General features: G+C 38.0%; 4 protein-coding genes, 2 long non-coding RNA genes and 1 other non-coding gene across 10 annotated transcripts; 1 reads left to right on the top strand and 6 right to left on the bottom strand.

The window, feature by feature from the left end:
- Positions 1–16,357: 16,357 nt before the first annotated feature.
- On the bottom strand, positions 16,358–28,310 carry uimc1 (ubiquitin interaction motif containing 1). 4 transcript variants are annotated; one of them, XM_032575510.1, is made up of 24 exons: positions 28,246–28,310; positions 27,856–27,942; positions 25,640–25,758; positions 25,430–25,514; positions 25,078–25,196; positions 24,134–24,272; positions 23,880–24,046; positions 23,642–23,772; positions 23,185–23,539; positions 22,432–22,489; positions 22,247–22,347; positions 22,009–22,133; positions 20,984–21,164; positions 20,690–20,794; positions 19,626–19,681; positions 19,244–19,410; positions 19,068–19,150; positions 18,861–18,960; positions 18,446–18,751; positions 18,235–18,316; positions 17,966–18,062; positions 17,823–17,871; positions 17,559–17,592; positions 16,358–16,802 (listed from the first exon to the last, which is right to left on the bottom strand). In XM_032575510.1, the coding sequence occupies exons 2-24, from the start codon at positions 27,893–27,895 to the stop codon at positions 16,634–16,636; spliced, it is 2,868 nt and encodes a 955-aa protein (XP_032431401.1). In that variant the 5' UTR covers positions 27,896–27,942; positions 28,246–28,310; the 3' UTR covers positions 16,358–16,633. The 4 variants fall into 4 exon arrangements, with proteins under 4 accessions (XP_032431401.1, XP_032431400.1, XP_032431399.1 ...); XM_032575509.1 differs by having other exon boundaries at positions 19,086–19,150; positions 23,185–23,772; XM_032575508.1 differs by having other exon boundaries at positions 22,247–22,344; positions 23,185–23,772.
- A 1,317-nt stretch (positions 28,311–29,627) lies between these two features.
- Positions 29,628–36,077, bottom strand: LOC116727864 (gap junction beta-7 protein-like). The gene is made up of 3 exons (XM_032575522.1): positions 34,594–36,077; positions 34,281–34,489; positions 29,628–31,381 (listed from the first exon to the last, which is right to left on the bottom strand). Exon 3 carries the CDS (start codon positions 31,365–31,367, stop codon positions 30,567–30,569), a length of 801 nt encoding a protein of 266 aa, XP_032431413.1. The 5' UTR covers positions 31,368–31,381; positions 34,281–34,489; positions 34,594–36,077; the 3' UTR covers positions 29,628–30,566.
- Positions 36,078–44,351: 8,274 nt separating this feature from the next.
- Positions 44,352–76,682, bottom strand: st6gal1 (ST6 beta-galactosamide alpha-2,6-sialyltranferase 1). Its single transcript, XM_032575515.1, has 9 exons — positions 76,390–76,682; positions 71,717–71,802; positions 51,562–51,768; positions 50,983–51,351; positions 50,633–50,900; positions 49,008–49,105; positions 46,814–46,915; positions 46,401–46,575; positions 44,352–45,114 (listed from the first exon to the last, which is right to left on the bottom strand). The coding sequence occupies exons 2-9, from the start codon at positions 71,726–71,728 to the stop codon at positions 44,849–44,851; spliced, it is 1,497 nt and encodes a 498-aa protein (XP_032431406.1). The 5' UTR covers positions 71,729–71,802; positions 76,390–76,682; the 3' UTR covers positions 44,352–44,848.
- LOC116727869 (uncharacterized) lies at positions 57,942–62,065 on the bottom strand. Its single transcript, XR_004340876.1, has 3 exons — positions 61,953–62,065; positions 59,366–59,489; positions 57,942–59,231 (listed from the first exon to the last, which is right to left on the bottom strand). It is a non-coding gene; the product is annotated as an uncharacterized LOC116727869 (long non-coding RNA).
- Positions 63,271–64,157, bottom strand: LOC116727871 (uncharacterized). The gene is made up of 3 exons (XR_004340878.1): positions 63,989–64,157; positions 63,836–63,917; positions 63,271–63,405 (listed from the first exon to the last, which is right to left on the bottom strand). It is a non-coding gene; the product is annotated as an uncharacterized LOC116727871 (long non-coding RNA).
- A 2,119-nt stretch (positions 76,683–78,801) lies between the features above and the next one.
- On the top strand, positions 78,802–78,873 carry trnaw-cca (transfer RNA tryptophan (anticodon CCA)). The gene has a single exon. It is a non-coding gene; the product is annotated as a tRNA-Trp (tRNA).
- A 760-nt stretch (positions 78,874–79,633) lies between these two features.
- Positions 79,634–94,530, bottom strand: ncf1 (neutrophil cytosolic factor 1). The gene is made up of 11 exons (XM_032575519.1): positions 94,395–94,530; positions 94,172–94,252; positions 94,007–94,082; positions 88,291–88,456; positions 88,126–88,184; positions 87,673–87,795; positions 82,927–83,034; positions 82,726–82,843; positions 82,240–82,347; positions 80,644–80,804; positions 79,634–80,558 (listed from the first exon to the last, which is right to left on the bottom strand). The coding sequence occupies exons 1-11, from the start codon at positions 94,464–94,466 to the stop codon at positions 80,395–80,397; spliced, it is 1,236 nt and encodes a 411-aa protein (XP_032431410.1). The 5' UTR covers positions 94,467–94,530; the 3' UTR covers positions 79,634–80,394.
- Between the last annotated feature and the right edge of the window lie 28,362 nt (positions 94,531–122,892).

Below are 122,892 nucleotides of genomic sequence, written 5' to 3'. Positions count from 1 at the left end.
TATTTTCCACAATCAGTGATGATTTGGAGAGCCATGCCATCTGCTGATGTTGGTCCTATGTTTTTTATGAAGTCCAAAGTCAAAGCAATTTTAAAGTTAATGGTTTCTCTGCTGACAAGGTTTATGAAGATGCAAGTTTAATTGTCCAGTAGGACTTGGCAGCTGCCCACACTGTCTGAGGAACCAGAATCTGCTTTAACAAGCCCAGTGTTACTGTACCAGCAGTAGTCCTTCACTGACGTTACATAAACCCCATAGAAAACTTATGAAGTATCAATAGGAAGATGAGGCGCCATCCATGTACATGAGCTGAAAGTCTCTATTAAAGCAAATCGGGCTTCTTGAGCAACGTCAACGGCTTCATTGTTGGATTTTAAATTTAAATTAGTGAATTCAGCACATTTTTTTCATATATTTATAAATAAATAAACAATAGCATCCAGACGGACAATGTAACAGATTTTATTGATGTTCAACTGAAACAATTGAGGAAATTAAGCATACTTTTCATTAAACCCACATTTCTCTGCTATAAAATGTTTCCATTGGTCTGGTGTCATATTTCAATATTAAATGTTATATTTCCATTATCTGTAAGTGGAAAATCATCATAATTAACAGAAATAAAGGCTGGAAAAGCCAGTCTCTTATGTAATTGCTCTATGTAATGTTTTTTACTTAATGGTAAAGTTCCTGAAATAATTTGACTTTCTAATTATAGTTTAATTTTTTGAACTGGTTTGTTTGCAGAATAAACCAATTCAATTATAGAAATACAATATTTTTTATATTTCAATTATTGCATTTGTACTTTTCTTTGCAATTTTTCTAAACCACAAATTCCCCATTAGACATAATAAAGTTTATCTAGATTTTGAAATTCTCAAAGTTTTCTGAAGGTGTTTTCTTTAATCTTTGCTTCCTTTCCTGACAATTGTAGAGCATTTCATAAGTCCTGCCTGTGAATCACTCTGGCATCAAAAGGCTTATTAACTCAGAGATATTTAAGTCAGAGCAAAACTCTAAAGTAGCTTTCAAATATTTCCTCACCTCAACAGAATGAAGATACAGTTACTCTGGTCTGGTTGGCGCAACAGATTGTTGTGACATTAGTCTTACAAAACAACATTTTAACTTTATGAAGTGTCTTAGCAGAAAGACAAATCTCAGGGGAATGAAAAACACAAACATGAAAAGGAGGAGCACAAATTCAAAGGGCAAGATGCATCCAAGGACTAAAAATACAAATCATTCACAAAAGATTCAGTTTGCCTTGTGCTAGTCACAATATTCCCTTTAAGGAGTTTGAAAAAAAGAACAAACTATTCTTATGGTTCATCTGTACAAAATATCCTTAATGCAACAATTTTCTTGCAGTGCACTCCTATGATAAGGGCTGAAATTAAACTGCTGACCTTCACTTTAAAGTTTAGCACCTAAAAGTGTAGGTAAATATGATTTTCCTCCACTTCCTGTTTCTAATAAGCTGATTGGGTTAAGGTCATTTTCAGAAGAGCATCGTGTTTGTAATCTTCGCTGGTTGTTTGAAGTCTCCTCACTTTTTCAGACCCTGGGATATTTTGCAGAATAAAATAGATTTTTACCCTGAACAGCAGCCCCTACCATGTTTTGATGTTGATGTAAGTCCTCAAATTTGAGCATGTTTCTTTAAAATCAGTCACAGCAACCTGAATAAGAGACACAGTGGACCTCTGCTTTTCACCGTTCAGTATTGGTGGATCTTTGACAAATTTATTTCAAAATTATTCTGGGAAGCTTTTCTTATAATTATATGCTACTGGCTAACATTTGCAAACTGACTGACTTCTACAGCAGTGCTAATACAGTTTCACTGTGTGTATTATTACATATTAGGGTATTCTTGTTGTTTGAACTATTGAAATAGGACATTTTAAAGTATTTTAGAGGGGATCTGAAGTATTTATATGCTAGCTGTGTAACTAGCAGCTATGTTCCCTAAACCCCTGCAAATACTAATACTGTACTGAAAATAAACTGAAAATACTACCATTTTCAACTGATGTGACAATTTATACAAGTTTAATTCAGTTAATTGTATCTAAAATGCACACACAAGACCCAGGTGTGATTATGGACTCAGAAATGAACTCAAACACATTTAGTATCTTACTAAAGTATCCCTTTACATCTCAAGCACTGTCTGTCTGTGTGTATTGACAGCCAATAAGGCACTGAATGGTTCTGGGCCTGAGTTTTTTTTCAGGTGTGAATTATTCAGATCTGTATGTTAATCAGAAACCTGTTTAACCAGTGTTCCCAGGAACAGCTTCTATAGAGCTGGTGTCTAGTTTCTATGTAAATCAACTCAGCTCTGTACAACTTGGTTTGTACCAAGCTGTACAGAGCTTGGTACAAACAATGAAAACATGTTTCATTGCAGCAGTTTTTAATCAGTCTATTTAATCACTTCTGCTATTATGTTTTGTTTTATGTGTCCGTTAAAACACCAATTATTGTTTATGTATTTGATTTCAACAAACAGTTTTCAAATTTTTCTAAGCACTTGGGAATAAATGTTATGTACTTTTGCTGTATTTCAAAAGTATGGTGGGGTCTAGGTTTCTTGCCCACATGCAGAACACATATCAGTAAAATATGATTTATTAAAGAAACACAGATATGGAGGATGTGAACGACGAATTTCTGGGGAGGGCTTCTGGAGAGGTCGGCACACTAAGAAGTAGCAGAAGAGATGGTAAGTTCAAGGGTCATTAGAAACGGGAGGTGTGAGAGTGAGTAACTGATCTTACTTGAGGAAATGGTGATATCGGCCTGGGAGGAACACTGGTGGACTCGGGGTATTGGTTCTCAGAAAGTATCAACAGTGGATCCAGTTACCAGAAGATGGGTTAGTGGTGTCCAGGTGGATCCAGGAATGCTGATGGATTCGGGGTATTGGTTCTCAGTGTGTATCAACAGTGGATCTAGTTACCAGAAGATGGGTTAGTTTGAGTGGCGTCCAGGTGGATCATTGGAGGCTGCGGCAGAGGGCGGACAGGTGGGTTCTGGAGTGGAAGACGGATGAGGAGCGGACCAACAGTCAACTGAATAATCCAGAAGGTGCTTGAGATCTGGTCAGGCCAGGATGTGGTTGGTGTTTGCAAGGTCTTTAAGAAGTGTTGCCAAAACTGCAGGTTAAATTAAATAAATTATGTTCTCCCAACATTGGGTCCTTTGTTGGAAAATACAATACATTTGATACTTTAGGATAACGGGAGTTGTGTACAGTTATTCTGTGGAAAAATAAACATTTTAAATAAGTGTACATTTTTAAAGTGAATCATCAGTTTTGGTTCCTTCTTCATCTCCATCTTTGACTCGGCTTCTTGGGTCACTGCTGATTCCTGAAGTTGATGAGGCATCCATTGTGTAAGAAAAGGGAGTGAAGTCTCTGATGGGAAGGTTACTGATCTTGTACGCTGAAACATCACCATCATCATCATCGTCATCATCATCCTCATCATTATCATCTTCCAGCTGAACCATAACAGATCTGAAAGTCAGACACAGACACACATGACTAGAAATTTTTCTGGCAGAAAAAGATGCAAGACGGACAATTCAAAGGTCAGTTCAGAGGAGGTCAGAAAAAGGTCCAGTAGTTCTGTGAAATAAATCTTACTCTGGTAGGGTTTTGGATCCTGGTGGCCCAGCACATAAGAAAACAGGAAAATATCAAACCTGTGTTTGCTTCTGAGGAGAAAATCCATCTTAAAGTTGAAGATTGTGAGAAGACCCCAAATCAAAGAGAATTGATTGAGTTGAAACTAATCAGAGATGTTTCAACTCATCTTCTAGAGGAAGTTATGAATTTTGTTCCTTGGTTTCCCTGCAAATATCTTAGTCATACTTAATTTCCAAGTTCCAGAAAAGTGTCAACACCTGTGTCAGAAGATACTAAATCTGATGTTTTGTGCTTTAATATGTGTCCTGGGACAAGTATCAAATGGTTTTTAGCTTCTCTTTTTTTTTATCAAGCACCCGGGTTGTGCTTTAGAGATCAGATAAACAGTGACAACATCAGCAACATGTTTGGGTCTTAGTTTCTCAGATAAGTTTAACCTGCAGAACGTTCTGGATGTTTTCCTGGAAATGAGCAGATTTCTGTTTTGAAGGCGAGGTTGTACCTGCTCTGCGGTCTCTATAACAGATTTCATGAAGGAGACGCAACAACCAGCCTGAAGACAGTACAGGACCAGTTTAAGTGCTTTACTTGTTTTCCAGGCTAACTTCTGCCACAGCAGGTTTGTTTGCTTGTTTCTAAGAATGGAGTTAAAGTAGAAACATGAAAATCTCACAAATGTTAATAAAACTAATGAGTCATGTTTGTCCTAAATGTTCAGAGGATCTCAGGGAAAATAAAATTGTGCTCTTCCTTTTGCTTTATTTCTTTATAAATTAGAAATATTTCCCTTTTCTTTAAGGATATTCAAAATAAGTAATTTGTTTGTGCCACTTATATACGAATGACTTACAAGAAAATGTTTTACTTGATGTTTGACCCCAATTATTTAGGTGTTGAAGAGGAAGAGGAAACTGCTCGGCTTCAGCCCTCTAGTGATCCAATTAAGGAACTGCACCCGTTTTTTCAACCACCACCTGTTGAGGGAAAACTAAAATAATGAATCTTCATCACGTTTTGACAGCTGAGGATAGAAACCGTAACAGCAAAAAGAAAAGTAACAGCACAACATGCCTGGAAACAGTAAATCTCTAAATCCTTTAAATTATGCTCTACTGGTCAGAAAGTTTTATGTTGTAACTGCCACAATTTCATTTGGCCTCACGGTGGCAGTGTTGTCTAACCTCAGGATTATATGAGCACGTATCGTTTTATTTATTTATTTATTTATTTATTTATTTATTTATGTACTTTTTCCTGCTTTATACCCAAAGTAATAGTTTTGTCTCCATTAACAACACAATCAACCAATCAGCAGCCTGTGTTTATCCAGTTCATATTTTTGTTCATACAAAAGGACTAACTACAGGAGACCAACATCCACTGAATCACCAGTGTTGGGTAGAATAAAAAAGAACCACTGATCCTAAACAAAAACACAGCAGAACTGGATCAGAATTTCTTTGTATGCAAAAGAAAAAAAGAAATATACTGATGTTAAAGCTGAAGATAGTGAGAGTGCTTCCTAGGAGAAGTACTCCATTATACAGAAACAAGAAGCCAAGTTATTTTTTTTAATGGGATGGAAACAAATAATCACCAAGAGTAGTTTAAATCGGGGGAAAAAACACAGAAGTACATTACCAGGAGTACTTTTTATGAGAAAGAAAAACTAAAGAACTGAAAGGGGGGTACTTTCTACAGAAAAAAAAAACCAAACACGGAAGCACTAGATCAAAAATAGAATAAAGAGTTCACCAGGTTTTTCTACAAGCCTCAGAGAAAATAAGTTCCAACATTTTGAAAAGTAATCTGTTAGGAAGCAGGTTCAGCTATTGATGTTCACTTGAGTGTGTTAAGATCTGACTGAATAAAACACTAAAGATTCAGACAGAACATCTTTAGCTCTTGGCAGATTCATGGAGAGCAGCAAGGCCTCCTAGAAAGTCAATTTACCACACCTGTTAACATTTGTTTCTTCCTCTAAGGGAGGTACAAATGTTAAAGGAAGGAACATTCCTTAGAACATTCCTCTCACCATACAATCCACTGAGAGGATTGTATGGTGACTCGTATGGAACCCCAGGGTGATATTTTACCACAGTGTAAAAATGCAAAGTCTTAGTTTGGTTTAGTTTCTAGTGCTAGTCTTACTACATCTGAAATAACACAAAACTAACCTACACCTAACTTAGAAGTAACTTTTCATCAAGATATAGGAGTTTATTTTAAATCAATAATTTCTTAATATTGATTAAATTATATTAGCTCCACTGGCAGATTATTTCACTTATAACAAGACATCTTTCCCATGTTTTAAGTACAATAACCTGTCAGTAGAACTCATACTTTTTTTTTTAATCAATGTTAAGAATTATTGACTTAAAAAAGCTCATATATTTTGCTGAAAAAAGTTACTTATAAGTTAGTTTTTGTGGACCAGAAACTAAAAAAGCAACTTTTAAAAACTTAATTGAAGAACTTAAAACCAAAAATGACTCAAATAATTGAATGCCCACAACTTCTCTACAATTGTATGAGCTTCTTTAATTAGCAATGTTTTGCAAGAGTCAGTAACAGCATTATTCAGCAGCACAAAATATTCAGAAAATAAAAATAGTCAATTGAACCTAACCTAGGTTTCCCTAATGCTGATACTGAAGGATTTTAAGTGGAGGGTATGTCAGATGGAATGACATTCATATCCATATCCTTCCTTCTTCATGTCTCTGGTCTTCACCAAAAGTCTTCTGCAAGGAAGACTTCAAACATAATTTGTGTGTGCATCTTCTTACTACTTGTATGAAAATCTTATCTCATTTTTTGTCCTTAAAAGGGCATTGTTAACTGTGTGTTGTCATAAACAACACAAGCAACATACAGTTGTTTATGACAAGTATTGATCTTTAATAATGTGTCTGTTGTATGAAAATTTAACTTGCTTCTGTTAGGATCTTAGGTTGTTTCAGTTTGGTTTTGGGTTTTGTTATCGTTTTGTGTTCCTTAGTTCTTTTCTATTAGTCATGCATGTTTCCATTTCCACTTCAGTTCTTCCTTAGTGAGTCTAGTTTATTTCTTGTTTCTAATTATTCTTTGTCTCTGTAGTTTGCTTATGTTTCTGTAGGTTAGTTGGTTTTTTTATGTCTGATTTATTTCCTAGTCCCGTTTATTCTCCCTTGCCGCCCTGTTCCACTTCCCTTTCCCTCTCCTCAGTCTGCCTCCTGCTCCCTTCATTCACACTTGGAACCCATTGGCAATCAGCCCAATTCCTTTGTTCCAACATTCAACCTCCCAGTACTTGCGCACTTCATTGTCAGTCACCACTTGCTGGCTTGTCACATCACTTCTCCCTGGTTTCCCTGCTATCTCCTTGTTTCTCCTGGGTGGTTTTGTTTTTGGATTATCTTCATTCGATTTTGGCTGTTTGCATTTTTGTCAATTGTTTCTATTTTTTCGTTTCGATGTCCCATCTCCCCATCTTACTGATTGACATATTTTAACAATTTTATAAATAAAGTCATTTAAATTACAAAAACTTTAAGCATCACTTTATTTCCCATTTATTACAATCATCTGGTATTTGTAACAATTAATTCCCCACAATTATCAAAACTCATCCTTGTATTTATTGCTTCTAGTTTCAACATATTGTTAGGTCATAATCAACTTTCTATCATCACAATTATCCCATGTTTATAACTTCATCTAATTAAATACAAAAATCAGGTTTACTTTAAACAAGAGCACAGCTTCACTGATTGTATCAAAGTCTTATCTTATTGTTACCTTCAAATATTCTTTTGTATTAAATGTAAAATTTGACTTCTAAAAAGTCAAAGTCAAGTCTCCTCCTTGGGCTGCCACCTTATCGTGGTGGAGGGGTTTGAGTGTCCCAATGATCCTAGGAGCTATGCTGTCTGGGGCTTCATGCCCCTGGTAGGGTCACCCAAGGCAGACAGGTCCTTGGTGAGGGAACAGACAAAGCGCAGCCCGAAGACCCTAATGACGAAGGAAAACTTTGGACTTGGTGTTCCCTCGCCCGGACGCGGGTCACCGGGGCCCCACTCTGGAGCCAGGCCTGGAGGGGGGGCACGATGGCGAGCGTCTGGTGGCCGGGCTTTTACCCATGGAGCCCGGCCGGGCTCAGCCCGAAGAGGAAACATGGGCCCCCCCTCCCATGGGCCCACCACCCGTGGGAGGGGCCAACGGGGTCGGGTGCACTGTGCGATGGGTGGCGGCCAAGGGAGGGGACCCTGGCGGTCCGATCCTCGGTTGCAGAAACTGGCTCTTGGGACATGGAATGTCACCTCTCTGGTGGGGAAGGAGCCGGAGCTAGTGCGTGAGGTCGAGAGGTTCCGGCTAGAAATAGTCGGTCTCACCTCGACGCATGGCTCTGGTTCTGGAACCAGTCTCCTTGAGAGGGGCTGGACATACTTCCACTCTGGAGTTGCCCAGGGTGAGAGACGTCGGGCAGGAGTGGGCATACTTGTTGCTCCCCATCTCGGCGCCTGTACGTTGGGGTTTACCCCGGTGAACGAGAGGGTAGCGTCCCTCCGCCTACGGGTGGGGGGACGGGTTCTGACTGTCGTTTGTGCTTACGGGCCGAATGGCAGTTCAGATTACCCACCCTTTTTGGAGTCCTTAGAGGGGGTACTGGAGAGTGCTCCTCCTGGGGACTCCCTTGTTCTGCTGGGGGACTTCAACGCTCACGTGGGCAACGACAGTGAGACCTGGAGGGGCGTGGTTGGGAGGAACGGCCCGCCCGACCTGAACTCGAGTGGTGTTCTGTTGCTGGACTTCTGTGCTCGCCATGGATTGTCCATAACGAACACCATGTTCAAGCATAAGGGTGTCCATATGTGCACTTGGCACCAGGACACCCTAGGCCGCAGTTCGATGATCGACTTTGTCATCGTTTCATCGGATCTGCGGCCGTATGTCTTGGACACTCGGGTGAAGAGAGGTGCGGAGCTGTCCACTGACCACTACCTGGTGGTGAGTTGGCTCCGGTGGTGGGGGAGAAAGCCGGTCAGACCTGGCAGGCCCAAACGTGTTGTGAGGGTCTGCTGGGAACGTCTGGCGGAATCCCCTGTGAGACGGAGCTTTAACTCCCATCTCCGGCAAAACTTTGAACACGTCCCGGGGGAGGTGGGGGACATGGAGTCTGAGTGGACCATGTTCCGTGCCTCCATTGTCGAGGCGGCCGATCGGAGCTGTGGCCGCAAGGTTGTCGGTGCCTGTCGCGGCGGCAACCCTCGAACCCGTTGGTGGACACCTTCGGTGAGGGATGCCGTCAGGCTGAAGAAGGAGTCCTATTGGGCCTTTTTGGCCTGTGGGACTCCGGAAGCAGCTGATGGGTACCGACGGGCGAAGCGGCATGCGGCTCGGGTGGTCGCTGAGGCAAAAACTCGGGCGTGGGAGGAGTTTGGAGAGACCATGGAGAAAGACTTCCGTACGGCTTCGAGGCGATTCTGGTCCACCATCCGGCGTCTCAGGGGGGGGAAGCGGTGCAGCACCAACACTGTTTATAGTGGGGATGGTGTGCTGCTGACCTCTACTCGGGACGTTGTGGGCCGGTGGGCAGAGTACTTCGAAGACCTCCTCAATCCCACCAACATGCCTTCCATTGAGGAAGCGGAGCCTGGGGACTCTGGGTTGGGCTCTCCAATCTCTGGGGGCGAGGTCGCCGAGGTGGTTAAAAAGCTCCTCGGTGGCAGGGCCCCGGGGGTGGATGAGATCCGCCCGGAGTTCCTTAAGGCTCTGGATGTTGTAGGGTTGTGTTGGTTGACGCGACTCTGCAATATTGCATGGACATCGGGGGCAGTTCCCCTGGATTGGCAGACTGGGGTGGTGGTCCCCCTGTTCAAAAAGGGGGACCGGAGGGTGTGCTCCAATTACAGAGGGGTCACACTCTTAAGCCTCCCTGGCAAGGTCTATTCGGGGGTCCTGGAGAGGAGGGTCCGTCGGATAGTCGAACCTCGGATTCAGGAAGAGCAGTGTGGTTTTCGTCCTGGTCGTGGAACACTGGACCAGCTCTACACCCTCGGCAGGGTCCTGGAGGGTGCATGGGAGTTCGCCCAACCAGTCTACATGTGTTTTGTGGACTTGGAGAAGGCGTTCGACCGTGTCCCTCGGGGAGCCCTGTGGGGGGTTCTCCGGGAGTATGGGGTACCGGGCCCTTTGATACGGGCTGTCAGGTCCCTGTATGACCGGTGTCAGAGTCTGGTCCGCATTGCCGGCAGTAAGTCGGGCTCGTTTCCGGTGAGAGTTGGACTCCGCCAGGGCTGCCCTTTGTCACCGATTCTGTTCATCACTTTCATGGACAGAATTTCTAGGCGCAGCCAAGGTGTTGAGGGCATCCGATTTGGTGGCCTTAGCATCTCATCTCTGCTTTTTGCAGACGATGTGGTCCTTTTGGCTTCATCAGATCGTGATCTGCAGCTCTCGCTGGAGCGGTTCGCAGCCGAGTGTGAAGCGGCCGGGATGGGGATCAATGCCTCCAAATCCGAGGCCATGGTCTTGAGCCGGAAAAGGGTAGAGTGCCTTCTCCGGGTCAGGGGGGGTGTCCTGCCCCAAGTGGAGGAGTTCAAGTATCTCGGGATTTTGTTCAAGGTTAATCTAATCAACCTTTATTTGACAAATAATCATAAGTCAATTGCTTGCATCTTTATTTATACATAAAAAAGCATCATTTTCATTTGTTATTGGTGTATTACAAAGATCTGATCATTTCATTTTACAAAATACACTTTCAAGTTGATTAAAAATACAACATGGTTAAAAAAATCTGATTTGTGTTTGACAATGAAAATCTCTTAAAGTGTTCTCTTTCATTTATTTTGTGAATTCTCTTCTTCTTCATCATCCTCGCCGTCCTCTAACGAAGCCGCGGAGCCACAGCTCCAACCATGGCAGCGCCTATCCCACTGGCGTCCTTTACGATTTTTATGTTGATATTGCATTCGGGTGAGAGGCTTCACAGTGCTTCCTTGAGCTTTTCACTAAAACTGAGATGTTTAGAGATTCAACATGGCTGTGCTTTTAGAGAAACTGACAGAGAGATTAAAAGGAAACTTAAACAACTGTGTCATTAATGAAAGCAGGAAGTGTCTCAGCTGAGAGACATTTTGGGTGGTTAAGTCTGCAGAGGATACTAACTGATTCGCTTTAGACCTCTAATTGCTACCATTTACAATGTAAAACCCTTATCAAAATACTTCCTCATAACCAACATTAATCTGATTGATTTGAAAAAGTATCACTTTTTAAAAATTCAGTTTTAAGTTAAATAATCTGCCAAGCCATTTTAATTTATAATACGGAAAAAAATTATTTTTTCACTTACAGATTATTTTCTTTATAACTGCTACTTTCTCATCAATATTAAGGAACTGTTGGCTTAAAACAGGCTCCTACTTCCTAAAAAGTTAACTGTATTTTAGTGTCTTAATTCAAATGTACTATATTTGTGACAGAAATTGGACAAAAAATATGTGGTAAGATTTTGTGATTTTGAGTAAAGTCAAAGTAAAACCAAAGGCTTTAATCATTAAAGACACATCTCACTTTTTATTCTGCAGTTGACACTTTAAAACAGGCCCTAAATAATAAAAATAATCCATCATCTAACAAAACCAAACCATCTAATGTGTCAAATGAATTTCTAAAGGAGAAGAAGCAGCAAAGAGGAAAAACTCACCTTTGTGTTCTGCAATGCACTGCTCCAACTTTAAGGATCTGACTTCCTTTATATAGTATAAGGTGAGCGCTAATGGAGAGGTTTACACCCCTTTTCCTTTTCATCAGAATGAGAGGCTGATGATGTTGCAATGTTAAGATCCAACTGTCTGATTTCTGAAACTATTGGTGTAGATGTCTTCTACTATTCAAAATCACTTGCCAAAACATGCATGAGTAGTGATTCTCTATTTAAGTGACCTCTGACCTCTTGTTCATCCCAACCATAATTTCTCCTGATTTTGGAACCATTGATAAGTTTACCTGTAAGCTCTTGAGTTTTTGCTAGTTTTTTGTTTTGGATTTTGTCAATTTAATTTGCATGATGCTCCTCAAAGCTGAAAAGTTTATTTGTCACCTGCTTTTAAAAGTAAAGGGGAAAAAATTATTCTGAATGTATGACGTAATAACAGACTTTCTGAAATTCAGTAAAAGTTTTTGCTGTTCTGTCCACTATAATCTTGAAATTGGGATTTAAGATTATAGTTACTTAGATTATAAGATTATTTCCCTTAATAATAAAGGTCTCATCTTACGCTTTCTGTGTAAAGTATTAAACACCTGAAAACAACAAAGTCAAGGCAGTAGGAGCTGGTTGTAAGCCTTAGGCAGGCCAGCAGATATCCATCGAAACGAAGTACAGATCTTTGTTTCGATTATCTTCAGTTAGAGAATGTCGACACACCAGAGGTTCAAACATTCCCGAAATAATCATGCGTGATAGAAAGTTGAGAATATCATTTCTGTTAGCAATCACTCACTTACTGAATGTAAAGGTGACAAAACCTGTCTTTCACTTTATCACAATGATTTAAAAATAAATATCTCGTTCTTTAGTTCACGACCCAAATCTCATGAGTCAAAAGCTTCGGCTTTTGACCCAGCTCTCTGTTTGTTATGACAGACCAGTACAGCACCAGCTTCACGGTACATGTCACACTAAATTCCCAAAGCGGGTGTCGTGACAAATGGTGCAAATGTCAAGCGCACAGTGTGGCTTGTAAAACAGGATTTGTGAATCACATTAGTAGTTTCTTGTTCTTGCATTCACTGACATCTCTGTGTTAAAGAAAGAATATTTTTATTAAAAATGAATCTGTGTGAAGAAGTTCATACAAGTTTATACAATATACAATAGCACTGGACTGAATGAATCACAAATATGAAAGTAGGACTTGTACACAGTGCTGCAGAATCTGTGGAGTGTAACAGGAGTTCTGTGTCTGTGAGTGATAAAAAATATTCAACTTGTTTTTTTTCTCACATTGGTGTGGATTTGTTTTCACCTTGGATCTTGGATCATCTGGTGCCACTCTGTAAGTGTAAGATTTGCTAAAAGTGTGACTCAAGAATACAGTTTGTGTCAGAATTTGAAGAGGTGTAAAAAAATATCACAGTTTGTCTCCTTCCTGGCTTTGATTATGGATTACTTTTGTTTGACTCTGGCTTTTCGCATTTTTGTAAGTTTGCTTTTTTCATCAGCGTTTCATTAGATCTCCAAAATCACCTGCTGTCTCATCATCTGTGCATTCGGATCCACTTTCAAAACACGCAACATGACAATAATGAACCAAGGTCTGTCCTTTAATAAGCATTACAAGTGTTTTCAAGCTTGTAATCAGTTAGTTTGCCTTTTGAAGGACAAAACTGGAGCTTTTTGACAAGTCACAACAGTTCACAAACATAAAACGGAAGAATACCAACACTGTCCCTACTATGAAACATAGAGCATGTTCAGTTATGTTCTGGACTTACCTTGCTTAATCTGGCAGGATGAAATCTCAAGAATATTAACACATTCTATATAGAAATATGCTGCCTAGTGTCAGAACGCTTAGTCTCACTTATGACCATGGGTCTTCAAGGAGAACAGTGACCCAAAATAGACTGATATACACACGGTAATAGCTTTGAAAAGACCTTTGGACTATTCTGAACTGGCTTATTTTAAATGTCATTAAACATCTGTGGAAGTGTCTGAAATGTTTGATCTGAAGAACACACCCTTCATACCTAATAAAGTCTGCCCACAAGGAGTGGGACAAAATACATGTGAAAAGCTGCAGAAGTCTCATTTACAGGTGCAGGAAATGGTTAGATTCCAATGATCGCCTCAAAAGGTTGTGCAACAATATATATATATATAAAATAAACACCACAGAAATGGTTCTCAAGGAAAACAAGCTTGTACAAGCAGGGCAGTTTGCTTTGAGGATCATTCTGTGTTTTTAATGCAACAAGTAAAGTAACATGATGGTTAATGTATAGAACAGTTAAATATACTGTACATGCTCTTAGCCATTTTTTGATGTTTTTAGCTGTTTGTTTTGGGTCACTATCCAGTTAGAAGACACATGGCCTGCAACTGAGACTAAACATTCTGACACTAGGCAGCACATTTCTCTCCAGAACATGTTAGTTGGGACAGTTGGGTCGTTTTTACTTCTTTCACTGTGAACATAGAGTTGATGTGCAATGTCAAAAAGCTTCAGTTTTGTCTCATCTGTCAAAAAAATAACTAAAAAAAATCAGAATAATATTTAGGATTCAAATCATACATTTTTGAGAGTTCAGTTCAGCACCACTATGTCAGCTACAACATAAAGACTGTTTCTTGCAAGTTCACATATGCTTGAATGTCTCATTTACATGCTTGCATGTGTGGACTTGCAAGCATGTCTTCACTACTAGTGAAGACAGTTGTTCTTCACTACTATATTGATAAACCTGTGATTCATCTCAACATGGCCTTGGCCTGTCTGTGAGATGGCAAACCAGTGGCCTATGCTTCACGCACACTGGTCCAAAATGAATAAATATACGCAGAACCTTTGCCTAGTTTTTCACTATTGCAAGTTTTGGGCCATTTTATGGCCTGAAGAAACCAACTCCAGTGAGTGACAAAGCAGAAAAAATGGTCATATTTCTGGATAACCTCCTGACCTCCATTCAGAATCATTGGCAGGATTTTTGAATAAACTCTCAACCTGTCCAGTGTGACCCTGCCTCTCACCCTTTGATAGCTGGAGATAGGCACCAGCGCCCCTCCTCACCCCCCTAGGAACAAGGGTGTTAGAAAATGGATGGATGGATAATTTTTTGAATAAAACGTTCATTTAAATGAGAATTTAGGTGTTAGTATGTGATAGTTGACAGTTTTTAAGGTTTCTAGAACTGTCCAGCTCCAATCCTCAAGGCAGACTTGGTGTCCTGTCAGTTTCATCATTTAAATGGTTCAACATCTTCTCAGCTTAAGTTAAAGCTGAGAAGATGTTTGGATATGTAAAATATGTATTCTATCTGGATATAAATCTATAAACAGTTTGGTTTCTGTCAGTTCTGTCAAGATACAAGACAAAGCGCATGTCTCTTGCCATTTACATTTTACAAAGCAATTTTAAATAGAAGTCGTGCAGGAGCTGTTAATGCTTTGAACAGTTTGCGCAGCTGCTGCTGAGTTACTGTCCACAGGCGCCCATGGTGAGGAGACTGTCTCTGAAATACCAACCATATTCAACCTGGACAGCTCTGCTGTTGAAATTGAAGTGATAAGTCTGACAAACTACAATGACATAATAATCCAGTGCAGCATGTAGTACGAACTGATATTTCTGCACAGTGGAGATTTCTATTTTTGTGTGTAAAAAGTTTGATATGATGTGATTATGTATTTTAATATTAAAACAATATCAGCAGACATGCATATCTGTTGTCAGGGCTTGTACAGTAGTTAATCTCATTAATTTGAAGTCTAAAACTAATTTCATATATTCCACTGGCCACAGGCGGAAGTGTAGACGATTCTTCTAATGCAGGGGTCCCCAAAGTCGGTCCTCAAGGGCCGGCCTCCTGCATGTTTTAGTTCTAATGATGGCTTGTTAGAAGGCCTAAGAAGAACACTGACATTCTGAAAAGGTTGTTGGTGCCACCAAGGAGAGAACTAAAACATGCAGGATGCCGGCCCTCAAGGACCGACCTTGGGGACCCCTGTTCTAATGGCTATATCTGTTGTTCTTTTTATTAGGCTTCTCAGCAACGGATTTATAGTCTATTTTAAAAAAATAAAATAAAATGTATTTCTGAATGTTGTTTGCCCAGGGCCCCAAACAGGCTAGGACCGCTCCTGCTTCTGTAACTGAAGGGAAATATTCTGAACTCACAAGATGTGGTTTGACATGGATGATTCTAGTCAGGGCCAGTGGGAGCCAGTGCCCCTTTAGCCTACTGAAGAGATAATACCAAGTCATATCTTGTGATTATATGCTGTGGCACAAAAACCATAACTAATTGGTCCCTTCAATCAATTTTATGTTTTACTTTAACAATGAATTAAAAATTAAAGTCATGCACTTTTAGCTTCATCCATATTGAAATGGGATCACAGTTTTCATCAGCTCTGAAGCTGCAAGAGGTTCCTTTTCTCTGTAGGTCGCCAAATACATTAAACAATGAAATATTGCTCTGTATTTTGTTTTAATTTTTCTTCTGAACACCTGTCAGAATTTATTTCCCCTGTGTCGGGAAGCACCCATGGATACAGTTGATGGTGCTTCAATTCCCATAACTGGATGAGAAGGTGGTATCTGTTTTTTTGACAAAGTGAAGACAGGTTTTGTTACTTCATTGTAGTTGATCCATTAGTGAGTGGGAGGTAACAGAAAAATTAAGATGTCACACATAATTATTTCAACAGAATGTTTGCTCCTCTCATAAATTTGGTCTAGAAACTTGACTGTATAAACTTCACCCACCTACTTGGGTGAGTTTATGTTCTCCAACTTATGATTATTGAAATAAAATACAAATCTACCCTGATGGACATTTGTTGACAAACATTTACATTTTTCAAAGGGATCCCTCAGTTTTTACTTTATGTAGTTTAAATTGTTGGAGTCAGATCTGTTGAATTCAGGTGCGTAATATTTTATTCTGACAGTAAAAGGCACTACAGTTCAGTTCAACTGATATTCGGAGAAAATCTTTATTTTGAAGCAGATGAGTTTGCTTGATTAAAAGACATTAAATGTAAATAAAAAGCAGAACTACAGTAACATAACGGGAATGTTTATACAAAGGAGGAGGTAGTTTGACAATAGTGGTTTCAACAGAGTCAAAGACAGCTTCCTCTCGAGTGCTCAGTTTGTTTTTTTAAATTAAACATCTTGAAGAAGGCTCCATCACAATCCTGGCAGCCTGGTGACGGTTAAGGGTTCTGGCTCTTTCTTCATGACGTCATCTTCGTTTTTGACTCGGCTTCTTGGGTCGCTGCTGTTTCCTGAAGTCAATAAGGCATCCTGTGGCCTCAGAGATGGGAGTGAAGGATCTGATGGGAGAGTTACTGATTCTGTACGCTGAAACCTCCTCATCCTCCTCATCATCGTCCCGCAGATCGATAACTGCTCTGAAAGTCAGGCACACACACAGACGCACACACAGAGCTGTTGGACTCCAGATCATTCAGGCAGAAAGACAGATTCAAAACCAGGGATGACCAGCAGTTGTGTCAAGATATGACAGACAATTAAAAATGTCAACATGAATGAATTAATGTACAATATTGCAGGGCTGAAACTAATGATTATTTTAGTAATGGATTATTCTGACTATTAATCAGATTTAAAAAAATGCTGCATTCTGCAGATTTTTCATTTCACTACTTCAGTCTTTTGTATACAATATTATACCAATTAATAATTGGATTCCAATTGGAATAATTGGAATAAAAGGAGCTTAGTAGGCTTTATTTTACATCATTTGAACCAGGAGAAACTAAATCTGCCACTTGCTGAGGTCTGGGTAGAACATGTTTAGAGAAAAAGAAAAGATTAATCGGTTACTAAATTAGTTGATGATTAGTTGATCAACCATTTTTTCATCACGATTAATCAGATTAATCGTTTCAACCCTACAATACTGACACAGGTCTAAATGTAAAAATATTATAAAATAGAAAATCTGTATGTGCTCTGCAAGAACTTCAAGACCCTACAAAGGCCTTGTGTTAAAACAAACAAACAAAAAACTTCTCTGAGCTCAGCTAAAAAGCATGAGACAAAAAAGTTAATGAAAAAAAAAACATCAAAACTTGAGAAATTAAGAACCCAAACACATGTAATATGCAGAAGAAAGTTTAGTAGTTCTGTGAAATAAATCTTACTCAGGTTGGGGTTTGGCTCCTGATGTTCCAGCACCTGAGAAAACATTTAAACATCAAACCTGAGTTTGTTTCTGAGGAAAAACATCCATCATAACGGTGCAGATTGCAAGAAGACCCAAAATCAGAGATAATCAGAGATACTTCAACTCGTCTGACAGGGAGTTCTGAATATTGATTTTTGGTTTCCCTGCAGCTTACTTAAGACCAAAACCAGAGCAAGGTGTTACCAAACAGGATTCAAATGTAGTTTTGTTGACCACTGACCTGAGTCTCTGCTTTCTGTTTTCTCCAGAGCAGACAACAGACTTCCCTTCTGATGTGTACAGACAAAGGAGCAAATTAAACAGTTGTTTTCATCACAGTATTTAAATATGTAAATAAAGCAGATTTTTTCCGGTTACTCCTACCCTGCTCACTGTCCCACGCTGAAGGCAGAGCTCTGTATGTCGGCTGTAATCTCTTAGAGGAACAGATTTCTGACAGATGTAGCATTTCTCCTGGTTCCTGTGGAGCAAAGAACAAGATTTACTGAGATTTTAAAAGACAAAGTGATACTAATGAGACCCATTTCATAAGGCTTGGATCATACAATCACAACATGGAGAAAAAAATGACAAGGTGTCAGATAATGTAGTTTGGAAAAAACTCTGCTAATCTGATTGTGGTTTCTACAGACCTGCAAATATCAGAGGGTTGGGTGGTTTCCTCCGACACCACCTCTGTTCTCTTCATTCTCTTCCTACGAGGTTTCAGTAAATCTGTCAACAACAAGGAAAAAACATCAGCACAACAAACCAGGAAAACAGTGATAATTTCCAATTGACTTTTAATCAAGCAAACTAATTGTAAAATTAGTTAATGTTACCAAGGACTAATCTCTGCATTACCTTGAAAACCTTGACTTTCAGGCCTCCTCTGGTCGACCACGGCCACCTCTCCATCACAGTACGCCGCATGCATCTCAATCTCACTCACGGGAAACGATCCCTGACAGATGGGGCAGTCGACAGAGGCTTCAGGGCTGTGAGGGATGACGGATGCTTCCAGTTCAAGACATTCTGATCTCTGAAGACTTCGGTCCTCCATCTTCTCCACCTCTGGATCCTTTCTGCTCTTGACTTTCTTTACCCTTCGTGCAGTCTGTCCTCCGGCATCTTTGCCGTGACCTGAGACGTTTTCCTCTATTTTTGAGTCTGTTGTGGATAAAACGCATCACACATAAACTCACCTATGGCAGTTAATTTACAGAATGACAATGAAACTCAGAAGGTTTAGTATGTTTGCTTTTCTGTTCTTTTTTACTTTTCAAATTTGGCTCTGGCTCCTGAGACTCGTCTCTGATCGGAGAATCATCTCTGAGGATCATCTTGATCTCAGGCAGCTCAGGATCTTTCTGTGAAGGCTGTGAAGAGATAAAATAAATACATCGCAGGATTTCTTTTCATCATTATGCACTAAGCCATAAAAGGATTCCTGAACAGAATTTTGAAATAGAGTAATATTATTTACTTCTAGCAGGGGGCTGACCTGTGTTTCAGCATCAGCATCCAAGCTCAGGTCTTTTGTGCTGTTGTTGTCACTCAGTTGAGTTTCTGTTTGTTTCAAACAGGAGAAATGTGTTCAATCAGCAGCTCAGATATGAGTGGAAACCTGAGAGCTAAAGTCATAACAGTAAACTACTTCACCTGGACAAACCTCACAGTCATCAGTGTCCATCTGCACTTCATCACTCTTCTTGTTCCCCTCTTCCTCTTGCTGCTCCTCTTCTCCTTCATCTTTTCTCTCCTCTTCCTCTTCTGGAAGAAAATCAGCAACTTCGCTCCTTTTGCTGCCTCTCAGTCTTAGACCTCTCCTGATAAATAGGAAACAACAAATCAGAGTGACAAAGATCCATATTCTCAGATGACAGTGAACAATGAAAAAATAAAAAATATTTTTTGAAGTTTTGTTATTTTTGTCAGGTAAGAATTTTGGAGTGTGAAATTCACATGGGCTTGGGTTGAATATATTTCGTCGCTAGGAGTCCAACCACATTTTTTCTTTAAGAGTTTCGAGATTTAGTTTTACCTTCGAGAAACACAAGGCTGAGGTGATCCAGCTGATGCTTCAGGGGATATGGAATTCTGAGGAGAAAAAAACCCCATCAAAATAAGAGCAGACTAACATCCCCAACTACATTAATAACTGTTTTGACTTTTGTTTCTACATGGCAAATCATTCATTGTAGATGTAGCAGAGTAACAGAAAACAGTCATAACGTGCAGATGACCGATTCTGTTTAACTGAGTCAAGGGAAATGATCTAAACAGCAGCACTAAGGAGTTTAGTCAGCATCATTTATTTGATGATCTGCAGTATGGAACTTTTCTAAAAAATATTTTTTATATATATTTGTTACTGTCACTATGTCAAAACAGATAAGGTTCAGAAAAATAAAAGTTTCAGTTAAATTCTTATGATGATGTTGGAAATTTGTTTCATATTCAAGGAATCATGGCTCAGAATGATTGGAATAATTTGAAGGTTGTAGTTGCCATATGCTGAAGATGAAATACCCTTAAAATGTTTTATTTCCAACGAGATGACAACACTGAACACAACACGAAGTGAGCAATATCATCAGAGCAACAAGATGGTCAAAGAGAAAAAATGCTGTTTCTGTGGCAACACTAAGAGACTCAGAGGATGTGTGAATATACGTAGTTTTGAGCTGGAATGGCTGTTTACAGGCATCAGATCGTTGGTCGACAGGAAATAAACGGTTCAACAATTTCCAGATGTAGCCGAATAATTAATGTTCCTCAACCCCTGTGGAGTGAAAACAACTTTAATCAACTTTTGATTTGGAATAGAGCTGCGGTGTTTCTAATTTCTAATTTTTTAAAAAACGATGGAGTTATTTTGTACAGTGTATATGGAAATAAATAACCAACTTAGACACTGTTTGGAGGAAGAGGGCATACAGGGATCTTTAATGTATATTTTATGATGTTAGGCTATTTTAACTCACCTGCTCAGGGACTACAGACGAGAACAAGCTTAAGCTAAATCCCGTGCAACATCTTTTATTAATGATTTTGTACATGTTTAAATAAACAAAAATAATAATAATTAAATCAAAGTTGGCTGACCTGTGGCTCCGACTGGATGGCCTCCCCCCACTCAGCCTTCCTCAGCAGACCCCTTTGAGCCTCTTTCAGACTCTTCTCATAAACCTCCATCTGAGCCACGATCACCTTAGGAAAACATGAGCCGTTCAGCATCTCTGACATTTAACACTTATGCTAATATTAGAACTTTAAATATTATTCATTTTGATAATTAATGAGCTTATTATCTGGATATAAAAAATGAGGAATAATCAAGTAATTCAAGTTTGTCTAAAATTTAAATACTGTGTTTGTCCAACTGACAATCAGATTCACCTTGGTGTACGTGTCTGGGTCCAGGCCTCTTGGACAGAAGGGAACCCCCCAGTAGTAGTGGATGGTCTGTCTGTCTGAAGGCTCCCCACGCTGGGGCGACGCCCTGCGGACCTCCTCCTGTCTGCTCACAGGATGCAGGGCAGAGGTGGGTGGCTGTGACGAACATTTCTGGGGTTTCAGGCTGGAAACAGAAAGACCAGAGATGCTTGTGTTTCAATTATAAGCCAAACGGCTCCAGATTTTGGAGGTTTACAGGGAGAATCAATTAGTTATGAAGTTACAAAGGAAAATATGATCTAAAATGGGCATTCATCCTAAACCTAAAAGCTGCTGGTTTATTTATAGGGATATTTAAATGAAGCTGCTTGTTTATTTTCTTTCAAGTGACTTGAATGCTCAGGCATTAGCATGTCAATATAAGCCCTCATCTATACTAATTCTATGCTGTGAACCATCTCTAGAACATTGTTTACATTGTAAACAATTTTCTCTAGATTATCAGAGAAAAAAAACTTGAGAAGATGATTAAAAATTACATAGCAAAAAGCTACGTTACTTTAGAAGATTGAGGAAACGCCATAAAGACACTAATTTAGTTTAAACATTTTCAACAGTGAACGCTGAATGAGTATTATTCTGGGGGGATGGGGGAGTTTCTTGGCAATCTTAAATTTGGAATAGATTTTGTAAAAAAGTGAAGTTGCATAATCGTTTCTATGAGTCAGCACTAGGTCAAGACGCCCTCTGCTGGACAGCAGGGGAGTAATCCAGGATTACTGTGGGTTTAAAACTGAATCACAATCTGTACTTTGCATATTTTTATACACAGTCTGCTGTCACAGATTATGTTTCAAGTTTATTAGTCATAAATTATTTATGCAAAATTATTTAATGTTTACTATTAAAAATATGGAGAACTATACATTTTCATTTATTTTCTGATCACCTGAATGCAAAAAAATTAAAAATAAAAGTGTTTCTTACAGTTATAAGAAAACTTAAATTTATATGTAAGGTTGATGTACCTGCAGTCTGGCCCGGACGGTTCTTGGGAAGGTGTCAATACATGATTCGGGGATGATCCCAACTGATTGTCTGCTGTTCCAGCAGCTTTCTCCTCAGGGAAGACTGGGCTGAGAGAACAAACGGGCTGCAGCAGAACACACACACACGTCCACACACACACAAGGATGAGGACAAAGGTTCAACACTGAAAACACAACATAATCATCAAAAACAGCTTTAATCTGAATGTTTCCGCACCGTAATATCATCTTCCTCCTGCTCTGACCAGATCAGTGTCATGTCGCTTGTCAGCTCCGTCTCTGCAGAAGTCCAGCCTTCGCAGTTTTCATTCACCTCTTCTAATGGTTAATAGTTACGGAAACACTGCAAGTCAATTGCTGATCGCACATTTAAAAAATGAAATGTGCAATCTTACGTCGTACCTGACTTCGGCGAATGTCTGTTGCACTCGGCAGTTGGACAGCCGCCAGACTTTATATCCTTTAGATAAAAAAGGAAGGAAACCAGAAGCAGTTTAAGTGGGGTAGGTTGTGACTGATGTGGAGTAATAACAAAAAACAATAAGCAGCTGGTTCTTGCAGTCTAGTTGAAAAGAGTTTCACAATATTTGCCTAAATATTGTGAAGCATCCCAAAGCAGCTGCTCTAAACTTACAGAAACTATCACATGGGGCATTGTGTTGGTCTCTTTACACCACACATCAGATTCATCTGATTTAACTCCTGCAGCTGTTCCATTGACAAACATGTTAAATTTTCTATGGAGATCATAGTAATAATCACAATTTCTTTAAAAAAAGGAGAGGGAGAGAGTAATCAGACGATCAGGAATCTGACCTCTGGCCCTTCAAGAAAAGGTTCACCCCACACAGGAAGATTAGGATTCAAATTCAATTCAAAAATACTTTATTGATCCCAAAGGGAAATAGAATGTTGCTGTAACTCAAATATCTTCAAAGAGAAGGATTTCCAGTAGCAGTCAGTTAGCAAAGACTCTGAAGAGGCCTCTGACTGAAGACTTAACAGGAAAAAGATGGACATCTCTTATGTTACAATGTCACTGCATGATGGTAGTTTAAATAAACATGTAAAAAACACATTTTTGTAAAAGCTACATACATCATGCAACTTTTAGCAGTTTTTCTTTAACATGGAATCATTGTAAAACCAGCTGACCTTCCTGCAGCCAGAAGGACTCTGGTCACGGTCAGAAGCTCGGAGCTGCTGGTCGGTCCTTTGCAGTTCAGCAGGGCTTGTTGACCGCTCATCTCTCCGCTCCACCTGCCCTCGGCGGGGATCTTTACAGAATGAAGACTGTCCTGAGGGGCTTTTATGGAACACAGGGCTCTGGGGGGAGCCAGACCTCACAGTGGGATTTGAACTCTCCTGAGAGGAGAAGCTGAGCTCTGTATTTTCACAGGCAGGATGATTAGAGCAGTCAGCAGTCCTGCCAAAAACTGGACTCTTAACAAATGTGGGGCTCTGCTCCAAGTGTCTTTCACGGCCCATGTCATCTCCTGGGAACACAGGACTTTTGGGACAGAATATGGGGTTACTCTGGGGGAACACGGGGCTTCTGGGCTGAGCAGATTTTTGAGTGGAAATCAAACTGTCCTGAGAATACAAGACAAACCCAGAGCTCTTGCAGGCTTCCACTACATCCAGGTTGAGGCGACTGACATGAACATCCGCTCTGCAGCCGGTCAGCGGGAAGACTGGAGACATCTGGAGCTGGGAGTCTTCAATATCCGTTGAGTCGGAGCTCTGCTTCCCGAACAGGAGAAAGCATGTAAATGATCACTTTTCTTTGGATTCTTTACTGATTGTAAAGTATGAATGGAAAGGAAAAAAAAGGTGAAACTGTAACGGACCTGCGGAGAGTCCAGATGAGCGGAGACCGGTTCTGTGATACTGGGAGAATTCTCACAGGAAACTTTCTGAGTCTGTGACAATTCTGGCATTCCCATTAGAGGACTGCCAGCTTGTTTTCTCCGCTTCTTTCTCCTGGTAATAATTTCATCTCCTGGTCCAACAGCTCCTGGAAAAAAAACAACACAATCGACCAATCAGCAGCTTTCTTCATACAGAAGGAATAACTACAGGAGGAAGAAATCCTCAGACTCACCTGAGTTCATGCCACCCTCCTCTGGCATCCTCTCCCCGTTAGAGTATGAGAGTTTTCGTCGAGAGCTGGTGCTCTGGGGGACGCCATCAAGCAGATGTTTATTTGGAGACTTCAGACCAGGTTGTGTCTGGTTGACCATCTATGAGGGAGAAAAGCTTCTTTGATTAAAACTGCAAATGTTAAGGTCTACTCTCCCGATGATTCCTCTCATTGGGATCATTTTTGGTTTTCTGTGCAGGTTTTGGTCTAAGTTCATGACTTTTCCAGCTTCACCTCTGAACAGGAAGATATCTAAATGTGAGCTGGAACATGTGAGATCTAATGTGATGAAACTATTTCAACAAGAGAGAACAGATTTCTCCCTGTATTTAAATATGAAAACACTGAGATTTAAACAGAGAAAAGGTGGGTTAGTAAAAATCATGGATTATTTCCACTATTTGTTCAGGTATCAGAGTTTCTGCTGGTTTCACCAACTCAAATTTAAGACTTTTAAAAACCACTATGAATGGTCACAGCAATTTATGAACTTTGCCCAGCTAACTGATGATAAATTTGCACTTACCCATGATATATGCAAAAACGTTAGCTAGCAAGCAACAGTATACTAACCCACCTGCCTCACAGACCACAATGAAGATGTCTGAGTGCAATTCACTTTCCTTTGATAGAAAAATCCCACGAGAAAAAAAAATACATTGAATATACAAGATGAAATAGTCCTGTCAAGACTAAATTAAAGGCCAACTTACTTTTTTAAAATGAAGTTAAGACATTTCAAACATTATTTTAGCTAAATTAATTTAAGGCTTTTTAAGGAAGTGTGGATACCCTGGATGTGCTAACTTTATTCTTCTCTTATCTTACCTGAATTACAGCCCAGAAAACCCATATCCCTGTTTCAACAGGATTTCTGCAGAAAGTAATGTCAAATCTGAACTCACGCTCTCCTGAATGGCCTTCATCACATTCTCATCCTCCTGCTGCTGTCTCAGTGCTGTGTTGCTGGCTTCCTGTTTGCTGAGTTGTAGCGCCAGGTCCATCTCCTCATCCTCAGTCATCTCTGAGCAGCAAACAGACAAAACCAACAGAATTTACCTAAACAAATCCGAAGCACTGGGCCAAGAGTGTTTGAGTACCAAGAGTACATAAAAACGTTTCCTATGGGCTAGAAAATACAGAAGCAAGAATGCATCTGAAAGAGCAAGTTTTTGAAAGAATAAGTTCCAACGTTTTGAAACTTTCTCCAGTGAATAACAGCCTGCGACAGGAAACGTTGACTATTCGTTTATCCACCTTTTCGTCTGGAGTGGTTCTTCCTCTCCCTTCGGCGTTTCTCTCGTGCTAATGATGTTGACCGAAGCAAAGACGAGAACTCATCCTGAAAAACAGATTCCAAACCACAGATGGAATTTACTCTTCTACAGCTTAATCAGTGAACATGTTTTAGGTTCAGTTTTTAATACATACATTAAAACTATAAGTTTTGATTTTAAACATCTTTACCCTGCTTTCTGTGTCGGTAGAAGCTATGTCCTCCTGGGTGTTTTCATTCTGTTGGCTATCAGAGGAAATGTTCTGAGCCAGCTTCTTCCTCAGAGCCATCCTGCTCTGCTGCTGAGTCGCTATGACAGGAAGAAAAATGACACTTGAGAGTTTCTACAAACTGAATATAAAAAGTATTCACCATCTTGGAAGTTTTACCCTATTCTTGCTTTTACAAATCAATCAGAACCAAAAATGTGGCCTTTTGACAAAGAAAATAGACAAAAACAACTCTTAAATATGAAAACTGTTTTCAACTAAATAATGACTATTAAATATATTTAACATGGGTGCTGTGGTGGCACAGGGGGAAGGCACAACCCACAAATGGAGGCTTTAGTCTCCAGCCTGATGACCTTTGCTGCCTGCCCCCCTCTCATTACCCACTTTCCTGTTTAACCACTCTCAAATAAAGGCCACTGGAGCTAATAAAACCTTAAAAAATAAATTACATAAAACAAGTGATCATAAAAAAAAAAAAGTGCAACTCCTTTTCTAGTCAAAATTTAGAAAACAAGTCTTTCGTTTAAGCCTGTTGAAATAAGCTATTAATCAGATGACTAATTAAAATTAACTCAATAATTTCCATTCTGATGAATAATATTTTAGAGTGCCTATAAAACCTCTAAAAAGAGGCAGATGTAGCATGCTGGCTGACTCAATCTAAAGGAGCAACATCTCTACTGGATAACTGCTCCTAATTTTCTTTCAGGCAAGAGACAACCACAATCTAGAGCAGCAACCTCTTCAATTCAGAAAGCCCTTTTGTTTTTGCCTGAAATTAAAGATGTTTTTAGTATATTGTTCATCTGCATTGTTTTGAAAATAACTAGATTTATTTTATTTCTTAGGATTCAGGACAAAGAAAACACATCAAGTCTTTACAAGTTTAAAAGTACAAGTCTCTCAGTAGAAATAGGCCAACTGAGGTTCTTCTATATTTAGACAAGGTGACAAATCACATATTGTAGCAGTTTAATGACATCAAAGTACTAAAAAGCAAACATCTATTATGTACCATCAGTGATGCTTTGTTGTTGAAGCAAATGTTTAGAGATGCTAAAAAAATATTTCCTACTGACTTAATATATAGAATCTTTGCTCATTTTTTGTCAAAGGTACTAAAAACTACTTGATCACAAAAAAGCTTTACGTATCCAGTATCTCTGTATTTGGGTCGTGATCCATAACTATGTGTAAGGATAGATAGATCAGTTAAACTGCAAACAAATGAGTTCAGGAGATGCTTGTACTAAAGCAGGGTGATGTTAGATTTATTTTATTTTCATACTTGGAAAATCATTGAAAATTAATTAACTCAAGCAATTTGCTTCAACAACTGCAACTCATTTTGTATAGATTCATCACACTCACACATACCGTGATATCTTCTAAGTATTTTGTTTTGTCATTAATTTTTATAATTAAGGCTTTCAGGAAATTAAAACTCAAAATTTTGTTTCTCAGTACTAAATAAGACAAATAAAAATCATTGTAATTCAGAAATATTTTCATTATTGACTCATAAGAAGGGGAAAAACTTGTTCAGGTGTCCCCATGCTGCCAAAACACCTGATTTAAATGAGTGACTGATTTAAAAAGCATCTGCAACACTTGAAATACAGCCAGTGCTGAAATGGTCATTTAAATCAGTTGTGCTTGGTTCGGACCAGGATTGAAAACACTGGTCAAAAGGAAGATGACAGACTTCAGAAAAGCAAAAGCAAATGAGGTGGATTAGCAGTGCTTGCATTATCCAGGACATGTTCCTGTGAAGTTTCATCTCTTATTGTCCAGAAAGTGAGCTGTTAGCATGTCATGAAAGTCATAAGATTGTCATGCAGTCTTCAGTCAGCAGCCTATTTAGATTTCCTACAAGACTGACTGCTACTGGATAACTTTCTTTCTCACACCATCTTTGAAGGTACTCGGATGAGACTAGTTGCATTTTATTTCCCTTTCTAAAGTATTTTGAATTAAATTGAATCACTTTCTGTACAACGAATCTACATATTGGTTTTCATATTTTCAACTGAATTACTGGATTTACCTTTTCCCTAATGTTTAGATTTGTTACAGTGCACAGGTATGTTGAAACAGTAGGTGACTCCAGACCAACCGCTTCTTTCTCTCGATTTTTTATGTTATATTGTCACGGAAGTTACAGCAGCTGTTACCTGACGACGGTGATGAAGAGTGTCTTCCTCTTCCTCTCATCTGCGTGTGGGATCATCCAACCCTGAGCGCTGACTGGCAGGAAAGGCCTAAAGTAACCAAACAAACTTAATAAATTAATGTTTAAAAAGCACAGTCCCGTTAAGCAGAATAAGGCAGCTGAATGTTAAATGACAGCGCGCGAGGACGGCGGTTGGTATGGAAACAAACTGAACACACGACACACCAAAAAAGCCTCAAATAAAGTTCGTTGGCTCAGTTTCCTGATCAGATAACTATCAAGTTACAGCACGAATTAACTTTTAATTTGTTTATGTGTGTGTTTTTATTTTAATCTAAAATCTACCAAAGACAACAGCAAAGTACGACAATTTCAGTTTTAAAACACTTACCGCAGGGTTTTTTTGTCACTTTCGCGGCGCCATGTTTGTTTCTGTTCACGCTACCACGTGATGTCTACGTAAGCCGTATGTCACGCTCCAATCCAAAGTCCCACTTAGTCAAGTCACTACTATACATAGCGAAAGACAACACAGTTCTTTAACGCACTTCTTTAGAATTGCATTAAAGAATTTTATGTATGAATACCTTTCTGACGACTTTTTCCTTTTATGTTTTTAGTCATCTTTTGACTCATCGTTGGCCAAAAGAGTATTTTAAAAATCCTTTCCTAAAAGAGCGTTTATGACTTTACCCTAAAAGGGAATTCCTTTTTGCAGTAAAGTAATAAGATTTATAAAAAACTCGATTTCGAGTCCTACATTACCTTAGTGATTTATAAATCTAATTACAGTCATGTTATAGTACTAAAGAACACTATCACGTTTAAACACTGAATGATATTGTTTTTGAGCCTCAGATATTCCGGGGGGTTGTTGTTGTTTTATTTGTTTTTTTGTTAATTTTCTTCCTAGGCCAGTGGTGGTTTTTGATTCAGACTATGTGACTCAATGCCCAGAGCACAATTTTATCAAGGGCGGAACAAATACTTACTTGGAAAAAATAAAAATAAAAACATGGATGCACGTTGTGCCCCTTTTGAGTTTTATTTTGGCAACGTGTTAACACTTAGATTGACCAGGGCTGAAGATTATCATTCTGAACACATTCTCAAAATGTTTGGGAATTATTTTGAGAACAAAAAAATGGATCCAATTCAAAATAAGAGGCTCACCCTCAAGAACCACCAATGACGGTAACTTTGTCTGATGGCAAATTCTCAGCTTGCTCAGCATTGTAGCTGGAGTAGCTTGACAGCAGATAAATAATTTCCCCTGATAGATTAATTATACATATTCTATTCTATTCTATTCTATTCTATTGTATCTTCAGCTATTTCTGCTCCACTCGTACTACATCTTGAATCCAATCCTTTTTTATCACTAGTTTTATAGCCATTTGGCTTGGATAATAGCTATGCTTCCATCTTTGTCTACCTTATGTTTGGTGTGTTCACTTTTCAAACAAAAAAAGCAACATACAGTTCAAGCATTGTATCAGTATGGCTGAAACTGTCTCTTAAAAGTGAAGCATGATGCCGACTTTAATAAGCAGATGGTTAATTACGAAATCCTCCTAGCATCAAATCAATAGTTCAAAGTTATAACAGTCCTCAGTTTTTATTTGATGTTCCCAATATTTCCTTATTTCCAAGGGCTCTGCGTTTATGGCTGACTGTTGGTCATGCCAATTTCAGCACATTTTTCTGTACTTACATTGGTTGGGCAGTAGGTGGCAGTGTATGACGTGACACCGTAGACTCCACTTAAACGAATATTTCTCAAATCATTTATTATCCTTTTTAAAGTCATTGTTTTTCTGTTTATAGAATCTCACAGCTTTAAGTCTCAATGTTAGAGACACACTCTTATTGGAACATGCTGCTGACCCTTTGGCCTCTAAATGTAGCAGAAACTCAGAGAGAGAAAAAATCAGTTTCTGTAATATTTTTGTTTTGGGTTTTTTTTCATGCACTAAGACATATCAGCTCTCATGTTCTGCTTCCTCTTTGCCAGATAACAATTTAACATGAGGTTTGGATATATATATATATATATATATATATATGGAGAGAGAGTGAGAGTGACATGTTAACTATACATATACAATATATACAGTATATATAGGGAGAGAGAGAGATTTTATGTGATTGGAAATTACATAACATTTCCAATCACATTCTTTGGGTTCTACTTCATAGACATGAAGACACACAGTTAATAGAAGTTACTTTTAAATCTAAATAATACTAAAACACTGAAAAATAAATAAACAAAAAGCTGCCCTGAGGCCCTAAGCAATGAAAACATTAAGCTCTAAAGTTACCTGTTTCTGGGCTGTTTGTTTGGTGGTGCTGGAAGAACCAAGAGTTTTAAAACAAATTCACTAGACACAAAACATATTACTGAAATAGAGAGAAAGAAATCTGAAAGTACAAAAGCACAAAGTTACTGAGCAGTGTACTATCATACAAGCAAGCTGAAACAAAAAAAATGTTATCTGTAAGAGGCAGTTATGTTGCTGTGTAACATACTTCCATTCAACACATCAACAATTCAACAGGTACTTTAACAAGTTTCAATGATTCTCTGAAGAGAATTTTTATAAATTTATATATATCCAATGATATGTTTAAAAAAATGTTTATTGTCAGTTATGTTTCAGGCCAAAAAGAAGCTGCATTTGTCTTTGTGACCAGGGGGATCGGATGCTCTCAGCTCTGCTGAACTGGACTGGCAGGTTTTTCAACTGCATCAGCTGCGGGTTCTGGTGTGCAGACCTTTGTGTTTTCAAGCTGCTCAGACGATGTGAATCTTTTGTCAGATGAAACATGAAGCTGGCTGTTTTTCAAAATCTGCTGCTCCACAGGAACATATCGCCTGCTGAAGTGTCTCCACAGTTGCTTCCACACAATGTAAAGGAGCTCTGAGAAGTTGAGAGCTATACACAAAATGGAGGTGCAGCCCATGATGTAGAGGAAGATCTTCTTCTCCGTGGCTCGGGCTATGTAGCAGTCCACAGTGTTGGGGCAGGGTTCCTGTGTGCACTGCATCAGGATGGGCACCCCGAAACCACTGTACAAGTAGTAAAAAGCCAGCAAGAACCCCACTTCAAAGCCCATCTTAAAGAGCAAGCTGATGACATAGGTACAGAAAAGACCACCATCAATGCTCCCTTTGTCCTTGTAGAACTTTCTCTTGTGCTTGGCCTCCCGGTGCTCCCTGTAGCCCACATGAAGGGCCACCATTAGGGATGGTGTGGACACCATGATGAGCTGCAGAGCCCAAAGACGAATCTGAGATATGGGGAAGAAATGGTCGAAGCAGGCATTCTTGCAGCCGGGCTGCAGTGTGTTGCACACAAAGTCATTTTGCTCGTCCTTCCAGACCTGCTCAGCCGCAGCCACATATACCAGGATCCTGAACAGGAAGACCACAGAGAGCCAGATCCGGCCAATTGAAGTGGAGTACTTGTTCACTCCACTCAGAATCTTCTCCAAAAATCCCCAGTTCATTGTTCACTTGTCTCCTGTCAGGACATAAACAACCAGTTAGAGTCTAAATAACACAAAGCAGCCATAAAGTATTATTATTGTTGAACCACAAATGCAATTATGATAAAATAAGTACACCCTTTTCAATTTTTGGGTTTCATGAATCAGGACTTTTTAAAAAAAAAAAAAGAATAACCTAAAAATAAATCTGTACTGCTGGTCACATTCAATGATCAATTAATTACATATTCCAGAATAGTGGCAGCATCTTGGGGTAGCTTGCAATAACATTTTTTGGATATTTCATCTGTTTTGGATGCTGTCCAGTCAAAAATATTTTTTTGCCTCACTTTGTTGCTTTTGCACAGTTGTTATTATGCACAACCATGACAATAAGGTGCTTTTAAAACTGGAAACAGCTGATTAATAACTCAAAAATTCAAATAATAGCATGATGCCTTAGAAAAGGAGGCATCATGGATTAGAGTAGGTAAAGAGCAAAGGATCAAATCCCCTACTCTAACATCTCTCCTTGCTTTCTAACCATAGACCAGACAGAGATTCAAAGTAGAGCAGCAAAAGTAAACTAGGTGGATTAGTAGTGTTTGCTAACAACTGATGGTGTCATACAGGACATGTTACTGTAAAATATTGTCTCCACTGCTTGACAACTGAGCTGTTAGCATCCCATGACTGTCGCAAGACTGTTAGGCAGGAACAGTCTTCACTTAGATGCTTTTTCAGAATTGCTGCTAAAGTAGCATGTTTAGACAAGCTAGACGTAATCCAATGTCAGGCTCTCCAAACCTGAGGGAGCTTACATTTATGAAATAAGCAGTATTTCTAAATTAATTTTTGAGTATATTCCAGTTTGTTTTGATGAAACATAGCACTAAAACCCAATTTTAGTGCTATATTTTTATATAGCACTATATTTTAGTCCTTCAACTTTTTGAGAAAAAAAATATCATTCTTTATTATTTTGCTGTTGCCTAAAATGTAACCTAGGGATGCACAGGGATGACAGTTTAATATATTAAATTGCTTCAGAAAAATAATGTATAAAACCTATATCTCCAAAAATATTTAGGTTCATGACAGAAAATAACAAAACACCTGAACAAGTATGAATTATTTGGAAGGTTGGAATTTTATGACTTCCAACCTTCCAACGTTTGACCAACGTTCCAACCTTCCAACGTTTGACCATATTCCACAGTTTCATGTCTGAAGAATGGCTAACACAGCACATCAGTAGAAACACATCATACCAACTGTCAAACACGGTAGTGGAGGAGTTATGATTTAATCTAATTTTGCAGCCTAAGGAATTACAGTAATTACTCATCTTCATGCCAGGATTTTAGAGTTCAGATTAAAGTGGTTGTTTTATCTGAGCTCTCATGTGAGTCTCATTTCCGACTTGTGTAGGTGGGAGCCAGCCACTCAACACAAATTTGTGATGCAAAAATATGAAAACGTTTGCAAGACCAAACTATGAAAAATACTACAGGACTGGTGAAGTATAGCAATCATCATTTCATGACTTTTACCAATACGAGATGGGTTTGTCGTGTGGCAAAATTCCTTCTTCTATGGAGTTTAATATTTGAAAACTGAACAAATCTGTTAAACCCTTTAGAATGGGGGATGTTTACCTCTCATTTCCGCATAACACTGTTGTGACCCTGAAGAGTTCCCCTTAATGCCTCTCGTTTTGGTTCAATTATGTCATCTTGATTTGTGATTCACAAACGGCCAGAAGAAGAGGAGGAGCTTGTTTTTCTGGGTGCAAATGTATGCAGATTTTTATAAATGCAAATCTTTAGAAATTGAAGCAGATTAGAGAGATCAATTTAGTTTTATCTTGCTGGATGAGGGTATACATTGTTTTTACCTCATCAAAAAGTGATTAAAATCTCCACGCCTAGACATCCCTCTTGCTGGACTCTTGGTCTTCTGTACCACCCAGAAAATTATCAATGTATCTTTTAACTAACAGTTTGATGTGGACCACCTGCTGAGACTTTGAGTCCTGAAACATCCAAAGTCTGAGTCTTGAAAAAAATAATCAGGAATTGACAACCAAACTGGTGGCTTTCAAAATTATAGGTAAGCTGAGCAGTAGAATCAGCTGTTCTTGTCATGTGTGCAGCACTGTTTTAAAGGAAATTATGTAGGTTTCCGGGATCCAGATCATTTCAAAGAACAATCAACCATTTATTTTAACTCCCAAACACCATCCAATGAAAGCAGCTCTTTCAGTCTCTTTATTTTGCTGTTGCCTTTTCAAAGGGTAAAAGGTAACTTTGTACTCTTCCCATCAGGCTGAAAAACACAAGTAAAAGAATTTTAAAATAAAAAAAAAGGCAAATGAAAGCAACCTGACATTAGAATAAGCAAAACACAGTATACTGTTTAGAACTTTGCTTCCAGTCTCAACGTGCTAGTTTTGAACATAAATATAAATAAATTGGGGCCCTCCCTTAACTCCATGGAAAACTTCCTCATTTCATTGAACAGAGTAAAATCTATGTGTTTATGTTATTTGTTTTTTACATCATACATAAGTTATGTGAGTTTGGGGGAACTGATCTCTGTGGAATCAAATTTGCAAATAATCAAATGGTTTGACTTGCTGATCTGGTTATTCAGCCTGGGGCCAGATTTCTAGGCTAGAGGTCACACAGATACAGACAGAAAACCCGCTTTATTCCGACAAGAGATGCCCAGTGAGACAAAACTATAAAGTTACAGAAATTAACATGTTTGGGAAGTAATTTTTTTTATGTCACATGATTTTCTGGTGTGTTGGAATTTCAGAATGTTCTACAAAATTAAAAACATAATTCAAACTAGATTTCTTGTTGCTTCTTCTGCATCAATCTAAAAGTCTAAAGCCATGTTATAAAGCAGACAGAGACTAGAACTTACCAGCTATGTCCAAAGAGAGAGGTTTATCCTTGAACCCAGATAGTTTGGGTTTCTTCTGTGAGTCACACCTGATCCAAGCAGAGTCCTGCATGCAGCAGCTTTATATCAGACTCACATCAGTTTGCTTTCTGTTCTGTTTTCTTTACAGCATTTCCTGTAAAATGTGGCCAGCAGTCACCTCAGAGCACATCACCTGAGCACTTCACCTGCTGGAAACTCAGTGGGTGTGAACAAAGACAACATCAGTAATGCAAATAAAATTCATTCATGGCCACACCAGTCCAGGCGGGTTGTGCTTTCATTCTTTCTTCACCTGCCTGCTGCTGGTTGATGACACAGGGATCGTGTTACTCTGCTGATGAGTAAATAATACATGTCACCTCCTCGGGTCAGAGTCGTCCTGTTGCTCATCTGTAGGAGTTTGGCTGAAAGCCAATAAAAAATAGGGACATCATATCTGAGGCAATAATGCACTGTCCATGAGTCCTCTATGGGCCTGCGCACCTGTTTTTTTGTTTTTGCTTCTTTTAACGGAAGTGTTCTGTGTTCTGTCCTGTGAATTGTATAGTGAGGTGTTGTTTTTTGTGCTTACTTTTGTGATCGTTATATATGCTTCTCAGTGCAATGCTGGTAAAAACTTTGTTAAAGGGTTAATAGAGCAGTGATGCTGTAATGACTCATTAGGGGAGAGTTCCAGAAAGAGCAGGAGATTTTAAACAGATAGAAGTCCAATTTCAAAGCATTAATTTACAAAGTCAAATTTATTAAAAGTCATTTCTGATACATATTTTTATAACAATTGGTGGAAACAGTTACTTGATTGTGCTCTAAAATGGCACTACATTCCTAGAAAATACGTAATATTTTGCAACTGAAATTACACTTGCTTTATTTTGCTATTCAAGTCTTTTATTTGGCAGCAGTTATTGCTCCCTGTCCTGAAAAAAAGAAAATGTGAAATATTTTTTCTTGTTAAATGTTCAGTTTTTCAACATTAAAACTAAATCTGATTTAGCCCCTTTCTCTGTGCACCTGTATTTTCACTCCCCTCTTTTCTAAATTCTGGTTGTGTGCTTCACGAATGTTTAGCACACTTTTCTATTTCAGCTAAATTTATCTTTTGCTTGCTTCCCTCTTTTTGCAGCACCTTTAGTTTGGCTTTTCTTGGTAGAAGTATACTAAATCCTCCAGGTGTTGGGGGGAAAACCCATATTTAGACCTGAAAGCAGTTGAGAGTGTTCTTGAGTTTAAAAGCAAACCTTCTCAGGCAGGTGTAAGTTCTGTTACTAACACTGTTTATACAAAAATGGCTTCATGCTAAAAAAAATAAAATAAAAAACCCAGCTCCAAGAAACAGCCCCATTTGGTCTCAATGTGAACCAGTGATGGAATCACTTACTCCCTCTTGTGGCATGAGTGCATAAAATGGTAAATATGAAAATCTAATTTAAAAACATCCAAAAAACTCCAAAATATTATTTTTAGGTTGTCATTAAGATATTCAGACTGCATATCTTGCTCAAAAATCTCTGCTGGACCATCACAGAAGTGAAAATTGACTATGCAGAAGACACTGCTAACACCATCAATAGTCATTGATGACCTTGTTGCCTCTTTCCCTTCCAGCTTCAGTTTTGTTGAAAGATGCTGGATACTCATCCATTTGACCACATCCATGTCCATCTGTCATGCCTCAGAGCCTAAAGAATTGAACAGTGGTCAGCATTTGGCTTCTTGTTTGCACACAAAGCTTGAAGCAGCAAGATTCTCACAGAAATTTTTGATCTACAGTACAGACCAAAAGTTTGGACACAACTGTGTGTCCAAACTTTTGGTCTGTTTGGACATTTGACCTTCTAAACACCTAAAACCTGTCGATTTCTGCATGTTGCGTTTACATCAAGCATTGAGAAAGTATTTTAAATGTGTATATGAATAGTTTTGTGTGTTTTCCAGCTGTTTCCAGCTGTTGGACACAACTGTCCAAAAGTTTGGACAGTTGTGTCCAAACTTTTGGTCTGTATTGAGTACAGACCAAAAGTTTGGACACACAGTTGTGTCCAAACTTTTGGTCTGTACTGTATATCCGTCTGCAGGTGAGTTGAATTTTTTCCTCGACTGGTTTAATGATAAATGAGGTAATAATAACAAGCTAGTAAAAATGTACAACTGAACTCAGGCTTTGATTTCAAGCAGTCTATATTTACACTTCAGAGAAAAAAGAACAGAATCAGGTGCAGGAAACTACTTTTTGCAGATCTGTCATCAAAAACAGCAAAATGAGGTTAAAAAATGTTTGACAATTTTCTTCAATGCTAAACACAAATCAATCATATTTTGCATTTTACCTTGCAACTGGGTAGCAAGAGGACACAGAGGATGAAAAATACATAAAAAATACTTAAATATGTCCAACCAAGCCTCTCAGAAACTCAAAGTATGAAGTCAGAGTAGAGTTGAATGTACATCGGTTAGTTGAGACAACAAAATCTTCACATTAATTAAAGACATTAGTGCAATGCATAGGAAATGTTTTTAATTTTAAACAACAAAAATGATCGATGTATTGGGTAAAAACAAAAATAAAACAAAAAGATAAGCCAGCATTCTCTTAGCTTACATATGCTCTGATGGTCCATAAAAAAAAAAAAATGACAGATTTTTTAAACGTAACATTTTGCTGCAGAAATCAGTAGTTTTGTAAACCAACAACAATGCAGCATGTCAATCAAACTGCAGTAGCAGCTACATGGCTAGGCAGAGTTCACTGGGGAGGCAGCCTTTGCTACGATTAATAGTGCATTCCAGTTCGACTCAAAGGTTGGTATTTCCAAGTTCCAAGTTATAAATACAGTAAAAAGATCAACAGGAGTGCTCTCTAAAGTCAACTACTATCTTGGACAGTTGGAGGTTAATCACCAGCACAGTTGACTGCTTATATTCAACATAGTAGTATTTACACTTTTGATGATCTGCAGGTAAACATGTTTCTACATAGGTTAAATGGGAAAAATACAAGAAAATATATTGTATAATAGTTAGCAAAATTTCCCAGGTCTTTCATTTGTAACTGAAGGTGAGTTATAATTCCCAGGTCCAATTATAAACTTCTGAGGTTAACGGTATGCTCTCTATTTGCATGCTGTTCTTTTGCATTTGGGAAACCATTTATAGACCAAACATTTAAGTAATGTCATTTATTAAACTTATACATGCTACACTGGTGATACCCGAATTTTATGGGAGAGACCCAGACTGTTGATTCAATCAACACGGAGTAGGTAGAATAAACAAAGGAACCACAATGCAAATGTGATCAATGATAAATAGAATTTCTGTCTAATTTAACTTATTTTTTCACTTTAACAGATGTAGCATTAAATGAAATGCAGATTCTTAACCTAACCTCTTAGGAACCACTATGCTACAAGGTCTGAATATACTGTAAAAGATGGCACATCAGCAATGGGGGTCCTACGTTCATGTTTGCACAACAGAATGAAAAGTTCTAAATAAGGAGGTTAGGACCAGATGCGTGGTCTACTATGATACTGTGAATTAGCAGCACAAAGTTAGTCTGTTTAATATCATACAGGAAAGAAATGAAATATCAGCCAGACTTAATAGATCTTTACCACTAGTACTTTTAATCTCCTTAGTCCAATAATAATGAACTCTTTATTAAAGGAAGACCATTTCCAGCCGTACTTTTATTGGTTTCCATTCACAAAATGGTGGTCGACCCACCATCTTGTTTCTACTAAGTAACAAAAGAATCATCAGTGGTGCACACTATGAGATGCTTCAAAAAATTTACCAGTCAGATACTGGTGAAAGTTTTGGGGGGTGGGTTTCAAGGACTCTAGTGAAAAACTCAGTCATTTTGTATTTCAGTGTAAAACGAATCTGTACCAGAGATATGTAAAGATGTATTTTTAGGCTAATATGGCAGTTACACAAGAAAATGGCTACTTTCTCAGAACAATTGTGTGCTTGCCTTGAGTTTGAGCCTCACTTTGCGGTTAAGTAGACATGCTGTTTAAAGTTTAAGGAGCTCTGCTCAGGTTCTTACTGTCAGTTTGCATGGCAACAAGAAAACAATGAGCTGCATTAGCTGCCATGCTGTTACATAAAGGGTTTTTTTTCTTTCTCTTGTAAAAAAGCAACCTCTGAGAAAAGTTTTACATATTCCACATGCATACACAGTAGGTGAAAGTACAACTGGGTGGCTCTTCACAGTAAAAAATAGTCAGAAGTTTTAGTTCCCAGTGAAAAGCTGCAACAGTTATTGTGATTTCTACAAACAAAAGCAGAGGTATGCTGTGAATGCTCACACGTGCACAAAAAAAGTGTAAACAGCAGATTTGCTAAATACTTAGGACTGCATCTCAGAGACAGAAAGGTAAGAATATAATGCGACCAGTTTAAACTGGTCTGAAGTTAAGGGTCAGACGTTTTTAGACCTTAGTTCCTGTGCTGTAAATGTGACACTTCATTGTTCTTTTCACTACAGGAGTGGAAACTTTCACATTTACACACATTTATCTTTACTGCAGCTTCATCTCTAGGTAGTCTAATAAGCGTACAAATTAGGAAACTGTGACCTTAAACACACAATTTGTTGAACCAATCAGTGCTGGCTTACTGGCTAAAATGATCTTAAAGAATGTATAAAATACTTAGGCCTGTCACGATAGCAAATTTTGCTGAGCGATTAATTGTCTCAAAAAATTATTGCGATAAACGATAATATTTTCTGAAGACCTTTTTACACTGATTTAATGGAAATGACGTAATAATACATGTGATTTCCTGCCAAAGATAGATACACTTTATTTTCAAAATAATATTTAACACTGGAGCTGATAAACTAAATAAACAAAACAACCAAAAACAAAATGGATTCTCAGTCTCCATTAACAAAAAATGTACTTGATAAAAACTAAACACCATAAAGCCAAAGTGGAAATAAATACTGCATTCAACCAAAAGAGGGCAGATTATGAAGTCTGTGTATTATGTTGCCCTTCAGTAATAATTAGATTTAAATAGAGAAGATGGGCACATCGTCTACCTGATGCAATAGTTCACACTACATGATTTTTTGCTCCTATTTTTCCCCTTATGACAATCTTAGACCTTTGGTCTTTCTAAGATTGTGTGGTGTGTTACGGTAGATCGTCGTGGCCGCTCCGATCTAAATCAGGGGTTTTCCCCGACTGGGATCTTAACGCAGCCTGTTGAATGTGACAGGTAGCCAATCAGAAAGCGAGGATTCTCCTCCGTGTTTTCTGAGGGGAAATTACGTCGGGGAATCCCAAACAGCTGACACGGCGCAACCCGAAGTCCAGCCGACGTGGAAACAACATTAATGTTTATTCAACATGCAAAGAATATAGAAATGACAAGGGGAGGAGTTGGAGCGAAATTGCTACCGCAGTTGATAAACCCGGTAACTTTTCAGCTGTTCTTCGTTAACGTGACGTAAATAGGTTATAATGATTTTCATTCGGTCAGGACTTTACGCTGACACTAGCCACATGCATTGCAGGTAGGTTGTAGTAATGCACTGATTAATACCTGGTTTTAAAATTAGTTCACTGGACTTGTAGCCATTATTTTGTGCCCATTGTTGGACACCACAGGGCAGGACCGAACCCGATCGAACCGTTATACCTAGGATTTCTGTCGGCTGTGTGGTCTCTCAGGTTTTGAAAATGGGCCGACAATCGGCCGACAGCTCTAAGATCGTGTAGTGTGCGCTGGGCTTTACACTAAGGAAATGAGGAAGGGGGGGGGGGGGGTCAATGGAGAGAACCGGAGTTGAGCCTTTTTTCATTCAGTGTCATTAACAGAAAGAGAAAAAGGTCGGAAGAGACGATAGCGCCGATAATTGAAATGACATCGATAGTTTTAATTTATCGTACGATTAATCGATTTATCGTTTATCGCGACAGGCCTAAAAATACTAATTAAATTTTTATGAAAAGCTAAACTTACTATGGTTGTAGTAAGCTTAAAGAAAGTACGCAGGAAGCCTGTACATCTGCAGACATCCAAAAGTCTATTCAGAATTAAACAAAATCTTGTGTTATTTAGAACCATTGTTTGGCTTTTAACTTAATTGTTTTATACCATCAATGTAATACACTTTGTACACACTAAGGCCTAAAAGAATCATGCATAAATGAAATTCAGGAATTTTCTGTAAAACAACCCTTTTTGAAACTTAAACTCCCTTTTTCTTTGCATAGCCAAGAACTAGACACTTTTCTCCCTGGTGTTCTAACTCCATAAGCTGCAAGATTACTTAAAAAGAATAAGGGCAAGCAGTTTGTTACAGGACTGTAGAACTGGTACGTTTTAAATGTATATAAACATGCATGGTGCTGAAGTCTTCCTTCCTGACCAGTCTCACAATCTCATACTCCATGTTTAGACAACAAATGTATCCCAAGAAACAGAGATGGATGCCACAAGAGATTTGAATATTAAGATATTTTTGGGTGTAGCTACTATATGTTCTGGATGCTACCATGATGCAGATAAAGATGCTATTTTAGTATAACTTAAGTTTGGTCTTTTATCAATCATTAGATGGTTGCACTGGATAGCGCAGTGTGAATACTGTGCATTTACTGCAGAAAGCAGAGATCTGTATGCTCTGCACTTCCCCCTGAATTAGTCCTTTTAGCTGGGCAGGAACACACACGTCTGAGTTGTGCACCAAGTCGATTATGCTGATTGAAAGTCGGAAGTTAGTTTTTTGGCATTTGTTTTAATGCAAAACATAATTGTCTCACTGTCCAATATAAATGCAATGGCATCATATTAACTCATACGACAGTGGAGGGGGTATAATGCAGATCGTACCATTGACAGTCTGGGATTTGAAGAACAGAAGCATCTTGCCAAGTTCCACAGGTATTTTCCAAATAGATTTTTTGGAGACTGTATGCCAACATCACTTAGGTGTTAAAACAGCTTTAAGACCAAAACCATTAAGAATCCAACTAGACTCAAACTTAGCTTTTGTTAAATTAGTTTCAATTGTTTACTGATTTTTTTTTAATTAAGTATTTTTAGTACTTAGTTATTTGTACCTTTTCCAATTGAACAATGATTCACCACATCTCCTAAGAATGTGTAATTTACATAGGTTATTCTGCTTTATATTGGCTATTCGGATTTATGTTACTGAATATAGCTGCAAAACGGCATGTGGCAAGATTTCTACATGCTCTTAAATGGGCAGTATTGTGTTTCCTAGCCACACATGATTATTTTGTAGCACATTTGAGTAATTGTTGACTTTAGTTCAGTCGTTATAACAATGTTGTATATATCAAATATGATTTGGAATTAATTTGACTTTGTAATTTAACGCCTTAAAATTGGGCCTCTGTCTCTCCAAACTCCTGTTCTGACAAGCCGCCTTCAGGAAGAAGGAACCCTGCTCCTCTATCAAGCCTTTAACAGCATTTTTACAGGTATTGCACTAAGAAGTAGTTTGTATAATGAGTTCAGCTGATGCACAGTTCCACCAGGTGCTTTAAAGTTGCTGCTGGCTGGTCTGAAGGAGCATAATGTAGGAGTCGCAGGGGAGGGCTGCTCTGAGGCGGGAACTGGAAAACTGCAGCTCCGAAGAGGAACCTCTTCCTCAGCCCACCCAAGCATTTTGCACAACTGAATAGTTGCCAAGGGAGATTCAAGGATTTCTCAAACACGCATGGAAAAAATTAATAAATCAAAGCAACACTAACCTCTATTCTGAGGGCAATAGAATTTTTCAGTGTCAGAACTTCAGAGATAATGAACTCTTATTTGCAGTCAGTTAACAGGCCACATTCTACATCTTTACTCTGCCACTTCGACAGTGGGGCTCCCTGAGCCTTGGCAAGAAGGGCAGCTAAACTCCACCAAATAATAATGCCCAAGAGATAAATGAGCAATGAAACAATAATAAAGCTCAAGAAAGTTACATGTACATGTGTAAAATTAGCTGTAAACTGAGCCGAGTGATGGCACCCAGTCAGATGTTGGCAGTGAAGAACTTTGCCTTTTTTAACTTCAGAAATGCTCAAATTAACCGGAAAACAAAAATTAGTCCTTTCGTTTTAAACAAAAGCCGCTGAAACAGAAGCAATCTGAAAGGCCAGATAAAACTAATATTAATTTTATAGGTATGAACAGAACCTGGGAGTTTATATTTACGTGTAGCATTTTGTTTAGGAGATAGGTCATATTTCAATTTTATCCTAAATTTATCTATTTTCCATTAAGGTTCATGTTTGGTGGAAAATAAGCAACTTCAAAGAAAAGAGGATTCAATGATGGCTATGGTGATGGCTTTCAAATGAACATCTGGCTTAAAACGACAAATAGTCGAGTGAAGACTATCCTGCTAATTTCTGAGAATGTTTTAACCCAGGTTAGTCAAAAACTGGACCAACTATAGTTTTCATTTAAAAAGTAGAAACTAAACCAGGTTGAGCTTAGAGGATCAAGTTTGATTTTTGTTATACACATCCCTTTGCTTTGGAGTTAGGTTTTATGTTCTCCATAAAAATGGACTCATTACAAGGTACAGTGGGGCAAAAACATATTTAGTCAGCCACCAATTGTGCAAGTTCTCCCACTTAAAAAGATGAGGCCTGTAATTTCCATCATAGATATACCTCAACTATGAGAGACAAAAGGAGAAAAAAATCCAGAAAATCACATTGTCTGATTTTTAAAGACTTTATTTGCAAAATATGGTGGAAAATAAGTATTTGATCAATAACAAAAGTTCATCTCAATACTTTGTTATATACCCTTTGGTGGCAATGACAGAGATCAAACGTTTTCTGTAAGTCTTCACAAGGTTTTCACACACTGTTGCTGGTATTTTGGCCCATTCCTCCATGCAGATCTCCTCTAGAGCAGTGATGTTCTGGGGCTGTCGCTGGGCAACACAGACTTTCAACTCCCTCCAAAGATTTTCTATGGGGTTGAGATCTGGAGACTGGCTAGGCCACTCCAGGACCTTGAAATGCTTCTTACGAAGCCACTCCTTCGTTACCCGGGCGGTGTGTTTGGGATCATTGTCATGCTGAAAGACCCAGCCACGTTTCATCTTCAATGCCCTTGCTGATGGAAGGAGATTTTCACTCAAAATTTGACGATACATGGCCCCATTCATTCTTTCCTTTACACGGATCAGTCGTCCTGGTCCCTTAGCAGAAAAACAGCCCCAAAGCATGATGTTTCCACCCCCATGCTTCACAGTAGGTATGGTGTTCTTTGGATGCAACTCAGCATTCTCTCTCCTCCAAACACAACGAGAAGAGTTTGTACCAAAAAGTTCTATTTTGGTTTCATCTGACCATATGATATTCTCCCAGTCATCTTCTGGATCATCCAAATGCTCTCTAGCAAACTTGAGACGGGCCTTGACATGTACTGGCTTAAGCAGGGGGACACGTCCGGCATTGCAGGATTTGAGTCCCTGGCGGCGTTGTGTGTTACTGATGGTAGCCTTTGTTACTTTGGTCCCAGCTCTCTGCAGGTCATTCACTAGGTTCCCCCGTGTGGTTCTGGGATTTTTGTTCACCGTTCTTGTGATCATTTTGACCCCACGGGGTGAGATCTTGCATGGAGCCCTAGATCGAGGGAGATTATCAGTGGTCTTATATGTGTTCCATTTTCTAATAATTGATCCCACAGTTGATTTCTTCACACCAAGCTGTTTACCTATTGCAGATTCAGTATTCCCAGCCTGGTGCAGGTCTATAATTTTGTTTCGGGTGTCCTTTGACAGCTCTCTAGTTTTGGCCATGGTGGAGTTTAGAGTGTGACTGTTTGAGGTTGTGGACAGGTGTCTTTTATACTGATAACGGGTTCAAACAGGTGCCATTAATACAGGTAACGAGTGGAGGACAGAGGAGCCTCTTAGAGAAGAAGTTACAGGTCTGTGAGAGCCAGAAATCTTGCTTGTTTGTAGCTGACCAAATACTTATTTTCCACCATATTTTGCAAATAAATTCTTTAAAAATCAGACAATGTGATTCTCTGGATTTTTTTTTCTCCTTTTGTCTCTCATAGTTGAGGTATATCTATGATGAAAATTACAGGCCTCTCTCATCTTTTTAAGTGGGAGAACTTGCACAATTGGTGGCTGACTAAATACTTTTTTGCCCCACTGTATATCATTTTAGTTTTTAAGACACAGGGTAAAAATTTTTTTACAAACAAAAATCCTGCTTTTAGAGTGAAAGAATTTGCAGTTACTTTTTAAAATCATTTGATATCTCTATATGTTTAGCTAATGTTTCTTAGTACTGTAAAGGATTCTCAAATTTTCTAAAACATCAGTATGGAATGTGCAGAGGTTTAGGTTTTGATTGTATATAATTCTTAGTTTGGAACAGCTTACCTACATATAAGTGCTAGTGCCAGTTTTTGTCATTTCACGCCAGTGTTTTCTGTGTGATCGTCATTAAATATCAACATAGGGTACTCTTTAAAGAAAAGCAGTAAATATGAGGTTTACATGCGTCCATCCTCACTTGTCATGCATGTTTCACTCAGTGCTCCTGCACCGCTTCTGCTGTGCAATTCATGGCACTGAACCCAGGCAGCGTGACGCGCCCATGGTTGTAGATGTCCCGATCGGAGCCTTGGTTCATGCGCTTGACCAGGTTCTTCTCGTACAGCAGCGGGTGGTAAGCCCCAAATGTGCAGGCGGCGTCATAGAAACGCTGATAGTAGTGGCAGAGTGGTGTCTTCCGGCGAGACGGCAGAAACTCGTAGACGTGCACCATCTCACACATTGACATCATCAGGATGGTACCTGCACAGACAAAAGGAGATTTCTCTTGAACTTGAGAAAATGTACATCAAAAGTGGCCTAAGGAAGGGTCACAGGGGCTTAGGTGACCAAGGTGTTTGTGAGGGATGAAATGCTGGTCACTGTGATGCTAATTTGACTTCCAACTTTCCCAGATCTCAAGCCAATAGAGCTTCAACAAATTTGATCCATAGTAGATGCACCTCACATCTCCAGGCATAAAGAATCTCTTGCCATCATGTCGGTACCAGACACAGCACAGCTTCAGGGGTCCAGTGGAGTCCATAACAGCTTAACGTGATGCTTGATTGGTAAATGTTTATAATGCAAGCAAATGTGACCGAAAACAGATTTTTTTTTTTTTTTTGCTCAAATGCAACTCAGACTCAATTCCGATCTTTTCACCCCATGAGACATGGATCATAGTTCTGCACCAGAAGTAGCCTGACCAGATGTAAACAATGGTGGTTGTAAAATTATTAATGAGGTCTGTTCAACTGAGGTGCAATACATGACAATGTCACCACTCTTGGTTCTGACTACACATCCCAACAGACCTCTTTACAGAAGTTGGACGCAATGCTCCTCAAAACACCAACTCCATTAGTTGTGCTCTATTTATTATCATCAATTCTGTTGGCTCCCATTGGAAATAAACTATAAATATAACCATACAAACACACAAAATATCACAGATTTGGGCATCAAGACATGCTGTGTGAAAATAGCCTAAGGTGTCTACCAGCAAAAATTACTTTTAGCTAATAATTTGGTCATAGTTTATTACAGTGTTTTAACACAGAACAATAATATCACCTCCCTAAAACAATGGCCCAAGTAATTTTTTTTGCCAAAAATGATTTTGAAAAAAAGAAGAAGAAAAAAAAAGATCCAAAAAAGTCACTTACAGCAAAAAAAAAGACTGAGGCAATGAGCATAACCACTGACCCATCACAACTGAACTAGAACTGAAAAGGTTGTATTGTTACTATTATGATTCCTGACCTTGTTTTTGCCCTTACACAAACCGCAAGAAATGAAACTAAATAGACTCCAGTATTCTTTGCTCTGTAGTAACCAATTTAATAGTGATACAAATATCAAAAAGGTCATAAGCCCAGACTTAGACCATCAAAAATGGTCACTTTTAGAGCTGGAAATTCTGTTCCCATGTTGAGGTTTCATACCACATTTATTTGTGGTGAGGAAGTTATTTTTATCTAGCATGTCAGAATCAAAGTGGACAGAATATAAGCAGGAAGTGGCGAGACAGCTGGTGGTTCCCATACCCAGCAGACCAGAAGAGGGAGGGTTCTTCTGTATGGGTTCAGCCATGTTGTCCTGAATCCGCTGCCACAGCTGCCACTCGAAGCGAGGATGCAGGATGTAGAACGGCTGCTGCGGGTGAAGCCTCCTATATCTCTGATACTGATTGAAGATGGGATAATCTGTGTGGTTGTACCACTGCAGGAGGGAGGAACAGCACATGGAGAAAGGTTTCAGATAGATTATGCCAGATTTTCTTATTCAAACCACTCCTTTGTTTATGTCAGCATGTGACATGTTTAATTTAAACTGTTAATCATGAAATAAACAAATAACAAAAAATGAAAAACTGTCAGAGGAAACAACCACAGGCAGGTTGTCAATAAGGGTTAAATGAAAAAGAGAATGAAAAGGAAACTGACAAAAGAAAAATCACCTGACTGAGGTTGGAGGAAAAGGGGGCGGGGTCCCAGGCCACCAGAACACCTGAGCTGTACAGAGAACTGGACAGGAAGCGATGGTCATCAGATGCCATCACCTGGAAGACAAAAACTTTGTTAAAATCCTCTTCTCTTCCTGCTGAGGGCAGATGCTTTTTCTACCACAAAATAAGTCAACTTGATTGCACTTTGCAGAACAAACTTCACCTAAATGAGTAATATCAGCATGTTACAATATGATACTACAAACTACACGGAGACCTCCAATAGAGTAAGAAAACATTCACCTCTTTCCAGTTAAAAAAATGAAATAAAATTATAAAGATGTCCACATGCTACACTGAAAACAATTGAGAAATCAAACAGACATTAAAAAGTGAGGGATGAATCAGGAATTAAATATTTTTATTAAACTGGCTTATTTCGTTTTTTTAAGATTTCCTAACATTGTTAACCTTAATGCTGACATTGATTCTTGTTGCAACTGCATTGGTAAATTATTTCATTGGGATATATTTCATAGACCAACAGAAAGCAATTAATATTTTTGATGTTGAAGGGCGACGATGTCAGATTTAAAGAAATAGTAATCAGCAAGTCTTCTTCCGACTCCTTTAGAGCTAAATTAGTTTCGTCTTTACCTCTAAATACTGAGGTTTATAAAAAGGAACTGGATGATTAGACAATGTCTTGTCCGTGCTGTTTATATATGTTTTTTCTTTGTTCCTTTTTTACCCAGTAAGGAGTACAACATGCATTTTTCTTTTATATAACTTGCAATCTCTCTCAAATAACTTTTTTTTTTGCTTTATGCAAGTTTGTTTTATGATTACTCAGTTTTTAAAGAAAAGTTATGTGCGTAATTATCACAATGTTCTTGTGGTTATTTTTGTTGTGCAATTACCATTTCTGTCCTTTCACAAATAAAAAGTTGGCAAAAAACAAACACTCAGCACAAATTGTGGGTCATGATTGTCAAACATTGTGCCATATAAATTCCTCATAAAACACATTTAAGTTTGGTTGTAACTTGACAAAATGTTTAAGCTGTGCGACCAAAATAAATTTGAATTTCATTTCGAGTTCCTGTTTATTTAAATCATCAGATGCAAAAGAAATCTGTTTTGGTTTACTATAATCTCTTTGTATGAAAAAATTTTATTTTCTGTGATGAAAAAATAAATATTAAAGACTTGGAGAAAACAAAATGTTTTTGTGCTCTAGTGAACAAAACAGGAGATGCAAATATTTACATGCATGCACAAGCCCATAACCCATATATGATTATATGTAAAGTAAAACTTGCAGCTGTTTCACTGTATCCATAAACTTTTACTGTTTGAGAGGATTCATGCGCCAAAGGTTTTTCTTGTGTCAGCTAAAAATACTCAAGGCGAGATCATCTCTGCAGTTTAACGCCCACAACGCAAACACCTACATGAGTCTCTTCAAACCCAAAAGTCCAAACATTTGATAAAAACAACAGCAGCTCATTTCTGCTGTATTAGGTTCACATTTTGTGCTCTTATGTACAAAATGTTGAATCTTTTTTCTGATCAAGTAAACTGAGAAAATATCTGAAGGCTCCTTTAGGAAGCAGTCAGATTTGTGAGTTGTGATATTATTTGAGGTCTTCTGTGACCAACATACAGAAAGAGGAACAAAGGGGCAATATTTTTGTTTTTGCAGATAAAATTTTAGGAAAATAGGGATTTTATTACGACTTTTTTCAGGTAATTGTATGGCTGTGACTTTATGCCAGAGCATTAATATCTCCACAAACAAGTACTGCTCTTGGAAAAACAACCATTTGTAATACAATTTCTGCTTCTTTAGGGCATATAAAGAAATGTGATCTGTGTAACTAAATTGCGCACATATTTTCAAATGTATTGATACTCATCGAACAAGAAGAAAATAAAATAGTAAAATTAACAATCCAGACAGTTTTGGGGTGTTTTAAACGTCAATTAGAATTTATCGTGACAATGACAACGACAACTCTAAATTCTTTTAAGAAATTTATCACAAGGTTGAAACATGTCTGGATAAATATTTTGGCTATGACCAGTTTTTGCACTGAGTGTGAATACGTTCAGCCGCAGATGTTTACCACTTCATTAATTGAAAGTAATGAAGTGGTAAACATGGGCACATCTTCCATGTACCAGCCACCATTTGGAGGCTTACCTGTGAGTTAATGAGACGGATGGTTGTTTTGGAGCCAACATCTTTCTCAAAGCCGCTGGTGGGAGCAGAGTTGAACCGTAGCACCGCATCATGAGTGTCTGGGGTTTAATCAAAACAGACAGTTTCAGAGGAAGCAAACTTCAGCAGTTACTGATGCAACACATTCATTTTGTGTTCAGAAATAGCAAAAACAGAAACCACAATGTGGTTTCATGTCACACAGTGGCATGTGATTCTTCAGAAAGAGTCAACATGTAGCCATTTTGTCTGAGCAAACATATTTATGCAGCTGGTTTGGATTTCACAGCTGAAGGTTCATGATTTCATACACAAGCAATTTTTTAAATTAAATATATGCAGCCTGTTAATTTTGGAGGCAGATAACATTTATAATTCTGTTAATATTTTAACAGAATTATAAAGGCAGCTTTTAGCTTGGACCAAAAAGTTTTCCTATCCATATTTACTGGAGTGAAGGTCATTAAATTTGGGGTAGTAATGATAAAATTGAATTGTTTTTCATAGCTGAAATTACTGTATAGCGGCTTTTGGTTGGGTACACAACATAACCTATTGTGGATTTGATCTTAACACAAGGTCCAAATTTTAAAATGCAGCCAAATGTATAATATACAATTTATATATTTAAGCAAGTTGCTCATACGGATTAATAAAGTTTTCAGAATCATGTGAATCAACTAATTTCAGTCGATCTTGAACATATCTGCTCTGGAACAGGGATTTTTTTCTCTGGGGAAGTTGATTTTAATGGGCGGTATTTTCCAAACAGAGTGATGTTTTATAGCACAATCAACTATGTTACCCGCAGTTATGAAAATGCTGTATATATCAAAAACAACTTAAAAGACATTTGACTTTGCATCAAAGGTGTATCTGGCACCTTGAAATTTTCCTCTGTCTCTTTGAGAACCTCCTACCCTTTCAGACCCTTTCAATTCAATAATACTTAATTAATAGAATTTAAATGTTGTTGTAACTCATTAAAGATTCTTCAGAGTTATTGCAGATGAAATTCAAGGATTCTTAAAACATGCATGAAAGAATCAAAGCAACACTCTGGGTATGTTTTGATGAGAGAATAATATAACATAATATAAACCTTAAAGTAGGTTTAGCATAACAGTCCCGTTCTAAATTCACTTTAATGAAAACTGCAACAATGGTGATCATATAGTTTCTATTTCAGAATCAACCCTTGGTGGTTTCTGAGTTGTTCGGCAACACAAACTTTGTTCATCCGAGCGGAACTGTTTGGCAAGGTGGTTTTACCGTTGACACAACGGTTCATCAAACAAGACAAAAACTCAAAACATGCTTCACAAACCAAAACAGAGACCAACTGGAAACCATGTCAATGTACAGTATATACTGGACATAATGTAGACATTTTTCTCAGTAGGCCTTATAGGTCTGAATATTCAAGCCTTAGGAAATGGACCAGAACTCTACTCTGTGTAATTTTTTGATTCAATTGTTTTAAATGCACTGGGTTCTTTCTTCTTTCACCAGTGGAGCACCCGGTTCAGCTGCTGCCTGGAAGACATGTTGATAATCCTGATTTCAGGTTAGAATTTTTATTTTGTTGTTACAATGAGACAGCTCACCAATCTCCTTGCCTAGTCCGGAGTTGCGGAGCGACCCTGCAGACGACACCACTGCACAACTTTTGTATGGCCCTAAGTCAGAGGTCAGCTGTTGTGGGGGTAGCAGCAAGGGAGCCCAGGCCAACGCAGAGAAAGGCTCATGATCAGAAGTCAAAGTGGTGACCGCTACCTTCTCCTTGAGCTGGCAGAGCAGCTCCCTGCCACTCAGTTTCGGCCGGTTGGAGCTGCCACCAGGTCCAGACACCTTTACGCCGTATTTATTCATTGCCTGGTAGAACGTCCATGAATTATTGCAAGCAATCGCAAAGAAATAAGTTCATCTGATGAGTGTAGAGGCAGCATTAACTCACCTGATAGTTCTGCACCACCTTCTTCAGCCTGTTTCCCAGCATGCTGCTGGACATCTCATCATTCCACACATCTCCTAAAATCCCTTTAGACCCGAAGAATTCAGAGTCGCCCGATTTGCCGCTTAGCTCTCCTTTACGGCGGCCTACGAATAGAGTCTCCAGTGCTCGTGTGAAAGGGCCTGGCAGCAAGTGAGAAAAAAAACCTGAGGACTCTTTCATTTTTGCTGCTCGTTTTGGTGGAGACGCCCAGTCCTCGTTGGTGTGGTTGGGTGAAGACAAGACGGGGATTGGGCGGTGAGGGTCACCTGCAATTATACCCGGGTGCTTCTGAGGGTCTGCGTAGATTGATTTTGCTCCGCCTCGCAGCACCTGAGCAGGTCACAGTGATGAGGACATACTTCAAGCATGTTTCTTTATTGTTCAGAGGAAATAAAGGTAGTTTATCCAAAAATATCCCATTATTTGTAAGTTTTTTTCAGAGTTTTTATTAGATTGTCCTGAATCAGTACAGCATTCATGCTGTACTGACATGGAGACATGGAGCTTTAATATCAGCGAGAATGAAGAATGGCAACAAACCTTGACAACTGAGTGTGTACGAGGCTGAGCCCTGGTACGTGCTCTCACACCAAAGATGGCATCTGTGACAGGCACACTATTTTCAGCACACAGGGCATAAAGAAGAGCCATGGAGATGCAGAAGAAGGTCATGCAGATGGCTCCACGGCGAGCGCGACGCCTCAGACGCCACAGCAAGCTGACCCTGTCCATCGCTGCTCCGGGAATCTAAACAACAAATATCACTTAACAGAAAGTAAATTGCATAAAGAGAAACTACATTTTTTTTGTAAGAGAATTTTTCATAAAAGATATGCCCATAAAAACAACAAAGAAATCTCTTTTACATCACATTTGAATAACATCATCAACAACTGACATCTCGTTTCAGGTATTTTTTTTCCAATTCCAATTGACTTAAAAAAACAAAATTGAACCATTACATAAATAAAATTAATCTTGCCGTTTTGAATAGCCATTAAAAATTTAAAATTGTGGCACAGGAGCTAGCTGAGGCTGCGGGGAGAAGGCGGAACAGGGAAGCTAAGAAAATATCCTGGGGAATACAAAGGGGAGGAAACACCAGGGAGCTGAAAATACTTCTAATACTAAATAAAGACTAAAGAAAACCTGATAAACTGCAAGAGAAAAAGACCTGAGGGAAAAAATAAACAATCCCAAACAAGGCTGATCTAACAATAACAACTAAGGAACATAGAGCTAGAGTATACAAAAAAAATAACCTAACTAGAATCACTAAAGAAAGATGGACATAGATTCAGTCAAATGACTAACTAAACCTAAAGTGACAAAATAAGAAAACTAGAAACACTATCTGGGGAGCTAGAAGGACTTAAGAAATAACCCAACTGGGATGCTGAAGGAAGATGGGCATGGAAACAGACATAACAGAACTAAACCTAAAGTAACCAGATAAGAAATACTAGAACCACTATGGGGGAAGCTAGAAGGTCTGACTAAGAAATAACTTAACTGGAACCACTAAAGGAAGGTACACATAGACTGAGACATATAAGAATAACAGAACCTAGAGTAACTAAAAAATAAACCTAACTCGAAACACTATGAAGGACTGGAAATGAGGAAAGCAATAACAAAACAAGACAATTCTAACCACAATAAATAACCTCAAATAATAAAACTAAAATGACCATGAAGGGCTCATCTAAAGTGAACTAAAACATAGTGCTGAAAAAGATGCAAAAGATGCAAAACCAAACACAAAAACAGAGTCCTAGCAGTTCCAATTAATTTTTCAATTTGTTTTGCTTGATGATTTATTGTTCAATGAGAAAACCCTTAACACTGCAGAAATGTCCAACAGCACATTTAACTATCACTAGAAGCTAATTTTACCCACCTTGCTCTCAAGACACAGCCATCACTGGTAGAATGATCATCGGACAGTAAATACAGACACTGATAAACTGCCTTCTTTCTGCTCAGTTTCAATTCAGCGGCCCGCCTGATGTGATCTTTGTGGTTTATTCACATTTGAGTAACCTTCAGCTGCTGTTGTATTGTAGTGACAGAACGCTAACCAACAGTTTCAACATGGCTGACCACAACAACAGTCTGCTTAATTCTGCTTCCCACCTGGCAGTCTCGTGAAAACAAATTAACAGCAATGGCTTTTTAGATAACATCTATTATGAATTATGAAATTTCAATGCTCTGAGGTACAAAGCAAACAGAAACAATACACTCAGCAACTTACTGACAAACAGTGTGAACAGCTTAACATAATCCAAAATTCAAGAAATGAATATTTTGCCAAAATAATTAACAGTAACAAAAATAATAAAGTTTTGTTTTCCACCATTGGTAATCTGATTAATCTTAACTTTACTGACTATTCACAGACTCCAACTGACTCTCTTTGTGAACAGTTTGCAAATCACTTCTGAGGAAAGATCGAGTCAATTAGAGCTAGCATTTAATCTGAGCAAAATACTGGTTTTAAATCTACTGAATGTTTGTTTTTTACCTCTGGAAACACTGGACAATTTTGTTGTTGATGCAAGAGATACGCAGCAAAGTTTTCTCTCAAATCAAACCAACCGCCTGCATCTTGGACCCAATTTCTTCATTACTTTTTCATTCATTTTATAGATGTTTTCAATATGAAATTTTTAAGTATTGTAAATTGCTCTTTTCAGATGGGTGTCTTCCCCACACCCTTTAAAATGTCAGTGATAAAGCCCCTTCTGAAGAAGAGTAATCTGGATCGTAGTGGTTTTAATAATTACAAACCTGTATCCAACTTAGCATTTTTAAGTAAAATTTTAGAAAAGCTTGTTTTTATTCAGTTGCCCTGCGACAGACTGGCGACCTGTCCAGGGTGACCCCGCCTATCGCCCGGAACGTTAGCTGGAGACAGACACCAGCACCCCTCACGACCCCACTAGGGACAAGGGTGTTAGAAAATGGTTGGATGCATGGATGGATGTTTTTATTCAATTAAATAATTTTTTAAATGACACTGGCATTTTAGAAAAGTATCAATCTGGTTTTAGGACGACCCACAGTACAGAGACTGCCCTTTTCAAAATTGTAAATGACTTTAGGTGTAATCTGGATTCACACAAGCTCTCAGTCCTTGTGCTATTGGGTCTGAGTGCCACCTTTGGTAAAGTGGATCACCAAATTATTTTAAACAGATTACAGCATATGGTGAAACATAATGGAACTATTTTATGTGGAAGGATAAATTGGAGTAGAACCAGGAAGTGATGTACCACACTAGAGAGATTTTAGAGCCGACAACACAAAGTGTTCCGTCCTAACTACCAACTCAGCCCTCCTCTGTAACCAAGTGTTCCTCCATCTCTGTAATTCTCTACATTTCTGCCCTCCTCAGTGTTCCATTGCTATGGTAATTCATTTGAAAACTGTCATGTGTGAGTCATCAGACTGATGATTAATCAGACCGAATTCTGACTCTATTCACACTGCAACTTGAAGTGACCCAATTCCGATGTTTTTGCCATGGCTGTTCACACTTCCAAATATATGCGACGTGTATGTGTTCTCCAGTGTAAACTGCAAATGACCTGAAAGTGCCCTGCATGCACAGTAGAGGGCACAATAACGTCATATAGAAAATGCTTAGTCTTTTGCCAACCGCCATAAAAAAGAAGTAGTGCTCAGTGTTTGCGGAAGTAAACGTGGATGCTAATGGTGGAGCATATATTACAATTTTGAAGTTGTTGTCCGACTGAAGCCAGCATACTAACAACTTAATCCTTAATATAGTCCGCCATGGTTGTTGTTTTTCTTCCCACTTGCGTGTATCAGGGTGCAGAATAAAGACATTTGTTGACTATCAATGATGTTCAGGTCTGATGAATGCAACCTGGACATTAAGTCACATTTGAATCGGATACATATCGGATATCTACGGTGGCCCTGAGGTGCAAAGCACAACAACATTAACGAAGCACAACAACATTAACGAAGCACAATTACAAATTCAAAAACACAACAACATTAACGGAAACACAACAACATTAACGAAAACACAACAACATTAACGAAAACACAACAACATTAACGGAAACACAACAACATTAACGAAAACACAACGGAAAAGGTATGTCCCAGTGGGAGACCTAAGAAATCACTGATTGGACTACTTCTCGTTTTACTTTTGAACCGGAAGTTATTCTGGCTACAACGTGTTTTTTAATAACATGAATGTTCTCGGTGATCCAAACCTTACTACTGCTATTCGAGAGTCTTTTGACTCAGGACATACATATGAGGTGATACTGGACATGCTTCAGACCAACCATAATACAGCAATACAGTGTACCCTCCACCATGCGCATACGGATTATTATGCTGGGTCATCAAGCCACAGTTACGGATCATCCACAGGGAATCAACGCATCGAGTCATGGTGGTCTTTTTTCAGAAGAGGAAGGTGTTTGTGTCTGTGTTTTTCAGATGTCAAGTACAGCGAAAGCTGATCACGGTCTGAAATCCATGGAAGCATACGGTCTGAGTTTTAAAAGGATTTGTAAAGTAGGTCCAAACTCTTCGTGTGAAAAACAAGGTTCTGATGACTTTAGTAACATACACGTAAGCTCTATGTTAGTTAAGCAAATTTTGCAGGTTCTGCAGTAAGTACTACAATACATATTTGTGATATTAATTTTAGTATTACACACAGGTGGGTAGAGTACTCAAAAATCGTAATGGAGTAATAGACGTTACATACTTTTACTGTTTATAAATAAGGGATGAGGTGAAAGCTACTTCTAAGCTTGTGGTTTGTTTATTGTTGTCATGGCAACTCCATAGGAAGTGCCTATGGAGTTGGCAGTCACATAGCTGTCGTTTTGCCAGTTAACATGCCATATTGAATTAGTTTCAAACATTTATTTTCATAAGGCTTTAGCAAATATTTTGTTTCCAAATTAGAATTTTTCATTGTTTGGTTACAGATGTTATACAAATTTTTAGTTTGTACGTGGAAAATTAGTATGCGATATTCAGTTTGACATAGATTTAGAGCATGCTTTCAATGTTATGGACATGGAGAAAGACAGACAATCTTTTAATCATTTTAATATGAAAAAGAACAGAACCGTTTCTAATTCAATGTATCCTCAGGTCTCAGTTTTGGATGGACTTGTTTGGAGATTTAAGAGACTCCGGAAACTTCAACGGAAGCGTTGAGCACCAGTGCTTGCTCAGATTCTGCTTCACCAGAGTTCTGCAGAAAGACCTGGATGAATGCAAAAATCTCTGGAATAACCACAGGATCCGGCCAAGCAGACTTGCATCATGTCCTGGGGGGATTGCAAACGAACTCTATCTCTTGCCTCACAGGTAATTGACATCTTCACAAATAGAAATAATACTTGACATTACATAATAATGCAGAAGTGCTGTTAGCACAAGTTAAGATATCTATTATCTATGTACAAGTAACCTTTAGCTGTTAATGTATAGTGTATCACAAAAGTAAGTACACCCCTCACATTTCTGCAGGTATTCAAGTATATCTTTTCATGGGATGACACCAACAAAATGACACTTTGACACAATGAAAAGTAGTCTGATTACAGCTTACATAACAGTGTAAATTTATTCTTCCCACAAAATAACTCTATGTAAAGGCATTAATGTCTAAACCACCAGCAACAAAAGTGAGTACACCCCTAAGAGGTTTCTAAGAGTACTCACCAAACGCCGCACACTACATCAAATTAGTCTGCATGGCTATCACCCCAGAAGGAAGCCTCTTCTTAAGTCCGTACACAAGAAAGTCCGCAAACAGTTTGCTGAAGACATGTCAACAAAGGACATGGATTATTGGAACCAGGTCTTATGGTCTGATGAGACCAAAATTAATTTGTTTGGTTCAGATGGTCTCCAGCATGTGTGGCAGCTGTCAGGTGAGGAGTACAAAGAGAAGTGTGTGATGCCTACAGTCAAGCATGGTGGTGGGAATGCCATGGTCTCGGGCTGCAGGAGTGTAGCAGGTGTTGGGGAGTTACATTTCATGAACCTGAATATGTACTGTGAAATACTGAAGCAGAGCATGATCCCTTCCCTCTGGAAACTGGGTCACAGAGCAGCGTTCCAGCATGATAAAGCCCCCAAACACACCTCGACCACTGCTTTACTGAAGGTGAAGGTGATGGACTTGCCAAGCATGTCTCCAGACCTAAACCCAATAAAACATCTTTGACATGTCCTCCAAGCCCAGGAGAGTTAAGGCAGTTTTGGTAAATAATGGTGGCCACACAAAATATTGACACTATAGGAATCTTCACTAAGGGGTGTACTCACATTAGTTGCCATTAGTTTAGACATTAATGGCTGTATATAGTTAGTTTGCAGGAAGAATACATTTACATTCTTATATAAGCTGCACTCAGACTACTTTTCATTGTGTCAAAGTGTCATTTTGTCAGTGTTATCCCATGAAAATATATACTTAAATATCTGCAGAAATGTGAGGGGTGTACTCACTTTGTGATACACTGTATAAGCTGTCACTGATAGTGCTCACTTATACTGTGTCATATAGTCAGCAAAAAAAAAAAAAACAAAACAGACAATTACAAGTACTTGTACTAAATATATAAAATATCTGTCACAATTCTATTACTAATTATATTCTGACTTTGCAGATATGGTTCAAGAGATTGTGGGTTTCCTGTGAGGACAGTGATCTGGATGTTTTCCCAGAAGCAAGTCAGGTGACAGAGTTGTGTGGTGACAAAGACATCGAGGAATACCTACAGCAAGTCATGCAACATGGACAACAGCAGTCACAAAACTGGGAGTCAGCTATGGAACTGTATTTATTCCTCAAACACATAGCAAGGCTGTAGACACAAACAACCTGAATAAAGTTTTTTTAAATATTTTGTGTCCTGTTCATTTTACTCAAATGAAAACTCATTGTTATGGTAAGAACATTATAACATAAAATATTATCTATTTTTAGATATTTTCATATGATAGCCCTTCTAAAGTGGCAGTTTATTCATAGTTATCAGCTCATGAAGTCAACAATCCCTTTGGGCAAATTCTGTTATTTGAGACTGGTGTATGTCTGGTTTAGGCTCACGATACGGGCATTTGTCAAAGCTCTACAATATAAAATTTTGTATCATCTTAAAAGGGAATACACTCGGCTTTCATTTAAGCCAAGTTTTGAATCTGACCAACTCAGAGGTCACCACAGCTTGTTAAACAGAAATAACACAAACTCTTTTTGCCTTACCAAGAAACATTGTTTTTAGTCCAGTGGTATCCAGGGACATCAGGGACACAAGAGTTGACAGCTGAAATACTCAGACTAAGAAATCCGGAAATGTATACCATATACAGTTTTTTTTAGATTAGCCTACCATTATGTAATCCATAATAACCACATAAAAACATGACTGCATGGTAGTATAGATTTGGTACATTTCAGGATTTCTTAGTCTGAGTATTTCAGTTGTCAACTCTTGTGTCCCTAGATACCATTGGATTACAAACAATGTTTCTTGGTTAGGCGAAAAGGATTCATGTTATTTTGTTTTAACAAGCTCTGGTGACCTGAGTTGGTCAGATTCAAAACTTGGCTTAAATGAAAGCCGAGTGTATCCCCTTTTAAGATGATACAAAAAACTATATTATGGACATATTACAAATACCCGGACTGTGAACCTAAACCAGACATACACCACTCTAAAAAAAAATACAGAATTTGCCTAACAGATTGTTGACTTCATGAGCTGATGTCCCTTTCAAAGCTATCACTTTGAAACGGACATCATATTATCTAATCTTTTCAGAAATTATGGCAAGGCTTTGCCACCCAGAAATAGAGAACAACATGGTCTGACCCATGGAGCAACCATCACAAAATTAGCTGAATGCCAACAGCATTAGAACAAGACTGCCAAGAAATCTCTTCTTTCAGTTTCAGTAGAATCCGAATCCCGGAGCATTTTGTATTCCAAAGTCCATGTTAGCCCTAAAAGCAGCGTAAGATTCCAAAAGTGGCAGTTTCAGTGTATTTGCACAGGTGTTTGCAACAGGAAAGGGTGAATCACTCAAAAACTCAAGATGTGGGGATGGCATCATGCCTGCTGGTGGAATCACTGTCAGACCTGTAGCAAACATCAGGACTTCCTCTAGAGATACAGCAGTGTTTTTCTCTGAAAAATTAAAAACAATGTAGTTAATAGATAATGCATTGCACAAATGATTTATTTTTATGTATGCTTTCCTCCTAGTAAAACAAAGGGAAAAAAAACAATTTTAGAATAAAACACAATCCGTCCTTACTAACCTTCGCAATCAAGCAAATAATCTGCCCAGAAGACGATTGTTTTGCCCTCCTTTTGCCGCCTATTGGTTCCTACTGGGCTGAGATCTGGTTTGAACATGGTCTCCAAGTCTGAAGCAGTCAGGGCCTTGGCAGAGAAAAAAAAGGACTGGGGACAGGACACTGGAATGCTGTTGCAGTGCAGCGAAAAAACCTAGACTTGCCAGTCCACCTTTGAATCTGTTAAGGATAAAAACATACGCACTGCACTTTATTCATAGCATAGATATGAAGTATTCTAAGTCCTGTGTAAATGTGAACCACATTGTAGTACAATATGTCTAAAAAGAAAAGAAAATTAAATATAGAAAGTAAAGCTAACCTTTCACAGTGCTCAAAAATCATCATTAAAAGTAAAAATTTATCATTTCAAACTTAAAAAAAAAAATGTTTTCACTGTGCAAAAAAACCAAAATTGTGTCATGCAACAGTATATTTTTAGAAATCACATTGAAAAATTATTCATGTCATGTGCCATACCTATGATTAATCTGACAATGATTGAAAAAAAAAAAAAATATATATATATATATATATATATACACTGCTCAAAAAAATAAAGGGAACACTCAAATAACACATCCTAGATCTGAATGAAAGAAATATTCTCATTGAATACTTTGTTCTGTACAAAGTTGAATGTGCTGACAACAAAATCACACAAAAATCATCAATGGAAATCAAATTTATTAACCAATGGAGGCCTGGATTTGGAGCCACACACAAAATTAAAGTGAAATAACACTACACGCTGATCCAACTTTAATGTAATGTCCTTAAAACAAGTCAAAATGAGGCTCAGTATTGTGTGTGGCCTCCACGTGCCTGTATGACCTCCCTACAATGCCTGGGCATGCTCCTGATGAGGTGGCGGATGGTCTCCTGAGGGATCTCCTCCCAGACCTGGACTAAAGCATCCGCCAACTCCTGGACAGTCTGTGGTGCAACGTGACGTTGGTGGATGGAGCGAGACATGATGTCCCAGATGTGCTCAATCGGATTCAGGTCTGGGGAACGGGCTGGCCAGTCCATAGCTTCAATGCCTTCATCTTGCAGGAACTGCTGACACACTCCAGCCACATGAGGTCTAGCATTGTCCTGCATTAGGAGGAACCCAGGGCCAACCGCACCAGCATATGGTCTCACAAGGGGTCTGAGGATCTCATCTCGGTACCTAATAGCAGTCAGGCTACCTCTGGTGAGCACATGGAGGGCTGTGCGGCCCTCCAAAGAAATGCCACCCCACACCATTACTGACCCACTGCCAAACCGGTCATGCTGAAGGATGTTGCAGGCAGCAGACCGCTCTCCACGGCGTCTCCAGACTCTGTCACATCTGTCACATGTGCTCAGTGTGAACCTGCTTTCATCTGTGAAGAGCACAAGGCGCCAGTGGCGAATTTGCCAATCCTGGTGTTCTCTGGCAAATGCCAAGCGTCCTGCACGGTGTTGGGCTGTGAGCACAAACCCCATCTGTGGACGTCAGGCCCTCATACCATCCTCATGGAGTCGGTTTCTAACCGTTTGTGCAGACACATGCACATTTGTGGCCTGCTGGAGGTCATTTTGCAGGGCTCTGGCAGTGCTCCTCCTGTTCCTTCTTGCACAAAGGCGGAGGTAGCGGTCCTGCTGCTGGGTTGTTGCCCTCCTACGGCCTCCTCCACGTCTCCTGGTGTACTGGCCTGTCTCCTGGTAGCGCCTCCAGCCTCTGGACACTACGCTGACAGACACAGCAAACCTTCTTGCCACAGCTCGCATTGATGTGCCATCCTGGATGAGCTGCACTACCTGAGCCACTTGTGTGGGTTGTGGAGTCCGTCTCATGCTACCACGAGTGTGAAAGCACCACCAACATTCAAAACTGACCAAAACATCAGCCAGACAGCATAGGTACTGAGAAGTGGTCTGTGGTCCCAACTGCAGAACCACTCCTTTATTGAGTGTGTCTTGCTAATTGCCAATAATTTCCACCTGTTGTCTATTCCATTTGCACAACAGCAGGTGAAATTGATTGTCAATCAGTGTTGCTTCCTAAGTGGACAGTTTGATTTCACAGAAGTTTGATTTACTTGGAGTTATATTGTGTTGTTTAAGTGTTCCCTTTATTTTTTTGAGCAGTGTATATATATATATATATATATATATATGATGACAAAAGAAGACGATACCTATTGTACATAAAATTCTGAATGGATGATAAAAGTGGTGAAACTCAGAATTTGGAAAGTATTGCTCAATATATTACAACATTTCACATAATTTTTCAGAAGGACACACAAAGATGTTACCAACCAAAGATAAAAAACAAAATCAATTAAGGAAAGAAGCTTGTTAAATTTGATATCTGATCAAGTAATTTCATATCTATAATTTGATCACAATTTTTTATACCCAATTAGTTTTTCATAGTAAATTACGTCATGATATCAGTGGCAGGTGTGAACAACTGGAAATATGTCATTGATCTTGAGTATTGAGCATCGAACTTTAGAATAGTTTTTAAATCTTTATAACATAATATAATATTAATAGCTCACTGTTTAGTAATTACCGTTGAATGGCACTGTGGTTTCTGTCAAGGATGTACCATCTGAGATACTCCTCTACAAAAGCTTTCTTCTCAGAAGTCTTCACACTTCTGAAGCAGTTTGGAACATCCCGCTGTTTTGAAAAATTACATTTAGCAGAGATTCATCTGATTCAGCTTCCAGGACCTATAAAACAAGCAGTTTATTATAAGAAGAAGTACAGAACTATCAATTTGACAACTTCTTCATTATGAATACAAAAATAGCATAAACATGTTGTGCATTTGTGATTTCACATTTGTTGAGACAGGCTGAAATCGGGCCTTTCAAAAGAACTGCTGCTTTCAAGCCGAGGAAAAGAGAGATCCTTTGATATGACTTGCCAATTTCAGCCTTATAAGCTGCAAGGGTAAAAGGTGTTTGTGTCCCAGGGATATTAATAACCTCTGTCCCATCTGGGTACAGAAGGAGGAAAGGTCCATCTTTTATATCTTTGTTGAAGTCCTTCATTTTTTTAGCAGCAAGACTGAGCAGAGGTGTGGCAGAGACATCTGGATCTGTTGCAAGCAAAATGGTTTTTCCACGCTGTGGCTTTAGACCATTCTTGTGAATGGTCATCAAGCCAATATTAATATCTATCTTATATATAATATCTGAAAACAAAAAAAAATTATGCGGAAAACTGAGCAATGTTTTGTTTTAGAGAATACTCTGTTGTTTTCTTTTTGTTTTTAATATTCCTCCTGTATTATGTTACAATAACATCCAAATAGATCCATTAACTATTATCAGTCATTTTCAAGCTTTTACTTTTGAACTGATGCAAACAGAATAATGATTGCAAAATTATTACGCAATAATTAATCAGTAGATGATTTACTGTTTTGACTTATCATTAATTGACAGTTTGCTGTTACTGTTAAACAATTATTCTGTATAGTTTAGCTACGTGTGTCAGGGTCTGTGTTTTCTGTGTTCATTTAGAGTTTTTTGTGTCCTTGAGTCTCTTCGTTGTCCTGTCCTCCCCTTGATTGTTCCCAGGTGTGTCTCGTTCTGTCATTACCCTCCCATGTATTTAACTCCACCTGTGTTCCTTGTTCCTCGTCGGGTCGTCGTCAATGTCTGTGCTATTCGTTGTGAGTGTGTCCTTGTGCCTGCTGCTCGTTGTCTTGGACTGAGTTTCTTCAATTAAAATTCATCATTCATCATACCTGGGTCCGCTGCCTCTGCCTCACCATCCCTCACCTCACCACTTCATGACAACGTGGAACTTTCTTTAAGCAAGTCTATTATGGTACTTAAAAGCTGCTTGTTTTGGTCGGAACAAAACCGGACCTACCCGAACTTTCTTTTTTTCCTTTTGCTTTAACCCCTTTTTCCCAAGAGAATACTTTTGTTGCTCCTCATTTTTCTTTTTTCTGAATTCAAGGAAGGTGCTGAGGGCTGGTGCAGGGCAGGATGGAACAGCCTGTTGTGCTAGAAGTAAAGTAAAGAAAAAATGTTGCACATCACAATCATGCAAACAGACGATATATATTATGAACGACACAAATTACCCTAGAAACAGTGCCTAAGGCTGTAACGGACCTTACTATTTTTAATTTAATTTAATTGGTTTATTTGGTAGGGACATACATACAGTGACATAGACAAACTGAACAAAACAGCAGTCTCATGTTTACGTCATAGTGCAATAGCAACAGCTAATTCGCAGCACTTGTCCCTAGATGGGCTTTTTCTATATATGGCTAATACCATGCTGCTGTATTATATCGAGTTTGTGTACTTTTAACTGCATATACAATGAACAACTAAATGACAGTGGACACGGTCTGGAGACCACTAACGTTAGCAAGTTGCTACATCCATAAGAAACATAAATATTTCTTTATGCTTATTAACTTACTTGAACATTGTGGAGTATCTTCCATAAATATTTCCTGAAGTTGAAACCTCTTGCCACAATTGCTGCAGAAGTTTGGTGACGGCTCAACCAGCTCTTTCCCACAGTTTGGGCAAAACATTGCGACGTGACCGTATTCCCGCTTCTCATTAAAACGAAGCACACCAGAGTAACTTCCGGTTCAAAAGTAAAACGAGCTGTAGTCCAATCAGCGATTTCTTAGGTCTCCCACTGGGACATACCTCTTCCGTTGTGTTTTCGTTAATGTTGTTGTGTTTTCATTAATGTTGTTGTGTTTTCGTTAATGTTGTTGTGTTTTCGTTAATGTTGTTGTGTTTTTGTTAATGTTGTTGTGTTTTTGAATTTGTAATTGTGTTTCCGTTAATGTTGTTGTGTTTTTGAATTTGTAATTGTGTTTCCGTTAATGTTGTTGTGTTTTTGTTAATGTTGTTGTGCTTTGCACCTCAGGGCCACCGTAGATATCCATGGGGCCTGGGTAACATTTGAAAAAAATCTGACCAATGTTGTTCAGACTGTCATGAAAAGCCTTTTATCATCCAGTGTCATCAATAAAAAGAGAAAAAGGCAAGGAGAAATGATAAATTAAAATGAGGTCGATAATTTTTATTTATCATGCGATTAATTGATTAATTGTTTATTGCGACAGGCCTAACTATCAGATGCCCAAACAAATACGACAAAACCAACCCTGTCTCCCCCAAAAAACACCAGCACAGGCAGCACAACATTCAAATAAACCTGAATAATAATATCGGGCCAGTTTCATTTCAAGGCCAAAAACATAGGGATTCACCGATCCGCTTTTTCTCACTTTCAACGCTGATATCTGTTCAGTATTGGCTGATACCAATCTGATAGGTAAAACAGTGCTGAACTGACTGAAAATGTTTTCTTATTTAAACACATATAAAAATGTAGTGAATTACAAATGTATTTGATAACTCTGCACCAGTACAGCACACTTATGCACCAATAGCTTCACAAGCTTTGTCAAACATGTAAAAACAACTTTAATTTGTTCAGTTCTTAAATTGTTCCAGAACCATTAAATTACAGAGGTCACCAAGTGTTTTAACCTCAGAGGTGCACCATCGATTAAAATGAATCTCCAAATTCCTTGCAAACTCTACATAAGTTTTGTCACCTTTCATCCAGTTTCTAAACTTCTGTCTGTATGCTTCAGGGACTAATTCATATGCTTTCAATATTGCAGTTTTAACCTTAGCATAATCCTGGCCATCATTTAAGCTCAACCTGGAGAAAGCTTCTTGAGCACGACCAACCAAAACACACTGAAGCAAAACTATGCGGTCTGAATCAGACCAGTCTCTTGTCTCTGCAACCCTTTCAAACAAAGTGAAAAAAGTTTCAACATCCTTTTCATTAAACTTGGGCACCAAACGCAAGTCACTTAAAATATCAGATGCTTTACATTTTGACTCCATAACACAAGATTCCACAGACAATTTCCCTCCTCTCATCAGATTTAATTTCTCACTTTCTACCTTTATTTTTGCTAATTCTGTTTCCTGTCTCATCTTTTCCAAAGCAAGAACGTTTTCCAAATCTGCTTGCTGATGTAAATTCTCCAAGGCCAGCTCCTTTTCCTTCTCCAGTTGCATTCTTAATCTTAACATCTCTTTTTGTTGTTCAAAATCCAAAAGTTTGGGCTTTACAACCTGAGAATCCAAATCTTCAGGTCTTGAAGGCAAAGACAAAACACCCATTTCAATTAAGTTTTCCCTTAAAATTGCTTTAACATTTTCTTTCAACTGTTTGTCACCGACACTTATTTTATAGTGCTCTGCAACTTTTACTAATTGTTCCCTAGAACACTGCTCCAGAAATTCTACTGATGGAGATTTATGAAAGTCTTCAACAGACATGACTAAATTCTTAATCACAAAACAGTGTTTCAAAATTTTAAGTAAATTGCTGACAATCTGTGCAACACAAAGCAACCAACCCGAACCTCCCCTCTAACTGCCTATCAGAAACTAACTAGCTCAACCCTAGTCTTCAGAGATCAGGGACGGTGGGTACTTATGCACTAAATACCAGTAGAGTGGAAAAAGCGACCAGCAAACTGGCAACCCCCCCCAACACTATGGCTGTGCCCCCGAGACAACTGCTCCAACCATATGATCTCACACTACTGTTTTTGAGCACATGAATCCCAAAGGGGAGACACACTGAAGCCTAAAGGGGAATCAGTTCAGATCAGCCATACTTAATTGCACAAACCAGTCAACAATCAGCACTTACCACAGGACTCATCAGATGAAATGAAAGCAAACAACTTACCCCAAACCAGAGAAAAAGAGAAGAAAGAGAAAAAAAAACAAAACCAAACTTAAGATTCCCAAACTAGCTTCCCAGTTACATTAACAATACTTACTAACCCACAAAAAAAAACTCGCCGAAAACTATAACATAAATTTGAACGAGCCCCCAGTGGACCTTACCAGAGGGGCCGCTTTTCATGGAAAATGGGAGCAAAAACAAAAGTGTTGCGTTTATACTTTTGTTGAGTGTAAAAGTTTGTTTAACCTCTGAACACCCCCCGGGGAACGGTACGCTAAGTCATCTGACCTGAAAACACCCTAATATCCCATGAGAGGTACTGAGGAAAATGAGGATAGAAACAAATATATAAAATCCTCCACAATTAATCAAACATTTATGAAAATTTGTTTATCGTGTTGCTGTGGATTAGTTTGGATACAGATTTCAGATCATCAGGCATCAGCTAGGACATATGAAATCAAATGGATTCTTCTACAAAAACTATGCAAAACATGGTAAAAATTACAAAACCAAGAATCCCCCCACACCCTCCCAAACCCCACCTTTATTAGGAAACATTGTCTGTAACTAAGCTTTAGTGGTGTAGCAGCTTGTACAACGTAATCCTAACAGTGATTTTCCATGATCCATGTTGGTGTCTTCAGATTACCTTTTGAGACTGGAAAACACAAAACCAAATTTTGGGAAAATGTAAACCAGGTTGAATCTTGCTAGAGTGTCAATGCCAGGATGCATGGAACTTGTGTAACCGGGTTCTGCTTCACTTCACTGTACTAGGCCAGCCCAAGTAACCCCTCGACTCTGCGTTGTGTAGATTTTTTAATGAAGACAAGGAGTTTCTCGGTGATCAGGCAGTTTATTTCCTGAATGAGAACATATCGGGGTTTGAATCAGTGCAACGGCTCAGCTTCACTCAGCACACTCTTGTGCAGCTTTCACAGACTGGCCCTTATTACAGTAAAACATTCATATTTTCAATGTACAATGACGAATACAATAATAAATGATGTACCTGAATGAAAACATATCGGGGTTCAAATCAGTGCAACGGCTCAGCTTCACTCAGGACACTACAACAGAGATGTTAGCTTTTAACTTAGCACATGAAGTGTTTTACAATATTAACAAAGCTAAAAGTACAAAAATTGGTGACAGGCACACATGTAGTAAATAGTCATTACATACTATTTGTCTAAGTTAGTAAAAATTATGTTTTATTATGTTGCTAACACTTTTATACTGTGTGCTGAAGAATGCAACTGACCTCTCGTGCAGCTTTCACAGACTGGCACTGAGTACAGGAGCCAGCAACATATAGAGAGGGGGGCGCTATTTCCCCATTGCACTGATACATATAAAGCAAGTGGGATTCTACAACTTAAACCTAAACACTGTTACACTTGGGCTCCCGGCAAATCGGTATTGACTCACTAACACAAAACCTTTTAATTTATCACAGATCCATTGAGCTCACTCTGAATAGCGCTTTTGTCAACAATAGTGAGGAATGTTTGAAGTTCTACGTCTACCAAACCTTACTACTACTTGCTTGTGTCTTTTTTTTCTTTCACGTCTAAGGAGATGAGGTGAAAGAAAAGCCCTCTGGTGTTTATGTCTTGTGCTTGTGGCAAGCAGTGACGTTCTTCTATTGTCCAATCAATGGACTGTGTTGTATGACGCCAGTAGCTCCTCCCTAACTGTACCATTCCATTGCTATATGGGCATAGAACTGAACGGGGTCAAGGAATGGTGCGGTCGGTTGCATGGGCTGAGTTCAAAATGTAAAAAGACAAAATAGGGCAGTGAACTGCAGTCAGCCCTACCATACAACTCAGGAAAGAAAAGAATTATGAAGTTTTGCTCTGAGCCCAACAGCTATGACAGAAAGGCACTCCACAGTGTTGGACAATGCAGGGTTTCCCCCAGAAAACTTGCTAAGCCCAGTGGTTGGAGCACCATGTTTTTGTATTAAACAATGTTAAGTTGACAGGAAATGTAAAATACTACTGAGTAATTATGTCACTGGAAGACATAATCAAAAATATTTACACCCACAATTATAGTTTTAAAAGAACAAATTAAAAAAAAACACAAAATAAATATCAATTATTTGAATTTCTGTTAAATCCAAATCAAGTCATCAGTTAGTGGATCTAAAAACATGATGTAATGCTGATCACATTTAGAACCAGCCCAAGGTATGAATTAACTAAGAGAATATCAATGCTGTTTAATTTGATTTAATGGTTTCAGCACAGCTTAATTAAAAGATTATAAATTGTTTAACATTTAAATTTAAGATTTTAAGGATCTGGTAAGTTTACTTTGTAAAAGTTCAATGAACATTCTTCATAGTTAGATTGTTTTGTTACCATTGCTACAATCTGATGCTCTCAGTTTAATCTTTGAGTTTTAGCTGTTCATTAATGCATATCAATTAATGAACTAATGAATTAATTTTGGTAAACTAAAATTATATTTGACTGGTTGGTCAATTATACTAGATCCCCTCTCCCAAGGTAAAATGCTATTGTTGTTGTGCTGATGTTTGTTTTATTCTTGAAATAATAGCAATTTACTCACTGAGACCCAAAACAGGCTCTTTATTAATCCTTTTGGGATTTTCTCTCAGGGAAATTGTAAGTAATACATTCTTTATTTGGTTATAATACATCTAAGCTAGGAAATTAAATTGTAATTTAAGTAACTTCCTAAGTAGCACTGAAGAGAGGAAACTGACTGTATTTTGTCACAGCTTTCAGTCTACTTTTCATATTGGACTCACTATAGGTGTAAATCACCATCAAACACAGCTGTTGTGAAACAAAAGACTATGTGTAAGATTTGGAACAATGTCAGAGACAGATGTTGATTTTAACTGGTATCTGTCAACAGATCTCACTTCAAGTCCCTGACTTCACTAACATTTGTATTTTTCTCTCTGCAGAGGACATTCACATTAATCTCCCAGAGGTTATTCTGGATTTTGAGTCTTTGAAGTGACTGAAAGAATTATCTGTTTTTATTCTGAGGGAAAATGCAGAACGTCCCCTCAAAGGACATCACTAAAGCACACATTTATGTAGGGCTGCAACTAATGATTACTTTATCAACCAATTAATTTATTGATTATTCTGACAATTGATGAATTGGATATTTAAAATAGAACATTCTCATTTAACCAAATAAGTAGTAAATCTGAAGCTAAAACTATGCCACTTGAGGACTTTTGGCTCAACTATATTTACAGACAAAGGTGTTTTTATCTTAAATGCAAAACTTAATTACTGCTCCTAGTAAAGGGTTTTTCCACAAATTGTCTTCTTTTGAGTCTGTATACTCCAATTAGCAATTAGTCAATTGCTAAACTAGTTGAGGATTATTTCAATAATCGATTGATCATGACTGATTATGATTAATATTATTAATATGATTAATCATTTCAGCCTTACAATTATGTAGCCTTTTTTAACACGTCTGAAACATAAGGCCTAAAAAAATCCTGCAGATGTCTGTGTATGATCGTATGAAGTAGAGTAAAAGCTATGAATTGCAACAGTCTGAGTGTTTGTTACAGCAGTGTGCAATTTAATCTTGACAAGCAGACTGACACAGCATCAGACTGTTGTGTCTGGAGGTATCAACGAAACATCAAATCACGCAGAACCTGATTGGTCGCCAGCAACATGACATGTCTACCTAATCCTGATGATGAACTCAATCCAGCTGCAGGGGAGAAACGTAAGCAATGATTCAAACCACATTAATATAAGATGTGCAACTGGAGTTCAGCAGAATACAGGAAGATGATTTAAATGAGCCTGGTTAATAATATGTGAACATTTCCAACACAGTATTTCATGAAGTGAAATATTTCAACTGTTACTTGAAATGCTGTGTTTAACTCTTATCTACACAAAATTGCTCTGCAAATGTAATCTTATTCTGCTGGATGTGCTGATTACTCCAACAGTAAACTGTAATATTCAGAAAGTGTGATTTTTGCTTCAGCAAATAAAGTAGTAAGACACATATTCATGTCTATAGGTTAGCTACAAACAATGATATGTTTCAATTGTCTTTTTTCATATAACTAAGAGTTTTTTGGCCAATTTTTAAAAGCCTGATTAATTTGTTAAAAATCAATTCTGAGTTTTAACAATACCAATTATTTTGTCTGAAAAGTCACTAAATATCACATTCAGAATACTTATGTTGCAGCTGCAGCCATAATAAACCCGTGAAAAGAATATAATATAAAAATAATAAGAAGACAACCATGACATAAATTATAAAGATATACATACAAGTAAAAAAATAATAATTCAAATATGTGACTTATGGAGAAAATTTTAAAACATATGAGTGCTGCCAAACTGTAAGGGAGAAGCTGTACAATTCAATTGCCACAGATAGAAATTGCTTTCTGTGGTACATTTTAGTAGAATCAGTCTTCCACTAAATCAATATGATATTCATTTGTTAAGTTAGCAACAGTGGGGTGACTGTTAACCATATATGTGCAGATATGACCTGGTAGGTGGGTCTGTCAGTCTTCCCTCACAACAGAGCAGAAGGAGACTGCGGCTGACTTTCAGACCTTTGCAGAGGTAGATTAGATTGGTGGATAAGATCGAGTTCTCAAAGTCAAGGAAACTGAGGCTGATTTATCAGTGTAACCCCTCTTAAAATGTTGATTGTGACTTACAGCAAGAGAAAAGTTAGAAATCAGTTTCTTAGAAAATGACAATGTTGCTTAAGACCAATAAAATGTATGAAATGGCTGAATCATTGCAGAATTGTTGGCTCTAGTGTTGCTCATGCTCCTATTAACAATACTCCATAGAGTCTTTATTAGATTTAAGTCAGACCCATGTGCTGGTCATTCAGTCACATTGACACTATTGTCACGACAGTATGGCCAGGTACCAAGTCCCGCTGGAAAATATCACTTTAATTTCCATAAACTTTTCAACAAGCGGAAGCATCAAGTGTTTGGATGCTGCCTTGTTCCCGAGCTGATAAAACCCAGAGGAATGAGACGCAAAAATTATCAATGTGTGAGGAAAGTTCCCAATAGAGTTCTACTAAAATAGATTCTGTGTCTCTCCACTCTTCCTCCAGACTCTGGAACTTTGATTTCCAAAAGAAATTTAAACTTTACTTTACTCAGAAACAAAAGCCTGAAACCTTTTCCCTTAGAGAGAAACATACAAAGCCTTGTTGATCCAGACCTAGACATGATAATAAAGTAAACAAACAAAATAAAGGGTCTATTCTTTAGCACCTCTTGACTTCTGTAATATACTGTACATAAAATGAAATAATTCCTCTATGTTCTGCACTCTTCCATTTAAACTTGAATGATTCATACAACCACAAGTATGCACAACAAAGAAACAAGCGTGGCATCTGTAGCATCTGCTATTGCAGTGAATCAGCCAGATCTTCATCCACATTGAGCCAGCTAAGCTTTCACAATCCATGAATGAAAACCGTCTTCGTCTTAAACACTAGTGTGATTATTTTAAATGTTCAAAGCGGCAAACCTTTTACCTTGTAGCCCATGGTGTGTTTGAGCGAACGCTGTATTGTTGTTGCTTAGAAACACACTGCAGCCTTCAGGTCTCGCCTCATCTTCTCTGCAGATGGAGAAAAGCACAAAACATCAGTTTTGTTATACGAATGTTTTGGGGGAGTTTTGTAAATAACAAGGCTATTTATGCAGAGAAAATGGGATTGGTGAATCTCTATCTCAAAACCTCCAAAAGGTAAATTAAAGTTTTACTTAAGATTGCAGGATATTTAAAGAAAATCTTGTGATGGTGATATCAGGTGCAATGAATCCTTATTTACGTTTTTCTTCTCTTCCATGTTTCCGTCACTCTGTGACCTTTATCATTTTGGGCAAAGACATTTGTGTCCGGTGTGAGCATTTGCTGTTGTGAGACTCTGTCCGGCTAAATAGTACACTAGCACATAAAATACAAGTTTATAACATATTAGCCAACAATATTAGCCAACAATTACTGCACAACAAAACAGTCATCTGAGATACAAATGTTGCACACTCTGGTATTGTGATGGTGATAAATTTGTAGTCTATTTTACAGCTTTTAAAGATGACCTATTACGCTCAATTGAACATGTTAGGATGGGTCTGTGGTTTGTACAAAACATGCACATTTAGGCCTGTCGCAATAAACAATAAATCAATTAATCGTACGATAAATTAAAACTATAGACGTCATTTCAATTATCGGCATTATCGTCTCTTCCGGCCTTTTTCTCTTTCTGTTGATGACACCGAATGAAAAAAGGCTCAACTCCGGTGCTCTCCACTGACCCTCCTTCCTCATTTCCTTAGTGTAAAGCCCAGTGCACACCACACGATCTTAGAGCTGTCGGCCGATTGTCGGCCCATTTTCAAAACCTGACAGACCACACAGCCGACAGAAATCCTAGGTATAACGGTTCGATCGGGTTCGGTCCTGCCGGGTGGTGTCCAACAATGGGCACAAAATAATGGCTACAAGTCCAGTGAACTAATTTTAAAACCAGGCATTAATCAATGTTTTACTACAATCTACCTGCAATGCATGTGGCTAGTGTCAGCGTAAAGTCCTGACTGAATGAAAATCATTAGAACCTATTTACGTCACGTTAACGAAGAACAGCTGAAAAGTTACCGGGTTTATCAACTGCGTTAGCAATTTCGCTCCAACTCCTCCCCTTGTCATTTCTATATTCTTTGCATGTTGAATAAACATTAATATTGTTTCCACGTATCATCTCCAATGTCCGCTAGCTGTTTGGGATTCCCCGACGTAATTTACCCTCAGAAAGCACGGAGGAGAATCCGCGCTTTCTGATTGGCTACCTGTCACATTCAAGAGGTTGAGTTAAGATCCCAGTCGGGGGAAACCCCTGATTTAGATCGGAGCGGCCACGACGATCTACCGTAACACACCACACAATCTTAGAAAGACCAACGTTCTAAGATTGTTGTAAGGGGAAAAAAGGAGCAAAAATTCGTGTAGTGTGAACTATTGCATCAGGTAGTCGATGTGCCCATCTTCTCTATTTAAATCTAATTATTACTGAAGGGCAACATAGTATACAGACTTCATAATCTGCAGTCTTTAGGTTGAATGCAGTATTTATTTCCACTTTGGCTTTATGTTTTTTAGTTTTTATCAAGTACATTTTTTGTTAATGGAAACTGAGAATCCATTTTGTTTTTGGTTGTTTTGTTTATTTTGTTTATCAGTTCCAGTGTTAAATATTATTTTGAAAATAAAGTGTATCTATCTTTGGCAGGAAATCGCATGCATTATTACGTCATTTCCATTACATCAGTGTAAAAAGGTCTTCAAACAATATTATCGTTTATCGCAATAATTTTTTGAGACAATTAATCGTTCAGCAAAATTTGCTATCGTGACAGGCCTATGCACATTACTTTTTTTTTTCACAAAATCGTTCTCATATAATGTAATTTTAGTCTGCTCAGTTTTGCCTATTTTGATCTCCTTTCAGAAAGACCTGTTTTAGGGCTCTTGTCACTTTAAATCCAAATAAGCTGCTGTTGGACACCCTCACCCCCACTCAACGTTTACACTTGCACATGAAATGGCTGCAAACAGATGTGCAATTACACAACCATACATCTTCAAAAAGCAGCATTAGAGCCTCATGCACAACCAACAAAAATGCAGCAAATAGTTTCTGGATGGCTAGTCAACAATAAAATTCTCGTCTTTTCCTGCAGCCATTGTATAGCGGATATAGTGGTAAAACCAGCCCAAGTGTGCTGGAGCTCCGAGTTGCTAGGTGATGAACTGAAGTTTGCTGGGGTTGCTAGGTGAGGGGCATTGCCTATTGATTTGTGACGTTACATTCGGGCGGCTTTTGAAACTACTCATTATCCAGACACCAAAAAATATAAATTTATTGGGAAAAAGAGACTGCATGTTTTTTTGAGGGGGGTTTTTGTAAGAACTTGAAGATATCTAAACATAACGCTCCTTCCCACCTCAGCCCCTTTTGTTATCCATTCAACTGTGGAGCTGAGCACTCCCAAAGCTATGCCTTGATAACATCTTTATCGGACTTCTGCCGGGAGGCTGAGCAAAGTGGTTTCATGGCCCTGTGATATCACCGCCTTCACTCATGTATTTGTTTTGTCTGAATGTTGCCATGTGCCCTAATGTGTCTTTTCCTCTTTTTATTTCATTCCCCTTTTAATATTTAAAATCTGTGGAGTACTCACTTTTAACGCAGAAAAGGAATTTGATTAGTCACTCTAGCTTATTTATTTAATTTTTTAGAAAATGTAGAGTACTCACTATTTAGACCTATATTATACTTCTTAGATTAATTTTTAGATTATTATGCAGAGAGACTCCTATTACTGCAACCCAGAAAAATAATTAGAACAAAGAACATAATTAGAACTTAAACCCAAAAAACATCTTCCAGAACAGAAACATTTAGTTTTTATTATTACTTAGAGTACTCCTTACTTTTACAAATTAAGAGCATACCTAGAAAGTCCAGAGAATACTTACTTATACTTATCTAGCAACTCACAAGTCCAGAGGATACTTACTTACACTTATTTAGCAACCCAGAACAAGGATTAGAACAAACTTAGAACCCAGAAAAACTACCTTAGCAACTACAGTACTTGTTAGACTCTTATTCCTCCAACCCAAAAAAGGAATTAGACCAGAGGATACTTACTTATACCTGTCTACCAATCCTGAATAGGAGAATCTAGTTTATATACTTTGGATCAACATTATTAGACTACTTTTTAGACTACTGTTCTTCCAACCCAGAAATGGAATTAGACCAGAGGATACTTAGCAACCCTGAACAGGTACACCTAGTTATATCAACATTATATTATTTTTCTTCTTTTGCTCTTTCCTTTGGTTTATTTGTTGTTTGTATTTCCTTTTAATTCATGTAAAGCAATTTGTATTGCCTTGTTGCTGAAAATGTGATATATAAATAAAATTACCTTTACCTTTAAACATCCAGCCAGAACTGCAATGGAAGGATTTAGATGAAATACTATTCATTTGTTAGAATAGTCCAGGACTTAGTTTAAATCTAAGTCTAATTGAGAGTCTGTAGCTAAACTTGAAAGTTTATAATGTCTAAACTCTAGTTTATCGTATGGTTCATCATTTATTGTGAAAAATGTCTTACTATGATGAGAATTTTGCTTTATTGTTGTCTAGATGAATTTTGAGACAACAACATTTACTGATGTTAAATGCAAAATAAAACTGACTGCATTTTCGGAAATGTTATATTTATTCTTTTCTCTGCTATTTTTTTTCCGCAAGAGTGTCAATAAATTTCAGTAAGTCCCAAAACATATTTAAATGTTACTGTGTGCAGTTTACTGATATGAATCTCACTTCTTAAGTGGCGTCCTGAAGAAGCCTGAATGAAAAATATTCAGGTCTGTGGTTGAAACAAAAGGAGAAAAGGTTCAAAACAACAATAATAAATACTTATGCAAAATACTGTAGGAGACATACAGTAAATTCCTGACACCCAGCACTCGTCTATGATGCAATAAAGATTACTCTAAAATATTTCAGTTTAATATGTGAATGATTGCTGACGTATCTACAAGAATGCATGTGAAGTCTTAATGCCCATTTTCTCCAGAGTGAAAACTGGGCATCAATGTATAATTATAAGTTGTCAACAATACTGATGATGCAGCTAATGCATAAAAAAGGAAGGTTCACCACCATTCAGATTAAATTAGGAAAGTGAGCAAATCAGATAACTGCTCACTGTTCAGTTTATGTTTCACAAACCTGGAGGTAAAGGAAAAGACAGATTATTATTGGGATTCATAATCCCATAATAATAATACGGAGTAGGTCCTTTCCTTTCATCTATTTTTTTCTATGCAAAATACGACATACTTCAAGGTTGAAGAGTTCTTGCGCGCAATTTCATCCACAAGGATGTGAATTAAATTGCGGATGAGGACACACACAGTAAAGGATTTACTGAGGTAGTAGGATGGATAAGAAATTATATATTTCTAGACAGTAACAGTGATACGGTAATAATTAGGACAATTTTTCCATACAGTAAAATAAGCTTTAGATATTAAATCTAATGCACAGGGAGACAGACAAATAATGAGTACTAAATCTATCATTCTATTAGAGGTTGTGTTATTTTTCGCTGACCCGGGTTAAGAGATGCTCGTCCGTTATGTCGCGCGGTCTCTTTGATTTATTGACGCCACGGGACAGAGCAGGTCGTTGTTGTTGTCGTCGTAGCCGCCATGTTCTCGCTGAGTGTCCCGACCTGCCGCCCCGCTGTCCTGGTGTGCTATCCGAGTTCTCCCTCGGAGTCCGGTGTTGGCATTTGGAGGAACGAGGCCGAGGGAACTTCGGGTCCTTATCCTCCAAGCTTTCTGTATTACCGCACTGCCTGCTGCTACTGCAGGACAGAGTGGCAAGCAGGAGCAAGGAGTAAATGTGTTTCCCAGAGGATTTTCAGAATAAAATTATTTTTGCGGAATTACTGTCAGTCGTCACCCCTAAAGAGTCAGGCTAATGAAAATAATTAAAAAAAAAAAAGAAAATCTAAACTATTCATTAATTTTAAGGATGAACAGAAAAACAGTTACCATCCAACAGCTTTGTGTAACAGCAGGGACAGTTATCACAGAGCGCCTGCTCCATCTGCCTCCATCGTTGTGTCTTTGGGCAAGAAACTTCACTCACCTCTCTTGCTGGTGGTGGCCAGAGGGTCAAGTGCTGCCGGTGCATGGCATTGATTCCGTCAGACCACCCCAAGGCAGCTGTGCCTCGCTGTCCAGTATCTTTCCAGTAGCTTGCCATGAACAGCGTGTAAATGTTTGCATGAATGGGTGAATATTCTGTGAAGCCTTCCTTCACTGTGCATGTTTTCTTATTTTATTGTAAATAAGCTCCTTTAAATCTTTCTTTCTGTGTCCTGCACTGATTCTGTATGTGGATCAGGAAGATCCATGACAACATGACAGAAGTCCCCAGTAGACTTCCAATAAGTGGTGACATCCAGATTAAAGGATTTTTAAGATTGAGTCCAGCAACTCTATAAATCAAACTCAGCTAACTTAATCTTGTCCTTGGCAGTGGAGTGATGCAGATGTTTGCAGCAGGAAGCACCTGGTTTTGAACATCTGCTGGAGTCTTTGTGAAGTTTGTCTCTCCCACTATCCACATCTACATTTTCTTTGAAATACTAAGGATTCTGATTCTGAACACCACACTGTGAGGGGAAATGCGTTTAATTAAGGATAAATTCCAGTCATGTTTCGGCTATGTTTTTGTAGCTTAGCTTAGTTTCAGCCAATTAAATTTAAGATAAGATAAGAGATAAGATAAGATTTATTGTCATTGTCATCAACAGATTACAACGAGATTGAGATTTGCTCGACTCGAGTTAAGTTACAAAATATTTATGCTTCTGCACATGAATGGAAAAAATGGACTGAAATTAGAGGTGACAGTCTTGCAAATTTATACCATAAATATATTTTTACCAATATACTTTATTTTATTTTATTTTGAAGGCATTCAGCTTTACGTCCGGCTTATTCTAAATCCCCCAGCTTGTCAGTCTTCCATTGCTGTAAATCAAGACAAGCAATCTGCAGAACAGGGGTGAGGATGGAGATACACACGAGAAACATCGGTCTTCTCACATTTGGCATGTCTGTTGTCGGTGCTTGAATAAATTCCCTCAAAACTTTTAATATTTTGGGATTCGTAAAACTTTAGATTTAAATAGCAGATTCTGATGTAGCTGTGGACCATTCATCAGCAGTTACATAGCTTTTGTTTGACGGTCAGTGAAATTAAGCATATAATGCAGTTATACAAAAAAGTCATTGATGCAAATATACAGATATGGAGTTCGAAACGTTATATCTGTAGATTACATTCTAGTCAACATTTTTCAGGTCAATCGAGTTGTGAAAAGAAATTCCCTCACCGGGAATCGAACCCGAGCCGCGGCGGTGAGAGCGCCGAATCCTAACCACTTGACCAAACGGGACTTTAAGACATTTATCGTCTGGATGTATAGATGTGAAGGGTGTCTGTCGCTTTATCTGTTATCTAAGACTACGTTCTTTGGATGTATAGATCTGAAGGGTTTCTGTCGATTGATCTGCTATCTGAGGCCGTCTGTTCTGCTGAGTAAGGATGTTTTCCTGAGATCCGAGGATGTCCTAAAATGTACACTGTAGGACGGTTACGTGTTAAGCTAACCATTCATTGGCTGTGCATGTATTCACGACAGAAAATACCTGGTATTTTTTCCGTTTAAGAAAAAGTAACGCTAGTAGGCATTTGTTGTCACTTGTCTGTAAACCTTTATTCAATAATACTCAGACAGAATTCAGCTTTTTTTTTAAATAACTAGTTTCTTTGACTTGCCAATGCCGATAGTTTTAAGCTGCCCAAAACCAGCGCACGGTTAAGTCGAATGTTGTCTTCCAGCATTTCAAATAGACACGGAGCAATGTTTACAATCAAAATAACATCTCAGATAAACACGAGATCTCCTTTTCTTCATATAGAGATTTACGAAGACCATTTGGACAGGACCTCGTGGCGCAACGGTAGCGCGTCTGACTCCAGATCAGAAGGTTGCGTGTTCAAATCACGTCGGGGTCATTGTTTTTTGTCCCTTTAATATTTTGAAAAACACTAAGAAATTTATAATACAGTGATAAATATTACATTAGTATAATTTATGATAAATGTTGGAAAACCAAGCACAACAGATTAGGGATAAGACACCTTATAACTTTCTTAGCAATTCCATTAAATTAAAAAATACCTTATCTCCAAGGGAAATTAAATGTTGCCGTTACTTATATCATTCAAGTATGTTAAAGATTTGATGATAATGTTCTGAGCAGGTAGGAGCTCCAGTAAATGCAATGAATCTTAAGTTTCTGCTCTAACAGAGGGTCCAGTCTTGAGACATGCTAACAGCTCACTTTCCAAACTGCAGAGACAACATTCTTCAATAACATGTTCTGGTTGACACCACGAGTTGTTGGCAAGCACTTCCAATCCACTTCATTTGCTTTTGCTGGTCCTCTATAAATCTTTGTCTGGCTCTATTTTTAGATGCCTCGCATCCATGATGACTTATTTTCACTTCATCTGGGTTTTCTGGTCGTAGTTCAGGTATTATTTGAGAATTTGAATGGCAACTCGGCTGCTCCCAGTACCAAAAACAATCACTTGCAGCCATGTTTAACTATCATAGCTATCCAAAAGTAAAACAGTAAGAGCAAATATTCTTCCTGCTGGATAGCATTCAATACCTGAGGGACTAATGGTCCAAGCATGAAATTCCTTAGCCAAAAAATTGACAAATGAACAAAAGTCTAGACACAGGAAAAAATAACTAACATAACAGAGCTACTCCAACATGTGTTTTTTTGAGCAGCAGCAATTCTAGAATTATTTTCCCTATCCTTTTGCCAATTTAGGTTATAAACCACAAAAAAGAAACCAAAACCACAAGCTCTTTTACATTTTTAAGCAAAAGATTAAATGCCTTTGTTCTGTTTATAATAAAGTTTCTGCAATAAATTATCTCATTCTTAATGACTAAATTCATTTGGCATTTGGAAAATAAAGAAAACTGAAGTAACTGAACACAAAATTTCCTCCCTGTTTTACACTCTACAGTGTTAATTTGTTTCATTGTTTCAGAAATTTATTGAGCAAATAAATAAAAGCAGAGCTTACAAAAACACAAGATGAAGTAACATTTAATCCCTCATGTATTTTCTTAGCGTATTTGTTTAGTCTTGAATAAAGGCAAATAAAGAAAAATGGAGTTAAAAACTGAGTTTGTTTCTGTGTCAAAATGAGAGTAGGCCGAATTAACTCATGCAATCTAAAAATATATTTAGGCCACTTAAAATTAGAATGAGGTCTGTGGGATGCAGAACTAAATACTATACAAGTTTTGGGTGAGAAAAAAAATAAAACAGCACAGTGCAGTCAGCGTGAAGCTATAGTTTCTCTAAAAGTTTGCCCCTGAAAATGTGTTTGCTAGAAGCTACAAAATTAAAAGTCTAATACATCAGAAGTGCTGTGATGAGAAGCAAACAGATCACCACATCTTGACTTTAAGCGCTGAAAAGAAACATCTCCTCCCTGATAATCCTGGTGCTAACTGGAAGAGCTGGAGCGCGACTTATGAATGCTCATTTTCTTGCGAGTGCCGTCGGTGCAGCGCTCCAGGATGAGCTCCGGGCTGGGCCGCGGTGGGATGACTGGAGCTTCTTTCTTCAGTTCACTCTCTGAACTGGATTCAGACACTTCGGGAATGTTGTCTGTTGAATGAATACAGAAGACAGAGATTATGTGGCGCCATTCAGATTGTACCAGCTGCAAATATCAAAGCTTGTTCTTTATTACCCTCATTTTTCCTCTCCTTCAGTGGGACCTTCCCAGAGTTCTGTTTTGGAGGGGTGACACCTTTCTGCTGCAAGTAACGCCTACTGTTCCTGCGATAGGCGTCCTGACTTAGCTTCTGCCTGGATTTGCTGTGGATGCTTTTGGCATTTCTGATGGTGGACCTAAGATAGATACAGAAGATAGAAGGTAAGTCTAGATCAGGGGTGGTGAACCTGTGACTCTCGAGCCACAAGCAGCTCTTTGACACAGTCCAGTTGTACCACTTTTTCGACGGGCTGTTTTTGATCCAAAAAGGAATTTCAAGTGTCTTTTATGAGTAATCAAAGGCAACAGAAGCCTATGCTAACAGGCCAGCGTTTCAAACCTTGAAAAAGAGATGTTGCTGCCTTCAGTGAGTGTAAGTGTTGACAAAAGCAGTGTAACGTGCTGTGCAGGATGTCAAATTTTAAGCTAGCCCTACAAGAGGCGGAGAGACTTTAGGCAAACTCCAGTCCTGATAGGACACTGTCCTGCAGTTTTTAGATGTGACAGAGCTACAAAACACTAGGAATGAAATGGCTTAATTACCTCCTCCTTGTGTAGATAAGTTCTCCAGAGCCTTGCCAATGACCTAATTATTCTATTCAGGTGTGGTGCAGCAGAGGCACATCTAAAAGTTGCAGGGCAGTGGCCCTGCAGTACTGGAATTTGACACCTGTGCTTTAGGTGATAGATGGATTTGAATCATTTAGGAATAAAATCTGTTTTGATTATAACAGCTTTCCTCAACAGGTCTCTGTATTTCTGTTTTCTACATTATTTCACGTCGGTGCACTTTGCGCCATTTCCAAGCTCAGAGAATTGTGGCGCAAAGGTGGGAGTGAAGCAAGCAAGCTGCTGTTGCACAAGTAATAAGATAGAAGCAAACATATTCGAGTTTGCGCAGCAGGTTCTGGTGCCGTTGAGGGGAAAAGCAAATTCTGATCACATGAACACAATCAATGCTGTGCATCACGGTGATGCTCAGAGTGGCAGATTCTTGGATTTGAGATATTTAGTGAATTTTGTACTGCAGGACAAAAACAGAACAAAAGTGAGAAAAATCAGAAAGAAACAGACTCCTATGAGAGATTAAATTAATAACGATATTTATTATGGTTCGTCAAACCTGCTGTGTTTAATCTTTAAGTAAGGTTTAAGCTACTGAGCAGGGGTGAATCCAGGAAGTTTTTAAAGAGGTCTAAAAGGGGGGTAGTGATGTACTTGGGTTGCTACACCAAAAATAACGGTTAAACTACAGTGTAAAATATGCAAATAGTAGAGGTCACCACAATACCCTCAAATAGGTACAAATCTGAGCCCAGTCTAATGTCTTTATAAGATCAATTGATGAAAAAGTTGTGTGTGGAGAAGTGAAAAAGGAAAGCCACTTCCCTTTATTCAGAAGTGGCACAAGAAAAGCCACAGATGACAACAGATGAATTATGAACAAACCTTCCTCTTCCTGTTTTAATGAGTTGCAGCTTCATTCATTTATTTCTCAGAAAGGATTTCAAAGAAATTATTCTAATCTTACACCATGAAGTTCAGCTTAAAAACACATGACCATCTGCATACCTGCGAGGTGGAGGTCTCTGTCCTCGCAGGTTTGTCCTGTCAGTTTCATTTTTACTGTCAGACTTCTGCAGGAACATGGAAGGGTAATGACCAGTCTCGTCTCCTTTTCTGGCAAATAAATAACAAAAAAATCATTTTAAAATGGTTAAACAAACTAAAAACATTTTATGCAAGAATCTCTCTCCACACAAATGCTGGTATACATTAACTGTCTGTTCCTAAGGAGTAGAAGTATGGTATTTAATCAGTTGTAAAAAAGTTTTTCTGCATCTGCATCTGATTACATGACACGAAAAGATGTTTGATATACAAATCAGCGACATCCTGACTGGTTTATTGTAGAAACCATGCCTAATGTTGAAAGGAAAACTTCAGAACTATATCAAAAGGTTTCTTAGCACACCAATAGAGAAAATGGTGAGGTCTGGACAAAAACTGAATGGAAAAACTAAAAGAGACAACTAGAACAGTTTGCTCAGATTTTACCTGACGACCCACCACCCATCCAGCAGTTTGTGAATGACCTCCACGGTGTCTCCCACCTCCAGAGAAATCTCATCCTCCTGCTCTGCCTGGTATGCTTGGATGATGACATGCAGTTCTCCTGCAGAGACGAACATCTGTCAGAAAACAGGCACTCTGAATGTCCACCATGCTGTTCGTGGCAGTAAGTAACACATCTTTTACCTTCATAGTCCGGTTCAGGTTCCTCTGCCTCCTCCGGTCCATCGAGGGGTTCCAGGTAGGAAGCAGGGACCCAGCCTCGTTTGGATTCACACTGACAGAACCACCAACCTGAAACCAACAGCAGGAACTTCATAACAACCCAAAAACACATTGAAACTACCTTACAAGTAACACCCCATTGAAATAAAGTTGCAAATATATTCTTTGCAACCTGTAAATGTGGTAAAAGAACAACAACATCATGTTAATCTAAACACATTTACTACTGTTAATATTATTAAAAATTGCTTGGATTAGATTATGATGGTGAAGGTTAAGGAGTTAAAAAGTATATTTTGTAACATTTTGTTCTTTGAAGAAGCTGAAAATGTGTTAGTGAATGTCATGTTTGCACATTGTAACAAAAGAAAATAAGGGCAGAAGAGCTCAAGAAAATGTACTACTCTTTTAAAATGAAATAAAATAAGTTGGTAGGAGAACAGCATTCAGATGACTGACTCAAGAAAAGTGGAACTGAAATAAAGTTCTGAGAAGCAACTTAAACTGTTTCTTTGAAACTGCCCTTAAAGTTTATGTGCAATCTCATCTTTTTCAGTCTATAAGAAAATATTTTGTCCTTTTACATTTAGAAAGAGCATTATTTAATAATCAGTAATCTATTAATTCAGCAGAATAATCTCATACTGAATTTTTTTTTAAAGCCAATGTATGTATGTTAGGTATGTCCAATGTATGTTTTAAGCCAATGTTTTGAGCATTTTCATTAGGGGAAGAATCCACTGATAAGAAATATGTATTTTAAAAGGGGATTAGGTAAGTCATATTTAAGACCACTGTAATTTAAATTTAAGACCTACGGATCAGGAACTATTAAAAACTAAGTTACCATAATGACCTTATTTAATATTTGAGTAAGTTAAATAACTTATTTAACAAAATAACTTGGTGTTTTTGTTTTGGCTGAAAAAAGCAAATTGACTTTGTTTTCATGGCAAAACTTCATAAATATACACGGGTTTATCACAAAAAAACCCACATTAAAATCCTCAGATTTAAGACTTTTCACGACTTTTAAGTCCCCCATGAAATCCTGTAAACACAAAAATGCAAGCAGTAGTTGATACAGTATACTTGCTGTTAATACTTTGTGTAACCGTCTCTTGCCAATATTAGCTCACCCGGGGCCTCATGCATAAAAGAGTGCGCAGTTTTCACACTAAAACTTGGCATACGGAAAAATTTAGAAAAGTGCGCCACACACAAAAAAACCCGGATGCATAAAGCTGAGCGTACGCACGTGGCTGCGCACCTTTCCTTTATAAATCATAATTTGCGGGAAATAGAGCGAAGCTGCTCGTCCGCCCTGTCGCCACCCTTAAATACATATGTAAATTAGTATAAATACCCGGAAATCTGCCACCTGACAACGTCCTTGTTTGTAGAAGTATAAGTATTTATAATAATAATAATAATAATAATAATAATAATAATAATAATAATAATAATCCTATATGTTATGTATAATGTGCTTTCAGGTCACAAGGTCACTTCACGAAAACAAAAATAATATATTTTAAAGAAAAAAAAAATCCAAATTAAATAAATAAATAAAGAGATCGCGCAAATGTCCGTTAGAACAGTAGCGCGTCCAGCAGGGATTTAAAGAATGACAGCGTGTCAGAGAGTCCTTTGAGTGGGAATGTGGACGTGTATTCTAAATAGAATAATATGCAGAAATTGTACATTTACAGAATAGAGATGATTTCTGTCCATAAAGGCACATTCACTAAGCGGGCGGCTCAACTGAAGGATGACTGCAGGACCGGTACCGGTACCACACTGCTCCTTCTATAAGTTCTGCTCGGAGCTCCAGGATGATTAGTCCAGGAAATCTAAACGCTAATAAACCATCTTCAACATTTCCCAGCAGATCAATATGATCTCTGATCAATCGATCCCTCTGAATCCTGCATTGGCGATGTTCTCCATCAGAGCCAAAGCGCTGAGCCACAATTACGTTGTGCCGCGCAGTGGCGCAAAAAGTGGGTATGCACGCAACTCATAGGGGCGCTGCACTAGAGGGGGCGCCATAACGATGTGGGGAAATTTTTTCTCGTAGGCATTTTCTGTATTTAACAACTGTTTGAGCATGCATGAAATGATCAGAGGAAACCCCTATCCCCTGTTCTTTCACTACCCCTCTCGTCGCCCCCATACACACATACAGGTAGCTTGGACACGCGCCCCTTCGAGAACGCGCTGAGGCGCTTTTTTTTTTTTTTGTCTTTTAAATTTGAATGGTAGTAGTGCACTCGATAACATAGAGCTAAAGATGGGGCGGCAGAAAAAAACAAAACAAAACTCCGGGGCAGAAAACAGAATAAGGAAGAAGGGGAGGGATGCAGATGGTGGAGGGATGAAGAAAAGCTTTTCAAAGTGGTTGAAAGACAATAGGTAAGTAATGTTAGTGTATCAACAGGAGGGCTGTAAATATTCAGGTTAGCTTAAGCTAGGATAAAATGACAGGTGGCTGTTGTTTTGTTAGGGTTGCCACCCGTCCCATAAACTACGGGTTTGTCTCGTATTTCGTCTCGTATTTGACTATTAATTGTTGTGTCCCGTATTGAACCGATACCGGGAGCAATTTGTTCCGTATTTCTATAGATAGATAAACAGGTGTGTGTGTGTGACAGGTGTGTCTATCAGACACACCTGTCACACACACACACCTGTCTCAACAATAACTAGATCTCAACAATAATTAGATCTCAACAATAATTACCAAAACATAACACAGGAAATATTAAGGTCAACTAAATTGTCGTAGCGGGAGCTAAATAGGACCCCCGCCCCCCAACCTCCACGAACTGACGCTGTTGTCACGTTGCCTAGAAACGGACACTACGCTGCCGCGGTGAGCTGCTATCAACCCGCGTCTTTTTAAAATGTCCACTGATTCTCCACTGTCCTTAGAAGCAAAACCTCTGTCAAAAATACAGACGTAAGTAGGAAGACACACATTCCAGGCTGAACAATTTCAGTGAAGTTAAATAAGGGCGATTTAAACAGAAAATGTGTCGGCGATATTCAGTGACGACACACCGACAGACCCATTCTGTCTGTGTGATATCAGACAGAATGGGTCAGGAGAGGAACACTGCGGACCGTCAGAACCTAGAAGAACCAGGCATCAGCGTCTCTTCATCCCTCAATCATCTCCTGAGACCGAAAAATATAAATGGCAATTTAAAGAACAAATAATACTGATTTATTGGTAAATAAATAAATATTGTGAAGAGAAACTGTTTATTTTTTTCTACATTAATTTGTTAGGGCTTTCTGTGTAGGAAAAATGTTGATATCTTTTATAAATACAGTGTTTTGTATTTATAAAATACAAATATATTTTGTATTTTATAAATACAAAATATGTATTGTATTTATAACAATACATATTTGTATTGTTATAATACATATTTGTATTGTTATAATACACAAGAAAAGACCAGGGGCCTCATGCATAAAGCATGTGTGCGCACAAAAAATGTGCGGCGCCATATTGCACAAGTCGGCATGTACAAAAATCAACTTTGCGTCAAAGTTTGTGTAAATATACGCACACTTTTTCGCTGGCGTGAAAATGTTCGACAGCCACGCAAACGTTTTCTGTGGACAATATCAAACTACAAAGCGTCAAAATTCCCATAAATACACTTCACCTAAATACTGAAATCTGATGACATTCAGTTAATTAGACCAAGAAGCATCAAACCCGATGTTTTTTTTTTCATGATTTTAATGTTTTACTGTTTAAACATAAACGATGAAACTGAACCGCATGTATCCTCAGACAATAACATAACACGCAGACAAAATAAAGAAAATAAAAGTAAAAAGACGTGAAAACTTCACTCGAATGTAAATAGTTATTTTCTTCAGTTTTTGTCTCATAAAGATGTAACGCATTGGTCTGTGCACCGGAGCGCATGAAATGTATCTGTGGGGTAATTTCATTCTCAATAAAAAATAAAGAAAACAGGGTTGGATAAGCAGATTAACTCCAAACAGGTTTGATTATTTTAAGGTGATCAAGGTGTGTATATAATCACATGTACATATTAGCTGTGCCACAATTACGCGGCACCAGGGGGCGCAACTGCATACTTTTTGAGGTGTATGCGAACATGTCATTGGCGCCCCCCCACCTCCACCCCCCGACCCTCCAGGTTTAATATGTCCATACTACTCTCCCTTATTCATGCGCTTATAAAATACAGTAATTAAATTCAAATCATCATGGTATTTAGGTTTTTGTTGCCTCCCTAATGTTATTATTCCTTCCTGATGTGTGAATAAATTGCAGCCTATAAAACAATTAAAAAAGAATGAAACAAAAAATAGGGCAATATTTTATCATTTAATATATAAGTGAGCCAAAGAGCCACGTTCACCAACCTCTAGAACCACCTATGGGCTGCAGGTCTGAGGCATTTTGTTAGCATGTTTTCCTCCATTCTTATAGCTTGATGGGAAGTCAGGTTATCCAAAGTGACAACCCACATTAATAAAATAATAGTGAAATAACATTGACCACAAAATAGAGCTAGAGCAAACAGAGAGGAGGATATTTGACCATTCCCCTTTTCACATTTTCTATGTCAGGAATGTCATACTCCAGTCCTCAATTGCTAATGTTCTGTAACTTTTAGGCGTGTTCATACTCCAACACTTTGATGCTTCTCTCACCATTCTGATTTTTCTCCACGATTTCCACAAAGTCTCCGGTGTAGAGGTTGAGCTCATGTTTCGACGTCTTTTCAAAGTCTGCAATGACTCTGTAGGTGTCCAGGATGATGGGTCCAGAAATTTCTGCAGGGCGAAAGATTGTGGTTCCTGTTAGCTAACACTTGCAAAATCTGACTGACTTGAGAGACCAAAAAACATCTAGTCCCATGTATTTTTTTATTGTCTTTCAAACTAAATTAAATTATCATTAAACCAAAAGACTGTTGTCATCAAGAGATTGGTCATAAATCAGTCAGTTTGTTTTTATGTGTTTTGACTTCATACGTGCAAAGATGCTCAAATTCACCCTTTAAAAATAACTGAGATTCCTCTGTCAGTAATAAAAGTGAATAAAAGTTGTAGTTCAGAAACTTTCTAAAGATTTTCTGTTAAAGCAGTTGAATTAAAACCTACCTGAAGCAGTGGCTCTGGTGAGCTCCCTGGACTCCACAAACGTGTCATTTCTTTTCATTCTGTAGGAAGAGTACTCTGTTTTTATGTGTTTTTTTCCAAAGTTAAAAAACAACAAAAAAAACATTCTTTGGTGCTGATTTGTGTCTGTGAGTGATGTATACTAACGTGTTTGGTGCAGGTGGGTTTTCGTCCTCGGGTCGGACCTTGAAGAAGGAGGACAAATGTTTGCAGCGGGAGATGTGAGCCGGCAAGTTGATGAGAGACTCACAATACTCGGCTAAGGTGATCTTCCTGATTTCTCTGGACTTCTGGCTTTCCACCCACCGTGGGGCTGAGGAGACAAACAGACCACTCTCTGGTGAGGTTTAAAGATGATCAGAGTTGTCCATGTTGTAGTTGAACATATTAACAATATTCCTCAAAGAAATACTGGAATGGAGTTGCACTTTAAGCCAAACAAGGAATCTGGAGGAATTTCGGGCAAGCTAGATTCATAAGACAGACCTGCATTAAGATTTGTCATATTTGCCTCCTTATTATAAGCTTTGCAAGAAATTCAGGGGCATCCAAGTTAGACCGTTACACAGTTAAAATGTGGCATGTGTTCAGATGAATCAATGTTGCAGATATTTCTTGAAAAATTTGAAGCAGAGTCCCAAAGCGATTTGGGTTGGGATAGGAGGGTATGGAGCTTTTTCAGTGACATAGCACCTTTCCACTTCTGTGATGGCCACTTTAATGAGGAAACTTCAGAGATTGCTATAAGTGAACACACATTTGCTGGAAAAATGAGATAAAATAAGACCTGAAACTATGCTTTTCATGACCAGAACCTCGCAAAAGTCTGAACAGCATTTTCTATTAGCAAAAAAATCCTATTTAATTCTAAAAAAATGGGCTGTTGCAACAAAAGAAACAAAGAGTTATTTGAAACATTGCTCTCCAGCTGTTTTAGGCTCTGAGTGATGAAAGTTTAGCAGCAAGCTGCAGTTTGCACCAGGACTGAATTCTCTTTCTGCTTCTTCTTTTCCATTCTGCAACCACCAGTTTGGTAACATTTCACAAGGGGAATGTGTAAAGCTTTAGTTCTGTTTTTTAAACCAGAAAATGTCCTGAATGTTTAAACAGGAACTCAAAACCAAGACAACAGTGATAACCTGCACGTTCCTAGAGTGGCCAAATACTGAAACTGCAACACCTGAAACATGGGAAATGCCCACAAATACTATAGAAATAACACAGTCTGCATATTTTCGGTTATGCTCAGCAGTTAATTTCACTTCTCTTATATATTTATTTTTTGTTCTGTCTGCAGTAAAAACGATAGGAGATGGGGGGAAGGCTACAATTTAACTGCGACAGCATGATATCTCTTTTCTGTCAAATCCAGCATCATCCCTGCATTTAATTCTTTCTCATTTCTTTTATGTCTTTAAATTAAAATGTATCAAAAGAAGAAATATGTTTTCAAAAGAGAGCAGCAATACAGGAGCAGTTTTCTCCATATGTTTGTCAAGACTCACTATACTTTGCTTTTACCCTATTTTAACAGTGCAATATATTTTGTACATGTAACATTTAAATTCTAATTTTCTTTCTAATATATACAAATGTTGCCTTTAATATTCATCATCAATCTACTTCTGACTCTTTGGTTCTGAGCCTTTGCAATAGACTCAGAATGATGTTAAACTGCTTCAGTAAAATGCATTAAAAGTAGGATTTAAACATGTTGACGAGACATTTTGACCTACTCTAAATCTTAATAGCTTATATAACTGAGTAACCTATTCGCTTTTCTTGTCATTTAAGAAGATTAGATGCAGCAATCATGCATTTTTGCTCATAACTATCAAATATGGTCAGAGCTCTTGATAATTATGGAATACATAAACAGCAAATTTGATATTTTGAGGAAAATGACAGCTTTGCTCTCTTTATTGGAAAGAAACTGTTAAAAGAGGATAATTTAATGTTAACTTTGGACAAAACGTTTGGCTCTTTCCTCCTTAAACTTCCGAGTCCTCAGCGAGTGGCGTGCTGCTAAAGTGAAACAACAACAAAGCGCGTTGACGTCACAGATCACAGAGTTTAATCTCATACAAAGCAATCAACAACAAAACTGCAGAGGAACAGAGATATGCATTTTTCTCATAAAAATAAAGACAGACAAGGGGAAGACAGACAAACACAAAACAAAGACGAACAAAAAGGCAAAGACGCATCTTTGGAGAGAGCCGATGTAAAAAAGGCAAAATGTTGGCCGCTCTCTAAATTTTTAGTGCTGACACGAAGTTTTATACTATAGGCGTGTTTCTTCTGTTTAATATATGCACTCAAGGCGTTCCTCTAGTTGACCAACTGGAAACTCCCTTAGGCACTCAGAGAAACTTGGGAACTCCCCCTAATTTACGGCAAAGATCAAAGGGCCATCTGGTTTCTGGCAAAACAAAAGGGCGTCCTGACCCCCTGTGGTCCCACGGCCATCCCGAGTACAGAACAATCCTGAGATAAAATCTCACAGATACCTGTGAAATCTATCCAGTGCTTCTGCCCTGCCGGGAATGCTAATTTTATGGCTTCGTGGCCTCAGCAGGGAGGCCCCACATGTCTGAATGCCTGCTCATCTGCTCAATCCCAAATGCTCGACACAAAGCTGTTCCAAATAAGAGTGTTGAATATACCTTTTACACATGTCGTAAGATTAACTGTATTAAGCACAAAAATAATCATTTTTCCTTAACAAAACACAACAAGATGGAGGAAGAAAGGAGCCAAAGATATGCATTTCTGAGTAAATAATGACATAAATCTGTTTTCACTATGTCCCAAATGATTTTTAAGGACAGTTCAGATGCAAATGGAAAGCAGAAGTACTGAGCTATGCCATTATAGTTGCCTGCAGCCATAAAGAGCTTCCTGTATGATATAGATCAATTCACCAAACATCAGAGGCATCAATGTTCAGTCTGAATCAAATATAATAAATATTACTAAAAAATACACCCAGATGTTCATTTAACTTGTATCCTTTTTGGAAATCATAAGAAAGAGGTCTGGTTTCACAAGATTGTCTGTACACATACGACTGCACCTCTGCCCACCACAGCAACACCATCATCAAGTTTGCTGATGACACCACAGTGGTGGGGCTCATCTCAGGAGGCGACGAGTCCACCTACAGGGGAGAGGTGGAGCAGCTGTTGCAGTGGTCCAGGGAGAACAATCTGCTCCTCAACAACTCAAAGACAAAAGAACTCATAATAGATTACAGGAGGAATAAAACGGACATTACACCACTAACCATTGGGGGAAAATGTGTGGAGAGGGTAGCTGATTTCCATTTCCTGGGGGTCCACATTGAGCAGGGCCTCACATGGAACATGAACACCTTCGAGTTGATAAAAAAGGCCCAGCAAAGACTGTACTTCCTGAGGGTTCTCAGGAGGAACAACATCAAGGAGAAGCTGCTGGTGTCCTTCTACAAGTGCTCCATAGAGAGCATACTGACCTACTGTATCTGCGTATGGTATAACAGCAGCACTACGGCTCAAAGGAAAGCTCTCCAAAGGGTTGTGAATACAGCCCAAAAAATCATTGGCTGCCCTCTCCCCTCACTGGAGGACCTGCACAGCGACCACTGTCTAAGAAAAGCACAAAACATCACAAAGGACACTTCTCACCCCGGACATTCTCTGTTCACACTGCTGCCTTCAGTCAGAAGATACAGAGCAACCAGAACAAGAACCAACTGTCTCAGAGACAGTTTTTACCCGATAGCAATAACAAAACTAAATGCAATCGAAAACAACCATTAATCATCATAAATGATGTATGTGAGAATGTGGCTGTTCTTATTTATTTATTTATTTTTTTTACCAGTTATTTGTTAATTCTTACATTGTGTGTGAATTGTGAGACAGTTATTTTTTGTTTTTAAGCATATGCACTGACTGATGGCACCTTTTAAATTTCGTTGTCCTTGTGACAATGACAATGAAGATTTATCTCTTATGTCTTATCTCTTTCTTGTTCTCTGTCAGGCCCTTGTCTAATCTGTCTCGCTGTCTAGTTGTTGAGTCAAGTCTGTCGTCTTGCCTGCCGTCAGATGTCTAGTGCACAGGTGTCAAACTGCAGTCCTCAAGGGCCGCTGTCCTGCAGTTTTTAGATGTGCCACTGGTACAAAACACTGGAGTGAAATGGCTTAATTACCTCCTCCTTGTGTAGATAAGTTCTCCAGAGCCTTGCTAATGACCTAATTATTCAATTCAGGTGTGGTGCAGCAGAGGCACATCTAAAAGTTGCAGGACACTGGCCCTTGAGGACTGGAGTTTGACACACCTGGTCTAGTGTGACCAGTTGCTACCAGTTTTTGAGCCTTAGTCTTCTTGCTCAATCTATGCTGCCTGGATTTTGGATTTTTGTATTTCGGACATTGCCCTGCGACAGACTGGCGACCTGTCCAAAATGTACCCCTCCTCTCACCCGGAACGTTAGCTGGAGATAGGCACCTGCACCCTTCCTGACCCCTCTAGTTACAAGGGTGTAAGAAAATGGATGGATGGATATTTCAGACATCATTAAATCATCATTTTCCTCACACCAACCTGGGTCCTCTGAGTCTGCCTCACCACCTCATAACGCATCACATGACACTATTCTAGTTTAGTTCTAATGCCGAATAAATTTTGAACACATTTGAAACTCTTTTAGTTCAGTATTTTCATCAAAGGTGAGGATTATTAATGAGGATAACTACAGCAAAACAGAGGGATGGGCATTTATCATTATCGGGAAAAATGTCGTATCTCTAGCAATGGTAAATTCCAATTCACGTTTGAACCTCAAAATGAACAATATTGTTGGATATTTTTTAAATATTGACAAAGTATTTTCATATGCTGTCCTTTTGCCATCTTTATGGATTATGTTCTGCTTTCATTTTTATATTGTAAGTTTTGTGTAAATTTACATGCTTCATCTCACTTACGTCACTTTGTTGCTGGTATGTAAGAATTTTCCCTCAGAGGATATAAAGGTTTATTCTATTCTATTCTAAATTAGTCATTAATCAAAGTAGACATTTTTTAATACAAATGGCCTTGTTCTGAGAAGATTATCTGAGTCTCTATGAGTCATCTTAAATAGAACGACTGTTGATTAGAGAGACAGAGGTACTCATGAAGTACTGATCTGTAGGAGGTTAACAAACACGGTTATTGTAGAAAAAAAAAAGGGAAGAAAAACTCTAAAATTTCAGTTCTCTGAATAAAACAAATAAAAATTACCTGCTGTCTATTTCTAAGATAAACAGGCCCTTTAAATGATACTAAATATTATTTTTTATTTGTATGGTGACTTTGCTCAGTTGTTAGATATAGCCAGCTGCAGATGGTGAAACTAAAATATTTCACATTCCTTTAGAAGAAAAAGTTCACATCTACTGGCCCCTAAAACAAAATCAAGACTGAAACCAAACTGTCCAGAACATATTGAAGATATATGAAGAATTCAATGTATCGTAACACCCTGATCTCAGAAAAGTTAAGCTTTATACATGAACAACTTATGTAGGAACTAAAACTCCCTTGAGCTAAATTCTGCATTATTTTCTCTCAACTCTGGGTGAATTTAAACATTAGTTGCAGCTCATCTGGTTCATCTCAGTTGTACATGAAAGAAAAAGGGAAGTGAATTCAGCCACATGTTTGTTAATCACAGGTGCTTCCTGGAGGAGGATTGCAGAATACAAGGGGGTTTTACATACAGTGAACTTATTTTGATATTCTCTAATGGTGGCTACACCAGGAGATATATAATTTATAATAAGGGTATAATTAACAACTTTAAATGCTTAAACTATGTTTTGTTTGGTTTTTACCTGGCAGTGATGGGATTACTCTGTCCCTCTTGTCTATTTGTCCAGCTTCAATGGGAAACATTTCCTTCAGAGATTTCTGCAAGGGAAAACCAAAGGGAACATTTCAGAAGCTGTGCATGTTTTAAATTTGGCAGAGCTTTAGCAACAAACTTCAGGGGAACTAACATGAAAAGTGTGGATCTCAGGATACGTCCTGTAGATCAGCTTCTCTGACTCATCGCTCCATTTCACCATCAGCCTGTATACCTGCATGACATTTTAATCACATGAACAAGGAATGCCTTAGAAAAATGTTTGCTAAAGACCAATAAACATTTTTTCCTTAAACCCTGACTTTAAGATTTAAAAAAGTCTTTTTTGGCACATTTTGTGTTTTAGATTGACTCACGTAATGCTGACTTGGAAAGAAGCGTTTCTCGAAGCCGAGTAGCTCCACATGCCTGACGTAGATCTCCTCCATGCTGAAGGGCTGAAAACTGAAGTCAAAAGAGTTGCAGGAACTTTGCTTAAATAATCTGTGTCGTCAACACACCACAAGAAATCATTTCCTCTTTGTCTGTGTTTGGGCGTGGCATAATTTAATATCCCTCAGAAAAAAAAAAATCCATCTACTGGTTAGTTAGAGAGCAACCATGCATGCACACACTCATTCTGTCGCAGCCTTTCATTCCAAAAAAGCAAGCCGGCTGGAGGAGGACCTCAAGGAAACTGAGTCAAAATTCACCAGTGAAAGAGACGATCTGATATTAGAACGTGATTCTGCCAAAAATGCTCGGAAGTCTCTTGACGCTAAAAATGCTGAGCTGCAGGAAAAAGTGAAGTCATTGAATTTAAGATGAAGAATGTGCAGCTCCAGACTCTGGTAGAAACCCTGACAAATGAGAAAGCCGGGTTGTCGTCTGAAGTCGGTGCTGCTGCTTTGGAGAAAAAGAACCAAGAGACGGAGAAGGAGGAACTCCAAAACAAACTCTGCCAAACAAAGAGATACTTGGAGAGCCAGTTTTGGTAGAATGATGTTTTGATCACTTGAACACTTGAACACTTGAACACTTATTTACACTTATTTACACTTGTTTTGTTTACACCTTCAAACATTAAATTGAGATTATTTTTCATTTCAACTAAGTTACAAGACCTTTATTTCTACTTTTGCAATAAATGAATCAAGTCAAAGTGCGTACAAATCCCAAGCCACCTGTTACCACCCACAGCCTTTCTTGGAGTTTTATTTTTCGCTTTTTTGGAACGAAAGGCTGCGACATTTAAGTCAAAAAATCATTCTACCAAAACCTCCCGTCCACACCAGACATTTACCAAACAATCCACCCAGCACCCGGTGTGTTCTTAATTACTCAAATTGGTGGGAGGGTCTAACAATTAACCACGTAAATTAAACAATTCCAAATATAAAAATTAATAAAAAATTTTGATTCTAAATTAACTTAAATATATCCCAACTACCCAAAGAACAAAACAAAATTGGTAGAAATTATAAACTACAAAACCTTAGCATAAATGGCCACGACACATTCCTAGGGGAAATTAAGCATAACATCTCAAACTAATAGCTGTTTTGGACTGTAAAAGGCAGCCAGAGAATGTACCAAAAAATAAAACTAAAAAATCTATACAGATCACAGACAGAAGACCCAAACCCAATACAAAGACTCCAGGCTGAGATTTAAACGTAGGACCTTCTTCTTGTAAGGCAACAATGTTACCAACTAAGTTCATTTTGCATTCTCAAAATGCTAACTTTATCATGATGACTTAACCTAGCATGATGACTAACATTAAGTCTATTCAGTAAGTTAACTCCTACGGGCCTGGATGATTATGAGCCTGGCTAATCATTGCTGTCTAGACTTTGTGTCTTTTTTCTTCTTTTTCCCAATCAGTGACCATTTATGTGCTTAAGGAATCACCTAAATATGTCAGAATAAGGCCACAGCCACAGCCTATCAAAAATTAAAGGGAGGTTTGCAAGGCATCGACTGGCGTTTGAAGTAATGTTACAAGGTTCAACAAACACAGATCTTTACAGAAAATGGGCTACAGCTGTCACATTTGTATCATTAATCCACTCCTGAACCAAATGTAATCTTTTCAAAATTAAGTAAAATTTTCACTAACTGGTACTTCTCACCACTCCTTTCAGATTAAAGATCTTCAAACAAAAAGAAAAAGCTCAAAAACAATCAGAAATGCCTCACAACATAAATGTTTTTCTCATTAAACATTAAGGACACCCATTTGGTGTTGGAGTAGCTTTTCTTTCTGGTTTTATTATTTTTAGCAATAATGCAAAGAATGCTGCAAGTGGGGGATTTTCCAACAAACGTTGTCATTTGTCAGGAACCCTTTAACACATTTTTCACAGCATCCTCTGGTTGTGTGTGCCACTTGTGTGGGCTTTGAACTACATTTGTGTTTTCCACAATTTCTGCAACAGAAACAGGAACAAAACATTGCAAAAACAAACCCACACGTTCAATCTTGCTTTCAATTTTGTTTTTCTGCACCATAATACACATGCAAGATTATATATCATATACACACACACCCACATATATATATATATATATATATATATATGTATATATATATTCAGGGTGTAGCATTTATTTTCTTTGAGGTCTTGATCTTAATAGAGATCCCAATACAGATCAAGACACCCATATATATATACTGTATGTATAGAAAATAAATAAGAAAATAAATGCTACACCCTGAATTGCACTCTAGATAGCTGTATGTGAAAAAGGCCCGGTACTGTAAAATTAAGTGGCGTCACTAGATCAAAAATAGATAGCGTCACTTGTAGTTTCCCTCCAAGGTTTTGTGACACATCCGTAATCACATTACCATCAGGAGAAATATTTGATGGTAAACAGTGGAAATATGACTCAAGATATCAGGAAAACCAAACATTGATGATCTGATCAAAGACTGACTGAAAATGGGGAAACATGAATCATTTGTATGAAGTTATTTTGGCCTTATTAGCTTTTTTCTTAGACTCTAGTTCAAATGAACGTGTTTTGTGTCCATGTTTCATTGTCTCTTTCACACAACACAAATATGAGTACTACAATGCTGCAAACTCCAGTTTTGGGGAAATTGTCAGCTGACAATCTTTAGAAACAATCTCTTTCTTGTCCCACAATGCTAGAAATAGAGTTTGGGGTATTTTTGCTACTCTATTCTGACTAACATTTCTTACTTCTCAGCTGAGAGGTCAAATGTTCAACAACATCACAAGTAAAAAAAGTGAATTTTATATATTAAAACCAGTTGGGATCATGTTAATCTACCAATGTATGAATAACCTCATATTAAGCTCCTTATTTGTTGTATTTGCAGAACAAATTTGTACTTTTAGGAACAATATGCAGTAGACTGCAAACATTAAAATCTGGACTGGATTTCCTAAAATTTATACAGATCCATTAATTCTTTTTTCTTGTTACAGCCACAAGTTTGGTAATACTTTATTTGAAGGGGTGTGCATAAGACTTACATGGAACTCTCATAAACATGACATAGGACCTGTCATGAACATGAAGAAGACTGTTGTCATTAAAAGTCATTCGGTAAATAATGACACTTTTCATGTAAAATTGACATTGTTTAAAATATCTTTGTTATGATAGCTTGTCATTAACCAAGGATCATCATCTGTCGTAAATAGGTTATTACAAGCTTTAATTATCAAACTTAGTTATGAATCTTTGTGTTTTATTACATTACCCTATGGTTAATTTGTTGTTAGTCGTAACTGTGACAGTCACGAGGCCATTACATTGTGTCATTGATATTTTCCCTTACACATTGGAAAACATTGGACTTAAAAAAAAAATGTATTAAGCACCAGACACAGACTTGCAGTCCATGGGCTGTCCTAAGACAGGAGCTGACTCAAGTGGCTCTTTGGCTCACTTAGACATTAAATGATGAAATATTGGCCTGTTTTTGTTTCATTCTTTTTAAGTTACCCCCATGAAAAAAATACTGACTACACCACTGGCCCCCATGGTAAATTTGGTCTAGAACCAGTCTCTGAACCTACTATTTGTATGAGTATTATGGTATTAATCTTTAAAAAAAACAACACAATTTTGACAGAACTTACTTTTGGCTGTCTGATGACATACATTTAAAATATTAATTCATATGTTATGATAAGCTACTCAGTACTTAAGTAGACCTTTTAACAAATACTTCTTACACTTGCTAAATTAAAACTTAATCTACTTTTACTTGACATGTTTAAGTTACACTGGAATACAATTTTTGGGTCCTCTAACCCAGCGGTCCCCAACCTTTTTAGTCGCGTGGACCGGTCAGCCCTTCGCAATTTTGCTGCGGACCAGGGAGAGGGGGGTGCGTCGTAAGTATCGAGTCTGATGCTGTTGTTCGGGGGGGGCGCGCAGTACTCCGATGTTGTTTTGTTACTCATTTTGCTGCAAGTTGGCTCAATTTTGACGCGCAAGACGTAACCGGTCCACGGCCTGGTGGTTGGGGACCACTGCTCTAACCCACCTCTGTGTATGAATGATTGCACTGTTGACTTTATTTTGTTTTTAAGTAAAATGTACCACATCTGCGGGCACACCATAGAGGTGGGCATTCCTTATTTTCATTTCTGAAAGGTGACGACTCAAATGTAAGTTATCGACCTTTCTTGGAAACATTTTATTTCATGGGATGTGCATGAAACTGACATAACACTGTCATAAACATAACACCCGTCATGAACATGAATAAGTCTTCATGAATATTTACTGTATGACTGTCATGTTTTGTCAAGTTTGGTTTACTGTGCGATTCCCCACATGAAAGGGATAGTCTCTACTATGACTCTTAACTGGATTTCACTCAAAGAGCCTTCACTTTAGCTGATCCATCTTTATTTTTATATGATGGTCATCATAGTTTTTAGCCTTCCAGCTACATAGGTGAAAAACCGGCTGTCCTTCACAGTTTGTAGAAAACTTTTGCACACTACTGAATTTACATGTGCTACCAGCACTGTTTGCTTCTCATGCTGTGGCACTTCTTCAAAAAGGAGTGACAGGTCAGCCACACCAAACGTACCTGCACTCTGATTGCTAGGAGATTGAGTCCACCTGGTTCCCGTCACTCCAGCAGAGAAGCCACAGAAAGGTGAAGCAGAGGGGAGTGGCTACTGGAGGTTCGCCAGAACAATGACTGTTGTCATAAACTGTCATCCGGTAAATAATGACACTTTTAATGCAAAGTTGATATTATTCAAAATGTCTTCTTCATGACAACTTGTCATTAACCTACACTTATTGGTGGAGTCTAGGTTGCCACTCACTGGTGAAGATGAAGTCAGTCAGTCAAATACTCTGGTGCCCAGAGTATTCTTGGCTGTAAGTTTTTCCCCACATTTTTATTTACATTTTGAAAAACTTTGAATGCTAGAGTGCAATGGCATTTGGTTGACATTTTGAAAGGAAATTTGTGTGCTTGACACCCATACACAGGCACCCCCGTTGGAAGGAAATAAACAAATGCAGTACAACACTTTTATTCTATTGGCTGAGAGGTTGCAACAATGTTCTCAATGCCTTTGCTTGCATTTTTATTTTTAAAGCAGGACTTCATGTTTTTCTTCTCAAAACTTGTACTCAAGACTTCTCCTCGCGCTCAGACATAAGCTGTGCCTGAATTCAGGGTCTGCATCCTTCAAAGGACGGATTTGTAGGCCGATTATGTCATAGTGTGGCGACAAGGCCTGTCCGAATTCGAAGACTCCTTCAGATGCGGCCTCGAAATACGTTCTCCTTTTACCCAGATTTGAAGGATGGATCTGGTTTATCCTTCATGGCCCTCCATATCCCATAATTCATTGCGGGTCCAAACTGGGCGTTCAGGCAGAGCCACAATGAGCAGCAAATTATTTTGTTATATTATACTTTAAATGACACAGTGTAATTTTGTACAATGTTTTTTAAGTGAGAATGTAAGTGTGTAAGTCTCAAATATCTGCTCGGTTCACCAAAACATAACCTGCTCTGACATTTTCAGACATGTCTGCTCCTGCTGCGTTAACAGCCAGGGGCCCCGCCAGCTGCAAAGGCGCTTCAGGTTCGGTATACCGGAGGAGAACGCCTGACTCCTGGCACATTGTTTTAAAAACTCCTGCTAGCTTTCCCCAATGAGTAGAAGTTAAACACCTATATTATTCAGACAGGTAATATCTAGTTGTAAAATGTTTAGTTTACTAAAGTATTTAATTTATTCCTCAGCAAATTGGTTTGATTGATTACAGTCAAGCCTTCAAACATACTAGTTTTATTTAACTGTGATGGCTTATCCGAGATTTGTAGAGTATTATATATACGTAACTATGGAACAGCATATATATATATATATATATATATATATATATATATATATATGTACTTTTTCCTTCAGAAAATAGACAACCAGATATGTTTCTTTTCTCGTGACAACTCCTTATGTTATAGTGACAGTTCCCGTAGGGTTAACTGTCATATTTACACTTGTCATTGTGATATTTGCCAAAATGACAATAAGTGGCAAAATTTAAGATTTATATATACCACAATTAGCCTGTATGATCCAGGTTGAAGTTTAAGTGATTGAAGGATTAGTTTTAGGATGATTTAAAAGCAGTTCTCTGTTGCAGCCTCATTACATTTGTTTTAGTCAATATCAATAGATGCAGAGTGTCCACTAGATGGCGCCAAATTCCCATCTTTTACACCATTGACAAGACAGCGTTAAGCAACGATCCAAATATCTTAAAATTTTGCTAGATATGGCAAGATTTTCTATGGTTAATCTTGTGTTCTCTTTGTAAGATTTATCCTAAAAAAATTTTGATTTGCAGAGTTGGTAAAACTAGAACTTGAGAAATTTTCGTGATAACAAAAGGTTTTCAGCCGCAAAAAAGCCAGTAAAAAAGAACATACTATATTTTTTAAAATGATGCCACTCAATTGCACATTCCTTTGGATTGTTGTATGCTACTTACACCTGCACATGTCACTTTGTTGTAGTTACACCAGAATTTTCTCACAGTAGGATAATACAGGATTGTTCTATTTTTTTAACTCTATCATTTAGCAGTTGTCCAAGTCCGTCCATTTATTGCTTAAAGGAACAACAAAATCCCTCTTCTTTGGAGGCAGGAAAATCTGTTTTTCCGTTGTTGTCTGGGATACTCCCCAATGGAAAGACAATAACTTGTTGATATTGTAAGTCAAGTCAATAACTTTATATTGATTTGATGATTTAGAATGCAACTCCATATAAATAACATGCAACTATTGCAAACCTTGGTTCCATTACATTCGGATAAAAACCAAGCTAGACTTATTCCAAATCTGATCACCAACGCAGACTCAGCCTATAGTTAACATTTCTAAATTAAATCTAAAACAAAATGACTCCTTTTCAACATTCCTGTATATGAAAACCTGAAAAACTGAGGTGTCTGGTTTGAGACAATAAAACATTTTCTGAAACATTTTTTGAAAGCATGGATTTTTACATTCCAAGCGTACAAGTTAAGCATAGCAATTAATTGTGATTAATCACAACACTAGAGTGTGATTGATATGATGAATTTTTAATCGATTAACAGCAATAATGATTATTCTTAGAAAGTACTCAGAAGGAAAACATTCATAGCTTCTGTCAGACTGCCCCAGGGCAGCTGTGGCTACTATCTAGTAGCTTGCCACCATCAGCGTATCCAGTAGCTTGAGTGTGTGGGTGAATGACTGTAGTGTGAAGCCCTGTGGGGTTCTCTGGACATGATAAGGCGCTATACAAGTACAAAGCCATTACCAGCAAAGTACCATAGAAACTGCTACTTTTTAACTTAGTACTCCTCTTTGTTTTTCATTCGAGCTTGATAAGCTGGTCAAATATTTAATAGGGAACACCTGTTTGATGACTGATGCTCAATATGAAGAGAAAACAAACAGCTCCATTGTTGAGGATTTTGTTAACTGACCACTACAGGGCTTCGGTCAGAAAGCAAGAAGTCAAGTAAAAAAAAATCAGCATTAATTCCCTCTGTGATAAGGGCTGTTGAAATTTAAATGATGCAAAACTCGGAATCAATCTAGCTCTAACTGGTCAAAGCTCAAAACTAACGGTTAAATGCTAGATAGTTTTAATAAAAATCAAACACATTAAGAATAAAACAGACATTAACAAACTATAGAACTATACCAGCAGCTAAACAACTCTTCTCAGTAGTGATAATTAGCATCTACCTATTCAAGTCACATGACTAATACTACTACTCACATAATCAATGACTGCGGCACCGGTCTCAACAGTAAACGGAAACAAATCAGCTGACGAATGTCAAGAAGAACGTAAACGGAACAAACCTCCTTCAAGATAAAATAAAGCACTTCAAAATAAAAGCATAGATATGAGACATTGAACTACTTAAAGAATTACTAACATCCATCTTTACAGGAAAGGTAAAGGAAAAAGTTAAAACAGTAGTGGGATCAGAGGTTGTAGTTCATGTATTGAAGTAATCATCAGGATTTTGTCTGCAAATTCATTTGACATCTCAGGGCTGAAATCTGAATTCCCATGAGTTTCAAATGCAGGTAAAGATAGAGCAGAACAATGCTTTGGAGCCTGCAGGCTTTTTAACAACATGAATGGGCTGCAGTGACAGACATTGGTCCACCGAATTGGGAATTATGTATATATGTATGCTTGTGGGGGAGGGGAGGGGGGGGGGGGGGGGGCAGCTGGAGAGGTGATGAGTGTGTGTGTCCATATGTTAGTGCAGATGAGACCCTTGGGGGGGTTGAAGTGTGCCTCCGCCGAGGAAGCTGATTCTTGGCTGTGGCAATTTGTACTGTAACTCACACACATGTAGCAGTGTGCTGTCACGAAGGTGAGGCCATGTCATGTCTGCAGGTTAAATCTGGGTCAATCACACCTCTGTTTTTTCCACTAGAGAACACACTCACCTGCTTATCACTGCAATGGCTCAAACAATCATGTTGCAGCAGTGTGGCATTGAATCCTGTTTGTCCCTTTGGAAAAAAAACACAAAAACATGTGAGACTTGGAAGGTACAACACAACAGTAGCTTTTTATTTTACTAATTTATGTGGAGTAAAATGCAGTTATGTTCTGCTAGGGGTGGTTTATTAGATTAAATTTTGACATCACATAACAATAAAGCCAAACAATACCTGCTCCTGCAATTTCTATTAAAATGTTCTGTAATTGGATTAGAAGTAACTAATCCAATTACTTACTTCAGATGGGAGTAAATTCAGCAAATCTGTTTGCATAAGAACAAAAAAAGCTGTCTACCTCTGTGAAGTTAAAGATTATCAATAGCCTACAGTGAACCCTCGCTATAACGCGGCTCACCTTTCACTACGGAAGAGGATTAGGGCCACTGAAAAAAAAAAAAAATTATGGCCCAGAAAAAAAAAAAATCTCTGAATTCTCATGTAAAAAAAAAAAAAAAAATTTCAGTGTCCCGAAAAAAAAAAAAAAAAAAAAATTTCAGTGTCCCAAAAAAAAAAAATAAAAAAATTTCAGTCCCAAAAAAAAAAAAAAAAAAATTTCTGTGTCCCAGAAAAAAAAAAAAAAAAAAAAAAATTCAGTGTCCCAGAAAAAAAAAAAAAAAAAAATTCAGAAACCACAATTCTGACCGATGGGCGCCAGCAAGCAACCAGCTTCAGAACCACAGACAGACGCGAGTTGTGGCGGACAGCTGACGTTTTGGAGAAAGATGTCTGATTTAAGTAACTTTTTACGTGCCAGAGGAGTCCCCGAAGCTTCTATTGCACTAATGGAAGAACAAAAGGTGAGTAAATCAAATGAGATAGTTTGGTGTCTAAAGCCCAACGGTTATGGCTAGTAGTTAGCATGTTTGTTAGCTCACGCGGTTATAGCAATAAGCTGATTTACAATGTTAAATCACACAGATGAATAAAGGATGTAACAGCTGGTGATTGCTGGAATTGTCCCGTAAATGTTTGGTGCCTTTATTTTATTGTTCTGTTTGAATGTTTTACAATGAAACTAAGGTTAGTTGAATGTCAGCCACCTTCTAAATAAGATGCCCGCTGTGTTAAATTGTGTAACTTTTAGTTCAGTGGAGGACAGAAACTATAGTATATATATATGCAAATATTTAAAAGGAAAATGTATGACTTGCACCGATCTGCGGCTGGCTGTAGATCTGATCGTAGAATCTCTTCACCAACACCAACTAATGTGCATATCTGTGATATTTTATCTTATGTATCAGCGCATTTATCGCACAGGTGTGGAAATGGTAGGCTTCGTTTAACTAAATCAAAGTTAATGTGATGTTTAATTTTTGTAATAAAAATGGAACTGTAACAATATTTCCTTGTGTGTTTTGATGCATGATACCTTTGACCTTAAACAGACTGAATATTTATGAATCTGTGTTTTTATACTTACATGCTAACCAATCCAGTCCTTCCTTTTTCAGTAAAATAGAGGATTGAACATTTACTGCTGCTGTTATTGTAATTCTCCCCAAAACAGTAAATCGTTTTAAGCAGGGACCTAAGGGTTCAATCTAAAAGGTAACTTTAACGTTGATGTGCAGAGTAAATAATTGTCCTTTCTCATCTGTTTGTGTGCAGATTGACTGTGATGTCGCAGCAACGCTGGAAAATTATGGAGACGGAATTGCTGTTTTCAACTTCTGCTAAAGCAAAAAACTGTCCAAAACAGGCCTTCTGTTAAAGACTGTTCCCTTCTTAAAGTGAAAGAAGCTAGAAAATGTCAGATTTGGATGATATCATTAGGCTTTACTTCAGACTGTCTTTAAGTAACAAAGAAATCCTTCATATTTTAGCGCACAGTCATCATACTATATTAAGTAATCGAACTCTAAAAAGAATTTGCAGAAGACTTGGGCTGTTTAGAAGAAAGAATCAGTCCGACCTTGAAGAAGTGCTGGCCTTTATCCAACAACAAATAATGACTAATGGACAAATGCAAGGTTATCGGTGGCTACATCTTCGTGCGGTTCAACATGGATTTGTGGTGTCACAAGACACTGTGAGACATTTGATCAAATTGTTTGACCCAGAAGGTGTGGAACTGAGACGAGCACGACGGTTGAGAAGACGTCAGTACAATTGCAGAGGACCAAATGCACTCTGGCACATGGATGGCTACGATAAACTAAAACCTTATGGCATTGCTATCAGTGGCTGTATAGATGGTTTTAGCCGACATGTTTTATGGATGGAGGCTTATACCACGAACAATGACCCCAAATTGATTGCAAGTTACTATTTGAAAACAGTTTCATGCGTCAACGGATGTCCAGAGAGGATACGTGCCGACAGAGGCACAGAAAACATTTGTGTTGAACAAATGCAGATATTTCTGCGGCAAAACCACACAGACAGTTTTGCAGGGGACAAAAGTTTCCTTTACGGAAGAAGTACATCCAACCAGCGCATAGAAGGCTGGTGGTCGACCCTCCGCAAACAGAGTGCACAGTTTTGGATGAACTTATTTCAAACCTTTCTGGATGATGGTCACTTTACAGGAGACTTTTTGGATAAAAGCCTCATCCAATTCTGCTTTCTTAATCTTATTCAGGTAGAAGTGTTCACTGGTTCACTGTAATGTTTTTGTTTTAAAAAGTATTAAAAGCAAATCTGCTGGTATGTTTACTAGAAATAATAAAAGCTCTTCTTTTATATATTATTTTATCAGTATACAAACCAGCACCTTCTCAGCACATAAGTGTCAAGCACATAAGCTTTTATGTAAAATGGTTGAAATTACTTGGGAATCTGTTCCCCTACACTTCCTTGGGTATAGTTTCAGAATTAGTTTTATCCATTAATTAATAATTTTACAATATATTGGGGAATCATTTCACATGCAGAATAAAATGTTTTGGAATTGCTATTTTGTTCTTGTTGCTTGGTTTTAATTAGAGGTCACTTCCTATATCTGCTGATTAATATATGCCTTAACTTTAGCAAAAGCAACTATTAGATATTTAGTTTCATACATTTATACTGTGTTGTTTTTATGCAGGATGACCTTGATGATGTTGTGAACACATGGAACTCACACAAAATCCGGGCAAGTGGAGGTGCAGTATCGGGTCGACCAGTGGTGATGTACTCATTTCCAGAGCTGCACAGGGCTGAGGATAGACTCAAACCTGTTTCTATGGATGAGGTCACTGTGTGTATGGAAGAGTGTACACCAAAAGGCCAATATCCCTGTGATGAAACAGTCTTTGAACTTTGTTGTCTGCTTATGGTAGAAAACAACTGGGAGGCCCCAAGAGATCCACTTATTGCCGCTGATTTGTATATAAGGTTAAGAAAAGAAATACTTCAAAGTATTTAGCCACTTTCAGTGCGCATAAAGATAATTTAAAAAGTGTTGCTGTTTATCTCGATCATGCCATTTGATCGTTTTTGCAATGTCTGATAGGTGCCCTCTAAACAGGACTTCCTGCACTGCATTTAATTAGACATATTGTGTGCAAGCAAACATAACATTTTCGACATCATTCTGCCAGAACATGAAAGTGTATTGCTGTCATAATTTTATTGTAGAGTTCTGATTTGACCTGACATTAGTCTTCAAGCTGTTACTGTGCTGATAAAAGTAAAACATACAGTTTTGTTGACATGTTTTCATTTCCCAATCCATAGTTTGTTTTGCTTTCACATTGTCATTTGAAGGAACAACGCTGATGCAAAGTTAATTATTGTTCTATGATAATCAGTTATGTACCAAATGTCAATCTTTTTAAATGGGTATGCATTATGATTAATGAAAAATATAATTTTTTTTCAAACACAATGCTGTTCTGTTAAACTAAAGATATTGACAATGTATGGTTGAGATGTGAACAAAATGGCAGTACAGCAAGAATTACATCATAAATTGAACACATGAAAACCAGTTCTTTGTGAAATACAAATGAACTTCATTGTTTTGTTTACCAAGAGTTTGCATAGTAGAGTTGATACCAGATATTTATGAGCAGTTGATTAATGTAAAAAAATATATATAATAAAAAATAAATAAATAAAAAAAGTCATGTCCAATTTTTTTCTCACTGTCTGACGTTATAAGACAAAACTTTTCCTACTTTTTAAGGTTTTTTTTGCTCTTCCTTTGAGAATGATCAGACAGGAAAGCCAGTAATGAAGCTACACAGCACAGGTCATCAGTCCAGGGCTTGAACCTGTGATGTCCACATTCAGGACTGAGGCCTCCATACATGGGTTGTGCTTTTCCACCGCACCACCCCAACGTTTCTTGTTTTAAGTTAGTTAGAATTAGCAAAATTGTATTTTCTAAATTCCAAAAAACATGAGAACATTTTTAGAGCGTTTTTGTGACTTCCTTCAAATGCAACAGTTTATATATTTTTAGTAATTATCAGGGATAACTGTCTTTTAATGCATTTAGACTATAGCTTTTAGACCTGCTCAAATGGAAAATGAGCTTAATCAACATATTGAAAACCATACCAGGAAAGTATTGGGTAAAGTAACATTTTATTAGCAAAAAGGTTTTTTGCTAATCCCAATAATATGGCCAACTTTTAAAACAAACTTTCAGACTGAATATAACCTTCTGTTATACATCAGTAACTAAGTACAAAAGATCATGAACACTGTTGCTCTTGTGGTATCAAAAATAACATGCAGAGATAGAACAAATGCTAATTGTTGATAAAATACACATACAAAAAATCCATAACTTGTCGACAACAAGGAGATTTGTACATGTGTTGGGTCAATACCTCATTTTAGAACATGACAATTTTGCTTGAGGATGATCAAATAACCTCAGCTTTTGCACTGCATTGTATAGTTTCTAGTTATAACACCAGGAACAAGTAGATTTCTTCAAAAACATACTGAAATAATTACATAGCTTGATTGATAGATGAACAGCACATATGCTTAGAATCAGTGACATTTATAAAATAAAGGAAAATGGTGAAAATGTTTTTTTATAACTTTCAATTGTACATTTATATTCAACAGCAAATACAAAAGACTAACACCTTAACCGATGTATGGTGTGAAGAGGAAAAACATTTTCAGTTTTCAGACATGAAAAATTCTTAATGAACTGATCCATCTTCGCCATTTGCAAGTGTTGAAACACTATAAAATTTTCAATATAGATTTGTTTCTTGTTTTATTCCACATGTATTCAAGACACAATTACTAAATAACAAATTAATTTATAAGTCTTACTCTTTACCAAAAGAGTATGTGATTTAACTAAACTGTCACTTAATATGTGTTCCATTAAAGAAAGCTTAAAAGCCAATTTTGTTATAACTTCATATGTCTCTAGCAATATTTTTCTTGTTACTACAGAAGGTTTCTATCCAGCAGTTGGAGATGTTAGATTTGGTCAAGATGCCCTTGGATGTAGTAATAAACAGTTTTTTTTTCCATTTGTTTTGTGGCAACTTCATAATGTGAAACTAGGGAGAATACAATAAACTTGAACATTTTCAGCTAAAACTGAGCTACCAACAGAAACGGCTAACTTCCATCAATTGTTTTTAAACAACTATAATTTCTCTCAGTTCAAAATACATATTCTTTATGTCTTTTTGCAGTTCTGCTTTACTCTGAACATTTCAAAAGTAGTGCATTGCACTATGACTCAAACAATGTCCATTACCCAGACATTGCTTTCAAGAACTGCATTGAATTCAGAGCGAAAATCTGGGAAGTTTTCATAGCTGTCTGCTATTTGCAGAGTACTTCCACATGTGTGTCCCACTGGTCTTCTTGTGAACTCTGTCATATCTTGAAATTCCACAAATATACAGTTTGTTACAATGAGATCAGATCCAGTGCAAAATCTCATAAATTTCTGAAGCTTAATGTCATCCAGTTCTCTTATGAATCTTTTGAGATGATTCTCTACTTCCTTTTGCTTTGGAGTTAAATCCACAGCAAATTTCAGCAGCTGACAGACTTTTTTGGAAGTTGGTTGAAGGTCTAAAAACAGCTTGGTCAGTGCCTCTGGGCTGAGGGACAGATGTGGGTAGATGATCTCCCTCCAGCAGTCAACGACGAACATTGGTTTTTGGACGAGCTCTTTGTGAGCTATTTCATCAAGGATTGTAGGAAGACTTTCAGGAGTGATTCTTTTTCTACAACCATAATTGTCAAGAACTTCCACAAGATCATCAAGGTCAACAGCAGAAAAATCCTTAACTGCCTCCCTCAAAACTTCACATTCTTGGCTGCTCACAAACTGTAGAAAATGTGCTTTAAGATCACTGTAAACATTATTGAAAAGCACTTGTTCAAGAAAAGGGATTGCAATTTTATTTGGAAAATACTGACAGTCTTGGTAACCTTTCAAAAGGATTCGTCCAACTGCCTTCCATTTCTCAGCTGGAAAGTCATGGCGGATGAATGGCACTTTCACTGTTGTACCAAGGGTGCATCGCTCGTAGAATTCATTCCAGAAGCAAGTGAGTACATCTCTCAGTATTCCTGAGCCAGTGGCAGATTCTTCTGTGTTGTCTGGAAGTATGCGCTTTACATTCAGTGTTTTTCTCATAATCTCTTCATCAGAGAAAGCAGTAATAAGGTCATGTAAAGTGTCAGCATAGCGTACAGTGATCATTATTGCATCTTCTGGATTTGCTGGACTGGGGGGAACAACAAAACCCTCATAGATTAATGTGTCATCTGTATCTTCCTCAGTATCGAGAATGGGACCAAAAGTAATTTCTGAATCATCAAAAAGTTCTGAACTATGTTGGACTTCAACAGAATTACTCCTCACTTCCACCACCTGCAATGGATTATTTTCACTGCTACTGCTTTCCAAGACATATACGACTTCAGATGTGTCACTCTTATCTTCTTCTGGATCTTTTGGTTTTGTTGCAATGTAGAAGCGTAACATTGACAGTCTCGCTGCTTCATACATTTTGCCAATAGTTAGGCCGGTGTCTTCAGGAATGTGGCTCTGTTTAAAGTCCCAAACCTCAAACTCAAATTCTGTTTCAGGTCCCTTAGGAGATGTGCCATCAGGAAAAAAAAGGGTCTTTCCTTCTTGAAGAATGTCTTTTAATCCAGAATCAGAGGCCATTTGAATTTTTCTAGTGCCGCCTCCCTGCTTTGCTCTTACCTGTTTGGTAGTTTTTCCATCATTATGTATCCATCCAATCTCAACATTTTGTGTTCCTTTAGGCTTCTTTTTCTGTCTTGTACTTTCATGTGTCGTGGTCTCCTGTGGACTTTCCTTTCTGTTTTTCATTTTGTCACGAAGCTTTTGAAGAAGTCCTTGTTTTCTTTTGGACAATGGCTGTTTGCTTTTGCAGTAGTTGAAAACAGCAATTCTGTCTCCATACGAAGGTAAGTAGTTTTCAAGTGTTGCATCGTCCATGAGACCTATGACATCACAGTCAATCTGCACACAAACAGATGAGAAAGGACAATTATTTACTCTGCACATCAACGTTAAAGTTACCTTTTAGATTGAACCCTTAGGTCCCTGCTTAAAACGATTTACTGTTTTGGGGAGAATTACAATAACAGCAGCAGTAAATGTTCAATCCTCTATTTTACTGAAAAAGGAAGGACTGGATTGGTTAGCATGTAAGTATAAAAACACAGATTCATAAATATTCAGTCTGTTTAAGGTCAAAGGTATCATGCATCAAAACACACAAGGAAATATTGTTACAGTTCCATTTTTATTACAAAAATTAAACATCACATTAACTTTGATTTAGTTAAACGAAGCCTACCATTTCCACACCTGTGCGATAAATGCGCTGATACATAAGATAAAATATCACAGATATGCACATTAGTTGGTGTTGGTGAAGAGATTCTACGATCAGATCTACAGCCAGCCGCAGATCGGTGCAAGTCATACATTTTCCTTTTAAATATTTGCATATATATACTATAGTTTCTGTCCTCCACTGAACTAAAAGTTACACAATTTAACACAGCGGGCATCTTATTTAGAAGGTGGCTGACATTCAACTAACCTTAGTTTCATTGTAAAACATTCAAACAGAACAATAAAATAAAGGCACCAAACATTTACGGGACAATTCCAGCAATCACCAGCTGTTACATCCTTTATTCATCTGTGTGATTTAACATTGTAAATCAGCTTATTGCTATAACCGCGTGAGCTAACAAACATGCTAACTACTAGCCATAACCGTTGGGCTTTAGACACCAAACTATCTCATTTGATTTACTCACCTTTTGTTCTTCCATTAGTGCAATAGAAGCTTCGGGGACTCCTCTGGCACGTAAAAAGTCACTTAAATCAGACATCTTTCTCCAAAACGTCAGCTGTCCGCCACAACTCGCGTCTGTCTGTGGTTCTGAAGCTGGTTGCTTGCGCCCATCGGTCAGAATTGTGGTTTCTGAATTTTTTTTTTTTTTTTTTTTTTCTGGGACACTGAAATTTTTTTTTTTTTTTTTTTCGGGACACTGAAATTTTTTTTTTTTTTTTTACATGAGAATTCAGAGATTTTTTTTTTTTTCTGGGCCATAATTTTTTTTTTTTTCAGTGGCCCTAATCCTCTTCCGTATTTCACGGCCTCGCTGCTTCGCGGATATTTTTGTGCAGTTTTTTTCACAGTGCATTGTGTTCTGCGTCCTGATTGGCTAAACAGTCTCCGCGCTTCTTCTCTACCTGTGTGCCAATAACTTTACGGTACTTAAATATATGTAATAGCCTACAGCAAATTTTGGTAAATGTTTTTGCCCAGAAGAAAAAAAGAGCGACGACAACTACCAATAACTATGTTCTTCTCGAAAAAATACCTGCACCACAGACTTCAGAAGAAAAAGACACTAGAGAGCGGAGTGAGGTCGCAGTGTGCAGTCAGAGGAACAGTGAAATACGCGAGTCACAATTTGTCCTACTCTACTTCGTATTGATTAAAATGATTATTTTACTGTAGTTATTTGTAAGAAAGCGTTATATTTGTAAAAAAAAAAAAATGCTTGGGCCTGAAAACAGGTTTTGTTCTTTGGTTTTAATGTAGAGTATTTAATTATGCTGTATAATAATTGTAAAAAAAAAAAGGTAACTACTTCACGGATTTCGCCTATCACAGGTTCCATTCGGAACGCAACCCCCGCGAAAAACGAGGGTTCACTGTATTGTCATAGGGTTATTCAGTATTACTTTGGCAATTAAATGTTTTCTTCATATTGTGCAGCTCCAATGAAGAATGTAGATGAAATGTATCTCTTCAATAAAGTTGTTTGTTTTAGTCATTAATGCTTCATGCCTGGTTTCTGAAATCCAGTTAAGTTTTTCTGGCAGGAATTCTCATTGTGTCAAAATACCATCTGCTGACATTAAGGCAGGTGAGAGTACAGCATGCGATTTCAGCATATTTGAATAACTAATGACCCATTTAATTATTAAGCACCTATGTTTTAATCCATTTTTATCTCACATGAAACATTTTAACCACTTTTCAAAACAAAACAAAAATATTTTTTTAGATAGAGAATTGATAGAGAATTAGATAAATATGCACTAAATTTCACATAAACACTGAATGATCTGTTGATTTTCTAAGGCTTTTTTGTGTTTTTCTTGAAAATTATTTGGCTGTTCTGGTGTTCAACTCTCAAATTATGTAGATCAGCTCAATGATAAAACTGTTTGGAAAAATGAGAAAACGCTGCATTTAGAAAGATAAAAACAAAAAAAAGTTAGAAAAATAGTAGAAAGTATTCAATGAAATTCTCAACTTATTGAATTAAAGGAAGATTTCAGTTTTAGACACATTAACCAGAAGAATTTCAGCCTATTTTGATTTTGTAGTGCTTTGAGCTGCCATCCTGAGATTGAAAGACTGATTCCACGGTTACGACAGGAGTACTCCAGCTTTCTCTCACAGTCCAAAAATATGCCTGTCACTTTAACTGGTCTTTCTGAATTGTTTTTCTGTGTTAATTTGAGGATATGCATAGTGGTTTTGTCCTGTGTTTCTCTGAGTTGTCCTGTGATTTGATCTGGTCAGGATGCTTCTCACTTGATGACTGCTGTAGAAAAGCACAAGAAATGCTATTCTGGTCAGCCTTAGTTTTTTTGCTTTAACAACAGTTTTTCTCTAGTGAAACGAATGTAATCTCCCATTATTACCTCTGGCTAAGCTCACTGCACAGTTTTCCAATTTGTATTATAAGTACATTGTGGTACAGGATATTTTGTCAGTAAGGGTGAGCAGTTATCATAATGCTAATCATTATTTGGTAAACCATAATAAATTTGTTTATTTATCCTATCAATTACAAACTTTGATGCTCTGTTTGCAAGTCGCAAAAATTAAGCGCTTGATGGGGATTACAGTATTACTTGTACTATTTTTTTCACGTCATGAGAGCATCAACACCTGCTACACTGCAAAAACATAAAAAATCTTACCAAGTATGTTTGTCTAGTTTCTAGGTCAAATATCTTAGTACACCTGAAATAAGACAAAACTAACTTACAAGTAACATTTCAGCAAGATATAGAAGCTTGTTTTTTTTTTAACATTCTTTATTTAAGAATATTGTGAATCCAACATACAGTATATGCATATGTATATTTATACATGCACTTACATAGTACAACAGAAAAGAGAGGGAAAAAAAGGGCTTAGCAAACTTTTACATCCAGGCACATGCAGGTGGGGGGAACAAGAGGGGCTTGAGCCCCTGCCCCTTTTATCCTTGATGCCCCTAGTGCCCTTTTTGAGTTTTTTTAAAATGTTTTTTCAATTTTTTATTTTAATTTTTTTAATCTGTGGATCAGGAGGCCTGCTTGTGCCCCTCAGCAATAATATTTAGCTAAATATAATAATTTAGCAAAATAAACTAGTCTTGCTGCCCTCAGTGTAATAATGTCTCTCAGTTTCTCTGCCTCCTTGTTGTTCAGACACCGGGTCCATGGTGTCTTCCATTAAAAGAGAGAGACATACAAAGGGGACTAACACAGCTTTTTATAACCCATAGCATCTTTATCTGTGTGGCCATCCAAAGTGGGAAATAGCTGGGGTTCATACACTCAGAGAAACATCAATTTTTACATGAAGTTTTGCTGTTATCTTTTCCATTATATACACATTCTTCAATCTTTCTTGTCATTGTTGAAGGGTGGGAGACAAAAGCTTGAGCCAGGACAGAGTTATCATTTTCCTTGCAACGAGTAGCAGAATCTGTAGTAACTGGACTTCCCTTTCCCAATATTTTCTCCTGAGGTCAAACCCAATATATAATGCAGTGGGTAGAGTGGTAACATGAACTTAAATATTTTTTTTAACTTCTGCCTGAACCCCCTGCCAGAATGGAATCAGTACTGGGCAGTCCCAGAAAATGTGAACGGGATCCTCAATCTGATTACAATTCCTCCAGCACAAATTTATAGCATTTCTGTCATATCTTGAAATACTGAAAGGTGTTTTGAAGAATCTTATTCTTAATTTCCAGTCAAATTAATTCCAACCTGTTGGTGATCTTAAAACCTTTTTCACAAATTTCCTAGAAGCTTGTTTTAAATAAATAATTTCTTAAAATTAATAAAGTAATAGTTCCACTAGCAGATAATTTCACTTATAGCAAGACATTTTCCCATGTTATCATTTAAATTGTAGAACTTTTTCCATCAATATTAAAGAATTATTTACTTAAAACAAGCTGGTATATGTTGTTGGGCTCAGGCACAGATGACATCCGGAGCTGTCTTTGCGAATAAAAAAAGGTTTTATTTACTTTAATACAAAAACTCAGCTTGTCACACCAGGTGCCTAATGGTCCTCAGCAGAACGGAAACTGTGCACTGCCTAGTAAACGGCACATTCGAATAACACACGTAAAACAGTCGCATTCAATGACATATAGGAAAAATCAGTACTTTGGTACTGATTTTTCAAGGATCAAGGCACAAGACGGACACAAAACCAAGTTCTGAAGGAATGAACAAGCTACAATTAAGAATTAATTAACTTATTATAATAAGCAAAACAAATTGGGTGGGGTACCTGTGAACTATAATATACATGAACAGTAAAATAAACAAATAAACTAATAAATTTGGTGTTTCTCACAATATATCTCATTTAAAAGTTACTTGTAAGTTATTTTTGTCTTATTTGAAGAGTACTAAGATATTTGCACTAGAAACTAGACAAAATGTGAGACAGACTGGCAACCTGTCCAGGGTGACCCCGCCTCTCGCCCGGAACGTTAGCTGGAGATAGGCACCACTAGGGACAAGGGTGTTAGAAAATCAATGGATGGATGAACTAGACAAAATGTTTGGTAAGATGTTTTTGCAGTGCAGTATTTGAAAACATTATAAAAAGCAATTAATGTGCTCTGTTTAGCAGAACAACAGCTCTATGTAATGTATGAAGAAGCATTCTGCTTCTATGCACCACAAATCTGGAATAAACTTCAAGAAAATTGCAAAATAGTCAAAACACTGAGTTTCTTTAAATCTATACTAAAAACCCAGCTGTTTAGAGTTGCTTTTGAAACTTAATCAATGAAACATTAAACATTAATTAGATATGTAATGATTTAAAAATGTAACATTGTTGACTGTGTGTTGTATGGCTTTATATTTTTTTCCTCCCCTCCAGGGGGTCTTTTGTGGGCTCTAGTGTCCCTTATATGAAAGTAGGCTGACAGGAAAGGAGAGGGGGGAAGACATGCGGCAAATATCGCCGGGTCTGGGAATCGAACCCACGACGGCCACGTCGAGGACTCAAGGCCTCCAAACATGGGTTGAGCTACCCCCTACGCCACCACAGCACGGCCCCAGCTTTGTATTTCTGTGTTTTTATGACGTAAAGCACTTTGAAATGAGATTGGCTCAGACAGACCTCCAGAGGCCGCAGCTCTGATATCTACAATAATATGACAGGAGTTTTTTGATCAACAGTGTGGTGAGTGGCTTGTCAGGAGGTCAGTATCAGCAGACAATCAGAAGATTTCACAGAGGAAAAAATACATGCAAAAAAAACATGTTTTCCATCTGAAGGTACAGCTCATTAAATGTTCTTCCCTGTCCCTGGGCTACTAGTTACTGTGGTTATGGGTAGATGGATGATGTTTTTCATGCTGTGATCTTAGTTCATTGGCCTTTTTGCGATCACTGAAGCTGAACTGCAGGCAAAACAAAACTAAAGAAACAAGATCTTTGATGTGGGATGCTCAAACCAGCGAAATTTTGTGTCTTACAGCCAGATGAGATGGACTTTGAGTTCAGAAGATGACCCTGAGTTAAAAAAAAAAGGAAAGAGCTCATTTTCTCCTCATCATATCAGCTGTTTGTTTGTTTTGACTCTATGGCATTAAACTCCAATGAAACATTTTGTTTAAAAGTTTCCCTTAAACACTGAAAAAGATGTCATATCTATATAACAGTAACTGTAATTTATTCTTTTTCTCTGTAACAAAAACATAAAACTTAAATATAAGGAGTTAAGAATGACTGATAAAGTTTCGATTTTATGGGAAAGAGTCCACAAAAGAGTCCTATTTCATATGGGAATATTTCAACCATTAGCCCTTGGGATTATGTCACACCTCATAGTCACTCAAATCTGAGGAGGATTTATCACATTGCTCTCCTTCTACACTTTGCTATCCCTTGACTTATTTTCCTGCCACCACAGCTTCAACTTTTAATCCCCCACCCATCAACATTGGAACCCAAAAGTCATTATTTTTGTCAAACATCTTTTTTTGACTGAAGATGAATAAAATAGAACAAGTTAAACATGCCGTAGATAGGTGGTAACTTGCTTTTTTGTTTCTGAATTTTCACAATTTTGCCTTTTTCATAATTTCTTTCTTCTAATAGACTCATGCCTTGTCTACTCTACAGTTTACTATGAGATTCAACATAAGCCAAAATTTATAATAGAGTTTACATGCCTACATATACTCTCACAAAAACACAACCAAACCCTCTCACACACACATATTACTGTAAAAAAAAACTAAATAGTTGATTCAAATATAAAATCAATTAAAATATTTTATTATTAATTTTCTTGATTGAATTTTCTAAACATACATTTTTATTTTTTATTTTTTTGCCCAAGGAAAAAGGGCTTACATAAAACAGTTGTGAAATGATGAGATGTGTTTCAACATGGAGGCTGAAGAAACTTCTCTAACACTTTAGGACTTTGCAATTTACTTCTTTTTTTAAAAACCTTTCTTGATGTATTTTATATTTTGGTTGCAAAACCAGCTCCTACTGAAGTTGTTTATATTCAACACAATGCAAATAGTAGAAACATGTTTGTAAAGAAAAAAAGGTCAATAATATTGATGATGTTTTATAGCCATATCATAGAGATTATGTTGTCCATATCAGATTCAGTTATAGATTGCCTTTTCAATGGGTGCTTCTGCTGCCCAACAGTTGTATTATTGCTTGTAATGAGGAAGTATAAACTACAAAACCAAAGAGAAAGTGGCCAAAAGTGTTATTTTTTCATTTAAATATGATCAAATAACACATGTTCGGCCCCCAGCCATGAGGGACTGAACTACAGAAGGCTGGTATAAGAACTATTAATCCCACAATGCTTTGCATTAATTCTCTTTAGGTTTCTTCTACTCATTCTATTTCCCCTCATTTTAAAAGATCCACTACCAGTGCCCACCCTGGTATCTTAAATATTTTCAACATTTAAGAAAATATTTCATAAATGTTTTCTTACACATTTACTTGGTTCAAATTACAAAACCAACAGTCTTTCTTCTGCCTGTGCATGCTTGGGTTCTTTAGAGTTCTTCTCACAGTCCAAAAACATGACTATTGGGTTAATTGGTTTCTTTAAATTGTAACACTGCAAGTATAAGTGAATATAGATGACAGATATTAGTTCACAACTGAGGTCAGTCAAGGATGTAAGTGTAAATGTTCATCCTCTGGTTTCCTTCCGAAGTACAAACACGTGACTGTGGAACATTTCCAATGACATCAATGACCAGAGGTTAGTAGAGGACAACACATGGCATCTTCTCCTAACCTCTTTTTTTACTGGCCACTTCCTAATTCAAACAGAAGCAAACAGAAAAACAAGACTCCTTGAATCTAAGATCAAAATCCAGCTGCTTATTTTTTTCCACTTGTTTTTTAATTCAAACTCTTACTAAGATGAAATTTTAATGACTTTTATTTTTTTAAAGCATAAGATTGTACTTGTTAACACATTTTTGCACTTTATTTTCAAAACATGAGTTTTTTGAACTCATGTTAAAAAAACAACTGTTAAACTGAGGAAAAAAGCTGAAACAGAAAGCTGCTATTATGTGGATTTAAGGCTAACAGATGTGTGTGTTTATGAGATATTCCAAGTCTGTTGTGTTGGCTGGTAAAGAGCTTAGTGTGCATGAAGCAGCTGGACAGACCTGATAACTGGCTGCCACATGCCAACACACACGCATTTGTTTGTCATGAACATGCACAGAAAAAAAGGTCTTAGTGTAGTTATATGGAAGGGTAATCTTACATTCAGTTAGGTTTGTTCTGTTACTTCTCCTTTTATGTTCCAGAAAAAAAATCATTAAAGTGTGAACATCTGCTGAAATTGTTTCAATTCCAGTGTGCTAACCACCACATTGTTAAAGGTGACAAGCTCAATATAAAGTGATGACAATTACCTGAATTTATCGGTTGTAATTTACAGACTGTCAGGTAAATTGTTGTAGGATTTTTCATCCTTTTCAAAGCTACATTGAGACTAGAGACTGTACTGTAAAGTTAAGATCTGGACCTGTATGATGCAATTCTGTGAGCATAGAAAAAATGTGTGACAAATACACCGAGATTTTACACAGGAATAATTGGAGTTTATAAACTTCCCCTATTGTTTTGAAACTACAGATGTTTGTAGTAGTGAAAGAGCAAAATACTGTAGCTTAGATGTTATAAATATAAAGGAAAAACCAATCCTTTTGTTCCAAGTTACAACCATTTTACAGGTTAACTTTCAGCAATTTAACTCAAAGCAAATCAAACTAAAATAGACTAGAATTTGCTGAGAAATTATTAACTATTTTTACCTGATTTCTGCAATAGTTATACTTTTGTTGTTTATCATTCATATACAGCTGGAATATAAAACTAAATTATTTTCAGTATTCGGTTTTAACTGTACTTTGTGGCTCAAATCTTCCATGCCTACATGTTCTTCTTGCATTATGAAAGCACTTGGAACAGAGCTACTTGTGTTTCTAAGGGTAATATATGGAGTTGCCTGCTGTGCAGATATTAATGATTAAAAAATAGTCATAAAATATTAAAACTTTCCTTGTAAATAGAAAGTAGTTGAAAGATGGTTTCAAATATAGCCATTTTCTTAGATCTTCACTGTTTCACAAGTACCATGAATAAAGGAAGAATAATATGTCAAAATATTTTTTTAGCTTTATATTATGCTAAAGTGTTCATCCAAAGCAAACCCAGAGTGTTGCTTTGACTCATTCATGCATCTTTGAATGAATCCCATGGCAGCTATTTGGGGAAGTCAAAGCTCCACCTTGGATCTTCAGCCCAGCTGAGCTCCCTTTGCCCACCGCCTCTGCTGTACGGCTTCTTCAGACTAGCAGTAGCAGAAGTTAGCAAACATCTGGTAGAATTGGAACTAAGTCTGCTGAGCCTATCATCAGACTCTGCTCTTAGCTTCTCAGTCCGATGCTTGAATGACTGTAAGCAGCATTGTTGTGATGAGGCACTGAAGGCAAAGTGTCAGAAAGGGTAGTAGCTTCTTTAGGAGACAGAGGTCAATTTGTAAGGGTCGGATACAGTTATGATGCTAAGTCAGATGTCTTTAAAGTTATTTTTTATATATAGCCTACAGCATTTTCATAACTGAAGGTAATATCGTTACTTGATCGTGTTATGAAATGGTCCTATTTAGTTAAACGTATACGTTTAACTAAAGAGTTTAACTAAAGGGTAAGAGTTTCCAGTATACTGGAAACTCATCAAATGTTGCATCAAATGCAACATTTGATGCATGTTTGACATCAAATTTTCAGCATTCACTTGTTACATCTTTCACAGTGTTAAAGTTCAAATCAGGTTTAAAGCAATTTCTAACAAAGATTTATTTTTATCTTTATATCAAGTGACACATTATAGCGAAAGTCATAATGCTCCACTTGTGAAAGTAAATCTGTTGGGATTCTCCTTGGCATTCAGACAATAATGATGAGTGCTACACTGCCGAAAAGGGGCACGTAGGCCTGTCACAATAACAAATTTTGCTGAACGATTAATTGTCTCAAAAATTATTGCGATAAACGATAATATTGCTTGAAGACCTTTTTACACTGATTTATTGGAAATGACGTAATAATGCATGCGATTTCTTGTCAAAGATAGATGCACTTTATTTTCAAAAGAAAACTTAACACTGGAGCTGATAAACAAAATAAACAAAACAACCAAAAACAAAAATAAAATGGATTCTCAGTCTCCATTAACAAAAAACGCACTTGAAAAAAAACTAAACAAAATAAAGCCGAAGTGGAAATAAATACTACATTCAACCAAAAGAGTGCAGATTATGAAGTCTGTATACTATGTTGCCCTTCAGTAATCATTAGATTTAAATAGAGAAAATGGGCACATCCACTACCTGATGCAATAGTTCACACTACATGATTTTTTTTCTCATTTTTCCCCCCTTACGACAATCTTAGAACGTTGGTCTTTCTAAGATTGTGTAGTGTGTTATGGTAGATCGTCGTTGCCGCTCCGATCTACAGGGGTTGGACAATGAAACTGAAACACCTGGTTTCAGTTTCCTTTTCTTTTCCTCACAGAGACGTGGCAGAGGGAAAATGAATTTGTCCATTTAAATGAGCTTTGTCCTGCTGGTTGCTTGGCAGTAGGTAAGCCTCGCTCCGGCCGCCGTGGAGGAGGACTGGCTGCTGTGCACCGTGACTGGTCCACATGCAGACTGTCAAAAACAAGCCACACCACCTCTTTTGAAACCCTCATGATGGAAGTTGGTTCCTCAGATACATTTTATACTATTTTGATATATCGCCCTTTTCTTCCTGGTCCCAGCAGGCCCAGGAAGAAAAGTCCTGCTGGGACTTTTCTTCAGGATTTCGCTGACTTTTTATCTTCTATAATTAGATTGGGAAAGGTCTTGATTGTGGGTGATTTTAATTTGCAGATTGATGATGTTACTTCTATCCCAGCAAGAGATCTTATATCACTGACAGAGGCGCTCAACTTTACACAGTATGTGTCAGGTCCCACACACAACAAGGGTCACACGTTAGACCTGGTTTTTGGACTGGGCTGCAAATTACCAATGTGTGTGTGGAGGATGTGCTTCTCAGTGACCATTACTGTGTTTTCTTTGATTTGATGGTGCCATCTGAACCTCGGCCTGTATTTACTAAGGCAAAGAGGAGAATCATCACAGAGGCGACAGCCATGCTTTTCTGCGATAAGTTTGATCCTTCTCTTCTTAATAATCTCACTGAAACTGACTGTTTTGTGAATTGTTTTAATAGCCAATGTGCTGATATCTTGGATCAAGTAGCGCCAGTTAAGGCTAGGAAGGCACCACAGGAAAGTTTCTGTCCTTGGATAAATGATGAAATTATGTCTCTGAGGAGAACATGCCGCCAGACTGAACGTTTATGGAAATCTACTAAATTGGAGGTCCATAGGCTGCATTTAAAGGACTTAATATTGTTCATAAATAAGAGGATTGAGGAGGCCAGGGCAAGTTATTTTAATTGTCTGATTGCCTCAAATAAAAGAAATCCTAAAGTGCTCTTCGACACTATCAGCTCTCTTGTGTCACCTGTTGCTGTAAATCCCCGTAACTCTACAATTAGTTGTGAGGAGTTCCTGGATTTCTTTATTGATAAGGTCAAAGTAATAAAGGACAGCTTGCCTCCTTGCCATGGTTCCCAGCATTTGGAACCTCCCACTCAGAGCTGGGCCTCATTTGAGCCTGTCACTGTGGAAGACATCTCAACCATCATGAAAAAAATGAAACCGTCCTCTGGTACTTTAGATGTTCTTCCTTTTAAACTGTTTGTGAGGGTTTTTGACTCCATTGGGCCCTATATTGCTAAAATGTTTAACATGTCTTTGTTTAGTGGTGTGTTTCCTTGTCTTTTCAAACATGCCATTGTGGAGCCACAGTTAAAGAAAACGGGACTGGACTCTTCCGAACTCAAGAATTTCCGGCCAATATCCAAGACCCCTTTCTTGGCCAAAGTCCTGGAAAAGGTAGTCTGCACCCAACTTAGATCATTTTTGCAGGTAAATGACATTTATGACACTTTTCAATCTGGGTATCGTGAGTTTCACTCCACTGAAACAGCCCTGTTGAAGGTGTTTAGTGATATTACGATGGCAGCTGACACCGGTAAATATTCTGTGCTGGTTTTGTTGGATCTGTCATCGGCGTTTGATACAGTGGACCATGGCATCCTGATAAACAGTCTCCAACATTTGGTTGGAATGTCAGGTTGCGTTTTGAAATGGTTCACCTCTTACCTGGTTGGCAGAACTTTTAGTGTGTCAGTGGGAAATGCAGTGTCTGATTCTGCAGAGCTTTTGTGGGGTGTGCCGCAGGGATCGGTCTTGGGACCTGTTCTGTTCCTGCTGTACCTATTTCCTCTGAGCAGGGTCATCCAGAAGTTCAGTGATGTGTCCTATCATCTGTACGCCGATGATCTGCAACTGTTCTGCTCTTTCAAGCCAAGTGAGCCACATAAACTTTGCACTCTTACTAGTTGTTTGGCCGAAGTGACAAAATGGCTCACTGAAAACAGCCTGTTATT

This window comes from Xiphophorus hellerii, chromosome 11, assembly GCF_003331165.1.
Source record: "Xiphophorus hellerii strain 12219 chromosome 11, Xiphophorus_hellerii-4.1, whole genome shotgun sequence".
NCBI lineage: Eukaryota > Metazoa > Chordata > Actinopteri > Cyprinodontiformes > Poeciliidae > Xiphophorus > Xiphophorus hellerii.
The sequence above is the reverse complement of the archived record's forward strand: the minus strand, read 5'-3'. Positions and strand labels throughout refer to the sequence as shown.

Coding starts and splice junctions, on each gene's coding strand:
- uimc1 (XM_032575507.1), bottom strand. CDS start 27,895: ATGAGAGGAAGAGGAAGACACTCTTCATCACCGTCGTCAG. Junction 20,795..20,983: donor ACCCAGACACGTACACCAAG/GTGAATCTGATT, acceptor TGTTTTCCTAAG/GTGATCGTGGCTCAGATGGA. Junction 18,317..18,445: donor TGAAAGTCAAGGTTTTCAAG/GTAATGCAGAGA, acceptor TGTTGTTGACAG/ATTTACTGAAACCTCGTAGG.
- LOC116727864 (XM_032575522.1), bottom strand. CDS start 31,367: ATGAACTGGGGATTTTTGGAGAAGATTCTGAGTGGAGTGAACAAGTAC.
- st6gal1 (XM_032575515.1), bottom strand. Junction 51,352..51,561: donor GTACACACTCAGTTGTCAAG/GTTTGTTGCCAT, acceptor TGACCTGCTCAG/GTGCTGCGAGGCGGAGCAAA. Junction 49,106..50,632: donor CGGACTAGGCAAGGAGATTG/GTGAGCTGTCTC, acceptor ATTAAACCCCAG/ACACTCATGATGCGGTGCTA.
- ncf1 (XM_032575519.1), bottom strand. CDS start 94,466: ATGGAGGAGATCTACGTCAGGCATGTGGAGCTACTCGGCTTCGAGAAA. Junction 87,796..88,125: donor CACCAGAGCCACTGCTTCAG/GTAGGTTTTAAT, acceptor TTCGCCCTGCAG/AAATTTCTGGACCCATCATC. Junction 83,035..87,672: donor CGTGGAGAAAAATCAGAATG/GTGAGAGAAGCA, acceptor TGTTGGTTTCAG/GTTGGTGGTTCTGTCAGTGT.